Below are 144,179 nucleotides of genomic sequence, written 5' to 3' on the forward strand. Positions count from 1 at the left end.
ACTCTTGATACTCATCAAGTTTCATTTCATGAGACCATGACTGGAAATAGAATAAACTAATTAAGGATGGGAATTAGGATGCTGATTGATCTTCCCTGTCTGATACCAGGATCTCTTGCTCCATCCTGCTTACACCCAGCCATTCTTCATGCTTCACATTGTGCCCACTAAATTCCATACGGTCAAGGAGACTAGAACACCCTATGAAACATTTCATTGCTGCCCCTCAGTTGGCCAAAGAGGTCACCGCTAAACACTCTGTCCTTTACTCATTGACTGAAAGCGCTGCCTACTGCCCTTGCGGCATACCTAGGACTGAGCTCGTTTTCACTGGGCCTAGGCTGAAGTCTTTGACAGAGAGGGATGGGGCAACACAGTTCAGCATTCCAGCACTGTGCAATGTCATTGTCAGGGTGGTTCTCTTTTAAATTCCAACTGCATCCCCAGACCCTTAGTGAGCCTACAGCATAGATTAACCTGAAACTACAATGATTAGCCATGTTTCAAGAACCCCAGCATTCGAATATCCAAGTGACAGTTCTTCAGTACTTGTCTTAGCTCCAACCAGATAAAGAAATGTACCGGGGAATGTATAACTGAAAAACAGTGAGGTTGCATAGTGCTTCCCATGTGTTCATGCCAAGTGAATATTGCAGCATGTACACCCATTACCCAGATCTGCATAATAGAGTGCATCCACATCCACAGTTATTCTAACAGCAGCTTGCTCTGAAGTCAGATTCTGTACAGATTCAGTCTGTATTCCAGCAGTCCGGCCAAGCCCAATATTACTTAGTGCATGGTCTTCCAGATGGAGTTTTTATTTAATTTAGCCTTATTCCTTGTAATTAACAATACTTCACATTTATTCATTTTGGAATTTCTGGTGATTTCTAAGAATTGTATAGACTAGTTTCCATTTTACTTTGTCCATTGTGCACCTTACCAAGACTTCCTTATCAGTGCACCTTACCAAGACTCATTCAGGCCTACAGCTGAATGAAACAGAGCTCTCATCTGCACTGCAAAGCCATATATTAGTTTTACATCATGTTTTGATCAGTCACGTTGTTTAGCAAATATTATTTGATTGCTTGAGCAATGTCATCATGCCCTCCCACATACAAAAATGACAAAAGAAAAAAACCTCACACATTAAAGTATGTAAAGGACCAAGGATTCTGACATAGGTATGGTTTCCATGTAGGGATCAGGGGAAAAAAACAAAAACTTCATAGTACAGGGTCAAGTCAAGAAGAACGTATGGGGCTGAATTTACTTCTGACAGCGACTAGTGTCAGAGGAAAATGTAAGGAGAATATTTTTAACTGTGTCTGTGCATGTACATGGTCACACCTTATATTAAAGGTCACAATTCATAAATAGTACAGTAAAGTGTTATTAAATGATGGACAAATGTTATAAGCATGCTACAGACGTGTAATGTGTGTTATAGATGATCATAGACAACCATTACACTCTATAACTGATTAACCAGTCTTTTTGTTGTGTGTGTGTGTACAGTGTCTAGCTCAGAGGTGGGCAAACTACGGCCCACGGGCAAGTCCTGCCTGGCCCCCAAGCTCCTGATCCAGGAGACTAGCCCCCAGCTCCTTCTCTGATCTTCCCCCTCCCCCGCAGCCTCAGCTCGCCCTACCACCAGCGCAATGTTCTGGGCAGCGGGGCTGTGAGCTTCTGGGGCAGCGCAGCTGCAGAGCCAGGGCGTGACCTGGTGCTCTGTGCTGCGTGGTGGTGACAGCGGCGGCGTGGCCCGGCCCCACGACTGTACGGCCGTCGGCCACCTGTGCTCCAAGTAGCACAGTAAGGGGGCAGGGAGCAGTGGGGGGGTTGGATAAAGGACAGGGAATTCAGGGTGGTGGTCAAGGGGCGGGGGTGTGGATGAGGTTGGGGTGGTCGGGGGAAACAGAGGGTTGAATGGGGGCAGGGATCCTGGGGCAGCAGTCAGGAAGGAGGGGGGTTGGATGGGGCGGCGGGGGGCAGTCAGGGCAGAGGGTTCAGGGACAGTCAGGGGACATGGATAAAGGATGGTTGGATGGGGCAGGAGTCTAGGGGGACAGATGGGGGGGGCACAACCACCTCCCCTAATAGGCCCTCCATCCAATTTATGAAACCCGATGCAGCCCTCAGGCCAAAAAGTTTGCGTGACCCTGGTTTAGGTCATGGAAAGTGAACACCAAAAGGGACACTCATACAGCTTCAAGGACTGAGGACAAACATTCAAATTAGCCATCTTAGAAAACATGTTGTGCTAGTAGTTAGTACAAAATGCCTTGGGGGGGCTGTCAGGAATGAGAAGAGGGGTTGGATGGGGTGGCGGGAGTCCAGGAGCGGTCAGGGGATAGGGAGCGGGGTGTGTGGATGGGGCAGAGGTCCCGGGGGGCCATCAGGGAATGGGGGGGTTGGATGGGGTGGTGGGAGTCTGAGGGCAGTCAGGGAACAGGGAGAAGGGATGATTGGATGGGGCAGGAGTCCCAGGGGTGCTGTCAGAAAGGAGGGGGCGTTGCATGGGGCAGTGGGGGGCAATCAGGGTGGGGGCCCAGGGGTGGCCAGGGGACAAGGAGAAGGGGTGGTTGGATGGGGCAGGGGTTCCCAGGGGGCTGCCAGGAATGAGAGGAGGGGTTGGATGAGGTGGCGGGAGTCCAGGGGCGGTCAGAGGATAGGGAGCAGGGGTGTGTGGATGGGGCAGGAGTCCCAGGGGGGCCATCAGGGAACGGAGGGGTTGGATGGGGCAGAAGTCCCGGGGGGGCAGATAGGAGGTGGGGGCCAGGCTCTGATGCCCTCCCCTAACCAGCTCTCCATACAATTTACGAAACTCAATAGGGCCCTCAGGCCAAAAAGTTTGCCTACCCCTGGTCTAGCTCAATAAGATCCTAGTCCTAGGGTGCTACTACAAAATAACACATAATACTGTGAGGGTGGGGTGAGTGAGCATATACTGTACAACACATGCTAGGATAATGTAGGTCTGTCTCCCTCTAGTGGCTAGTCTACCTAAGAGGTTTTGAGCGTGCTTCAGGACTTGTGTCAGAGTGTTAGCCGTGTTAGTCTGCATCAGCAAACAGAATGAGGAGTACCTTAATTGGTTAGTCTCATTATAGTTGGTATGGCAACACTCATTTTTTCATGTTCACTGTGTATATATATCTTCCTACTGTATTTTCCACTGCATGCATCCGATGAAGTGGGTTTTCGCCCACAAAAGCTTATGCTCAAATAAATGTGTTAGTCTCTAAGGTGCCACAAGTACTCCTGTTCTTTTTGCTTCAGGACTTGGTCATTCAGTTCAGTTCATGGTTTTAGTGTGAGCCCCAGTGGAACAGTTATACATGCATGCAGGTTGGTGAAATGCCACGTATTACACACCGCCCCTAGAGCACCTGAGTGTGCAGTTTGGGTTGATTTTAATGTCTTTGCTTCTTTATCCTCTTGTACTGTGCCCTGACAATCCTGCCTTAAAAACAGGTCACAACTCAACTGAAATCATGTCTATCTTTCTGCAGGACCAAATTTTGCCTTAATAATAGATTAGAGGTGGTTGCAATAGAGCACAATGCATATTACTGAATGTTAACATTTAATAGAGTGCATTGAGTTCAGGAGCTGATTAGAGCCCTGATGAAACAACAGCAATCTCACTCCTGAAAGGACTCCTAAAACCTCTGTAAGCCATATTTAATTAAAAGAAAATGAAATACACAGAAGCCAAAGCATGAAACGTGCATTTCTGCATCCCACTCGGTAAATGAATCATTTCTCTGTTTTCCTTTCTGAAATGAAAAACCTTGTAGTTCATAAAGACTCATAGATTTTAGGGCCAGAACAGACCATATTAATTACGGTATCTTGTGTGATCTCCTGAATAACACAGGAAATGCCCATTACAATAGAGGGCTATTCTGGCATTACTATAAAGATAATTTGATATCTTGACTAGATGAAGACATTCCAGAACATATGAACACAGAGCTGAGCCCAAGACAAGACAGGATGGCCCAGCTTGCCTATGAGACAAACACAATCCAAATATTATTAAGTTCACAGCATATGTTATCTATCTCTATATCACTGTAATAGGCAGACACGCACGTTATCTAGCTATATATAATGGGCTAAGTTTCTCAGCTGGTATAAATCAACATAGATCCATTGATTTCAAGGATTTAGCCCAGGACACTGAGAGTACACATAGGATCACATCTCTTACAGAGTATATACTCAGAGCCAGATTGTCCTCTCATATCAGGTTTACTCTGATGTAACTCCACTGACTTCAATGGAGTTATTCCTGATTTACTTCATGTAAGTGAGATCAGAATCAGCCTTTGAATCCTTACTAAGGCAAAACTCATTAAGCCCACTCATGACAGATGCTGGAATTGGCAACTCCCACTGGGCCTGATCCTGCAAAATGTCAAGTAGCCTCAACTTCCACTGAAGTCAGGAATCATTGAAGTCAGCCTGAGCACAGGATGAAGCCCAGTGATTTCAATGAGAGTTGCGAGTGTTGAACATCTCTCAGGCTCTGACTTTAAAGGGAGTTTTACCTGAGTAAGGGCTGCAGAATTTTGCCAAGGTACAATACCTGACGTTATGGGGGAATATGCAGACTTTAATCAGCACGCGATTAGGAGGGCTACGTTATTCAGGAGTTGCTAAACCAAGAATGAGTTATGCATAAGACTCCAAACAAATGCTAACCAAAGCTTTCTACAACCTCTGCAGCTATATTCTTTATGTCACAGTTTAGAAAATAAACATTTTAGCAAGTTTCTGAACATTTTGTTGGCCCTGTTATTCAATTATGTTCTGCATGTACAGTTGAGCTGGCAAACACACGAATCCACAGCCACCAGGGACTTCATGGTTGTCATTATGCTACACAGCAAGGCCACCAAGATTTTCTTGGCAAGAGTGAGACTTCAATTCAGATCTTCCAGTGTTAAAAGCACAGGCCCCTCCCACTGGAGCTAAAGGAAAGGCTACGTTAGCTATAGCAGTACAAGGCCTACGGCATAGCTGAGACACTCTGATTCCAACCAGAGAGCATATTTTATATGTACTCCCATACAGAAAAACCTTTGTTCCCTAAAGCTAAGGTCCCTGGACTGCACATACCATCAACACAAATCCTGAAAAAACAGGGAAACAAACACTTATCATTCTTCGCCCCACCTACAATCCACTCATTTCTTCTCCTCAATCTTATCTACCCGCCTTCCAACACCCACAGCCCACATATCTCCACCCCAACGGGGAGCTTTAACACTGACCATGTTTATTACCTAGGGGCCTTGTTTTCAGAAGTGTGAGCACCCACAGCTCCAGCTGGAATCAATGGAACCTGCAGGTCATCTGTAGCTCTGAAAACAAAGCCCTATACGTTGCAGTGATTCACATAGGGTTAGTGTGGCTTACAGAAAGTACATGTGTGTAGTGTGAGATACACAGCCTGTAATTTTTAGGAAGCTTTATGTGAGCAGATGATTTGTGTTAATGGTTGTTCTAAATGTGGTGGGTGTTGTTTGAAATGACAGACAGGAAATCTGCAGGAGTGCACATTGGGGCATCCTATTTATGGTTGGTGTTAAGGCTGCCTTTGTGCTTGTTGCTCTCTTCCAGAGCCCATCTCCATATTCTTGATGACCAGCCCTACCAGCTCGCCAGAGGCTTGATCCAGAGTCCACCGGATGCAGGGCCATGTGCAGTGTGCACTAGTGGAGTGGGAATCAGGAAACCCAGGTTTGATTACCAGCTCTGCCACTGACCTGCTGCATGACTTTGGGCAAACCACCACTTCTCTCTGTGCTGCTGTTTCTCTTCCTGTCCTGTGTAGACTTTAAGCTGTTCAAGGCAAAGACCATCTCTTATTATGAGGTTGTACAGGGTTTACCAAGCTGTCTCACAGTCCTGTTTGCAGCCTCTTAGCACTACTGCAATTCAACCACCAACAGCTGCAGGGGAGCTGGAGACACAAGCTCCCAACATCTGAAAATGAAAGTAGCTGATGGATATGAGCAGTTGTGTTAGCTTGTCTTGGTGAAAACTAATATGTTAATTGTGTTATTCTGAATTATACTATTCATGGGCCAAATCCTCAGCTGGTGTAAACCAGAAGAGTACCATCAAACTCAATGGAGCTGTGCTGATTTATATCAGTTGAGAATCTGGCCCCTTTTTATCTAGTTTTAAAGTTTAAAAAGTGGCATATATCAGAGACACGTTGTAGATGTATGTTATTGTGTGAGTGTGTGAGAAAGAATATTCCAGAGTGAGAGGACAGTGGTGATTAAAATAGAAGACCCTGAAGAAATTTGAGGGAAAAGGGTAACATTTGAAAAAGGGAACATAAGTGTGTCTTCTGTAAAAGTTAGTAAATACCTCTGTAAACAAATGTCACAGAAAACCAAACTGTCCCATGTCCTACTATGCCAAAACTGGACACCAGAAGTTCCATCACTAAGGTGTGGAACAAAGGGATTTTAATCCTGCTTTAACTGTAAATCTCAGTGCAATCTTAACTATGGTATCACTACTGATGGCTTCATACATATTCATACAACTACAGGCCCATTTACTACAGCATCATCGCAATAAAATGCTCTAATTTTGTTATTTGTACACAGCAATACACTTCTACCTCGATATAAAGCAACCCGATAAAACATGTAAAGCAGCGCTCCGGGGGGGCGGGGCTGCACACTCCAGTGGATCAAAGTACGTTCGATATAACGTGGTTTCACCTATAAGGCGGTAAGATTTTTTGGCTCCCAAGGGCAGTATTATATCGAGGCAGAGGTGTACTAAGCAAATAATCTTGACTCAGAAGATGAACAAAAAAGTTACAAAGTACATTTAAAATATATATGTTTGGAAAATAAGCCACAAAAATAAAGGCAATTAACGGGAGCGCTGATGCAGTGAGCAGCTTGTAAAATTCCACCTTAAAAACTCATTCTTGACATTCCAAGGTCCAGCTGATTCTTTTTCAAAAACAAAACCCAGTGGATATAACCAGATTTGTTTAAGAAAAAACACCATCCATCAGCAACATGTCTGTGGCCCTATATTGACTCAGGCCTGCGTGCAATTGCAATGCAAATTGCCATTCTTTCAAAGAGTATCCTTGTGCTCCATTATACATGTGCAATTAATAGAGACTTCTGCTTTTCTCTGAGCTCTTAAAATTGCAGAATTCTTGTATATTTCACTCCACTGCAGGCCACTCCACAAGGGCAGAACAGAGATGCACTGCTGAATGTAGCATCCCTTTGTAAGTGCACTCTTGCATCACATCCAGATGCACTCTGGGCCTGCCATTCTTTCCAGTGTCCCTTTGAAGAGACAGCTAAAGTGCTTAGGTCTGCATTAGTCCACTGGAAAGTCTGCTAAGACTTGCAGTGAGGAAGCAATGGTTCAGCATTATAGGAATTTTTCCAGTTCCTGTCAGTAACCATCAGACAAATGAGCCTGAACAGCCAATATAATAAACCAATATATATCACAGAGGGAGTGAAAAGGAGAATAAAATTATCCCTTTAAAAACTGGCTAGAAACACTGTAGCTAATATCAAATGCAATTTATACTCCTATGGGAAAAGAGTCACCTGACCTTTTGGGGCGATGTGTTGCTGACCGCACAAAAGCAATCGCATTATGTATTTTGTAACTAATTTAAAAGACAGAGATTTTGGTCTTTCAGCCCAACCCCATCTATATCTCCCTGGCAACTCATGTGAAGCTGCAACAGAAAAAATACCCAAGAAATACAAGGGCTAAATGTATCCATTTAAGAAGAAGAAAAGGAAAGGTGCTATGTGGGCTATGTGAGAAAAACATCTGTATTCTTATATTGTTTTTCGAAGGCACACAGAGAAAATCCCAGTGGATTGTGGCCACAGGAGTTTACAAGTCAACCTTCTGGAAACAAACAGAACAATGTTCAGACATGTTATACTGGTGGGATGGTGGCTTTTAAAATAATAATAATAATAATAATGGGCCTGATCCAAAGCCCGCTGAAGTCAGTGGAAAAAATGCCCAATTGCTTCAGTGGGCTTTGGAGCAGGTGCACCAGACTGCACGTGAATAATGTGGTGGTTTAGCATTGCCATTACTGGTACCTCATCTGGAAAGCAGCAAAACAAGCCCATGTGCTCTGCTCATGAATCAAAGTACAGTCAGGCCATCTAAACAAGCAAAGCATACTTTGTCTCATGTAATGGGGGGGAAATACCTGCAGCCAACAGCAGCTCTTAAGAATTTATTCCACACTTGGAGTGAGCAGAGGGGAAGATTAAACTCTAGTTTGCACCAGGACATTGTTTGTACAAGAATAATTCAGTTAAAAGTAGTTGACGACTCTTCTGAGGGACTGGATATTTGCACTGTGAGCTTGCCACGTGTTAAGGCTGTTGTACTCTCCCCTCTCCACAACGTACATACGGCCATGATAGTTGGGTTCCTCATACAGCACCCATCTAAAACAGAGAATGAATGGATTACTCAGGAAAGCATTTATACAGTACAGTAGTAAAAAACATCTTTGGTCCCTTGCTGAATCCCTTTGTCAGATTGCACCCTGGAAGTTAGGGAGCACTGCTTTGCTAAGGGCACAAAACTTTCGCCTCTGGGTCAAATCCCAGTCAATATATTTGTCCAGTTTCAATCTGGACACAGAATGGAAACTGCTGTCCTCCGTGGAGTTAACCTCCTTAGTGCTGCTGGCTCCTTCTCCTTGACTCCTATGCTCCCTTTTGACTATTCCACAACCATCCTGGACCACTCCATCATATTATTTATTATTTGTGTTACAATAGCACCTAGAGGTCCCAACTGAGATCGGAGCCCCATCTCGCTGAGTGCTGTACACACACAGTACGAGACCATTCCAGCCCCCAAACAATCTAAATACACTCCATCTTCCTGAACCACCCCTTTATCTATAAAAGTAAACTTGGTTCCCCGTGCCCAGATCTTCCCACACTCTCTCTCTGACTGGTGATAACTGACCTTCTCAAAGGCCTTTCTTCTATGGAATTCCACAAGGGTCATTTCTTGGCTGGTTTTTTTTCCAATTTGATATGTTGGAAGGTCTCAGACCAACCTCCTGGTTAAGTTAAGGGAGTCTGCAGGCTGAGAATTTTAATCAAAACAGGGCCCCACAGCTTCTGAACCACATGTTTTGAGCAATGGTTGAATGAACTTATTTTAAATGCAAATCTGTTTGATCAGCACAGCACACAGTGATCTCCCATTGGAGACAAAACAGGGACTGGGCCCCACTATTTGACTGTGCTGTTGTATTTGAAATGCTTTCTAGTCTGAGTGCAAGAAGTACCACAATACTTTGGTCAATTCAAATACTCCGACATAGTCACCGCTGGAATTTTAGTAGCGGCTCTGACGTAAATGTGAATTTAAAAAAAAATCTTCAACATTATCATCAATTACTAATCGCAAGGCTGTCATCTCAATTTTCACAAATTACTTTTATGCATTGTCCCCAATTTTTAAAAAAAAAAAACAAAAACCCTCCAGCTCTTGAATGCTCTTCTTGCCAAACAAACAATCTCTCGCAATCACTGAACCTTACAAAGGAACAAGACACGTGTCATATCAGACTATGTCATTTGTGGTATTGCAAGAGAAATGGTGCATGATACTGTATGAGGAACATAAAACATCTATTGAAAGCAAAATACCAGATTTCACCCAAAAACTGTCACATTTTCTGCTAGACAGTATTATTTTAGAAATTGCTATGAAATCAAAATCTCGTCTTCAGATTTCATTTTCAATAATGCCTTACAATTCTATTATTATTTACATTGAAATTGTACCTAGAAGCCCCAATAATGGACCAACGCTATATAAGGTAGATGCTATGCTCACTTACATCCAGCTATACCATTAGCTGGACAGACTTTTCATTCAAATTACATGCAGTGCACTCATTTACACATAAGATAGAAGTCACTCTGGACACTAACCACTAAAGTGCAGCCACCTCTGTGACAGAATGTGGCAGCTGTTGCAGCACACAGCAACACTAGATAAGAATTTAGGACAGGAAGTGAAGATGTCTGTACCCAATTGACATTGTGCATTGGAAATCAGCAAAGGAACATAATTACCTTCCAAAAGCCACAAGTAGGATACATCATCAAAAGGTCCCTGAGGAGCAAAGAACCTTGCATCCTCCTGATAACCTGTTATGGGAGACAGCTTTGTCTAGTGGATAGGGCACTCAACTAGGAGTTCAGGAGACCTGCATTCTCTTCCTGGCTCTGCCTTTGACCTGCTGTGGGGCCACTTCAAATTTGTGCTTCATTTTCACTATCTGTAAAATAGGGATAATGTGACTTACCCTCCACTGTAAAGAGCTTTGAGGTCTAGGGATAAAAATTGCTATATATAAAATAGAATGTATTATTACAAAAGCCCGACCTGTTCACAGAGTAGTGCAGGATGGGATTGAGTTTGGGAGCTGCCAGATGTATGCAGAAGGGTAGCGGAGAGGAAAAGTCTGCTGTAATCAGTTGTTGCACACACAGTAAAATCAAATATCTCATCTTAACTCCTGGCTGGAAGGGGCTGTGAAATGCTCTGGAAAAAGCATGTTCATGCATGATGGTGGGTGTCATCCCTCATGTTGTTCTCCGTATCTTGCACCCTCAGGATGATTCTGGAGTTTTGCTGGCAAGATCTGGAGAGAGTTTGTATAGAGCCCTCCTTGTCTGGCATCGTGGCCCAGAGCTGTGTCCAGAGTCCTTTGCAGCTGAAAGGACAGACTGACCTGACACAGGGACAGGAACTGTGTCTAGAACCGGCCTTATCTGGGGGAGTGACTTGTCTTGACACGGGGGCTTTGAGGCTGAGATAAGGGGTGAAACAGGACAATCCTAAAAGAATCCCACTCTTAGCTACATGGAAAGGTAAAATATAGAATTGAAAAACCAATTAAATCATTTATTTCCAATATTCTAAGAGCCTATTCCAGCCTTCTGACCCTGAATACTACAGCACAACTGGAAAAGAGCTTTTTAGGGGCCAAGCAACCCTTTTTAAAAAGGGTTTAACAGAAAACCTGCACCTTGAAGCTTTCTTTCCCCGAGCCACTGAGTGATCACATGTATTGTCCTCAGTGAGCATTCACAGGGGCTCTCTCACCAGGTTTGGAGTCTCAGAAGAACAGATCACTTCAGCACTGGCCAAAGGGGTGATTCGGCAGCATGCCCTGTCAGATTGTGTCAGTCATGCGTTGGCATGTGGTATGCCTGCAGCAACCTAAATTGATGAGACACAGGCTAATGCAGCCTTGCCCATACTGCATTTGAAACCCCTTTCTTATCTGGTGAAAGGGACAGTTTAGAAAGAATTTCATCTCTGAGATCCAGGGCAAGAGGATGGAAATTGTATATTGGATCACACATGTAACTGGCAATCTGAACCATGATCGAAGGTTGTTCTCTTCAGTCAACAACAACAGCTTGCCGGTTATGTGTGTGATCAACCCCTGACTGGCTAGATGGGCGACAAAGAATGGATGTGAGTGCATGTGACTGATCAGTTGGCAAGAGCAAGCAGGACAAATGCCCAGGACATGTGGTCACCTTAGGCCAGGGGTCCCAAAACTTTTTCAGTCATGCCCTTCCCCCAACCCTCCAGGAGATAGGGCCAGAAGCAGGGCAGATTTGGGGAACATAAGAACAAATATACTGCATCAGACCAAAGGTCCATCCAGCCCAGTATCCTGTCTACCGACAGTGGCCAATGCCAGGTGCCCCAGAGGAGTGAACCTAACAGGTAATGATCAAGTGATCTCTCTCCTGCAATCCATCTCCAGCCTCTGCAAATGAGGTTGGGCCCTTCCTTTACCCTCCTGCCTATCATTAACAGACTTAACTCCCTGAATTATCTAGGTCTCTTTTAACCCTGTTATATCCTAGGCTTCACACCTCTCAGGCAAGGAGTTCACAGGTTGACCGTGTGCTCGTGTTGTAGAAACTGCTTTTACTTTGTTTTAAACCTGCTGCCCATTAATTTCATTTGGTGGTCCTTCGTTTTTTTTGGACAAGTAAATAACTTTTCTTATTCCTTCTCCGCCACTCATTGCTTTTATGTCTCCTCTACCATCCCCCTTGTCTTCTCTTTTTCCAAGCTGAAGTCTGCCTTTTCTCTCTCCCATTTGGACCCCTTCCAACCCTAATCATTTTAGTTGCCCTTTTTGCACTTTTTTCTCATTGCCGTATATTTCTAATGCCCAGTATTTCAGATGTGGGCATACCTGAGTTATAAGGGAATGAAGTCTTCTCATTCTTATCTCTATCCTTTTTTATGTTCCTAACGTCTTGTGTTGCTTCTTTTGGCTGCCGCTGCACACTGTGTGGACATCTTCAGAGCATCCACTATGACTCACAGACCTTTCCTGATTGTTCTAGTAAATTAGCCTCATCATTGTGTATGGTTGGGTTATTTTTTTCCGTTGTGCTTCTTTTACTTTTCCACATTTATTTCATTTTGCCTTCTGTTGCCAATCTTGTTGTAGCTCTTTTTGAACGTTCTTCCGTCTGCTTTGGTTATAACCATCTTGCCGAGCCAGTTTAGTTCCATTCGTGAGCACTCTATTTTCCACACGATCATTGCTTCCCACTCACATCCGTTTCATGTATTGAGTGCTTGAATAGCCGTGTGGCGCTGGATCTCTCGCTGCGCCTAGTTACTTCTCGTTCGAAATATTTACCTTATTATTCCTCCCTTTGTTCCCTGCTTTAACGTTCTCATTATTGAAGGCTCTACCGTCTCCCTTTGTGCATACAACTTATTTACGTCGACCTTTTGGTGAGGACTTATCAGGTCTTTCTGGAATCTAGTCTATTTCCCTTGTACTGTTGTTGCCCTTCAAAGACACTAATAGCTTGTAGACATGATTTCCCTTACAGCCATTGTTGCTTTTACAACGGGTTATGTTTCTTCGTATGTGTCTGCATATTTTCTTCTTTACTACTGTTTCAGCTAATTTGCCTGGTACTGAATTCGACCTTACCAGTCTGTAAGCTTGGATCACCTCTGACCCTTTTTAAATATTGGTGTACAGTGCACTTCCGTATGAGTTCAGAGCCATCTTAAAGGCAGTTTACAACCTAGTTATGTTCCGCACTCTTCAATTTGATTCTTTCAGAATCTTGGGTGTGCCTCTGCGCTCCGAGACTTAGTCACTGTTAAACTTTATCAATTATTCCAAACCTCCATCTTCGTCACTCACTCTGTGCCATTCCTCAGATTGTCACTATCCGGAGGCCCCGGTTTGGGGATCTCTGCCTCACTCCTCGCTGTTGAAGACTGAGCAAGATTCATTTAGCTTTCTTTGCATTACTTTAGTGTCTTTAGTGCGTCCTTTTGTATCTCGATCATCCAGGGGCCTCACTGGTTGTTTAGCAGGCTTCCAGCTTCTGATGTACTTAAAAAACATTTTGTTATTACCTTTTGAGTTTTTGGCTAGCTGTTCTTCAAACTCCTTTTTGGCTTTTCTTATTACATTTTTATACTTAATTTGACAGTGTTTATGCTCCTTTCTATTTACCTCACTAGGATTTGACTTCCACTTTTTAAAGGATGCCTTTTTAACCTCTCACTGCTTCTTTTACATGGTTGTTAAGCCACAGTGGCTCTTTTTTAGTTCTTTTACTCTGTTTTTTTATTTGGGGTATACATTTAAGTTGGGCCTCTATTACGGTGTCTTTGAAAGGTGTCCATGCAGCTTGCAGGGATTTCACTGTAGTCACTGTACCTTTTAATTTCTGTTTCACTAACCTCCTCATTTTTGTATACTTCTCCTTTCTGAAATTAAATGCCACAGTGTTGGGCTGTTGAGGTGTTCTTCCCACCACAGGAATTTTAAATTATATTATGGTCACTGTTTCCAAGCAGTCCTGTTATAGTTACCTCTTGAAGCAGATCCTGTGCTCCACTCGTGACTAAATCGAGACTTGCCTTTCCCCTTGTGGGTTCCTGTACCAGCTGCTCCAAGAAGCAGTCATTTAAAGTATTGAGAAATTTTGTCTCTGCATTTCATCCTGAGGGGCCGGAAGAGGGGCCACAGCTGGGAGCAGAGCCACAGCTGGGACTGGGTGCAGAGCTGGGCCCCACTGCACCCCCACTTTGGGGACCACTGCCCTAGGCTGTGGTCAGAGCCACCCAGGGAGCCCAGGAATCTGTGGGGGGCCTTGCACCCTGCACCTGCCTTGAATGGGAGGCTGGGGTGCCTGAGAGCAGTCCCTGCCCCCACAAAATGTGGAGGGTCCAGGGCTACCCAGGCAGCTCTTACCACACCCTGGCTTCCGGCCAGGCCAGGGGGCAGGGTCTTGGGGGGAAAAGGATTAGTAGGGGGAAGGGTCCTGTGGCAGGGAGGGCATGTTGGGAGCCCAAATGTTCTTTGTGCCAAGGGCCCCAGTAAATCTTAATCCGCCTCCGATGCCCAGCATCAAAACCATTTATAGGTGTGGGTTGTGCAATAATCCAAGCCAATCCCCTGCAACACAAACCACCAAATCACATGATCGTCATGGGGCTCCTTTGTCCAACTTCTTTTAGTAAGAGCTTCCCCTTCTTTTCACCGATCACGCTCAGTGAAGATGCTTTCTTGGCATGGAAGCATCATGTGTAACCACAGACCCACTACAAGCCAAACACTTCCCTTCTCTTAGAGAATTCTACAGCTTTCTGCCTTCTCTCCACACTCCCCCGCCCCCAGCACACACACTTCCAATAAAATGCGTTTGTTGGTAAAAGGAAATGTGGTACAATGAAAAGGACATAAAAACAACAAATGTGTCCCTGAAAAAAGGAGACAATTTTTCCCCCTGAATATGTTAATTCCCCTGAAACAGTGACAAAAGGCAAACGCTGCACAACCCTCACTTTGCAAAAGGTTTCAATGATGTCTGAAAATGTAGGGGAGACAGAAACTGGGCTGATCATAGTCGGCCCTGCTACAGTGAAGGATCAAAAGGCAACAATGCATGTAGCCTCAGAGGAGTACTGTGATACAGGGAAATATTATTATTATCCTAATTTTAAACACAAGGAGAATCAAGTTCAGAGAGAACATTGTCAAATATGAGTGACAGAAGTTAGAAATCTACATTCACTAGGCAATGAACTGGGTACTGATTTTTCAGAGTGCTATTGAATTCAATAGGAGTTGTGGCAGTTCAGTGCCTCTGAAAATCAGGCTTATTTAGGCACCAAACTTTCAGCACTTGGGTTTGAAAATGTTCACATGAGTGATTTGTCCAAGATTAAACAATGGCTCTGCAGCCAAGATCAGAACCCAGGTTTCATAATTTCAGTCCTGTATCACAAACCCCACCTTCCTCTGGATAAGCTGGGGAGCAATACCAGGTACACATGGTTGGGGTGTGCAGGGGGCACTGACTTTCTCCCAAAAGAGAATCTTGACTCTTGACTAGTCAGAGTTGAGTAAGTGGAACTACATGGCACTATGGGCAGTGGCCTCAACCAAAAGCAGGGTCCTAAGATGTCAGAAGGGAAGATCAGACCCATCTTCCTCCTCTGGTCTAGCTGCTAGAGAGGGGTGGGACTCTGGTATTGAGCTCCTCCCTCCCCTTCTAGTCCCAGTGCTAGAGAGGGAGACGGGCAGGCCCATGAGATGATCAATTTAGATGGGTTGTAGAGATCCAAAAACAGGATTCTAGGGGCTGCCTGCTTTACTTCATCTTAAAGGCCTGCTCCAAGTGTGTGCTTTTGTCTAAATGGGGGCTTGAACTGGAGCCAGGGTGGCTCTTTATGATTTACAGGGTCACAGGCTGCCCAGGTTGGGTGTGTGGAAACAGAGCCTTGAGCTGCTCCCTTTTGTGGTCTGTCTGCTATGGGGTTGGAATCAGACTGAGTTGACTCCTCCATTTTCACCCCAGTGAAAATGTTTCTCTAAACTCTAGTATCTCATCGGTCAAGATGGACCCAACCTGACACACCGGATCTGTGTGTGTGCACGTGCGTAACCCACACACCTCCTGGGTGCGGTGTTCTGTCCCATCTAGTGGCACCGAGACATCTTATAGAGAGAGTTAAATGAGTTTGCTAACAGGCAGTTGGCTTTTAGCACATGAGGTAGAGGCTCACGCCCTAAGTTCCAGAGGTCCCAGGTTCAATCCCACTCACCGACGACTGGGGTCTGTTGGCATTACACATGGACACAAACCCCTTCAAGGTGTGGGACATCAACGTTTAAATTGAGATTTAATGCTGTAGCCTTGGCCCATCTCTAAGTACCACGAAGCCATGCTGGGGAATCCCACAGGATTTCTAATGGAGAGTGGGAAAGCAGGAACCATCTTCATAAGGAACCTCCTCCACCGACAACCTGTAATTAGACAGTGACAAAATGTCCAGTAGGCTTCACCCACAAGCACAGCCAGCCACATGTCCCATTCAAGCTTTGCAGTGCATTGATTGGTCCCATCACTCTTTGGCACCAGTCACAGAGAGAGGGAAACAATTTACTTCCAGGACCCTGTATTCTTCTAGCAGTAGGGCCAGAGCAGAAAGTCAGTTCCTGGGCTGACTCCTCTTGGGAAGAAGAGAAGGAAGTTTCTATTTGCTCCTCTGACCCTTAGCAATGTGCTCACCTTTCTGGGCACAGAGTGCTGTTTCCACACAACTTTGGTGAAGGCAGGGCCTTTGCCTCCTTCACTCATTTGGTTTCATTCCAGTCCATGATATTTTGGTTTTATTTCAGTTTGGTCTTGTGTAATGAGCGTAGTGTTCTGAAGGGTGTCAGACCAGCACCCCCTGGACATGGACATCCCCTCCATAGCCACAAAAAGGTACAGAGCAAAGCAAATCTTCCCCCACAATAGCCCACTGACATGGCTCTACCCTGATTTGGAGGACCACCTCTAAGGGGAAGAGGATTGTCCGGTCTCCTTGCCAGCTCACGTCTTGGCCTCTCTCTTGAGGCTGGCCCAAAGGACTCCAGTTAGTGCTAGCTAAGGTGTTGGCTTTGTGATGCGCACACCTGACTACTAGTGTCATAAACAGATGGTTAAGCGTTAATGTCTCTTTTACCTGTAAAGGGTTAAGAAGCTCAGTAAACCTGGCTGACACCTGACCAGAGGACCAATAGGGGGACAAGATAGTTTCAAATCTTGGTGGAGGGAAGTCTTTGTTTGTGCTTTTTGTTTTGTTCGTTGTTTGCTCTTGGGACTAAGAGGGACNCTATATGAATCTGAGTACCCTGTAAAGCATTTTCCATCCTGATTTTACAGAGATAATTTTTACTTTTTTCTTTCTTTAATTAAAGCTTTCTTTTTAAGAATCTGATTGATTTTCCTTGTTTTAAGATCCACGGCGATTGGGTCTGAACTCACCAGAGATTGGTGGGGGGATAGGAGAGGGAATGGCTAATTCCTCCTTGTTTGAAGATCCAAGGGGTTTGGATCTGTGTTCCCCAGGGAAGGTTTTGGGAGAACAGGAAGTGCTCCAGACACTGAATTCTGGCTGGTGGCAGTGTACCAGATCTAAGCTAGTAATTAAGCTTAGAAGAGTCCATGCAGGTCCCCAGTTTTTGTACTCTAAAGTTCAAACTGGGGAAAGAAACCTTGACAACTAGGTAATGGACTAAGGCCACCTGCTCATTTCAAATATTCCACCAAACAACCAGCACATGTAGACACTCACTGCTAACCTGGGCTGGAGTCAAACCAGCAACCTCGGGGTCAAAAGGCTCCATGTCCCAATAGCAAATCCCTAAAGTAGCCAATCCTCCCAGTCCGTGCATTTATTCAATACCATCAGCTCTCTAGCAAATGAAATAGCAAGCCAGACAGCCATTTACTGCACCCAATCCACTACATTTTAACTGGTGGTTACCATTGTCTGTCAGAGAAAAATTATTTTCAAGGTAAAGACTCAGATGATGCCTAAACCCTACCAGGAAGAACGTCACTTCTTATCTGAAGCATAAGCAACCTCTAGTAGATGTCAAGATTACTCAACTTACATTGAACCCCCTCCTCCACAAATAAATGTATAGCTCAAGATGACCAAACTTGCTCCACCAGTGCAAGCCCTTTCTTAGCCAATGGGAGTCTTTGCAGCAATTTTAGTGGGATGGCCACCACTGCACCCCAGCCCCAAGCATGCACTGCCACCCCCAGTCCCAGTCAAGGAGATTTATTCTTTTGTGACAAAGGTTAAACAAATAACCAGAGTGAAGCCTTAAGTCAGTACCTGGCCTCCAGGCTCCAGGGCCACTCTGGCTATGGGCAGGGATTAATTTGTAATGAAAGAGGTGCCAGGGCTCAAGCAATTTTTTTATAATCATAACCAGGGCCAGCTTTAGGAAGTGCGGGGCCCAATTTGAACAGTTTTGGTGGGGCCCCGGCAGGGATAATTTAAAAAAAAAAAATGTAAAAAAACCACGTGGGGCTTGTACTCACCGGACAATGCTTCAAGTCTTTGGCAGCACTTTGGCAGTGGGTCCTTCATTCACTCCAGGTCTTCGGCGGCACTGAAGAACCCGCCGCCAAAGACTTGGAGCGAGCGAAGGACCCGCCACCCAAATGCCGCTGAAAACTCGGAGCGCTGCCAGGTGAGTAAAAATTAAAAAGCTGCCTCTAGCCAGGGAAGGGATTCTCACTGGGCGCAGGGCCCTCTTAGGGGCAGGGCCCAATTCGGAGGAATTGGTGGAATAGGCCTAAAGTCGGCCCTGGTCATAACTGATGCAGCAAGCCCAGAGGCACTGGGGCTACGAACTGCCAAGCCTAGAGGGCCAGGGCTCAGCCCTGGCAAGCCCTGGCACAGATTAAGCACTGCCTACAGGTCTCTGACATTCCAGCTCCAGGCAACTTCCCAGCCTCAACCAGTTCCGCTCCCTCCTTGAAGCGGCAGCCACAGGATTGCTTCCCTGAACCCCCCTCTTGCTCCAGGACTCACCACAGGAGTTAGCTTCACTCCAGTGTGGCCTTTGCTGCCCAGGGTTCAGCCTGCCACAGTCCCCTTTTTATGAACGCAGGTGGAGCCCGGCCCTCTTTAATTAGCTGAATTATGCTCACCTGCTCCAGTCCGGGCAGCTGGGCTCAGTCTATCCACAGAGACCAGCTACCCTGTGACCAGGGACAGTGCGGCTTTGGCGGCACGCATGCGGAGCTCCCATGGCTTCGGTGTAATGGCTGCCGAATTGCCACCGAATCCATGGGACCGGCAGACTCCCATAGGCATGCCGCCAAAGGCTGCCTGACTGCCGCCTTCGCAGGGACCTGCAGGTCACCCCCCACGGCTTGCCGCCCCAGGCACACACTTCGAGCGCTGGTGCCAGGAGCCACCGCTGCCTGTGACAGAGTGGATTGGGCTTGTGTGGAGAGCTAGCTTCATTGTGTTTCAAGATGGAATGACATAGCAGTTGCATTCCTTTTATGTCCTTTCTTACTTATTCTCCATCTCCGTACACTTTGATAGCATTGACACAGTTCTTGTTCCAGCCCTGCCCTTGCAGGAAAGAGCACTCTTCAGTGAACTCCATGCAGTGACCACTAAAATGTCTCCATTCTGTAATGCTCACCGCGCTGGGGACAAAGAGATTTCAGTAAACTCTGAAGAAAATGCATCAAATTGTTTCCCCTGATTGTAAAAGATAAACAGCAAGCAAGGATATCTCATCATGGAAATGTTGCAAAAACCCAACAATAACGCTGCCCGCCCCTCACAATACCCACCCTAATGCCCACATAAACATACAAATGTCTCTCACAAACAACTCGCTCACAAAAACACACACAGAAACTCCTCTCCAAAAATATACCTCTGCAAACATCCACATAAATGCATAACCACTGTTCACACACAAACTTATTGTTCATGTTATGTTTGCCACACATACCCCCAATCCTTCCATCTCTAAATCCCCTCCCCCATCAAACAAGTACTTAAACACTGATCACACCACACAAATAACACTATAAACATAACCATTTCGCACTCCACATATACACTTAAAAAAAAACCCAAAAATGACACACACACACACACACACACACAAAATATTGGAAATTTGCATGAACAAAAGTATAAGAACATAGTGCAAAACAATTTAATAAATCCAAAATACACAGAGATGGTAGAATATTTCCACAGTTTGTACTTTCCTTCAGTTCCGATCATATCTGTGGTTATTTACACAAGATGTTGTGCCTTTCTTTTAAAAGAAAAGAAAAATATCTTCCCAGAGTCCTTGCTCTGAAAGCCTTCCAGGGTGAGTTGAGGTAAATATCTTTGGGGGAATTTTGCTGTCTTCTCCATAGGTATTTGTGATGGAGTTAGTCGAAAGAATTTTTCATATAAATTGCATTATGCATGAAAAAGCTACATTGTAGTGCCAAAAATCCCATAGCAATCTCCAGCAGTGGAATCTCAGATACCATTCCTGACCAAACATTCTTCAGTGTAACTGTTGCCTGAATTGTTGAAATATTTTTAAAACTCTCACTTGTATAAGAGTGATGGAGCACAGGCCTGAGGGGAAGAAATCATTCATGGCTACTGGCCCACAGAGGTTCAATGGGTCTCCATGGATCTGGAAACAAGGTTCTGTGTGGTACCCTTGACACAAGCTCATATTCCCTTCTCTGGATTCTGTATTAAACATTGGAATCCACCTCCTGCACAATACAGTTATAATTCTGCCTTGATGGGGGGGCGGGTGGCTGCACTGGGCATGCTGTGGGAGTCTCGCTAAAATGCTAATATAAAGACAACCTTTCCGCTTGCTAAATGAAAAGGCCTGGTTCCAACATCAGCCAAAAAAGAGAGAGAAAGAGTCCACTACCCCAAAGATCTACATTTACCTGCCCTCACACCAGGCTAAGGCAGTGATGCATCTCATCCTGGCTGATGTGAGGTCACTCACCCAGCAAAGTTAGTATATCAGCAACAGGCCCCAGGGTGTGCCAACTAAGAAGAAAAAAGCCATTAATACTAAGGAGGGGTGGCAGGGGTCAACCAGTGGAGCGCCAAGCATAGGGCTACAGCCAATTTTTGACTTGTACACACACATGCTTGAATGGCGGTGACACCATACACCCTCAGGGCCGTTGCAAGGAAGTTTCACGCCCTAGGCGAAACTTCCACCTTGCACTCCCCACCCAACTAACTCTGCCCCCCCCACGGCAGCTAATTCAGCCCCCCACTGGGAAGCCCCCCCTCAGCAGCTACCTCCCCCCACCGTGACAGCTAACTCCTCTCCCCCTTTCCCCCCACAGCAGCTAACCCCACCCAGGGAGACTCCCCCTGTCCCCCCACGGCAGCTAACCCTACCTGGGGAGAATTTCCCCCTCTCCCCCTCCCACCACGGCAGCTAACCCTGCCTGGGGAGACCTCCCCCCTCCCCACGGCAGCTAACCCTGCCTGGGGAGACCTCCCCCCGCGGAAGCTAACCCTATCTGGGTAACCCGCCTCAGCTCACCTCGGCTCCGCCTCCTCCACTGAGCACGCCGGCACTGCTCTAATTCTCCTCCCCGCCCAGGCTTGCGGCACTGATTGGAGGAGACTTAGAGCTGGGCTGTGTGCTCAGCGGAGGAGGCAGAGTGGAGGTAAGCTGGGGTGGGGAACTGTTCCACTGTGCGCTCCCCCCACCTCGTTACTGCGGGTAGCACTTCCCGCGCACCCCCCCACCCAGCTCACCTCCACTCCACCTCCTTGCCTGAGGGGACTTTTAGGTGCCTCCAACCACTAGGCGTCCTATGCAGCCATCTAATTTGCCTAAATGGTTGGACCAGCCCTGTACACCCTTCATTCTTCTCATGTGGTGTATCCATTGCCTCCCAGCCCCAGTCAGCACATCCTTGGCAGAGTTCTAAGAGCAACTCTGTGCAGGATCCTCCAACCACATACACCAGCCAGAGCTGCATGGGACAGACCGCAGTGTTGGCTTGTACAGCTCCCACAGATACCTTCTCATGGCAGTTTAAAATGTAAGACAAGGTCCCCTTCAGCAGCTTGGCTCATTGGCTGACAAATCCTTAGGGGTTAGTAAGACACCAGATTTATTTAATGGAGAACAGGGCCCTCAGTAGACCTAGTCCAAAGAGGCACCTGTTGATGTACAGCCTCATTTTAGTTTGCTGGGTACTGGTCAGCCAGTTTTCGGGACTTCCAATATGAGCTGCTTGTTGAGGAGTAATGAGCAGATTCCAACATTTGAGAGGATGCTCTAGAGTAGTATGTGTGGTCTTATGTGCATCTCCTGTGGAGTTTTAGTCCATGTGCAACACGCACACACACACTCACACAGATACACACGTACACTCTTTTAGGCTAAGTTTTACACAAAACCAAAGAAAGCTACAACCCAACGGGACTTGGTGGCTGTATCAACCTGTAAGTGACCATAACCTGTGAGTTATTTTCTTTAATCATTCTCCCATCAGCAGCAGGTGACGTCGGGATCAAATGGAAAGCTCAAATCAGGTTCAATTTTTTTCTCCAGCTGCAAATCCTCCCAATTAAATTTCCTCCACAGAGTGGTAAAGGCTCCCTGCTCTGTTTTTGTTTGTTTTCTTTGTGTGATCTGGGCCATATTTGCTATTAATTCCGGGGTGCTCAGAGTTTGAAACACAGGAGATAATGTGAGTGACATTGCCAAGAGCCTGAGAGCTGTCCCACAGCAACATTCTCCTCTCTGATTTGTACAACAGATTGTGATTCCATGGCCTGTCCTCCCTAGATGCCCACTAGCAAACTGTGTGTATCATCAGTTGGTCTGCACACACACAGAGAGCAGACTATCAGAGTAGAGCCCTGCCTTGTGCACAGAACTTTGCTATTTATTTGCATGTAAATATTTCATAACATTACAAGTAAATGCATGTGATCCTGAAGGGGCATTGCCCTCACATATAAAAACCACAGCAAAATCGTAACCCATTAAAACTGATGACTTGGAAGACAGGATACAGATTTTCCCCTTGCCCTGAAAACATAGGAAATTGTTATGCTATTTTGTGGCCTGTGCAGACTATTCATAGAGGGTCTACTTTCCCCAGAATGCTGTTTACTTCCTAACTGTGTATTATTTCTATAAAGCTCATTTTCTCTGATATTTATTTAGACTTCAACTAACATGGAAGCTAAAGGCACAAATGCGGCCCCTCAACCAGATATTTCAGCAACAAAAACAAACCTCTTGGAAACTAACTGAAAGTTGGCACTAACTATTCCGACAGGCCTGCAGGAGCCCTTGTGATCATTATAGCCATTACAACGGTAGAAGCCAGGATATTCCCCATGCTCCAGAACGTATTGCTGTCCTTGGAAATCTGGGTGATCAAAACTGATCCAAGCTCCACTCTGTACACAGATAGAGTTCACTCGGTTCATGAAACCTCTGTCCTGGAAATTATCACAGTTCCCACAGACCTTCAGCTTCCTGCCTGTGAAGTATTTGCCCTCATAGAAAGTGATCTGAAATGAGGAGGGAGAGGATGCTGTACTGTGGCACATGCAAACACAGGCCAGGTCTACACTGCGACTTTAAATCGGTTTAATGGCCGATATACCGATTTAACGCTGTATCCGTTCACATGACGTCGTCATTAATATCGATTTTACCGCCTCCTTAAATCGATTTCGAACTCCTCCCAAACGAGAGAGTAGCGCTAAATTCGATAGTGATAACTCGGATTAGGGTTCGTGTGGACGGAAATCGACGTTATTGGCCTCCGGGGCGGTATCCAGAGTGCACCACTGACCGCTCTGGACAGCAATCTGAACTCGGATGCAGCGGGCAGGTAAACAGGAAAAGCCCGCGAACTTTTGAATTACATTTCCTGCTTGTCCAGCGTGGAGCTCTGATCAGCACGGCTGGCGATGCAGTCTCAAATCCAAAAAGAGCTCCAGCATGGACCGTACGGGAGATACTAGGTCTGATCGCTGTATGGGGAGACAAATCTGTTGTATCCTGCTCCGTTACAGAACACGAAATGCCAAAGCGTTTGAATAAAAAACTGCAGGATACACAGCGCTGCGTGACAAGCGTAACGGAAGCCAGAGACTCAAATGGACGCTCATGAAGGGAGGGAGGGGGTACTGAGGACTCCCGCTATCCCACAGTCCACAGCAGTCTCTGAAAATTATTTCCATTCTTGGCTGAGCTCCAAATGTCTGTAGGTTCAAACACAGTGTCTGGCGTGGTTCAGGGAACAGCTCCTCAGTTTATTCCCCCCCCCCCCCACCAAGTGAAAAAAAAGGGAAAGATTGCTGTGCTATGGCGTTTGCTCAATGCACTCTACGAAAAAGGCGCCAAAGGGTTGTCTGCTGCCTTCACAAAGGAGGGTGAGGCTGTACCCAGCACCACTCGGGGCATGTTTTCTGCCCCATCAGGCACTGTGCTCTCAACACGGAAGTGGGAACTATGGGATAGCTGAGGAACAGCTACCCACAGTGCACCGCTCCTTAAATCGATGGTAGCCTTGGACCAGGGACGCAAGCAATCGATTTTGTGATTGCACTGTGGACGCGCAAACCCGATTTTATAACATCGGTTTTGTAATATCGGTTTAAACTACTTCGAATTAATCGTGCAGTGTAGACATAGCCACAGACTGCCTGTCTGTACTATGCATTGTTATTTGGCAGACATAGTGGTTCTTAAATTCTGGGTCTAACCAGCAGAGAACTAAATTGTCACTGGAGTATTTGTTTCAATGAGAATTGTAACCCAGCTCAAGTTTACAACACTGCATGTGGTTTTATATCAGCTCTCTCTTGTTCTTTTGTAAATATAAACGTTTGAACAGCAAGCACAGCTATCAAAGTACACCCCATTCTAGTTGCTCCTTTCCCCTTCTTAACAACTTTGCTTCCACTTCTCCACATTCATTACTAACATGATCATCACATGATCTCACTCTGCCTTATCCTAACCTAGGAAAATTCCTACTATCTCTGGCGAGAGAGAACGCTGGCTCTTTGGCCTGAGCTGAGGACCAAGCAGTTGTTTTTTTACTTACTTTTCCCGAATACTGAGACATTTTCTGTTGGATGCAAACCAAAGCCAAAGCAGAAGCCAAACCAAAAGTGTGATCTACAGAAATGTTGGCTACTCCACTATATACCAGCGAGGAGAGACAAGGCTGGAATCACGAGCCTTGCTTAACAATACATCAGGAATCGGAGGCTTTAAAAAATCATGCTTAGTAGACAGAACTTCCATATCAGGCCCTGCTGAGTCCAGAGTTCTGATTTAATGCGTATAATTTAACAAAAGATTTGTTGGCAGGTATTCGACTGATTAGTATTGCACATTTAGAGTTCCCTTTAAAGGACTTTGTTTTTAGAACGGGCAATAAGGAAATTATGAAAAGGTGGCAGCTCGGAAGCAGGGGCTCTTTCATTGGCATTGTCATCGTCTTCTTTTTAAATGGGCTACTGCTTTTCAGCTCACTCTTACCTACTGGGGCTGAAGAGCCTGAAAGTGAGCATCCTTGGAAGACTCCTTAACAATAGTGATTTGTACTTCATCCATCAAAGGAACTGCTTCAATTCCATCCTTAAAACTTTTTAGACAGCCTTCCTGAAAGCCAAACACCTCATCCCTTCTAGTGCCTGCAGAAGAGCCAATGATGAGTAGTAAGCGCTGCAACTGTAGCCAGCTTCTGTGTCCAGGACCAGCTCTAGGCACCAGCCGAGCAAGCTTATGCTTGGGCGGCAGATTCCAGGGGGCAGCATTCCAGCTGCCCTTTATTTTCTTTTTCTTTTTGGTTGCTGCTCCAGCCGCCCTGTAGGGAGTGGCGGTGTGGAGGAGGGGAGCACTCTGCAGCAAACTCTGCAGGTCAGCCCGCGTTCTTCCCTCCCAGCCTATCGGAGGGGCACAGAGCCCTCCTGGCAGGCCGTGCGGCAGTCAGGGCCGCATGGCGAGCATCCCACTGAAGCCTTGGCTGCCCCTCTTCTCTCTCTCCCCCTCGCTCCCTTCCCCTCCTCCCCGCTAGACCGGGCACGCACTCTGCTGCACGTCTGCAGCACAGGAAGTCCTCCTGAACCCTGGCTGTGGTCGCCCTGCAGGTTTTGGGGGTCTTTTTTTGCTTGGGGCAGCCGCTCCGCGAGGTTTTTTTCTTTTTTTCTTCCTGCTTTGCCGCTCTTCCTGCTTTGTTTGTGTATGTGCTTTTTTGCTCCGGCCGCCCCGCAGGTGGTTTTTGTTTTTTTTGCTTCACCACTCCACCCCCGCCCCCCGCAGTTCTGTTGGGGTTTTTTTTTTGCTTGGGCCGGCAAAAAACTCAGAGCTGACCCTGTCTGTGTAGAAGGGTCCAAGGCTGATTTGTCCTCAACGCCCTTTCATACCTACACATGGGCCTACCACTATGTGATATTTCATGTTCACTGCATCCTTTGAAGATGAAAAGCACTTGGGCCCTGATTCAGCAAAGTACTTAAACCCATACTTAGATCCCCTGAAGTTAATATGACTTGACCACATGCTTAACTTTGTGTTTTGCTGAATAGGGATGGACTAAGCATGTGCTTAAAGTTAAGCATGTTTTTAAGTGCTTTGTTGAATGGAGACCCGTATGAATCCTGAGTGTTATTAATAAAGAGATGTAGTTGGAATTTAGCTGACAATTTTATTGGCAATGCAGGATACAGAATAAAATCCAACTCACTCTCATGCAAAAATCATACATCCTTTTGATAGCACCCTTCATCTATAAGGATTCTGAAGTGCAGCCACTCCTGGGGATACCATCAGAAAGCACAATAGATTGAAAGGCATTTTGCTGAAGAACACTCCATCAAGCCCCAACGCTTTCTAAAAAGAGTGCCACAAGAGCTTCATATTCTTATTTTTTAGGTAGCTTTGTGGTCCAGACTCACTCAGACTCCACAACTTCATCGGCTTCACATGTTGCGGTTGTGGCTTGGGCAGTGGCTTTCTCTATGTTCAGACTTCTTATACAGCGAGGTTGCTTTGCTGCTTCCCTTCCACCTGACTAAAAGGTGCTTAGCATACCACCTGTCATTAAATAAGAAGAAAGGTGGTATGTGCGGCCACTGCTGCAAGAACCCAACAGATTGCGTTCATTGCACTGGGGTCACACCAAAGTCCGTCAGGCCATGCCTCCCAGATACTAGAGCGAAGGGAAACTGTGAGTGGTGGGCAGGAGAAGGTTATTGCGTGGAGGGACTTGGAGCACAGTGTCAGCTATCACCAGTCCTAGTGCCACCCAAATTCATCAACCAGAGCCACGTGATGAGTCCCCTTCAGTCAAATCTTTAGCTGCCTACAGCCAGTTGTCTGTCCAGTACCAAGGACTGGTCCAGGAATGTAGAACTTTTGAGACTATGAGATTATCCCTCCCAGCCGGCGCGGGAAGATGTGCCAACCATGTGACACTAGCCAAGAGGGTCCTCAAATCTGCCCAGGAGGGGGGGTTGTAAACTGATAAATGAATGTTTTAATTGTTCACTTTATAATGTAACTTCTTTCCCATTCACTACACTTGCTGCATTGTAACTCTGTTCACTGTTTTGCCATATTGTTATTCAAACCCCATTTTAAAGCTCACTCATTTTTGGTAAAGCTTCTCCACTAATTTTTGCAAACCCTGCTGTAATCTTATTAGTTTAGTTAGAATGTGGTGATAGGAGGTATGATGTAAAAATAACCTCCAGCCCCATCCTGCCTGATGAGGTGATTCAACTTACCAACGCTGCAGACCTAAAACAGTGAAACCAAAGTAAAAGCATCCACCTAAAAGAAAAGACAAAAGAAACAGAAGGAAGATCAAAGCAGGTTCAAGCTGAAAGTCACACCTGCAGTTGACGGGTGGATCAATCCCAAAGCAAAGGCAGCGTGAACACACAAGACTTATAGACTTGAATCCAAACTAAAAGCCTGTAAAAGAAGGGTGATATAAGAAGAACTTTGGGTACATTCTGGCTGCCAACATGGAGCCAGCACCCTGCTGATTAATTTAACACAGTCAGAATGAAGCAACTCCCATGAACTACATAGGGGAAAATCCCTATAAAGTGGACTCTTGAAAACGGAGGACTTTGAGTCTATGGTTGCCTGCCACCTCCAGGAGCATCAGGTGCATCTGACCCGACTCGGCTCACTCTGCGTACGAGTATCGGCCAGATTCTGTCACGCAACTTAGGCTGGTAACTATAATATTACAAGAACTTGTATGAATGATTGTGTGAATGGATATATATATATAATATCATAGGATAAGTAAACCCAACACATGTTGCTGTTATCTTTATTTTTATGGATTTACAATAAATGTGACAATGCTTGTCTCTTTAAGACTCTGCTAGTTTTTATTGGTAATAACAGGGTAGGGAACTTTGGAAATATTGGGGAAGAGCCGTTCCAAGTGGCTCCCTAAGATTTTTGGAAACATGCTTGGTGGTGGAATAGCTTACGGTTTTCTGCGGGTCCTACATCTGCACCGTAAAGTCAGAGTGGGGAAGGAATCCTGCCCACTCCATGCTAAGCTACCCCATTAACAACCTTAGCTCTGCCAGGCACTGTCCTTGGCCAGCTGTTGTCGGCTCAGTCATTGCTAAAAACGGGAAATTAAAATCAAATGGGCCTCCCACGTAACCGTGAACCAATTTTCTCTGGCTGTGGTCGCCCTGCAGGTTTTGGGGGTCTTTTTTGTTGCTTGGGGCAGCCTGCTCCGCGAGGTTTTTTTTCTTTTTTCTTCCTGCTTCTGCCGCTTTCCTGTTTGTTTGTGTATGTGCTTTTTGCCCGGCCGCCCCGCAGGTGGTTTTTTGTTCTTTTTTTGCTTTCCACCACTCCACCCCCCCTCGCGCAGTTTTCTGTGGGGTTTTTTTTGCTTGGGCCAGCAAAAAACTCAGAGCTGACCCTGTCTGTGTAGAAGGGTCCAAGGCTGATTTGTCCTCAACGCCCTTTCATACCTACAACATGGGGCCTACCACTATGTGATATTTCATGTTCACTGCATCCTTTGAAGATGAAAAGCACTTCGGGCCCTGATGTCAGCAAGTACTTAAACCCATACTTAGATCCCCCTGAAGTTAATATGACTTGACCACATGCGTTAACTTTGTGTTTTGCTGAAAGGATGGACTAAGCATGTGCTTAAAGTTAAAGCATGTAGTGGTGTGAATGGAGACCCGTATGAATCCTGAGTGTTATTAATAAAGAGATGTAGTTGGAATTTAGCTGACAATTTGTTTGGCAATGCAGGATACAGAATAAAATCCAACTCACTCTCATGCAAAAATCATACATCCTTTTGATAGCACCCTTCATCTATAAGGATTCTGAAGTGCAGCCACTCCTGGGGATACCATCAGAAAGCACAATAGATTGAAAGGCATTTTGCTGAAGAACACTCCATCAAGCCCCAACGCTTTCTAAAAAGAGTGCCACAAGAGCTTCATATTCTTATTTTTTAGGTCTTTCTGAAGCATACTCCTCATCAAATTCTAAGAAGGATTCAGCAGGCCATGATGTGGCCTGAGTTGAACCTCTGGTGTTCAGTACTCTAGAGCAGTAGTTTTCAACCAGGGGTCTGCAGACTATGTCTAAGATTTCCAAGGGAGTCTGCACCTCAATTCAAACATTTTTAGGGGACTGCAATACGGTTGCCAACCCCCCAGGATTGGCCTGGAGTCTCCAGGAATTAAAGATTAATCTTTAATTAAGAATATGTCATGTGATGAAATCTCCAGGAATATATCCAACAAAAATTGGCAACCCTAGGTCTGCAAATGAAAAGAAGTTTGAAAAACCACTACCCTAGAGATTTCAAAGGTAGGTCTCAAACCACTATGCTATCCCTTCTGTGTCAGGAACAAGGGCACACCCAAACACAAGTTTTATTGAGTAAGAAAGTGTTCGTGACAGGTAATTTTCCTGACCAGAAACATACTGTTGAGATGACATTTGGGAGGTGAAGAATAAAGCCACTGATCTGAGATAAAGATCAAGGCAATTTAACTTGAGATACAGAGCAAGCAAGTATGTGTGAAGGACTGCAGTGGTGAAATCATGAGTCCTTTTCCAAATAAACTTGATGCCAGCACAGAAGGTAATGGAGGGGGAGTGTGAACAGATTGTTGAAGAGGGGTGTGAAGGATGACAGCACAGGTTGCAGGGAGCTTGTAGTGGATTACAGGCCAGCATTCATCATGAAAACAACATGCATTGGTGTTCAATGAGTGGGGAGGGAATATACAGTGATGAGGGAGAAAAAGCAGACAACAGCCATTTCATTCCCTCATTACTGCTAATGTGGCTGAGGATAGCTGCCACCTGTCTAGGGCTACAGCAGTGTCCTTCATGCCTGACTAGATCCCAGGGTGATATGGAGACTGAAAAAGAAAATATTAATATGCAAAACAGCTCGAGCATGAATAAATCACTCATAACAGAGGAGGCAGGTCAGAGTGGCATGAGCAGCATGGGGCAGGCAGAACCAGAGAGACCCGCAGAACTATTGATCTTTGAACATGTACAGTAGACTGAGGAAGCACGATGGTGTGAACACAGGTAATGTGAATTTGCCCCATACCTCCATCTCTGAGCCAGCCAAGAACTGAGCAATACAAATCCAGTTAGAAATACAGAATCAGTTTATTTTCTATATGAGAGGCTGATGGCATGCAGTGGGGTCAAGCTGAAGCAACATAGTGGCTTGGGCATAGGTTTGGCAGGCAGGCACTCCTGAGTTCTGCCTCTGACTCATTTTGTGACCTTGACTGTCCTGCTTCTCAATGTCCCTATCTGTGAAATGGGGCTATTGATACTTGGCTACTTCCCAGGAAAGTTGTGAGGATTAATCAGCCAGTGTTTATATTTTTGAAATGCTGTGTAAGTACCCTTGCTGAGCATTGTTGTGAATGCAAAAATGACCTGGGAGCAAGCAGACAGTCTCACTGTACACCTGCTCATTATGGCTAGTCTGAGGAATTAGTCCCACAGTACTGTAGCGTATTCTATAAGACTTGACTACATCTGAAGGTGCTCAGATACTACATTGATGAGTGTGGTATAAGAACCTATATAGAATAGAATAGACTGTTCAAACCAGGGTATCAGAGAGGGAGGGAACAGGATACAGGGTAAACATTTCAAAAGCAACCTAAGTCCCTTTTTTTTTTTTTTTGAAAATCACTTAAGTGACTTTAGAAACCTTAGTCCACTGGTTTTTCAATGGAATTTAGGCACCCATGTGACATAGGAGCTGTTGAAAATTTTGCCCATGCTGAATGTTGGATTCCAACTCATGTAAGTTAGGGATGGTTGATAGGCAACAACCCTCATCTGTACAGCTGGGGCCATTTTTACACCCATTTCAAATCCAAGCCTCTTCTGACGTTCAAAAATATTTGTTTACTTTTTTCCCTGCCACTTCTAGTGTGAAGCTGAAGCAGAGTGACTATGTATCCTACTCATTCCACTGTATTTACAGCTTATATCAGGAAAGGAAGGGTACCAGAGCTCAGGGCAGAGCAGTATCTTGTGAGATTCTCTTGTAATAGCTATTGATGGACCTATCTTCCATGAATTTATCTAGTTGTTTTTCGAAACCTGTTATAGTCTTGGCAATCAAAACTTCCTCTGGCAAAGAGTTCCACAGGTTGACTGTGTGTTGTGTGAAGAAATATTTCCTTTTGTTTGTTTTAAACCTGCTGCCTATTAATTTCATTTGGTGGCCCCTAGTTCTTATGTTATGAGAAGGAGTAAGTAACACTTCCTTACTTTCTCCACACCAATCATGATTTTATATACTTCTATCATATCTCCCCTTAATCGTCTCTTTTCCAAGCTGGAAAGTCCCAATCTTATTACTCTCCTCATACGGAAGCTGTTCCATACCCTTAATCATTTCTGTTGCCCCTTTCTGAACCTTTTACATTTCCAATATATCTTTTTTTGAGATGGAGCGATCACATCTGCATACCTAATTTTCCACAAACAGTGTCTCATCATACAGAGATACCTTAAGCAAATCATTTTTACTTTGTTCAGGCTCACTTTCACAAACTTCACTGGCCAGCAAACCATCACCACCAGAAATCTACCCTTACCTTCCTCAAGTTAGGGCTTCAAACTGACCATCAACATTAATCTGCTCCAAATAAAAGTTTTCCTGAGCTTCCTTCTGCGCTTCATCTAATTCCAGATTCACTTCTGTGATATTAGACAGACATTCAGAAATTTCTTCACCATATAAACTTCTTTTCTGATTGGACAAGAAGCTATTTTCCATAATCCCAAGACTACAGACACTCTCCTCCTTCTTATAGCATAGCTGGTTAAAAACATACAGCTGCTTGGAGTCAAACACCCTCTTCACAGATCTCCCTGTCTGTTACAGATAATACAGAGGATCCACATTCATACTTTTTCTGGGATTGGGTTGTGACACTCCCCTGACTAAACATAGTTACTACATCATTATTAAACAACATACCACCATTGTTATGTACTTAACATGTTCTGTTGTAGAGAGGTGCTGGTCTACCAGGATAACACAGTTCCTGCTGTTCTTTCATTATTCTGATTTGGAGTTTAAGTCTGGCCACCTCAGTCTCAGCTTGCAGCAGTTTCATTCGCCTCCTGTGAGATTCTCTGTCTCTCTCCTCCACTTCTTTTTCCAGCTGGGACAAGGCTTGCTTCTCTTACATCTGAAGTTCTGCCATTTCTCTCTCATGCTGAAGATGCTGGCCATCTCTCAGGGCTTGCAGTTTTGATTGTGGATCACTCACTGTGACTGACTTTAACCTTGAACACTCTCAATTTTAAATTTGGAATAGAGTGGGGTTCTGATCCAAAACTCAAATTATCTGGTTCTGTGGATCCTGCCATGACAACATCAGTGGGACCCATGGTGCCTGGGGGCAGGCCTCACTGGAAATGCCAGGGTCAAGGCAGGCTGCCAAAGGGAGAGCAGATACTCCCCAGACTGGTGCGTAACACTGAAGTTAAACTTCTGAACCAGTCAAACTGTGCTGCTGATCCCCCACACTGGTTACCAAGAAGCAAAATAAGAAATCACACAGACCCCGTTATTGCATTCCAGTTCTCTGTTTCCCAATCCGCACCTAGGTCCAGGACAGTGAGAAGTTATTTAAAAACCTCTGCTCACCTATACAAAATATTGGGACTACAAATATACCTGAATTGTGAGCTCAAATATAAAAAGCATGTAAAAGTTCATACAATGGTATGATAGCCCATAAGAACAAATATTGATGGGGAAAAGTAGGCAAAGTAACTGACTTAGTCCAAACAAAAAAGCCAAAGTGATATGATTCAAGGACTGTGTTAATATTACGCTTGTTAAAAACAAGAGATGTGAAGCCAAAGTTAATGAGCCAAAATTGGTTCATTGACTCTTAGCCTAATTGGTAGACAAAATAATGAGAGGATGAGCTATTCCACCCATCATCCTTTTTTTAAATCCTTAAAAGAAAGATTTTTGTGAGGAAAGGATGAAAGAACTAAAAGAAAAGCAACTGGAAAGAATGGACAGAAGCTACTGAAGCCAGTTTCACCATCCCAGCTGCCACCCCACTCTTTCCTGAGACCCTGGGTCTTCATCATCCTAACCCTGAGAAATGTCCTGACCAGAACAGACCAGAAAGAGAAGGATCCAGATGACATTGCCACCCCAATAGGCTCCAGCTGAATCCAAAACACCACCTGGAATGATAGTTACCATCTTCAATATCGTCAAACAAGGGTGCGTTTCCATCTGTCACTGGCCTTTAATAACAACATCATCGACACCCCCAGCCCATCTCAACTAACTTCTCTTTTCCCCCAAAAGACAGTTACTAGCATCTTTAATACCAACTAAAAGACTGCCAACCAGGGTGAGGGTGGGGGAATTCCTTCTAAAAACTGTATACAGCGAAAGGAAAAGGAACAAGGGATGTTGTTAAAAGGAAGCCTTCCTTAATATTTTACATTTCAAATGCTTTACTGTTTTTCCTTTTCTGTATCTTTAATAAAATGTTAAAAGGATTTTAATGGTGTATTTGCTCTGTAGACCAAGCCCTGGTTCTTGTGTATCACTGTTAAATGTTGGACAGTGACTGGGTTATGTTAAGACCTTTAGCCCATATATTCCATCTAAATTAAAAAACAGGATTCCAAAGGTATTCAATCTAATTCAATAAGGTTTAATTTAGGCCTAGTCTACACTAGGAAATTAGGTTGGTATAACTACTTTGGTGAGGGGTGTGAAAAATCCACAACCTTTAGCAACACCGTTAAAAAGACAGAGCTGTCTCTTGGGAAGGTGGGATACCTACGCTGATGGGAGACTCCCTCCCATTGGTGTACATAGTATCTTAACAGAAGTGCCATACCGGTGCATTTGCAGTGGTGCTGCTGTAGTATCTTAAGTGTACACAAGTCCTATAATCAATAAAGTTCACTCAGAATATTGTAGGAAATTGTCAGTCTTGTCATAGTTACATACAGCAGCTTCTTCTATTTTTCTAATGTTAAAAAAAAAAAACAGTTTTTTCCAGGCTCTTTACATCATAAAGAAAGAGGCAAAAATAGGTAGATGTCTATATTGTGAGGCACCGTTGTCTAGTGGTTTGAGCCATAGACTAGGAGCCAGGGGACTTGGGTTCTATTCCAGTCTGCCCCAGGCTTGCTCTGTTACCAGTAACAAGTCAGTTTGTCTCCCTTTCTCCTCCAACTCTTTGTTTGTTATCTTCTATTAAAACTATACACACTTTAGGGCAGAGACTGTCTTACTATGTGTTTGGGGTTTTTTTGCTGGTCACCTTTAAGAAACTTGTGGATTATAGAATGTGAAGCTGTATGCCTAGGGAGCCTTCACTTAAAATCCCTGGGAAGCATTTTAATCCCACATTATATATGTATATCTTGGTGTTTAGCTGCATCTGTGTTGAAATACCAGAACACGAACAAAAATGACAAATAATGAATACATTGTGTGAGTTTTTAAGCACAGACTCTCTGCACACAGAGGTTCTGTCCACATGATTCCTGACAGGGATGGTGACTCCCTAAGGCTCTGTTCATTCTCCTATGCTTCAGCTTCGATATTCTATTTCCTCACAGTTACAGTAGTTTGGAATGGTGAAATTTGCAGGTGAGATAGCTTCCCTCACAATTGTCTGATGTCATACATGGCTCTCATCCAAATAAGGCTGAACCCTGTTCTTATTAAGAACTGTCAATCAAATGCAATAAAACACACACATTTTAACACATTGAAGTCAATTACTCACTAGAAGCAAATGACAGAATCACAGAAGTTGGAGATGGAAAAAACGTTTTTGATACAGTCCCAGGGTTTCTCAAACTTTTGCAGCTGTCAAAACCTCTTTAAAGTTTTTTTGTGACCTGTCTCTCTCAAGAGCTCTAACTATAACCATGACGTGGTGAAATTTTGTATCTATAGTCACACAGAAATAAGTGAGTGTTTAAAAAATAAAGACATAAGAGAAGAAGTCAATAGAGGAGACTGAATGTAACATTTCTCTCAGTTCAGTCTGGCGGATGTACCTGTCTAGCTGATAGAAGATGATCGACATAATATCTACTGGGGAAATATAGCATCTTAATCCATTTCCTATTGACAGCTGATCACAATAATTTGTTCTCATGGCCACCACCAAAGAGAAAATCAACTCACAGCTTTCATACCTAAAGGTGAGAACTCCTCCTTCAGAGGCGGCCAAAAACCGCTGACCTCCTGGCTAGAAAGTCAGTTAGTTACATGGTCCTGTGACAAGAGAGACTTGATAATTTGTTTTGCAGAAGGGACCCAGACTCATAATGGTCCCTTCTGACCTTAAAGTCTACGAGACTCAGTGATGCCAAGCCAACAGCATCCTGGATAAAGGGAAAAGCAAGCCACATCTTTCCGCTCTGTTATTTACTTGAAGACTAATCCTACACCTGGATATTAAGTGCACTCAGATGTTGATCTGAGATAATGGTGGTCCCAGACCAGATTCTCCGTTCACTCAAAGTCTGAACAAGAGGCAGAACGACATGGGAAGAACCACTGACAAGTTTCCCTGATTACTGCTTCAACTCTGTCACACCAGGGTAAAGCTTTCATCTCCCATCCCAAGGGAGGAAGAGAATTCATCTTGTCCAGGTGCTCAAAAATCTGCAAGGGTAAGGCTAAGTGTACCACCCACAATCAATCACAGAGGGCCTTGGTGAGAGGAGATTGCTTATCACTCCAGAAAAGCTGAATCTCTGAGGGGTTGAGTTTGTACTATACCTCATGAGACCACCTGGCTTGGAGGAGCTATGGGTGGAGGGAGCCCATCTCAACACAGAACAAGGCACAAAGCTGAATTCATTGAGAAGCCATTAATGAAGTTTACTATAACAGCTTCATGAAAGAACTGAGGCAGATTTTCAAATCTTTCCACAGCAGCAAGCGCTTGATGGCGTATGAAACACTGAAGCCATAAGGCCTCGGGTGCCATGTTTTGGACTGCATGGCCACTTCTCAACACTCATTGCCTTAGCACCTCAGTGCAGGTTGCAATACTCCATTCCTGCTGAAAGTGGAGGCTGTGGAAACCCCATTATTACTTAGACAAAGACCTGCCACGGATGATCTATAGTTACTTAGTTCTGCCTCAGCATAGGGGGCTGGATTTGATGACCCAATCACTTCCCTTCCAGCCCTATGTTTCTATGATTCTAAGGTGAGGCTCTGATTGCATTCGGGAAAGCCTAGGATGAATGTTATCCTGCTGTGCAGCCCAGCACAGCTTTACAAATACAGGTCTTCAAATGAACCAACAGAAACATTCTGCACAAATACGAGAAGCTGGGTAGCACTAGGCACAGCAGTAGATTGGTCAAGTAGTTAGTTGTCTTGAGTGATGAAAGCAGAAGCTCTCACACAGCCTCAGCTATGCCACTAATAGGGAATGAAACATTGTCAAAGGTGTCTGTGGTGAGATGTGCACCTGGGCACGAGAGGCCAATTATGGTATCTGGCTGCACCTGGAGGGAGAGCCAGACTTAACAGAACACGAAGCCCAGCTGGGCAGGAGCAGGCTGGTTAGTAGAAAGCGAGGAAGCTGAGAGCGGAAGGAGGCTGGACTGGGCGATGGAGGATTCTCTAACGCACATGAAATCACTCTGGAAACTGAAGAAGAGTCTATACAAAGTGGGAAAACAAAGAAAGAGTAGAAGCAGAATCAGGTGATGATATCAGCAAAAAAGCAAAGCCGAGGAAGGAAATAAACCAAAATGTGATAATTGTAAGATCCCTAGCCAAAGAAATAAGATTAGGAGATGCTAACCCTGTGAAAGTAGCTAACTGGATTAAAAAAGCATAGGGGATACTGTAAGAGCTAGTCTGAGAGATGGTGATCTTTTAGTTGAATGTAAAAACAAAGAGCAAGCTGATAAACACTGAAATGCCAGGGAAAGTTAAAACAAAGTTGTCACCTACCAAAGTATTTGACTGAAATAAAGGGGAGAATATATGGAGTGCCATGAGAGCAGACCAATTATGAGTAAAGCTACATTTTAGTTACGGATATTTTTAGCAAAAATCATGAACAGGTCATGGGCAGTAAACAAAAATTTACGGTCTGTCACCTGTCCATGACTTGTACTATATACTCCTAACTAAAACTTGGGCGGGAGGCCATGGGTGCTATAAGGGGGCAGTCCAGGATGCTGCAGGTGATGGAGGCAGTGGCCAGGGACCTACGCTGGTGCTGGGAGGGGAAGCCGGGCAGCAACATGTGGCCTGGGACCCCCACCAGTGCTGGGAGGGGAGGGTTGGCAGGGCTGGCAGGCTTCCTACCTGGCTCTGACCAGCATGTCCCTGCAGCTCCTAGGAGGAGAGTCAGATGGGGGGTTCCATGTGCTGCTCCCACCACAAGCACCAACTCTGAAGCTCCCATTGGCCAGGAACCACAGCAGACAGTAGCTGCAAGGGCAGCACTTGTGGGCGTGGGCATCGCATGGAGCCCCCTTGCCCCTCTGCCTAGGAGCTGCAGAGACTTGCTGGTGGGAGCCAGGGAGCTCCCTCCCACCAGGTAAGCACTGCCCTGCGTCCCAACACCCTGTCCTAGCCCTGAGCCCCCTCCCACACACCCAAATTGCTGCTGCTGCTACTAGCTCAAGGGCTGCCTGGCTTGGGCAGACCCTGAGCCAGCACCGGCCATGGCACAATTCATGGAAAGTCTCAGAATCCATGACTCCCATGACCTCCATGACAGACATGCAGCCTTAATTATGAAATAACAAAAGCATAGAAGATAAAGTGTTAGTAAGTAAATGACTAATTAGTAAACAAGGCAAAGAAAGTAAGCCATCAGCAGCTGCACTGATTACATTTAGGAGTTATTGCTACTTGAGAAAGTAACAGTAGGGTTTCAAAAGCAACAAAGAGTCCTGTGGCACCTTATAGACTAACAGACATATTGGAGCATGAGCTTTCGTGGGTGAAAGTTTCAGATATTCTGAACCAAGTCATATAACATCGTACGAGAGGGGGGGATATAAGTGTCAACAGTATGGGCATGTAGCAGCTGTTTGTGATGGGAAAACAAGATGTGGTAAACATGGGGAAGAACAATCCTATGAAAATTGTATAAAAGAGACAGATCAAATGTTGTAACCGTGGTGGTAGTAACATTCAGGCATATAGAGGGTGTATTGTGGCAAGGCAAGCTAAAGAGATACAAAAGACAAACTGTAAACATACCTAATACAGAAGCTGTAAGGAGACTTTCAAAGCATCAGGTGGAGAAGGAAGAGACAGTCAACACAGGAAAAGGGGAACTGCAGACACAACCTCATTCAGTAAAGAATGTGATAAACATTGCAGAGGAAAAGGCGATGATATACGAATAATGAAGAAAAAAAGGGTTTGGGTTTTTTTGCATTTATGATAAAAGTGATAAATTGTACACATCACAAACTGGGGGAAAATAAAACAATAAAAATAACAGCAAGGGCAATGGAAAAATACTTGTATGTTAGCAGTTTGTCAATGGACCTTATTCATGCAATTTTGAATGAAATTAGTGGTGAATTATGACAAGTATGGGGATCTCAATCTTTTGTTGGAATGCACAATCTAATAGCACATGGTCAGGAACTATAAAAAAATATCCTGGAAATGAAAGCTAAACCATATGTCGTCTGTATCCAGGAAACATGGTTGGTTGAAAAGCTTACATTTAAAATTCCAGAGTATATTGGCTTTAGGCAAGGCCAAAAACTAGGAAAAGGAGGAGGCGTTTGTACTTTCATTAAGGAAAGATTAAACTAATAACAGTAGAGAATGAAGAAGTAAGCCTAGAATATAATGCTACTGAGACCCCAAAGCAGAAAATATTTCCTTAAGGATTTATAATGTCTATAACTCATGTGGGAAATTAGAAAGTTTGGAGCTACAAGAAACAGTGAAGAATACTAAAAGACCATATGCTACATGCTATGATCTAAATAGGTATAATAAATTATGGGAAAGTAAGACAACTGATAAAATGGTGCATGCTTAGAAAAGTTCACTGATGAAAACAATCTAGTGGTTTTAAACATTGGCAATTAGATTTAATGCAGCAGATGGTAGTTTTTCCTGCTTAAACATTGGGACTTATAACAGCAGATATGGCGAGTAAATGTAACTAGAAAAAATTGTAAGGAAGACAGACCTGGGCGTGATCATTTCCCCGTACTTATTACTTTTCAAGGGCAAGGTAAGGTTGAAGGTAATGGAAAATTACCCGCCTGGAATTAAAAAAAAAAAAAAAAAAAAAAGCCATCTGGGAGCTATTTACAAGCAAATGTACTGAATTTGGGAATAATCAACGTGTGAGTAATGACAGAAGTTCTGTGATAATGTAACAAAGGGATTAATATTAGCAGTTACTGTAGCCAAACCTAGGACATTGAAGTATCCCAAAACTAAAAACTCACTTCCTTGGCGGAATGAGGAATGCAAAATGGCAGTTAAAGAAACAAAGTCTATACAAAAGCAAAAAATACAATGAATAGTGAAGATCTAATGAAGTCTAGGTAATATGATGGAGAAAATGATGAATGAAAGATTGATTGCCTGTTTGGAAAACACTGGAATTATAGATAAGGAGCAGAGTGGAGTTAGGAGGGGAAGATACACCATTGATCACATTGCTAAATTAGAAATTGAAATACAAACGTGTATGAAGCACAAGGGTTTCATGATAGCTGTCATTCTAGATACTGAAAACGCATATGACATACTTTGTACAATAAGCCTTGCCTCCATAGTAAGTGCACTAGGGATAAGGGAAAGAATGTCTAGGTGGATTAGAGACTTTTTGGAGTAAAAGGACCATGCAGATCAGAGTTGGAAAAGTTATGTTGAATATATATAATATTAAAAATGGTACACCACAGGGAAGTGTTATCAGCCCAACCCTATTTAATGATAGATAATCTCTCAAAACAAGTAAGTGCTGGAGTAAGTCATTCTACTTGCAGATGACTGGGCTCTGCATGTAAGGAGCAGGAATACTGAGGAGGCAGAAAGCAGAATCAAGAAAGAGTAACATGAGACCTCAGACTGGGGAAATGCATGGGGTTTCAAGTTCTCCATGGCTAAAACCAAAAGATTTATCTTTACAAAAAGGAAAGTTACAAAGGAATGTAAACTGTATCTGTATGAAGAACAACTAGATATAGTTAAAAGATTCAAATTCTTAGGAGTAATATATGATACTAAATTACTCTGGAAAAATCATGTTACAGATAAATGTACAGGGGGGATTAACCTGCTTAAAAATCTTGCTGGGACTAACTGGGGGGTGTATGAGAAAAAGCTGCTGGTGGTATCCAGAGACTTATTCAGACCAGTTATTGAATATGGCTGCCAAAACTTCAGGTCAGCAGCAAAATCAGAACTTCAAAAAATAGATTTAACAAAAGCCCAGGCACTACGAATTACATCTATATGTATGCTACAGATAGGATGACCAGATAGAAAGTGTGAAAAATCAGGACAGGGGGGTGGTTGTGTGGGGGGGGGTTAGGGGGGGGGTATAGGAGCCCATATTAAAAAAAAGCCCCAAATATCGGGACTGTCCCTATAAAATCGGGACATCTGGTCACCCTAGCTACAGATAGCATCTAGTGCAGGGGATGGCAACCTTTCAGAAGTGCTGTGCCGAGTCTTTATTTGTTCACTCTAATTTAAGGTTTCACGTGCCAGTAATAAATTTTAACATTTTTAGGTAGTCTCTTTCAATAAGTCTATAATATATAACTAAACTATTGTTGTATGTAAAGTAAATAAAAGTTTTTTAAATGTTTAAGAAGTTTCATTTAAAACTAAATTAAAATGCAGAGCCCCCCGGACTGGTGACCAGGGCCCGGGCAGTGTGAGTGCCACTGAAAATCAGCTCGTGTGCTGCCTTCGACACCCGTGCCATAGGTTGCCTACCCCTGATCTAGTGAAGTGTCAGAAACATTACAAATTAAACTACTGGACCTAACTCTCTGGGCCAATGTTAATGGGAAATGCAGCAATGTAAGTATCAAACAAATTTATGAAGATTGTTGGGAACTCAATAGGCAAACCATAGCACTTGGTGTTAGAATGCCACATATGGCTGAAGTTGAAGTGCAGCTGCAGGAGCTGAAAGCCACAGAAAAGCTGAATGAAATCAAAACTTTCAGTCAGGGTAAAATTAGTTATAGATGGAAAGCTGCACTTCCTAACATTGAGTTAGATTTATTTTTCTAAACTTAAGAGTAAAAAAAAAGGCACTAGGTATTAAAAATGAAGTATACCAATCTATAGATGAAAAGTGGAGTTGGTTTTGTCAAATATATACAGATGGGTCCAGAACAGAAAACACAGGAAGAGTAGGAAGGGCATATTCTATATCCAAATGGTGAATTAGGACATCTAAAAGAATATCTCACTATGTAGCTGTCGTGACTGCCAAACTATTAGACATAATGCTAGCATTAAATTGGATCTGGAATGTATAGCCAGCAACAATGGGCTTTTTTTCAGATTCAATCTTACGGTGACTAAAAACGGGTGTCTCGGTATACAAAAGTGATTTCATCAGTGAAGTTCTATGTCTAATAAGAAAGTTAGTGCAGATGGGGATACATGTAGCATTCACTTGGATCCCCAGTGGGATAACAGGGAATGAAATGGCGGAGAAAGCAGCTAAAAATGCTGTAAGAAGTGGAATGATTGACATAGAAATACCCTGGAGTAAACAGGAATTCAAAAGCCTAGTACAGAAAAATGTAAACGAGGAATGGCAAAAAATTTGGATTAATGAAAAAAGAGCAAGTAGATTTTTTGAATTGTGCCCTAGAGTGGAGGATTTTGCCATATGTCAGGGCCTGGATAGGACTAATGATGTGATTTGTTTAGAGTACTAACTGGCCCTTGTAGCTTAAAATGTTTTTTGAATAAAGACAAAGATGGACTATATGATTTATGTAAAGTGGAAGAAACAATTGATCACCTTTCATGGGTATGTCAGGGCTTTGATAAAGAAAAACTTTTTGAGGCATTCAAATGACTTAAGGTTAAAAAAATCACATTAGTAAAATCACCTGGGAAATGGAGTATTATTAAAAAGGTGCTGTGATATTATCTGAAAGACACAGGGCAGAGTGAGAGGATCTAAATCGCTAAGTATTGAGGAATGAGAGTTGGTGGCAATTATAGACTATTCAGTTAAGTCTGCTTTGCCATTAAAATGAGGAAAAGAAGAAGACGACAACCGCTCTAAGAGAATCTGCAGTCACTCACTCGGAGCACAGAAATGGGGAGGAGAATACCCAAGAGGAAGAATAAGACCTGGGATCCTAGCCCTGGAAAAAGGGTCAACCACAGAGAAATTGTGGGGAAAGACAGCCCGAGAGGGCTGAGTAGAAAGAAGCTCAGGGAAACAGAAGGAAGGAGAAAGTCTGAACAGACCTTTGCTGCTCATTATAGGGTCCCTGGCCTGGAACCCAGTGTAGAAGGCAGATCTGGGTTCCCCTACCAGCCACTGGGCAGTGGCACAAGATTGTTGGAGATGCCAACCAGACAGATGGTCGGGAGGAACTTTGTTACCCCAGAAGGGAAGGACCATAGAGTGACCTGGCCAGAGGGCTGAGTCATGAAGGGGGAGCACCCTGAGTCAAGAAGAGAGAGGGGTGGGGTCACAGCGTGAATAACCAAGGCTGCCAGACTTGGTGAGAGCTGAGCCCCAGTGATAGTCAAAAAGAGGCATCACCTTTGGTGAGTGCATCCCTTCATAGTGCCATCCTCAACATATAACATTTGAAACCATGTTTGTTTGCTGTGGGGGGCAGGATAAGATTTTTTTTTTGCAGTGAAATGCACTTTATACTGTTATGCCATTCATGAAGACACCAGATAATCAAAGTGTCTGTATTGACAGAAGGCAGGGTTGTTTTAGCTGTGGTTGTCTTAGGATATTAGAGGGACAAGGTGAGTAAGGTAACATCTTGTATTGGAGCAACTTCTTTTGGTGAGAGAGACAAGCTTTCAAGCTACACAGAGCTCTTCTTCCATTATGGCTGAAGCTGTGTAGTTTAAAAGCTTGTTTCTCTCACCAACAGCCGTTGGTCCAATAAAAGATATTGCCTCACCCACCTTGACTCTGTGTATTGACAGTGCCAGTTTGAAAGATCAAATCTTGTTGCTTTTTCAAGGCGTCACGTTTTCACTGAAAAAAAAGTCCTGGCATTCATCTTCAGTTCTGAAATATTGCAAGAACTTTAAAGGCTGTGTCCTCCCATCAGTTAGTCTGGGGCACACACCGTACTGTGTTCCCATCAACTCATAGCGAGACATCAAAGCCATGAATGGATTTCTGAGCTATCCCTTGTACTTTGGGATGCAGACAGGAGGCTAGAGTCTCAACTGGTGCAGCTCCATCCAAGTCTCTGAAGTAACACTGATTTACATGAGTTGAAGATCTGAGTCAGATGTATTTTATTTTTTAATTGGGCTCATACTGTGTTATAGAAAGTAAAATCAGGACACATGTACAGGTCAGAGTTTAATATTGGTTTATAAACTTTGTTGGTATCCTTTCATCTATGAGACACCGTGGGAATTGCAGCCTATGGTGTGGATGGTTTGCAGCATCTCGTGACCGAATAGTCCAAGCCAAGATTTGCATCTAAACAGAGGCCTAAGCTTTCAAAAGTAATTGGTGACTCTGGGCATTCACCCAGTTTTCAAAGAGTGCTGAGCACCTGCTCTATGAAAACAAGCCTCTTTCAGGGTGTCCCACATTGTGCACCCCAAAATCACTAGTCCTTTTGAAAAGTTAAGGCCAGAGTCCCTAGCAGATTGGAGTGCCCACACAGCCTGCACTAGTCTACACTAATCCACCACCAGCAGGCAGTCACTGTTTACTCTCCAGTGTCCTTAAAAGTTAGGGAAGTAGATTGGACTGAAGAACTTGTGGATCTAAAGGCGGAGGAGGCCTGGAATTACTTCAAGTCAAAGTTGCAGCAACTAGCAGAAGCCTGCATCCCAAGAAAGGGAAAAAAATTCATAGGCAGGAGTTGTAGACCAAGCGAGATAAGCAAAGCATCTCAGAGAGTGATTAAGAGAACAACGCAGAAGCTACAAGAGAGGAAGATGGGAGGCTTAGCAAGGAAGCCTAATTGTGGGGTCAAAATGTAGGGATCAAGTGAAGGCAAAGCATAGTAGAGGGCAACCCCCACCCACCCCGCCATCCAACCACACCCCTGACCCCCCCCTTGCAAAAGGGATTAAAAACAATAGTAAAAGTTCTAGCCAATATAATAAGAAAACAAGAGCAAGAATGGACGCGTAACAGCTGAGGATGATTGGAGGTTAAGGAATAATCTAGCATGACACAATCTAAACGATCATACTTGCCTCAGTCTTTAACGGCAATGAGGAGCTAGGGATAGATGGTAGAGACAAACTAGGGAATGAACAGGAGGTAGATATTACATCTGAGGAGACGCCAAATCTTGAACTCTTAAATGGGACGAAATTCGAGGGCCCATGAAACTTTTCAATGAATCTAAAAAATCGGCACATGACTCAATGAGCCATAGAGATCAGTAACTTCAGGGTTTTACTGTACACTCGGAGAATGAGGCTAACATAGTTCTCATTTTTAAGAACGGAAAAAAAGTGATCCATGTACTTATAGGCCTATGTTTGCACTCTGCAGTATGCAGGCTGTGGAAAGTTTTGAAGGGAAAGTAGTTTTGTGATTGAAAGACATTGGTCAGTCAATGGGTAATGGAACAAAATAACAACATGGTCTTTACAAAAGATAAGATCGTGGCCAAACAACTTGATTTCCTTCCTGAAGAAGGGTAACAGATTTTTTTGACAAATGGAAACACACGTGGATCAAGTTCTATCGAATTTCGTTAAGGCTTTGATACCCGGTTCCCACATGGGAATTATTAGCTAAATTTGGGAAAAGAAGCTGAGGGAATCCAATATGAAATTGAGAGGGGATTAAGAACGTGTGTTAAAGGAGGCCGCAATGGGTCATACTGAAGAGAACTGTCCAGTGGAGGGGGGTTACTAGTGGAGTTCCTCAAGGAATCAGTTTTGGGACCAATCGTTTTATTACTGACATTGCAAAAAACGCCGGAATGTGCTAAATAAGTTGCCGATGACACAAAGTGAGAGGTATTGCTAACACAGAAAGACAGAGATCATACAGGAAGATCTGATGACCTGTAAACTGGAGTAATATAAAGAATAAAATTTAAATAGTGAAGAATGCAAGGTCCTGCATTTAGGTGATAACAAAAGAATTTTTGTTATAAATTGGGGACAATAATTGGAAGTAACAGAGGAGGAGAAGGACTCAGGAGTATGGTTGATCACAGATGACTATGAGCTGACAGTGGGATATGACTGCTGTAAAAAACCTAAGGGGTCTTGGATGCATCAGTGAATATTTCAGTAAAGATAAGAGAGTGTTGGTACCATTATACAAGGCATGGTGAGACTTATCTGGAAACTGTGTGCAGTGTTCTGGTCTCCCATGTTTAAGAAGGATAATTCAACTGGAACAGGTAAAGAGAGGGCGATAGGTATGATCCAAGGAATGAAATCTGTCTTATGAAAGGATGAACTCAAGAGCTTGGCTGTTTTAGCCTAACCAAGAAGCTGAGGGGAATGATTCGCCTTTATAAATATTATCAGAGGGAAAATATCAGGGAGAGAGAGGAATTTTTAGCTAGTACAATGTGGACACAAGAACAATGGATATAAACTGCACTAAGGAATTTTAGCTGAAATAGATGAAGTTTTCTAACACATTAGAGGATGAAGTTCTGGAACGCCTCCAAGAGGAGTAGTGGGGTAAAGACATATCGGCTTCAAGCTAACTTGATAAGTTTTAGGAGAGGATGGATATATGGATAGCCTATTTTGGCAAATAATTCGGTATTTTATTACCAGCGTATATGCCCAGTGGTTGTGATGGAGTTAGACATGGGTTGGGATCTGAGTACTACAGAGCAATTCTTTCCTGGGTTGCTGGCTGTGCAGTCTTGCCTCAATGCTCAGGGTTAACTGAGTGTCATAGTTGAGTCACGTAAGGAACTATCTCCGGGGAAGATGCACAGGCCCTTGGAGTTTTCCTTCCTCTGCAGCATTGGGGCAGGGTCACTTGCTGAGATTCTCTGCACGTGGCGTCTTTAAACCAGCATTGAGGATTAATAACTCAGACTATGGTTAGGGGTTGTTACAGGAGTGGATGCGTGAGATTTGTGTGCCTGCGTTGTGCAGGAAGGTTAGATGAATGATATAATGGTCCCTTCTGACTTGAAGAGTACTCTGAGTCTTAAGGGAGAAAACAGAAATGGAGAGCCCAGGTGCTGCCTCGTGGTCACTACTGCCATGCTGTGGACCAGTCACACTGCAGCTGGAGAACTAAGGACGGATTAACAAGGGACAAGTTTGTTAACTTTGCACTGTCTCTTTGGTTTGTACTAGAGCTCGGAACAAGGGACAGCCGCTGAAATCACTTTGTTTTTCATTTTAGCTTTAAAAGGAAGGACATTTTCAGGCGGTAAAAGACATCTGAGGAGGGGCTGGCTAGGAAGCGCAGACAGTCCTGACTTTACTCCTAAGGTCTGACAGCACACCTGTGGGCCTGTGCTAACTCATTAAACCTATCGTACATTCAGGTTCTCCATCTCATGTAATGGGATGAATGCTCATGCGGGATGGGTGCGGAAGGGATAGTCAGCATGTAAAAAATATTTGAAGTTGAGCAAACTAGATTATAAAAATATAATGATGGCATAAATAGTAATAAGGCTGGTAGCTTGTCCCTCGTCTCTCCTCATCACAGGCATCACACAACATATCAGTGCTATCAAGACTAATAATACCAGTCATTGGGCTACAATAACAGATCGCACTGCAATCATATCAGGGAATGCAGGTTCTGATCCATCTCAACTAACAGGATTGTACAAGTACGCTAGTAAACCAATGGTGCAAACACTCAGAACATTTGCAGAATGCAGGTGTATAAGATTTTATTTATGAGCTGAAAAGATGAAAGGAATCTGAAAAGGATACTTGCATTTCACATGACAGAAGAACCTTTATTATTTTTTTAAAATAATCTGCCTGTAATATTCTCCAACTGCATTTGCGAATCTACCTATCTGAGTGGTGCAATAGGAACTGTTATGGAAGCAAACCACTCAACAATAGCAGCATTGCCTGCACTCTCATCTATCATGCTAGCTCATCATATGAGAGGCAGATGTTTTGGATGTGGGAGTTTCATTCAGAAGAATGATTTTAAGGGAAAGCTCAAAGCCAAACTGCCTCCCTGCCCCCATCTATCGCCACTTCCTGCACAAAACAGGCAGACTTTAGCACATGCTGCTCTCCCTTCTAAGCAGGAGCTCAATTCACTGGGCCAGCTAACAGAGCAGTCTAGCTACTGAAACACGGGAAGCTCACTTCTGTGGCTCTCTGCTTGCCCAGAGAATGAGAAATTGGGACCCACCAAATCCTACCCTGCCAAGCCCAAAAGGAAGATCATAATTGCCTCAGGCACTTCAAAGCTGTTGGCTTTGCTGTGTCATAACTAGATATCTTCTACTTTGTAAGCCCTGGCTGCTCTAGGCTTTTCAGGGCTTAGTGACAGGACAGAGCAGCAGGGAGTTGTCCATTTTCCTCCCCTCCTCTTACTACATACATGCAACATATTCTGCCCGTGATCTCTACTCACAGCTGGTGACCATCATCATTCACCCGTCCCTAATGCTCTGCAGCTGCTGGAGATCTGCCTACCAAATCAGAGGTAGAAAAGCAACTCAGCTTTCCAAACCAAATGGTGGAGGACAGGTGGGGAAGTAGATTCTCTTCCACGTCCTTGAGTTCTAGAGTCAGATTAGAGAGAGATATGGAAGTGGAAATGGTACTCCTGTGCTGTGAAGGCCCCATGCAAATCACAGGTTTAAGCCCAGCCCCAGTAGCAACTGGTTAACTTCACATTTATTGTTGGTTAAAAGTTGCCATAAGATTGACTCCATGAGCAAACACAACTGTCAGATTTAGGAATGCAATAAAACGTTTGTTATGCTCTTGGGGTGCCCCTTCCCCATAAACCAGTGGGCAGCTCTGTCTGAGTATAATACTGCCAGTTTCCCACACTGTGCTTCTGATAGCAACAAGGCTCTAATCTATTTTAGGGCTAGGGATTCTAAATTCAGGGCCACAATCCAGGGGGCACTGCAGAAGCGACATGGAGTTACTAGACATGGCACAAAACTTGTGTACAAGTTTTGCAAGAAAATTAAGCATAAGTGATAAAAATGGAACCACAACATAAGGCCTACAACAGTGTGGCCATTTAAGGTCTTTATAATGAAGAATCTGAAAATGCCAGGTAATGGCTTGACATAGAATGGAGAATGCAGCAGACTACAAAAAGTTCTAATGAAGCAATATTAAGCCTGCAACTACATGGTCTTGTGCCTTATGAGTCCTAGTAAAATCTGAGGCTGATATTCCAGCACTCCTGCAAATGCAACAAAGCATCACTCCATTGGAATACTGGGCATATCTATATAGTGTTGAGGCTCAAAGCAACCTCAGATAATGGATGATGTGCCCTGTCAGTCTCTGACTAATATTTGGCCATTCAGAAAAGTGGATCATCGCGTAAGAATGACAAGTTGTTCCAATGGAGACTCAAATAAAACTTCAGAAAGTGACAGATGTAACTGTTTTTGGCAGGTGATGTCAAAGTTGCATTCTGAAGTGTTGCTGAGTGTATTAAGTCTTGGAAAGAGTCCAAATTTTAGAGACTTGATTATTCATATGGCACTGTACTCTTCTCCTCCCTCCCCTGCCTTTTTAAGTATACACACAAGTTGCAACTGACAGTCATATTGTAGTATCTACTAAACTGGAGACTGTCAACACAGCAGGAGCAATTGCTTTCAAAAGGCAGCTAATGAGACTACTCCAGAACCCAACTTCCCTGTCATGGCACAGCTTCTAGCACTTGTAGGTTTTGACAATTCTGTTGACTTGATTCTTTTGTAAAGTTGCAAATAACCTATCCTGAAATGTGTAAGTATTGTAAGTTTCCATATCAGTAAGATTGCAGCCTGCACCTACAGTGCCACAGCAATGGCAGGTAAGAATAAAGGCTTGATCATCCAGTTTAACATTGCATCTAATGCAGCACAGCTTCACTGTTAAATACAACCAAGCTTCAAAGGAGGTGCCTGAAAAGAGCTCCATGAAGAATTTGGTGTGGGTTCATGAAGCTGTAATAAAACTTCATTAAAGGTTGCCCAATACAACTTTTTGCATTGCTCCGTTAAGCCATGGGCTCCCTTCACCAGTAGTTTCTCTTACTGAAGTGAGGCTGATGTAAAATGCTAATTTGACTCTGAATTAAGAGAAGTGCATGTTTTCCTGAATGATCAACAATCTACCCTTCAGTACTTCTTCCTGGGCAGCAAATTTAACATACCTGGTTGAGACTGAAGTTTAACTCAGTACAAAAAATTAAAGTCCATGCACAGAGTTGAAGCAAAGTTGAGAAATATGAACTGGGTCTTAAGTGCAAAGAAATTGATCAACTTCCTGTTTCAGACTTCGAGGGAACTGAGGAGCCAGTTAAACCACTAAATTCAAGTGAACACTGAGACCAGCTACTTGACTATTTAATTGATGATCTACAGAGCAAGGGAGAAAATCTAAAATCTTCAGTGAAATATGCAGTTTATTCAGTAGCATGGACTGGGCCATTGTAAGAAACGGCTAATCCTCTTTGGGGAGGAGATCCTGCATGTGACTCAGCAGATTTTTGGCCACCTCCGAAAGATAACTTGCTTAGATGTAGAAGCTTTTGAGGTTTCCATTGCAGTTTAATCCTCACCTTCAAAGAGAGGTCTGATGATAGTGAAGAAAATGCATTACAATTGCCCTTCATTCAAGAGACAAGATTGTTTCCCCAATTCAGCCTATGAAATGTCTCCTTAGCTAGACAGGCTCATCCACCACAACTGTCCCAAATATATTTAAAGCTTTGTGCCTTCTTTAAAGTTATAGATTGAAACTTCCTGATTATGATTTCTGATATGGCTACAGTTAAAAAAGTTAACTTTCTATGGTTCAGGTCAATGATCCTGAACTTTCACAAGAATGGAAACATTTACCTTAATTGGTCCTGGATGCTCTGCCGTATGACACATTGAAAACCAGGACAAATATGAAACCATTCCTCACTCATGTCAATGGTGGCCTCAGTATGGAAAATGCATAAGGAAATACCCTGAATAATGCATGCCAAAATATTCAAGGCACATATAATTGCTTGCAAGAACCAGTTTGAATTTATAACCCAGAATTGCTCCATTATTTCATTCTATTTTGAAAATACTGGCCCTACGTACAAGCCTGTGTAAAAACAGTTTATAATGGAAGTGTCAGACCCTTCATTATAGCGATATTTGAGTGGCCACTATCAGTGGAGTCATGTTGATAAGAGTGATGCATTTGCATCCTTAGCATTTTCTTCCATCGAGTTAACAGGCAATACCACAGTGCATCATCCTAATCAGCTGGTACACAGGTTCATCTGAGGTTGTAGTCAGCCACCCAGGAGTTCTGCTACAGGGGCTGTTTCAGATCACTGCAGCAAACAAACACACTGAAAAAACTAAACAAGTGATTGGCTTCAACATCCATCTCCACTAGTCCTGGGGGGCTGGAAGCGGTCAGTTTGTAGGAAAAACCTATATCAGGTGTGACAAAGTTCCTCCTCTACCTTGGTGGGTCCTGCGCTTATTGGCGGATTTTTTCACCTCAGTGATCGTCCCCTCTTGCGGAACCCACAGCTTGGGTCAGCTCCTCCTTTGTCTGATCAGGAGTTGGGAGATTTGGGGGGAACCCGGGCCCGCCCTCTACTCCGGGTTCCAGCCCAGGGCCCTGTGGATTGCAGCTGTCTATAGTGCCTCCTGTAACAGCTGCATGACAGCTACAACTCCCTGGGCTACTTCCCCATGGCCTCCTCCAAACACCTTCTTTATCCTCACCACAGGACCTTCCTCCTGGTGTCTGATAATGCTTGTCCTCCTCAATCCTCCAGCAGTACACTCTCTCACTCTCAGCTCCTTGCCTTCTTGCTCCCAGCTCCTCACACACGCTCCTTCTCCTCTGGCTCCTCCCTGCCTGACTGGAGTGAGCTCCTTTTTAAACCCAGGTGCCCTGATTAGCCTGCCTTGATTGGCTGCAGGTGTTCTAATTCAAGTAGCTATCTCTACTGCCTTCTAGAAAGATCTTAATTGGCTCCAGGTGCCTTGATTAACCTGGAGCAACTGCCATTTGGTTACCAGGGTACTAGGGATTTGTTTAGCCTGGGGCTAACATACCTGTTTCTCAGTACTTTACTGAGGCCATCTGGCCTTGCCCCATCACACAGGTTACTACTACATTTATTATATCTTATTTTAAAACCACAGTTAAATAGAGCAACACAATAAGGTTTGCAGCTATTTTATTTACAAGTATACATTTAACACAAAGAAACACAGATATCCAAGCCTAGTTAAGAGTAGTGTAACAATATGCATCATTTTGATGATTATTCTAACCAAACAGACTACACTGAAAAATTAATGCCAGTAAAATTCTTGGTCATAATATTAAGAAATACAATATAAACTGAAAATATGATTGCTTAAAATTTGAAAATGGAAGTGAAGCCATTTACCCAGAAGTCAGAGTTTAACATAATCTGAGGGGAAAGGCTCCAACCATGTATCTTTCAGGTTAAACAGAAGAAAAATGAAGCATAGTTTATCCTTAAAGATAACGGGCAGTTTGCTTCTTCAGGTAGAATGTATTCCCAGTGTTCAGGTTTTGCAGTGGAATTACATTACTGAGCATGACGACTTTCCTTGTGAAGCTGCCCCGTCAATCTTTTCTGCCTCCAAAATTATCCTCCTAAAAACGTCAACAGCAGTCTGCAAAGAGAGGAGTGTGATTAGCATGAAGGCTGCAGTTACCACTTACTGAGAGACATACAACTTGGTACAGTTTTGCTGGCTACTCTAATAGACAAATGCATGCTCTAGATATCGAGTCAGGTCCCAAACAAATATGGCAGGATTCGGGCAAGTAGGAAATGTAGGCGTAATTGAAATATTACCACAAGAAACTTTGGAAAATGGGTATAACCCAGTATACATGCTTACATGGGGAAACTTAAAATATTCTGCAGAGAACAAGCTTTAACTGAATTGTCAAAAAAACAAACAAAAAGCTAATTACTATAATTCTGCTTTGTACTGTAGCCATTTTGAATAGTAAGTGCTCATTGACAATATTATATATTCTGCCTCTCCAAAAGACAATACACAAGTATAAATTAAATCACATACTCCAAGCAATACTATTACAATTCAGACTAGAAAAGACATTATCGCTGTAAAGCAGCAAGTAATTTAACATCAAAAGGAGAGGCAAAAATTGGAGGAAGGCAATTCCAATTGAAATTAAAAAACCAGTTCAGTAGAGGGTTGGTTTTAAGTGTCTTGGGTCCTTTCGTCATGCATAGTTAACGTTCCTACATTATACTGCTCGTTTACATTTTATTGTATGACTACCATCAGACACTGCCTAATTTACCAGAGATGAGGTGTCCTGTTCAGCTCTACCAGAATGGGGCAATGAGATTTGACATCTGCTGCAGGAAAATGCTCCAGCAATAACAGAAGGAAGTTGAATTTCAAGATGAAGTATCTAATTTTAACCAAAATCCTTTTGAAGAGATTTAATGTGAGCAGATAAACTGTAAATATTCCGACAGGGTCAGGGCTTGCATTATACATGAAACCTCAAACTGCAAAACAGCGAGCATTAACATATGTTAGCTGCATGTAGCCATATGTTATAAGCTTGCCACTTCCTTACACAGTTGAGGAAAAAATCCAACACCCCTGGGAAAAAACACACACACACTTCACATCCCTTCAGCAGCTAAGAGTAACTGCTATTCTCTGAGCAGGAGTCTTCTTTCCAGTTATTGATTCCACTTAGAACTCCTTGCTGGACCCTCCCCTAGGTAGAGTGAACAAGATTAGGATACAGTAATCACCAGATAATGTTTTTCCAATCTACTTGATGCTATTCTCTCAGATTAGTTAGGAATCCCCTTGATAGTCTCTCCCTCATCTACTCACCCTATCATGTCCTCTATGCTTTGGACTCACCTTCCAGATGTGGGGAGGACCCATATTGTTATTCTACTGTATGCGATCCTCACCTAGACAGTAATTTGGTGGGCAGAATGGATCTGTGCAAGGACACAAAGGAGTGGCACCTTTACTTGGGTCAGAACTAGGTAGGTGCTTAAGTCCTCATCTGTGAATTACAACCTGCCGGGCTAGGAAGCGGAACAACTGAATCTGACATTCCTCTTCAATGTAAGTAGGAGCCCGATTCATTAGAGAGTTTAGGTTTCAACAGATTTGACAGAAGTGATAGACTGAACATTTGACTAGTTTACAAGGTTTTCATGAAAGCATGAAAAGTTAAGATGCAGAAACATCAAGCCTCTTTAAAAGTGTCCCCCAGAGGTTACTCTTCACTTCAAAAATTCTATTAAATGAAGCGCCAGTGTACTTATATGGACTGAGAAACACTTTGAATAAAGGGGTTTATGTCATGACACATTCAGGTTGACGGATTATTGAATACTAGCCCACCCTTTACAAAAGTTAATATGCAAAAAAGGAGCATTCCACTGCACCTCCTTGTGGGATTCAGTTTGTACGGGTAGACTGCAGATTGTAGACAGATTACTGTGTTTCTGTATATTTTACAGCAGTCACTTGATTAAATATTCCTTTCTACATTATTACCCTAAAGCCAACAGTGATGCTCAAGTTCTCATTTTTATTTTGGGTTTGAGGATAGCATTGATCAAGTTAAAGACAGACACTGGTATTCTAAGGGACGTTTGGTCAAAAAGCTCCCTGGGTATCAATTTTAGTCTATCCAAGCATCATTACTATAATTTCATGAGCACCAAGTTCAGTTTGTATTGAAAAGAAATGATATTCCATGTTATATGGAAGCAAATGTATGAGAACTGGAAGAAGCTGGTACAAGAGACTATAATTGGTTTAAAATAAATATGCTGAAAAGCTCTGTGCGCTGTGTGTTCTGACCTGGCAGTTATTTCTCCAGTAAGGTACAATTTTTAGTTGGCTCACGTCCAAATAAATTCCACTGGACTCAAATGGCCCCACAATCTTAAAGTAATTATAGTAAGATCATAGCAGGCTGAATTCTATGTATAGCCTCTCTCATATTTAACACCACGTGTTCTGTACCGTCTCAGGAACCATTAAAATACTATTCATCAATACAATTTTCCAAGCAATCCAAAGCCAAACTGACATAAGTGGCTGATTAGTCAAATTGCACAATACACTTCCTGTGCAAGTTAGATTTTAGCAGAGTTCTGGACAGGATTACAGATCCCATCAACTACTTTCTGCTGACAAATTTTCCTTGGGTGACAACTCAAAGGAAAAATCTAGTCTGACCTACAATACACTTAACATTGTTATGTAAACAGCTGACATTTTATTTTGGCTCTAGTAGACACTATTCTCTACATTCCTGACTGGAAACAGCTATTTTAAAAAAAAGAGCACTTAATCTTGTCTCATTTGACAGAATGTGTTATTTTTCAGAGAGACTGATCATCTGGGCCACTCACCAAGATGCAGGTGGCCAGTGAATACATTTCACAGAAAAGATGGGATATTTTTAACAAGTTTTAGTTACATACATTCTTTATGGATCTACAAAGAAAGATCAAGAATACATTGTCAAGCTGGTAAATCTTCTCAGCAAAACAAGGTCATGAGACGACAGACACGTGCCACTGTTGCATGAACAATACAGTCTTCATTGGGAACCACTTCCCTACCTCACAGGGGTAATGCGATGCTGTTCAACGCAATTCGGAGGTCTACACTACAAACTTTTGTCAAGGGCTGGATAAGCTGTACTGGCAAGAGCACAGTTTGGCTAGCATAAACTGTGTCTACACTACAAGCACTTGCCAGCATAGTATACGGATATGGCTGTACCACCGAAGCGCTCCTACGTATAGATCTGGCCTTTGATAGTTTGATGACTGATGGCTGATCAGAGTTCGGTAATTCTGATCACCGCCATTTGACCATGTTGGCTTGTTTCTAGATTTCAGTTTAGTTTTTTCAAATTGAGGACAGGACAGCAAATGGCAGTAGTTCGCAGTAAATCCAAACGGAGTATAATCAAATCTGAAAAGGGTATTTCCACCTGATCTTACATAAAGTGCTAGGTTTTAAGTCTATTTGATCTTCCTTTGCTACTAATACACTTGGTCATGAAACAATTACATGGCCTAATTATAGAAACTGAAAACTACTGAGAACACCATAAAAGCATAGCTACTTGAACTCATGTTCTGCACTTCAGTTTGTGTGAAATGTTTTGCTTGGCTCCACAATTTGAGTGCTTTGAGTAGGCTTGGCATAAATATAAATATAATTTCAGATTTTTAAGCACTCTTATTTTTATCAATTTAAGTTTTCACAGTTGCATGAAATTATGGGAGGGCCTGTCTATTTAGTGACAATAAATATTGTGATTCAAAAAGTTAGTTTTAATGATTATAAAACTAATGGTCATCACCACATGTCAAAATATACAAAGTAAATATTCTTAAATCAAACCAAGTTCCCAAGCAGCATTTTTTATTTTTTGCCTATTTGTATGTTTTGATCATCAGTGGGAGGGAGGGGGAGAGAGTTGAAATAGCTTGTTAATGGTCCTAAAATATCTACCACACAAGAGTTTACTAGACACCTCTTGGGTGGTTCCATTAAACACACCAATTTGCCTTTCCCTGGCACAGTAAGATCAGGCAATGCACTCAGTGTGCAGATCTGACCTTTGTGCCACAAAAAAATTGTCATCCTCAAGGAGTTGTACAGGATGCCTCACAGCCAAGGAGCATGAACTAGATTCATTTGTGGCTTTGCCCCATAAGCTCCTGATGTGTTTTGGTACAAGAGGAGGAAAGAAAGCCCTAGAATGTGATGGGGAACAGACGATAAGGGAATGCAGCTGGACTTCAGACACAACATAACATCTGTTACATTGTATTTCAAGCTTGGTGTTTAGCTCCAGGGGCAGACTTCTTCAGGTTCTTGTGCAGTCACCACCCTAGAAGCACGCTGACTGCAGTTGGCAATAGGAGATGGATTTCAGAGTTCTCCGATTCTAGCTCCTAGCAAGAGGAAAGTGCAGAGATCAGGTGGATGTGGACTCAAGGAGCCACCTCCAAGCTCGCCATCATGGAAACCAGTACCTATAAGCAATCCTAGATTTGACTATCTGCAGTTACAGCAGTGAATTACATCTTCAGATCCTTTTTCTGCCCACTGCTAAATACACCAGTTGAGATGGAGACAAAAACTGCAGTTTGTGATCCAGCTATGGTTCTCCAGAAAGAAGAAGTCTACAGCCACAACAGTTTCCTTTGCCTGGTGTTCTATCAAAGGTTGCTGCAAGCTTGGTCAGTGTTCTTGATGTTGTTCCTGGTGGCCCAAATGGGAGAGCTCTGCATTGATTGTAATAACCTCAGCACTGCAAAATACTGAGTAGCTGATGTGAGGGCCACGTTGGGATGTGATGATCTAAGCCAGTGATTCTCAAACTGTGGGTCACAATCCTGTTTTAATGAGGTTGCCAGGGCTGGCATTAGATTTGCTGGGGCCTGGTGCTGAAGCCAGAAGTCCAAGCCCCACCGCCCAGGACTGAGGCCAAAGCCTGAGGGCTTCAGCGCTCAGGTTACAGCCCCCACCCAGGGTGGAAGCTCTCAAGCTTTGGCTTCACATACCTCCAGGGGCTGCGGGTCAGGCTTCAGCTTTGCCCCCACCCCCCATCCAGGGTGAAGCAGCTCAGGCTTCTGTCCCCTTTCCTGGGATTGTGTAGTAATTTCTGTTGTCAGAAGGAAGAACTTCAACTCCAGATTTATAGAATCTGGGTAGTCCTATTTAAGCAAGAAGCTAGCTTTCCTGAAAGCAGGAGGATAAAGAGAGGGTGGAGCATAGTCATAGTCCAGTCCCAATAGTCAGGGTGCTGATATTATCATGGCCAGAAGACAGCAGCTGGGATATTTATGAATCTAACCAGAAGGCAAGTGCTCAGGGACTTCCTGCTCCTAAAGGACGCTCCCTTTGTTCACTCAAGACAGCAACCACCACCCGGAGAACAAGAAGTCTTGCTCCAAAGCTAGAGGAAGCTTCTGCCCTCTAAACTGGAGGAGGCTTTAAAGTCATAGAAGACAATCTTGGCTCCTCAGAAAGGGGTCCCTATTCCAGAGGTTCCTTAGTGCCAGTGTGAGATCTTGCTGAAGAGGAGGAAGCATCTCCAGAACCAGTAGGATGTTCCTGTCTGTGGTTCCTGTTGAAAGGGATGCTTTCCTGTCCTGCTCCCTGCCTGATCTCTTTAGTTAAGGGGAGTCTTGGATGGATGCAGCCCTTTCTTCCTGACGAGTGCAAGTCACAAGATCCCTGGCAGCTGCTTACAGTACCAAGGGTGGCTGTTCCAGCTTTGGCCTTTGGAGTACCTGAGCCCCTTGGTATGCTAGACTGTAATTCTCTGGCTGTAGACAGAGGCAACCACACAATGTTGGTGTGTCTAAGCAAGATTTGTGGAATCTGATACTTCTCTGCTCAGTCTTCACTGGCTGGCAAAGGTACTGATTTCCCCGCTTCTTGAAAACTATTGGATTTACCAAGCATATTCTATAGAACAAGTGACCTCACTGAGATGATTGTGTACTTTCTCCATCCAATGGAAAGGCGCTATACTCAAGTATCTGGACTGGCAGAGGATCAGAAGAAATCATTTACTCCTGATGTTTAAGAACCTGCATTACATTATGCCAATACCAATGATTTAAAAAACCACAAGAACAAGTAAGTCTCCAGTTAAAGTTACTAGGTCATCCTTGATATAAATCTTGTCCAGCAACCTTTATATCAGTAGCAATATTTTTTGTACCAACTTAAGTATTAGGTACTCACTGCAGTTTGGAAGCACAGATTAAAAACAGAATTTTTGCAGGATTCATAAAGAAATTGGGAGGCTCGTGGAGAAGTTCATACATTTCTGACGTACAATTACTGTTCCTCCCCACAGTATTTCATACCCTTTGAAGCAGAGTCTAATCTGCACAGGTTTGCTACATATTTCAGATGACAGCGTATCATCTAATAGTTCTGATGTCCAGGCATCACACAGTACACACTTTTTATTATGGAAATATAACAAATCCCATGCCAGTCAGTTACCAAGACAGGCAATTCCCTGGGGCGCCACAACAAAGATAGCATCACAAAGCTAAATTGCTTAGGTTTACTTGGTCTTGTTTCAATGCAGGGGGCTGGACTTGAACTCTCAATGCCCTTTTCAGCTTCAGTATTTCACAGAAATGTAGAACATATTCAAGGGGTAAATGAGGAAGCTATTACACCAACAAGGATTAGTGTTAGGTTCGAATGAAATTAGATCTGCTAGTTTTGTCACCATATAGAAATAACAGTGGAAGCACTGCAAATGTTACCTGCTTATATTTGGTCAGATTGTGGCCATCCATCCATTAACACAACGCACATCACTACAAGATTTATGATTTATTTATGATTATGAGGCAGGAAAACATTACTCCTATTTCAGAGGGAATAGCACAATGGCAAAGTCTGGAAAAGAACCCAAATCTAAGGGCTGACTAGTGCCCTACCCACAATGCTATCCTTTCATCCTTGTAGAGGTATGTTCCTGCTAAGGATTCAGCAATTAATTCTCTATTTTTGAAGGTACAGATACAGATCAAGTCATTACCACTTCAACTTAAGGTGAGAGTTGACACAATCTATTTCTTTCCATTTTAGCACCAGAACCACACACATATATAATTAAGTTACACCTTTAGTCCCATATTTCTCCTTTCAGCAACCTGACTTCATCTACAATTCTCAGTGAATTATATGGACAAGCTTGCACACATGGACATCATTGCAAGCAATCATTTCACTTTGTTGCCAATACACAGCTATACAGCATATTTTAGTTTTCTTCTCATAGTGATGAGGTACATGTGGAGACATTTAAATATCTTTTGATACCGAATCCCACTATTTAAACTGCAGCGTATCAAAGTGGATGTTAATTGGTTACCTGATTTTCTTTAGCAGAGGATTCCAAGAAAGCTGCATTCCAGGATTCTGCTAAAGCTTTCCCTTCTTCATAGCTAATCACCCTAATCAAATAGAAGACAATATAAATTATAACAGCAAAGAAAATGTATGATGGCTTGTGGAGAAGTTAGAGCATTTGCCGTGCAACTGCAATTACTTCCCTGCAGCACTTCTATGAAGTATTAAACTGCATCACATGCAGTATAAACATCTCAAAGTAAAATTTGGGTCTTGCAATACTTACTTTCCAGTTTTACTATATTTTATAATACCTCCATTTTATGTAGTGCTTTAAAGTTATTGTCACAACATTCCTATGAAGTAAACATGCAACTACTCCATTTTGTAGATGAAAGAGAGGTTAAGTGACTTGCCCCAAAGTGAGAGTCAGGATTAGAATTCAGTAGTTCCTGGCTCTCAGTTCCATCTTCAAGTCCACAGTACCTTAGTTATGATAACTTAGTTTAATTTAGAATTAGGTTAGCTTATGCTAACTTTTTAGCTATGGGAAATTATGTACCTATAATTTAGTTCCCAAGATTAAAATTTCATTGAAATTGTTACATGTGATGTTGCAGCAGAGAACAGTTATGGTATCTTAAATTTTTCAGAAAAATATTGTATTTCTAGTACATACCGTTCCATATGCAGGTCTTTTTTGTTTCCAACCAGCATAATGGGTATTCTGTGAAAAAAGTGAACCACTTTTAGAACAGCTGTTACAGTATATTGAACAAAGTACTAGTAATATACCTGCAATGAAATGAGATGAAAGTGTTACTACTTACTGGACTTTTCCCACCATATCCAATAACTTGCCATGGATAACTTTAATCACTTCAAAACTGCAAAATAAAGGGATGAAATCACACATCCACTCTGATGTTTAGCCTTAATACCCAATACACAAGCAATTAATTCCACCTGTAGACTGTCTGAGTTTTAGCTTTATTCTCACCTTTAGATGTAAAACAACTGAGATGCTGTAAATGCGTTACTGATTCCTATACAAAAGAGGCAAATTGGGCTAGAACTCCATAGAACACTATACCATCTAGCAATATTCTTACATAGGCCAAGATAATCCTGCCTAATATACTTGGTTTCCCTTTTGATAAAGGGCACTGCAAGTGTATGAATCAAGACGGGGAAAGTCATGCTTTAAGCATTATTTGGATGTCTGATGCATCTGCTTGGACTGTAGGTACACTTCAGGCAGAATGTGTAATAAGATTTAGCTGCACAAATGTAGGAAGTCTGGGTAAGAAGGTTATGTTAGAAGTACAGCGTCAAAAAACAAGCACTAAGAGGGAAGGTTCAATAGAATTACTAAGGATGTATTGCTTTGCTGAAATTCATAGTACTTTCCATTTTAAATTGGGACAATATTCAATTTCAAAATTAAAGTAGAATCAGAATTTATGCACTTGAAAATGAAGAAAAAGCCTAAACTGTGACTCTCCAAGTCAAGAGAAGCACAAACTGAGCTGTTAGGTGGTATGAGAAACATTGCTTGTTCAGATACTACAATTATGGGTGCTAATACAAAGTCTGTACATGAAGACTTGAGTGACTAAGGCCACGTCTAGACTATGTGCCGTATCGGCGCGTTAAAATTGATTGCTCGGGGATCGATATATCGCGTCTAGATTAGACGCGATATATCGATCCCCAAGCGCACTTATATCGATTCCGGAACTCCACCAACCCCAACGGAGTTCCGGAATCGACATGGCGAGCCGCGGACATCGATCCCGCGCGGTGAGGATGGGTGAGTAAATCGATTTTAGATATTCGACTTCAGCTACATTATTCACGTAGCTGAAATTGTGTATCTAAAAATCGATTTTACCCCGTAGTGTAGACCAGCCCTAAGGCCAGAAGCAATACTGTGAGGTGCCAGGAAGCCTCCAACCCAGCTAATTTAATGGGTATTGGATATTTAGTACCATGCAGAATAAGCATGTTGTAAACAAATGAAGCCAGTGATGTGCAATGGCAACCATTTTATTAGATTTGGAGTAACTGAGCTATTAGAGAGTTTGACAGACAACTTTGATTATAACAGTGATACCATGTATCAACCTGGACTGGACACAAATATTGCAATTAAAAGTTTGTAGGGTAGATAAGGTAGGTTCTGACTTTCAAAACTTTATTGCCATAAGTACTGTGCTCATTTACGTGGCAGTTTAATCAGAGGTCAAATTCCAAGGGCCTGATTCTTCAAGCACAGATTTGCATTGAATACGGGCCACAAAGAGAGATGCCTTGAAAACCTCCTTGTACAAGACTGGTCTAATTTGCGTGAGGAAACCAGCTAGGTATCAAACTAGTCAAGAATCAGGGTCCACAAAAGTAGCCTAAAGCCATCTTTGCCTCTTTTGTCCAACAGCTGACCACAGGCATATTATAGGTCAGCCTGACTGTAGAATCTGGCCCACAGTTAGGTATGCACCCTCCTGCCTAAACCAGTAAGGACTAAAGCCAGCCTGTGGACACTTGGGAAGGAGATTGTAAGAGCCAATGAAAATACAAACAGAAATACACAGAGACAGTGAACTCTAATGATTGTTATAATGGACCAAACAATTGCCAATAAACCGAAAACAGAAATGGGGACGGAGTGTCAATGGACAAGGTGGCATTACACTGATGTTTCATATCACTTCATCTTTACTACCTTATGAATGGATTTCCTACATTAGCAAGTTTTAAATTAAAAAAGACAAGGTAACTGTAGGGCTACAGTTCATTCTCTGCAGGCTGACAGTAACTGAGGATTCATTAAGGAGGTATAAACTGGTTTATAATGCATGTTATTGCTCACTAGAAGAAAGACAATCCAAGGAAGCAAGGACCACCAGCAAAAAATGATACATGATACAAAGTAATGGAACCTACTTTTACTTAAATTCTTAATTTGTATCACAATCAGAATGAGAAACCTTCAATAACCTTGTGAGGAAATTTAAGACTAGGTTAGAGAAACAGGGCGTTGTTTGCTTCTTCAGGAGCGTTTTTATGAATTCCCATTTGACAAACACTGCACTCGAGTCACTCAATATAGAAGAATGGATTTTCCAAAAGGATCTACAACAAAAGCGTGGAAAGAAACAAGTACCCTATCATATCAGTACTCAAATGTTCAGTTCCTATGTCAATAGATAGCCAGTGACCTAGCTATATGAACCAAGAGCAACACTGGCAAACTTGTGTCAGACTGGAGTAGCAACCAACAAGCAAGCAGAAGACAAATCAAAGCCTCTTTGGCTTTCCAGAGTACTTAGGCAATAGGGGTGCCGTGTTACATGATATGTTCTGTCCTGCATCCAGAGTCTCTAAGCAGAAGAACAGGATATGACACCTTACACTTCAAGTAGATTTCTACTTTAAGAGCCAAGCAGTAAATAAAAAGCCATTTAAAAAAAAAACTAGAAAAGAACTTGCAGGTATAGACCCAGGGCAGTCTGAATACATTTTGCAGTTCTTTGCTAAGCTTACACTAGAATTTGACTCTTCCACAGTAGCATCTCAACAGTTGTCAGACAGGACAAACTTCTATTTTTCCCTTGACTGCTTGACTTTGCAACACTATATAATTGAGAATTGGAGCCAGAGTTAAAAAGAATTAAATCCTCCAGTTATTACTAATCAGGTATAGGGCAATCAGTGGAAGCTTCCAGGTCATCAATGTGCCCCAACTCTGGTTGAAAAGTAGTAACTCTAACAGCAAAGATTCAGCCCCTGTTGCTATTCTGTCCATGTCTCTGGGTGAAACTACAAATAAGGGAACTTTAGATCTTCAGTACACTGTTGCAGATGCAGGCAATTGTCGCTTTGAAGTGGACGGAGATTGAGACCACCAACTCATTTTACTTAGGACCACGCTACTAGCTAAGCCCAGATCTGAACTAGTGACCAAGAAGATGGGAGACTCCATGTCCCATAAATCCCTAGCCAGAGTGCCTCCCCCAGACGGAGAGAATGCTATCACCAAGTTGGTGTTGTTACAGAATTTGTACATGGGGGTACTTTATAATTATTTCGCATTGTCTTAAGACTCAATTCTTACCTTCATCACCTGTTACTGTGAAAGATCCTGTAAACAGCGACAGATGCAGCTGTCTAAAACTTATGCTTCCTTTAACACTATCCCTCAATATTACAGAATGTTAATTTGTTTCATTAGGTAGATCTGACAAAGCTACTCTGCGTATACTTTATGTATTAACATAAATGAGCAACCATAAGAGCATTTGAGCAGCCCAGAAGTGTTCAGATTAGGACAAACATACTAGACACTCCAGAACCTGTCAAGCATGAAAGAAAAAACAATTGCTTGCGAAGTGTCCCTATGTGCTGAAGAGGAAGAGAGGTCGCTCAGGACCTTCTGTTTAAAAACAAAAAACACAACACTTGAAGGTTCTTAGATTTTACCTATTTAGTAGCTTACGTAAGGAAGCTACTATTTTTACATTGCTAACTCTTCCTCTTCTACTGATATGCAGATGCTGTACAACGTAACTTTAAGAAATCCTGCTGCTAAAACCCACCAAATTTATAGAAATAAAACAACATAGGGGTCCAAAAAAGGAAGGGGATTAATAGAATATGGTGCCAATAACTGTACAAAAACCTAAGAGGTTAGTGTGCTTCTTACCAGTAAAGAGATTACCTAGAAGAAAGCCAGGCCCTCAAGCCAGAAAGGATCTTAATTCAAACTCTGAAATCTGAATAGCTATTCTGAGAAACTATTTTACAGTAAGACGTTCTTCAATACTGCAAATAAAAAAAGCAGCCTACAAGCCACATTCATATACACTGTCTATTGCCTGGAAGCTCATAGCAATGAACAGGCAATTTCTACCAGTCAGCTGGACAAGTGGGCAAGGCAGAAAAAACTCACAAAGAAGAATCAGCTCTATTTGAGTGCAAGGCTACAGCTACCCTACAGAGCTTACAGCAGCCCAGATATACCAATGCAGCTGCATCACTGTAGCACTGCTAATGCAGACACTTTAAGCAGACAGGAGAGCGCTCTCCCATTGGCTTACTTATTTCAGCCCCTGCGAGCGGCAGTAACTATGTCAGCAGGCGCAGCTCTTCCACTGATGTCATGCTGTCAACTCTGGCGTTTATGTTGGTGTAATTTACATTGCTGGCAGAGTGGGGGGGAGGGGGGGAATGGGAGATTTATTCACCCCAGTGAGTAACATAAGCTATGCCAAAATAAGCTGTAGTGTAGACACAGCCTAAGTTTATACGGCTAAGAGGAAAGAGAAACAATATGGTTCTTATGTTCACATGGATTTCTGACCCAAAGAGAAAAAAGGCAGAAAACATGTAATGCCATTACTATTCTAGGTCATGTTACATTTTATTTATGCCTCTTTTACTCACATACCACAATGAGGAACACTAGGAATACTTAAGTTTGATCATCTTTTTACTCAAAGTTCATAACCAATACACTTGAATATGGATTCTATCTTTACTTGCCCCCAACCACTGCAGTTTGCAAGCTGCTTAGGTACAGTAAAGATCAAATGCTTTTGTGAGGAGAACTGTTATTCCCATTTTACTGATGGGAAATGGAGGCAGGTATTAAAGAATTTGAGGGCATAAAGGGAGTCTGTGGCAGAGCCAGGGCTTGAAGCCACATAAATCTCAGATCAGTAGCTTACTCATAAGAATACATACACAGAAGAACTCTATTACCTTTTTATTGATGTGACTGAATACACGAGAATGTAGCCATTAATGTCTATGGAGTATGTCTGAGGAAATATGGAGTATTCATCCTGTGGAAGGAAAACGGTATTTTTAAAAATGGTTATTGCCACAAGAGTCAGAATCTTAGTGACAGCAGATTACCAGCAGTGTTATACACTGACTGTATTTACAAGACATGAATTGCAAGACTACCATTTGTAAAGATTTAAAACAATGCCAATACAGGTGAATCAGACTCCATAGCAGGCATAGTGGAGGCTGCCTGTTCCTTAAGGATTACATAGGATGCCCAGAAAAAGTCAAGCAAGCTAGGGGCAAGAAGCTGTAGATTCTCCCCCCACACAATATATGCTAAACAAAACACAAAGAATTTCAAAATTTTTCCACAAAATGAAATCAAGAAGATTGTTTCAGGTCAAAATGTGTTGTTTCAATTTTGACATTTTCTTATAGTGTAAAATAAAATTCAAGATAAATCATTAATATCAAAACTTTTTTTTTTTTTTTTTTTTTTTTTTTTTTTGGAGTAGAATGTGTCAGAATGGAATGCTTTGATATCAAAATGCTTAGTTTCATGTATGTTCCCTACCCCCCCAGTCAACATTTCTAAAAAAATAGAAGTAGTCTTGGAAAATTTGACCACCTGTAAATTCTATATAGATGATGTTCTGATGCTAGATTTAAAAAGTTTAATTTAAGACCACTTCTTCATCTTGTCAGTCAATCCAATTGCTCAAACTGTTCACTTTCACATGTCACCAGCCTATATAACACAGGGGGACCTTCCTCCTCCTTTCCTAATGAGCGAGTGGGAAAGGACCCTTATCTAGTCCTCCCCCACCTTCACAACTTTCTAGCATGGTGAAGTTAGACAGAAAATTGTCTTTGCTTGTGCTTCATATTCAGCTCTAATGTGCGGCAAAGCCCCAACACTGCTCAGATATCAGATAAATGTGCAGCTTGGTTACTGACTGTAAAGTAAATGACTTGGATCACTTTTATAGCATGTGCAAGAAACAGATGGTGGATGTGCAAACTAAGCATTAGACTGTACTTGACATTCCACAGGATTTCTATCAATTGGAATAGCTTTGGTAACAATTATCACCACCTGTCCCCGAACCTCTAGTACAGGGGTAGGCAACCCATGGCACACGTGCCGAAGGTGGCACACAAGCTGATTTTCAGTGGCACTCACACTGCCCAGGTCCTGGTCTGGGGGGCTCTGCATTTTATTTAATTTTGAATGAAGCTTCTTAAACATTTTAAAAACCTTATTTACTTTACATACAATAGTTTAGTTATATATTATAGACTTATAGAAAGAGACCTTCTAAAAAATGTTAAAATATATTACTGGCACCCGAAACCTTCAATTAGAGTGAATAAATGAAGACTTGGCACACCACTTCTGAAAGGTTGCCAACCCCTGCTCTAGTACCTCTTAACCAAGGCTCTTGTTTTCACAGTACTCCCATCAACCCATCACTTCACTCTTCTAGCTTTACAGGTTTCAGTATCAAATCCTGTGTTGTACGGAGATAGTTGTTATCTCAAATCTTTCTAATTCACACTTTCACAACTGTCTGCTTGGCTGTTATTTGCTTGTTAGAGATGCTTTTTGGAATGTGAAGTCCATTAATGGCTATTAGCCAGGATGGGTAAGGAATGGTGTCCATAGCCTCTGTTTGTCAGAGTGAAGATGGACGGCAGGAGAGAGATCACTCGATCATGACTTGTTAGGTTCACTCTCTCTGGGGCACCTGGCATTGGCCACTGCTGGCAGACAGGAAACTGGGCTGGATGGACCTTTGATCTGACTTAGTATGGCCATTCTATGTTGGAATTATACAGTTAACATTTAAGAATGTTATGTTGCCAACTAACATAATGTGGCCCAGTAATTACAGATTCACATAAATCACTTTACACCTAAAGTAGTTATTCCTATAATCTTTGCTACATCATATGTATCCATTTAAGCAGTCCCATGGTCTATTGGGCAAGTAAACAAAACTGAGCAAAGCTTGTTCTAATGCATTTACAGTGCTTTTCGACATCTACTCACAAGATCTCTCCCCTCTAATCCACTGAAGCCAACAAAGAAAATAAAGACAATCCATGGGAAAGAAAGATTTAAAAATAACCACTGATGAGACAGTACTATTTTAGTTAAGAATTAGTTTCAGCTGTGTGATACTGAAATTGAACCTCAACCTTGAGAATGAACTCTGTTTAAGGTTGTGTTGGCTGGGGAATTGGTTGTTACGGTATTCTTTTTAGACTGAATTAATGTTCTTGTGAAAGCGGGTTCTGATTTCTGCAAACATTACAATTTGCAAGAGAAGGAAAGGTAGTTACCCAGCTCCTGACACAAATGACCAAAAATCATGTTTGGTCCACTAGCCTGCATTATACAGTTCAACACCACTCCAGAAGACAGCAAGGTGTGGGGAAGTGCCATTTGGCCAGCATAGCATATGAGAAACTCAAAAATATTAGCACCAAAAGAAAGTTACTCAACCTGTACAGTAACTGTGGTTCTTTGAGATGTGACTTCCTATGGGTGCTACACTCTAGGTGCACTAACACTCCCAGCACCTTTGATTGGAGATTTCTCATAGCAGTCTCTGTTCAGCCCTCATGTGCATGTTAGGCAGTCTCATGCCCTCAGCTGTTATGTAGTACTGTGCGGGAGACCTGCTCTCAGTTCCTTCTCTACCGCAAAGTCCCATGACAGAGAACTCTGAAGCAGAGAGGAAGGACAGGTAGAGGAGCATTCACAGGGACACATCTTAAAGAACCACAGTTACTGCTCAGAGCGAGTAACTATTTCTTCTTCCAGTAGCGTCCCTATTAGGGCTCTACTCAAGGTGACTACCAAGTACTGCCTCTAAGGTGGAGGGAGTTTCGGAGTCAAGTCCAGTAGAAAGGAAAGCACAGCTGATCCAAACACAGTATCAGAGGCAGAGTCATGAGTTACTGCATAGCATTTGGTGAATGTATACATAGAATCATGAGTCAAGGCTGGAAGAGACCTTGAGAAGTCTTTTAGTCCAGTCCCTCCATTCAGCAGGACTAAGTATTATCTAGATCAGTGGTTCATTACCTCTTTACCATTGTGGGCCACATATGCAGCTCTCCATGAGTTATGTGGGCTGCATCCACACAATATACAAGCCTGTAAGGCCCTCAGGGTGTCACATGGGCTGCAGTTGTGTGCTGATTGGGCCACAAGCAGCTCATGGGTTGAGAACCACTGATCTAGACCATTCTTGATACGTATTCATCACTGGAGATTTTTAAGAGCAGGACAGACAGAAATTCTACAACATCCCTAGGCAACTTATTCTAGTGCTTAACCACTCTGACAGTTCGAAAGTTTTTGCTAATGTTCAACCTAAACCTCCTTTGCTGCAATTTAAGCCCATTGCTTCTTACTCTATCCTCAGAGGTTAAGAACAATTATTTTCCCTCCTCCTTGTAACAACCTTTTATGTACTTGAAAACTTATGTCCCCTCTCAGTCTTCCCTTTTCTAGACAAAACAAACCCAATTTTTTCCAATCTTCCCTCATGTGTAATGTTTTCTAAACCTTTCATCATTTTTGTTGCTCTTTTCTGGACTTTCTCCAATTTGTCCACCTCTTTCCTGAAATGTGTCACTGAGAACGGGACAGAATACTCCAGTTGAGACCTAATCAGCACGGAATAGGGCAAAAGAATTACTTCTCCTGTCTGTTATACAACTCCTGCTAACATATCCCAGAATGATGTTTGCTTTTTTTTTTGCAACAGCGTTACATTCTTGACTCATTTAGTTTCTGGTCCACTATGACCCCTGTGATGTTAGGAGTATAATATCTCATTGAAATGTGACAGGGCCAGAAAGAGTTAATTAACTCACCTCACCGACTGGACTGACCTGACCCATGGGTGAACCTTAAGAACTGGTTAGGAAGATATGTAAATGAATAGAGCTTTGAAATGCAAGTCTGCATTGTTAGAGGTAGAAGAGTAGATGTTTGCTCAGGTCTTGGGATGCCAGCAAACAAGTCTTGTCTATTGCTATAGATTTAATTCAAAGATCAAAAAAGGAATATTAGCATTTAAGATGATACTTGAGTGAAATAGTATTATTGTCTATGTGTCTCTTTGAAGGTTGTGGTAACCTGTATCTGAACTGTTTAATGGATAAATTACTCTGTGCTAATTGCCAAGATGTTTGGGAGAAGGAGTTAAGCCTATTGTTTTCTCAGGCCGAAAAGCTGCTAGAAATGTATAAGAAGCCTGAGATACGATCCTTCATCTCAGATCTGCTTTGGGTTTCAAGAGGGGGAAACCTTAAGCCACAAGGATTGAGATCCCCAGTCACTGACTGGAGCCACCCTGAATATGGAAATTGGACTATAACCTATGGACTATTTCTAAAAGGACGTTTAGCAACTACAAGTTCACCTCTGCTGTGCATCTGAACCTCAAGAATTGAATTCAAGTTGTCTGTATATTGCTATTTTAACCAACACTCTCTCTCTCTTCTTTTTTAATAAATTTTAGCTTCGTTAATAAGAATTGGCTATAGCATGTATTTTGGGTAATATCTAAGTTATAATTGGACCTGGGTGTGTGGCTGATCCTTTGGGATTGGAAGAACCTTTTCTTTTATATGATGAGATAAGATTTTCAGGAATTATCATCATATGTTTGACAGGTATGTCTGGACGGAGGCCTGAGGCTGGGCACTTTAAGGGAACTGCGTGGTTTAAACTTCTAAGTAACCAGTGAGGTACTATAGAATTTGTTTTGTGCTGGTTGGTAAATCTAAGTGTTGGAATAACCCTCAGTGTTTGGGATTTGTCTGCCCTGTTTTGTTTGCAGTTCACCCTGATTGAGTGACCTCAGCTGGCTCCCACGGGCTGTACTGTCACAACCCCCAGATCCCTTTCTGCAGTACTCCTTCCTAGGCAGTCGTTTCCCATTTTGTATGTGTGCAACTGATTGTTCCTTCCTAAGTGGAGCACTTTGCATTTGTCCTTATTGATTTTCATCCTATTTACTTCAGACCATTTCTTCAGTTTGTCCAGATCATTTTTTATTTTAATCCTACCCTCCAAAGCACTTGCAAATACGCTCAGCTTGGTACTATCTGGAAATTTTGTAAGTGTACTCTTTGCCATTATCTAAATCATAGATGATAATATTGAACAGAACCAGACCCAGAACTGATCCCTGCAGGACCCCACTTGATATACTCTTTCAGCTGTACTATGAACCTGATAACTATTCTCTGGGAACAGTTTTCCCAACCAGTTATGCACCCAACTTTAGTAGCTCTATCTAGGTTGTATTCCCCTAGCTTGTTTATGAATATAGATGCCAAGTAGTGGCTTTACAGATTTCAATAATCAGCACATTTTTGAGGAAGGCCGTAGAAGTGGCAATAAACCCTTGTAGAATGGATGCTTATAACCAAAAGTGGCTGAATGTTGCAAGACCGGTAACAAGAGTTAATGCAGCCTGATAGCCACTTGGAAAATCTCTGGTGAGAAACTGCTGACCCTTTTGACCTATTTGCTAGTAAACAATTAACTTGTGAGTGTCTCTAATGGTCTTTGTTCTGTCTAGATAGAAGGCCAGAGCTCTCCTGACATCCGGGATGTGCAACAGTGCATCCTGGAGATGTAAATTTGCTTTGGGGTGGAAGCCAGGCATGCGAGTGGTATGATTGAGATGCAACTCAAAAGAAACCTTTAGGTCAGAATTTTTTGGGGGGGCCGCATGACCTTATCCTTAAAACACACTGGGGGAAGGCACATGACATCTGGGCCTCTATTCTCAATGTGTCGCGCTGATATAAAGGCTATCAGGAACACTGTTTTCACTGACAAATGGAGCAGTGAACAGGTAGCCAAAGGTTCAAAGGGCAGTCCTGTGAGGCATTTGAGGACCAGATTAAAGGTCCCATATTGGAGTAGGATATTGGATTGGTGGTTTCCCAGTCCTCTAAGGAATCTCACTGTGGTCAGATAGGCAAAGTTAGAACAAACCTTTATTAGGGGTGGAAAGCCATGATGGTTGCCAGGTGGACCTGTATAGAGCTCAGTCAACAGACCCGAGGTTGTCAGAGTTCGGGCACATTCCAGTACATCTGGAAGTGACATGGTCATTGGTGGAACCTGTCTACAGTCACACCATCTGACAAATTGTGTCCATTTTTTAGACTGTGGATAATGAGTAGATTGTTTCTTGCTGTGTATTAGTACTCTTTATGTCTTTGAGCAGGCTGTGAGTCAACTAATGCTCTAAATGTTTCATCCCAATTTCATGATGCTTCATCTTCCTGCCCTCCTGGGAGAGATCAGGAGCAGCATGGAGAGTAATCTGATAGCAAAACAGCTGTATCAGGTAAGGAAACCACATTTCCCTGGGCCAGGTTGGAACAACTAGAATGACTCTGGTTTTATCTTTATTTTGAGCATAGCTTTGGCTATCAAGGGAGTTAGTAGAAATGCATACAGTAGGGTTGATGACCACTGAAGGTGAAAAGCAATCCCTCAAGGAATGGTGACTCAGTCCACCCCATGAGTCAAAGTGGGTGCATTTCTTGTTTGACTCTGTGGCAAACAAGTCTGAGGGGTGCCCCATTGATGGAATATGTGGTGTAATATGTTGGGGTCTATTTCCCACTCGTGGTCCTGGAAGAAGTGTCTGCTGAGTGCATCTGCAGTCACATTCTGAATCCCTGGGAAATAGGTCCCACCTTCATTTTGGTTATGCATAGCCTATGGCAGTTGGTTCTTGGAGTCTGCAATAATAGGTTCTATCATATTAGCCCTTCTGTATTAAATGACCGCAGACAAGAACGCTAACAGGCATTACTAGCACATTACATTAAAAGACATTACATTTTACCATGACTCAATCGACGTAACCTTACTTGTATTTTGTTTGATGTAGCCAAATTCACTTCCTAAACACTAGTTTATTAAAAAAAAAAAAAAAAAAAAGGCCACCACAAGACAACCCACTACAGTACACATTGCTTTAGCAATGGTTAATAGCCTCTATTAACCCCAAACATCTGAACACATTTCTACTAATTTTGGGGGACTAAACTACTTGACAGAATCACACTGGAAGTTAAATTCAATTACTGCTAAATTAGCAAATACTAGTTTAGTAAGTGAACTGTAAAGGCCTTCAGACCCCCTTTATTCAAATATATCAATTGTGGTGTTTTGCTCAACACAGGACAATACCAACTTAATCCCACAGGAGTCGCAGTAACACATGTTGCCTTCACTTTGAAGGTATGGTTCAGAAAACAAAGATCACTTACTTGGCCAGCTGTGTCTACTAGCTGAAGATGATATTCTTGCCCATTTACTGTGATCAGTTTTGTAAAAGCTAGAGGAAACAAGAGAAATGCACTTCAGAATTAAAACTGAATAGCTTTATGCTCAAGGTCTACTGAGATCAGACCAGAAATTAGTGGTGAGAACTCTAGTGGAACAATCTGAAGTTTAAGTTTTTAAAGCAGGAGTGAAAGACTAAATTGGGGTGCTCTGTATACAGTTAGTATATTGCATACACTGAACATTAATGTTAACTAATAGTTTAAAAACTTCTGAAAATTGAAATTCCACACACTGGATGCAGAATTTCTCATAAGTGTTATTTCTTTACATTTAAAGCACTTTAAGACTGTAGACTTTTCAAATAGATAAAAACGAGTGGTCAAGTTGTAGACCTAACTGGATTTTCACATTAAGAGTTACCTGAACTCAAGTCAACGTTAAAGTTCATTAAGATTTAACATGGGTATTTGGTTTCAAAACCATTCTCTAAATCCAGGTTTCCTCATCTGAATACCCACGATAAAACAAAACACCAAGAACTTTTTAGCATGATGGAATTAAAAATAGCTATTTATTGTGAACAAACTGCACACAGGACCACTGAAATTCTGACTTGAGGCTGTCACACCACTAGTTTTAACTTGCTGCATTTATTGCAGCACATTCAGTTCCTAATCAGGAAGTACATTCAGTACTATTAGAGGAAATCAAAACACTATTTATCTTACTATATTTCAAGAAATGCCAATGCACATAAGCAGAGGATTATCTGGAAGCCACAACTCAATTTTTTTTTTGCTTTTGTGAGTGTATATTAGAATAATAATGTTATATTAAGTGTAATATAAGCTAGTTGCCTCCAGTATTTTACTACCACATTCATGCTGAGAACATAAGGAGCCAATTTCAAAGCTTTTTGTTTTGGCCCAGGTGGTTAGTCTTCGTACTTTCCAAAAGTACACCCTAGCTTTAAAAACACTCTTGATATGCCTCTAGGGTTATTAAAATGTTATGGACTGAAATTTTGACTTAGGTCCTCTAATGTTTAAAACAGCAAAGATTTTCTGAAAGGATGAAAGTCACAAACAAACATCACCTTAACATTAACTATTTTAGTGCTGAATGCTTTAGCAAGAACATTAAGCTAATGTGCTAATCATACATTTCCTGACTTGCCTCCCAGTGGACAAATGTTTTGGCAGTCCAAAACTTCTAGCTCCCCCGTTGACAATATCCACAATGCAGTCTCTCCCTCTGCCAATATAAAGTTTTGCAGTGCATTGAAGGTGATAACTTTCAGTATTAATGTTTGTGCTTTCCCTTAAACTAAACAATGAATACTGCAAAGACTATTCATTTTTGTGTTTTGTTAGACTTGGAGGTTTATCTATCCAAAGCCACTGCAGAATTGCCAATAAGGGTACTGGACAGCTGAAGAATCTAAGCACCCTATTGAGGAATTTAGGTCAAGTAGTTAGTATAGACATAAAAACCTGCTCATACTAACTAATCCTACTAGGTAACCTCCAAATGCATAGCATAGTATGAGTATTGTAGAGACTGGGGCTACCTGGACAAAGCCTCAACCAGTTAAGAAATAATGAGTAGAAATGGCCTCCGATAAAGGGCACAAGTCTGCCTTTTGACATGTTTATAATTGGAGGTATCTGTCTGGATAAGTTACTAGTGTGTGTTCTCAATAAGCTTATACCATGACCCGAACTATTCTAGCTCTCTTTTGGAATGAAGAACTCCAGGTTAAAAAATTACAGCAGTTATATTCTTGCTCTATATGAGAAAGTATTAGAGGGTGTTGATGAAAACACATTACTACCTCAAAAAGAAGTGTTAATGAGCAAAGTCACAATTTGCAAGGTTCTTGAGTCAAGTTACTAAGATGGAAAAACAAGCTCTTTAGACAAAAAGGCCACATTAACAGAAATATTTAAGAGGTCCAGAAACTGGACGGGGATAGTACAGGGAAACCCCGCTATAAAGCGCTCCGCAATAACGCAAATTAGGAAATAACACAATAAGGTGGCTCCAGCTGCCCTAAGCAAAAAAAAAAAAAAAAAAAAAAAAAAAAAAAAAAAAAAAAAAAAAAAGGAATGTGCCTTCCCCTCTGTCTCTTCCCCCTAGCCCCGCTTCTTCTTTTGGCGAGAAGAGCCATTCTCCTCCCCAGCTGCTCCTTGCTCTTCCTCTGGCCCTTGCATGTCTCCCCTGCTCTGCCCAAGTGTTTCCCTCTCTCACTGCATGGCTGAGAGCCCCTGCTGCTGGAGCTGCCCCCTTTCAGTTACTGTTATGGGCAGTTCACAAACGCAAGTTGTTTTCTGCCCAAGAGAAAATGACCAGCTTGAAACGGTAAACCTTGCTATACCGTGACCCCGTATTTATTGCGAATTTTTTGGATCCCAATCATCGTGTTATAGCGGGGTTTCACTGTACTACTATCTACCATATCAAAGCTCTGTCCAGTCAAATGACTCCAAATGTTAGAACTTCTCCATATGTGCTGTTACATAGTTCAAAGGGGTAAAAACTGATGGCATCTCTTTTGGGTATGTTCTAGAAACTCAACAGGCATGCTGAATGAAGAAATGTTCATCACTACTAAAAGTCAGTGGTAACAAGACTAAGAAGGGAAACTTGCAGTGGAGGAGAGAGTTACTAAGTATCAGGAGCAGGAGGGACCCAAACTATAATGCTACAAACTTAACTAATACTGATGGCAATCTGCTTCACCCTGACTGGCAATTATGCAGTGCCTTCGGATAAATAAACCTTCACAGGTCTAACAAAACATGATAATGAAATAAGAGCCTTTGCAGTATTCATTGTTTAGCTTAAGGTAAAGCACAAAAATTAATATTCAAAGTTTATACTGGCAGAGGAAGAGGCTGCATTGTGGAGGTTGTCAAGGGGGAAGCTAGAAGTTTCCATAGCTGGTAAGGGACTCCCAACACTTTTGGCCAGTGGGAGGCAAATTAGAAACTATGATAAGCACATCAACTGGATTTGCTTGCTAAAGCATTCAGCATTGAAATAGCAAGTCCACAATGCATACTATTCCTTTGCTCACACACTTGCTCTTAACAGTACTTAAGGTTGCTCTTGTGATCAAGACTCTAAAAACTGAAGATATTCAGACTTAAGTGCATTAGATTATTTACAACAAAGCTTTCACTTTATATCTCCTCAATTCTTCAGGTTGGGAAGGAGGACAAGGATTTTTGGGCATTTAGTCTTTTGGCTTCCAGACAAATTAACTGCCAGCTCAACACAAGTGAGAGATGTGGTGGCAACACAAGCAAGAGAAGACTGGTAGGCAATAGAATTTATATGAGCTGCTGACTCATTAGTGCGCATTTGAGGGTGATCTTAGTCATTTTCCTACTGCTACTGTGTGTGCCACAAGAAGAGTGCCACTGAATGCATATATTCAAATGGGTTTATAGCTCAGCAGGATCATCCTTGAGGGGAGATATAGAAGACAATGGCAAACTATTGGTACCGGGCTGTTAGTTATTCTTAAAAAGAGAAGCTACCTCTCAAAAGTTGAGCTATTATTTTTGCACCCCTTCCTTGAATTTTATCTATTCTTCATTCATGCTCCCAAACCCTTTGTTTCTGCCTTTCTAGGTTTTGGCCAAGATATTTCCTACTACACTCAACATAAAGGTAGAACAGAGTTATCCTTAGACAGGCACCCTCAGAGACATTTGTTGCTGCTCTTTCAGATGGCTTGAGACAACCCTGGTGACCAACATGAACCATATCTTCCCCCCATAGGTGCAGTGTGCTGTCTCCAAGTCATTCAGTCCAGAATGCATGGCAAGCAGAAAACGAATTTAGCTCTTAACTGAGGTGCTTTTGGGAAACCAAGTCAGTCTACTTGTGCTCTACTTACTCCTATTTTGGAAAGCCTCTGGTTCCTCTCCACCTTGTGACACCTTCACACAGAATTCTGGGCACTCTGCTCGCTCTGAACAAGCAATTTGCATGCAGTAGTCTCTACCTGTCTAAACAGTTGAAATCCTAGTCACTCTTTCTTCCTCAGGGTCCAGCAGGAGCAACACTAATCTAAAGCAACATTGCTGCTTGGGAGAAGGAAGGAAAAAGTAACATCTCCACTTTATCCTCAAGCACCTCTGCTCCAACATTAGTCTTAAGACACAGAAGGATCTGAGAAATTTACCAGAACAACAGCGTTGCTCTTCGTTTTTTACCAATACAATCAGGCTCAGCCGCGTAGAGTTATAAGCAAAAAATTCAATTAATTGCATCACTGCACGCCTCCCAAATCCATTTAAATTCTTATGCTGAGAGGTACTTTACCACAGCAGTTACAGGCTGGAGGGAACCTCAACAGGTCATCAAGTTTAGCCACCTGTGCTGAGGCAGGACCAAGTAAACCTCCACTATTCCTCACAGGTGTTTATTCAACCTGTTTTTAAGAGCTCCGAAATGGTGGGAATTCCACAACCTCCTTTGGAAGACTACTCTAGAGTTTAGCTATCCTTACAGTTACAAAGTTTTTCCTAATATCTAATCTACATCTCCCTTGCTGCAGATTAAGCCTTCTTGTCCTACCTTCAGTGGACATGGAGAACAATTAATCACTGTCCTCTTTATCATAGTCCCTAAAATATTTGAAGGCTCTATCAGGTTCCCCTCTCAGCCTTATTTTCTGAGGACAAAACATGCCCAGTTTTATTTAACCTTTTTTCAAAGCCATTTTTTCTAAACCTTTTATTTTTGTGTTGCTCTCCTCTAGACTCTCTCCAATTTATCTGTATCTTTCTTAAAGTCTGGTGCCCAGAACTGAACAGTATTCCAGCTGAAACCTCACTAGTGTCAAGTAAAACAGACAAGTACCCCTCACACACACCACCACCACCTAATTTACAACATTCCTGTTAATACATCCCAGAATGATATCAGCCTTTCACACAACTGCATCACGTTATTGACTCATTCAATTTGTGATCCACTGTAACCTCCAGATCTTCTCTCACAGTACTATTTCTACCCAATTATTCCCCACATTTTGTAATTGTGCTTTTAATTTTTTCTTAATTGTAGTACTTGGCACTTGTCTTTACCAAATTTCATCTTGTTATTTCAGACCAATCCTTTAATTTGTCAAGGTAGTTTTGAATTCTCCTATCCTCCAAAGTACAATCACCCCCGTTTGGTGTCATCTGCAAAATTTTATATGCATACTCACCACTCCATTACACAAGTCATTAACTGAAATACCAACTAGCACTTGTACCAGACCCAGGATTAGGTATACCCTCCCTGTCGGACCATTGATAACTACTGTGGGTATGGTCTTTCAATCAGTTATGCATCCATTTTAAAAGAAATTTCATCCAGACCACATTTCATGATGAGAATGTCCTGTGGGATTGTCAAAAGCCTTACTAAAAATAAAGATATATCACATCTACATCTCTCCCTCCCGCCCATCATCCACTGGGTTATTAAACCTGTCAAAAAAGTTAGGTTTATTTGGCACAATTTCTTCTTGATACATCCATGCAGGCTATTTCTTATAACTCTATCCTCGAGGTGCATACAAACTGACTGTTGAATAAATTTGTTCCAGTAATTTTCTAAATATTGGCATTAAGCTGACTGGCCCAGATCCTCTTTGTTTCCCTTTTAAAGATAGGTGTTATGTTTCCCTGTCTCCAGTCTTATGGAGGATAGGTAAGGTCCCAAGAGTTCTCAAAGATAATTGCGAAAGGTTCCATAATTGCTTTCAGCTAGCTTCTTTAAGTACCTGAAGATGAATTTCCTCAAGCCCTGCTAACGTGAATACATATAACGCATCATATTTTCTTTTAACTTGTTCTCTCTCTATTTCAGGCTTGAGTGCCTTCCCCCATTGTTGTTAACATTAAATGTATTGGGTATCTGGTTACCATTAATCCTTTCAGTGAAGATTGAAGCAAAATAGGCATTAACATTTCCGCCTTCTTGATGTCATCAGTTATTAGCTCTCCTTCCCCACTCTGCAGACCTACACACACGGGAACGACACTTTCCTTCATCTTTCTCTTGCTCCTAGTGTATTTAAAGAATCTCTTATTGCCTTTTTGTGTCTCTTGCTAGGTGTAACTCATTTCGTGTTTTAGCCTCTGATTTTGTCCCTACCTGCTTGTCAATAAAAAGAGAAGAATTAAAGATCTATGCTTACCAAGTCAATGTGAGCTAATTGATAAAATTTCCTCATTTTCTTGCATCAGATTGCACACCCACTTCTAGAAACAAAACTGAGTTCCACAGTTTAAAAAGCCAAACTGATGAGACGAATGGTGTCTTGTGCCCTAAGAGCAGCCTGACTTTATAGTTTGTTATGCAGCTTTATTAAGAGCTTTCATTAATGGTTATCTGCATTTTCAAAACTAAACTACACCTCTGTGCCTAAGTAATTCAGCATTTGAATGAAAAGCAAAGTTTGGGAGAAATTTTAAAGACTAGACCCATGAGAGCACTAAATTTGAAATAGTATAAAAAAGCCTCAGAAGTTGAACTGTTTTGTATATGGCATTTGGCAAAAGTGAATCATTCAGAAGTCCTGATACAAGAAATGTGTAGTACAAAGAATATCTTAAGCTGTTAAATGTAAAGAAACTGATAACAAGGTAAGAAGTTACTGCAAACAAAGATATCTAGAGGGCAATAAAAGCTATATTGCTTCTTTAGCTTACATTTCATTTACTTCTATGATATTATAGCTGAGATTCTGGCACTAGATTCAGGTCAAACATTTTATAATTTGGTACTAAACATTCTGGAGAAATCCGAACCTTCCCCTGGGCACAGCATTTGAATTCCCCCACCACTTCAGCCACTATTATTCACTGCAGACCTGAGACTACATAGATTCTGAAGAAACAGAAAAACAGAATTGCTTTTATGTTTCCCACTGTCTTGTGCTTCTCACTTAAACAGAAGCATGCAATGAAAGATTTTCAAAATAAGATTTAGTGATCAGAAATGCATATTCAAGAATTTCCATTTTCAAAACAGTTTGGATAGTAATGCAAATACACTGCCTTTTAAGAAGTTTAATCAGTAACTGACAAGACAAGAGGACAGATTTGAGACACTAGTCTGGTCACAAAAAAGAATGGTTTTTAGATTTGTCAGGCTTTTTACTAGATCATTAATAAAAGGAAAATATCTTAACTGAAGCTTTGCTAAGACACCCAATCTATAGCCTTAGCTCCAGAGGACAAGACAAAAAAACAGTTACCTACCTTTTCATAACTGTTGTTCTTCGAGATATGTTGTTCACGTCCATTCCACACTAGGTGCGTGCGCGCTGCATGCACAAACATCAGAAACTTTTCCCTTAGCAGTACCCGTCGGGCCAGTAGGGCCCCCACCTGAGCGGTGCCACTGCACCGTGCATATATAATCCCGCTGGCCTAACCCCCTCCAGTTCCTTCTTGCCGGCGACTTCGACAGAGTGGTAGGACGACGGGTGGTGGAATGGATGGGAACACCACATCTCAAAGAACAGCAGTTACAAAAAGATAAGTAACTGTTTTTTCTTCTTCGAGTGCTTGTTCACATCCATTCCACATTAGGTAAATCACAAGCTTACCTTCGGAGGAGGGTAGGAATCACGGAGCAATTGATTGGAGGACCGCCACGCCAACCACCGTGTCCTCTCGGGCCTGCTGGTTGACTGCATAGTCTGCAGATCTCCTAGACCAGGACCTGTGCCAGGAAAGCTGCTGAAGCTGCTTGCGCCCTGGTCGAGTGGGCCATGACCGCCAGGGCCGAAACACTTGCGAGGTCATAACACGCCCAAATGCAGTCTATAATCCAGAAGGCGATACGCTGCGCTGACACTGGGAGGCCTTTCATCCTTTCCACCACGGCCACAAACAGCTGTGGATTTACAAAAGGGCTTGATATACTCAAAGTAGAACGCCAAGGCTCAGCGGACATCCAGGGAGTGCATACTGCAGTGACTCGTGTCTGCATGGGTTTGGGAAAAAACAACGGCAGAAATGTCCTGGCCTAGATAGAATTATGAGACCACCTTTGGGAGGAACTTGGGGTCTGGGCGGAGCTGCACCTTGTCTTTATGAAATACTGTATATGACTGCTCTGAGGTGAGTGCCCTCAGCTCAGATACCCTTCTGGCCGAGGTAATGGCCACCAGGAATTCCACCTTCCAGGAAAGATGGAGGAGGGAGCAGATAGCGAGGGGCTCGAACGCCCTCCCCCCATGTGCTTAGAAAGAACCAAGTTGAGATTCCATGGGGGAACTAGGGGGTGTAAGGGAACACCCTCTCCAGTCCTTTAAGGAACCACCCCACCATTGGATGGGAGAACACCAAGCCCCCTGAAAACCCCGGGTGGAAGGTGGAGATGGCCACCAGATGCACCCTGATCGAGGACAGGGCCAGCCTCTGCTGCTTGAGGTGCAGTAGGTACTCTAGAATGGTGGGCACCAGAGCCTGGTGTGGCTGGACCTGTTGGGCCCCACACCAGCAAGAGAACCTTTTCCACTTGGCCAGGTAAGTCGCCCTGGTAGAGGGCTTCCTACTACCAAGTAGAACCTGTTGCACAGGGAGAGAGCACTGGCTCTCCAAAGCGTTCACTCACAGATCTTCCACACAGTCAGATGCAGTGATTGCAGGTTCGGGTGGAGGAGCCACCCTCCGTCCTGCATGATGAGGTCCCAGTGTGTGGCAGGGTTACTGGGGCTTCCACTGATAGCTCCAGGAGCATAGTGAACCAGTGCTGGCAGTCAGGCTGATGAGGATGACCGCCACCCTGCCCTTGCGCACCTTGAGCAGGACCTTGTGCACCACAGGAAGCAGGGGGGCAGGGGAAGAGAAGTATTTTAATTCCCCTCCCCACGGGATCACGAACGCGTCTGCTATTGAGCCCGAGCTGCGGCTCTGAAACAAGCAGAACTGCGGGCACTGGATGTTGCCCCTGGTGGCAAACAGGTCTACCCGGGGAAATTCCCACTTGTGGAAGAGCGAATACACAACGTCTACTCTTGAGCATCCACTCGTGCATGCGGTACGACCTGCTGAGGTGGTCCGCTAGCTTGTTTCACACCCCCGGGAGATGTGATGCCTTGAGGTGAATGGCGTGGGCTATGCAGAAGTTCCAGAGGAGGAGAGCCTTGTGGCAGAGTGATGAGAAGCGGGCTCCGCCCTGCTTGTGTTTTACATAAAAATGGTGGTCATGCTGTCTGTCAGAACTGTCACGCTGTGACCACTCAAAGTGGCGTGAAAGGTCTGGCAGGCTAAATAAACCGCCCTGAGCTCCTTCACATCAATATGGAGCGACCGCAACACTCACAACCGCAACCCCCAAGTCCTCCTAGGTGAGTACTCCATCCGAGGTCTGATGCGTCCGTCACAAGCATCAGGTCTGGTTGTTGTGAAGCAAAGGGGATGCCTTCGCAAACCACGATCTGGGACCGCCACCACTGTAGGGAGTCCAACACTTCCCTTGGGGCTGTCACCACCAAGTCCAGGGGGTCCCTGCCTGGGCAGTATACAAGGACAAGCCAAGTCTGCAGCATCCTGAGTTTCAGTCTGGCATGCTTGACCATGTGGCCATGCTGCCATGTGGCCAAGCAGCCTCAGGCAGCATCTGGCCGTTGTGGTGGGAAACTGGCACAGGGAGTTCACTGCTTGCTGGATGGCCAGGAATTGTGCTACAGGCAAAGGCGAGCCTCCCAGTATCACATCTAGGACCGCCCCTACGAATTCCACTTTCTGCATTGGAATGAGGGTGGACTTGGGGACGTTGACCAGGAGCCCCAGCATGTGGAATAGTCTCAGGGCCACTTGCACATGGGACCAAACCTCCTCTTCGGACCAGCCCACCAGGAGCCAGTCATCAAGATATGACGAAACTCCAACCCTCTGCCTCCATAAGAAGGCTGCCATCACCACCATGCATTTTGTGAACAGCTGTGGGGTCGTAGCTAGGCCAAATGGGAGAACTGTGAACTGGTAATGTTCTTGGTTCACAGTGAAGCACAGGAATCTGCGATGTGCCAAGGGGATGGCGATATGAAAGTACGTGTCCTTCATGTTGAGGACAGCGCACCAGTCCCCAGGATCTGGAGAAGGGATGATGGTGCTCAGAGAAACCATGTGGAACCGGGCCTTGACCAGGAACTTGTTGAGCCCGCACAGGTCCAGAATGGGTCAAAGGCCTCGGGAATGAGGAAGTAGCAGCAGCAGAACCCTTTCCCTCTTAGGTCCTTTGGTACCAACTACACCATCCCTGCCTCTAGGAGCGTGCGAACCTCCTTTTCCAGGACGTGCTCATGAGAAGGGTCCCTGAAGGGGGTGGGAGGTAGGCAGGAAGAACTGCAGCCTGTAACCGCTCTGCACTGTGCATAACACCCAGCAGTCTGACGTAATACTGGGCAACACACAGGAGAAGCGGGACAGGTGGTCCAGGAAACAAGGGGATGGATCCGGTGATTGGTCTGGTATGCTGTCCTCAAGTGCACCTTCAAAAGCCTGGTTTAGGGTTGGGCTATTAATTATTATTGCACCACCTCCTGTTATCCCCATTTCGCTGGCAGTAGGTCTCCTGCCTAGGATGAGGTTGGGAGTGATGCTGAGGCGGCGGCTGCATCTTGAAGGGTTTTCTTTGGGTCACTGGGGTGTGCATACCCAGCGACTTGTGTGGCCCTCAAGTCCTTGAGGCTATGCAGCTTTGCATCCGTCTGGTCTGAAAAGAGCCCGGACCCTTCAAGGGGAGGTCCTGGAGTGAGTTCTGGATGTCAGGCAGCCAAGCCGAGCATCACATGACCATGCCAGACGCAATTGTCTGGGCTGCTGCATCTGCCAAATCCAAGGATGCCTGGAGAGAGGTCTTCGCTACGGCTTTGCCTTCATCCACCAGCACCGTAAACTCCTGTTGGGAACTCTGCAGGAGGCTGTCCTTAAAATTCCCCACTACTGCCCAGGAGTTGAAGTTATGCCTGTTAGTTAGCAATCCTCAACTAGAGGCCCCCTGAGGAAAACAACTTCCTGCCAAACAGGTCCAGGCGCTTCGCTTCCTTGGCCTTAGAGCGCCATAGGCAGCAGGTCCCGGCCCCTTTCTCGTTTACTGCTGAGACTACCAGGGAAGATAGGCCTGAGTGGCAAAACAAGAAGTCGTACCCCTTTGATGGGGTGAGGTACTTGCGTTCCACACCTTTGTCTGTTGGGGTGCTGGAGGCTGGGGTCTGCCTAAAAAGTCTTATAGTTCAACTGTATGGTCTTGATAAGCGGAAGCGCTCTACTGGATGGACCCTCTGGGCTCAGGATGTCCACCACGGGGTCTTTCTGCTCCACCATCTCCTCGGCCTGTAACCCCAAGTTATGAGCAACCTTATGCAGTAGCTCTTGGTGGGCTGTGGTCTATTGGCAGAGGTCGATATCACCATGCCTGCCACTACTTCATCCGGGGATGACAAGGAGGTCAGCAGCTGCTCCGCTTCCTCTTGCTTCCAGCTCAGACCCGGACAGCTGACCCTGGGGTGGCACCGGACTCTGTGCCGGTTTCTCCGGTCTCTCGCCTGGCGATCGCACAGGTGATCTGGACACTATAGCTTCCCGCACCGAGCGGCGTCGGTGTGGGGACTGGGACCAGTACACAGACAGTAAGAAGGAACTGGAGGGGGTCGGGTCAGCAGGGGTATATATGCATGGCACAGTGGTGCTGCTCAGGTGGGGGTCCTGCTGGCCCGATGGGTACTGCTAAGGGAAAAGTTTGATGCTTGTGCATGCAGCACACACACACACCTAATGTGGAATGGATGTGAACAAGCACTTGAAGAAGAACTACTTCTCTTAAAGGTTTGGGCCTTCAGGGCAATAGTGGCGGACCACTGTACTCTACCAGAGTAAGACCACCACCTTCTCAATATACTAGTCAGTTTACACTTTGAGAGCTTCGCATCTCGCACATGGCCCATTAGAGACTGATACATAGGATACATACTTTAAAGAGAAAAAACCTAAAAAAAAAAAAGCTACCTTCACACTGAAGAAAGGAGAGGAACAGAAGAGAAAGTCCTGAAAATTGTTTCTCAGAAGAAAATATTTACAAGGCAAGAACTTCTCTAAAAAAAGGCATCTTTGCATGTGATATATCACATCTACTGCTCCTCCCCGCCCCACCATCCATCTTTGCAGAATTCAGCAGTAACAGTAACGTTAACACCAATTAGTGGGCTTTGACATGGCCTCCCAGTTTGTGGTCAACCATGCTCATAGCATAATGAGATTCAGAAAGTCCTCTTGATAACAGCATTGTCCATCAAACTGGTGTCAAATAAAAAACAGTTGGCTGGACTGTAAGGGATTTAGTGCACTCCAAAAACAACCTTGAAGACCCTTTAATACGCAGCATATTGAAAAAGATTTAGTGAGTGAGGTTGAGAACTGGGAAAGTACGTTGGCAGTTTCACAGACTCGTCAAGTCTAAGGAACATCAAGTGACTGACTTCCTAGAACCATATCCAGTGGAAGCTTAGTATTAAGGTAGGTCATGAAGGGCTGAAACTCACTTGTTCCACAAGCCTCTCACTGCCACCAGGCTAGAGACCCTCCATGTAAGACTTGAGCTCACAGGAACAAAACTGTTCAAAAGCTTTCAAGCAGCTTTGTCAGGGCCACAATAGCTGACAACTTTGTCTTTTACTGGGAGAAGGTTTAGAAGTGTCAAGCCCTGCATGAACTTGATGACAAACTTCAGAGATGGATCTACCTTTGATGAGTTCATATTACACCATGCAGCATCCTGGCATAGCTATCGGGAGTTAAGTTCTTTGAGTTTAACCTGAACATTAACTAGTCGAGCAGTTTGTGTGGAGCAAGTAAAAAAGAGGTTCATGCACACCTGTTTACATTATCCCACGGTTCTTTTCCCTCTTAGAATTGTAGGCCTTTTGGCAGTTCTCCCCCTCTCACTGCACCCCCCACCACCACCACCTCAAGATGCCAGAAGCACATGAGCCACATTTTGGAAACACTATACCTATAGATCTGTTAGAAACAGAACTGGTGAGTTGGTTAGAAGGAGATGCGAGGTTCAGAGACAATCTGATACTGACCTGTGCGACTCAAGCCCAAATACGTACAGTTATTCAGTTAAAACCTTTGAGCTTTGCTATTAATTTAGCTAATAGAGGGACTAGTGGAAAGGCATAAAGGTGCCTCCTTCTCCAACCTGAAATGGAGAAAATGTCCCTTGCTTTTACAGCCTTCTCTAGATAGCACTGGCAGAGGACAAGTACTTCCTGGTCCATTTAATGGCAAAGACTCTTGTGTTCCTCACCTAGTGAAGATCCAGCCTGCTTCCCAATCCAGAGGCCACTTGTGAATTCGGTCTACAACAGTGTTCTTCTCTACGAACTACACACCAACTACACATGTTTTGTAGAAAAGCCTACTCCAATGCCTAGGAGGAGTGCCAATACAGTATGTTTGACAGCATTGCTACCAGGTGCCATGATAACACAAGTCCATTCTCAGGGAGGATAGGTCAATCAATTGCTATTAGACAAGATGGTCAGGGACGCAATCCTATGCCCTGGGTATTCCTAAGCCTCTGACGACGACAAGAAGCTGGAACTGGATGACAAAGGGTGGATCACTCAGTAATTGCCCTGTTCTATTAATCCCTTCTGAAGCATCTGGCACCAGCCCCTGCCGGAATTAAGGATTCCGGTCAAGGTGGACTATTAGTCTGACTCAGTTTGGCCATTCTTATGTTTTTAAATTTTAAAAAAAGCCTATTCTGTGAGATTGTTTTTCCATCTTTTATGTTGCCAATTTTGATTGGCCATCTTAATCATGTGGTGGGAGTTTTTCCAAAATAATTAGCAGAAGCAAGTCTCTAGAAAATTAGGAGTTAACAAAATAGTTACTCCAACTATAGCCAAGTTTCCAAATGCAGAGAAACCCTCAATGATTTAAACAGATCTGACTGGAAGGAAAGATTTATGAGAAAGAATATCTGATATGACATCCCTGGATCTCTGCAGAAGAGCTGGAGCAGAGTAAGCGAAGTACAGATACTGTAAGAAGGTAGCATTTATCACCGGGGTGGAATTCAACGGACAGTAAGGACCCTGCTACTGCTGCTCTTAAGGATTTTAAAAAAGTCAGTCCTGTGCTAAGGAGCTCAGATGCTAGAACAGGGGTGGGCAAACTTTTTGGCCTGAGGGCCACACTGGGGTTCCAAAACTGTATGGAGGGCCGGGTAGGGAAGGTTGTCCCCTATCCGCACCCCTGTCCTCTGACATCCAATCGCTCCCTGACTGCCCCTCTCCCCCACCCAGGACCTCCTGCCCCTTATCCGAACCCCGGTTTCCATGCTGCTCAGAGCAGCATGTCTGGCAGCCGCACAGCCCGGCTGGAGCCAGCAACGTTGCTGCACTGCCTGGCAGGAGCTCGCAGTCCCGCTGCCCAGAACGCTGGTGGCACGGCGATCTGAGGCTGCAGGGTGGGGGGAAAGCAGGGAAGGGGCTGGAGCTAGCCTCCCTGGCCGGGAGCTCAAAGGCCGGGCAGGACAGTCCTGTGGGCCGTGGTTTGCCCACCTCTGTGCTAGAATGAGAAAACTTGCACAGATGTATCTCTGGAGAAAGACCCCTTGCAGTATTATGCTAGTGCATAGACACCTGAAAGCGAATGACTAGAAATTAGTGTTTAAACTAAAATTTTCTATTATCCAAACAGAAGTGCAGAGAACAAACAGCATAACTAAAAGCAAACTGGATGAATTTTGGGGACTTTAACACACTGGATAATTATCAAGACGTACCAATGAAATTACAATTCATAAGAGAGTAACATGACTAATCAGTACAATGTTCCTATCAGAAGACAAAGACCAGGATATATTTTAAATCAGATTTTAGCATTGTTTTCTTGCATTGTGTGTTTGAAGTCAAACCAGAGATACTATCTTGTTCCTTTTGCGTACTACAAGTTGTAATATATGCAAAGCAGCTTTCCAGCAAACACTGCTACTCTGTTCAGTGCATGTTAAGGTTCAGTGTTAAAATGAAAATCCTCATATGGATGATTCCATGTGAAAAGCCTTTTTTGATATTGTGAAAAAAGGACAAGTTTAATTTATAGGGAAGCACTTGGAAATCAGCTTCAATTACCTAAAGATACTTACTGTTTTCTATGGTTGGATCATATGAATCAACAAACTGGCCTTCCACAAACTGAATAGTCAATGAAGATTTCCCTATAAAGGAAGCAAAAAAAAATATTCATTTAAATCCAAATTGAAATGTCACTGTACAGAAACATACTCCAATGAGTGATATTACAATAATCAAAGTTGAATGTGTTTTACAAAATAAGCATACAAACCTGTGGTGGCTTAAACCCTGGCTACAGTTGGCTACTGAACCCTGCTACTGAAAGTACCAGTTAAATAGCCTGTTCTCAATCAGTACCGAAACTGATGTAAGAACTTGCACAGACAGGTCTGACAAGCTGTTTTCAGCAAGGGTTCTGTTTCCTAGCATAGTCAGAGCACTCACTCCAGTTTATAATATAGGACAGGTAGGCAACCTACAGCACGTGAGCTGATTTTCAGTGGCACTCACGCTGCCTGGTTCCTTGCCACCAGTCCAGGGGGGCTTTGTATTTTAAAATAATTTTGAATGAAGCTCCTTAAACATTTTAAAAATCTTATTTACTTTACATACAACAACAATAGTTTAGTTATACATTACAGACTTATAGAAAGACCTTCCAAAAACATTAAAATATATTATGCACACGTAAAACCTTAAATTAGAATGAATAAATGAAGACTCGGCACAGCACTTCTAAAAGGTTGCCAACCCCTGGTATAGGAAACCAATTTCTATTCCAAGTGGTGTTGATTAACATGTACTGTGATATAAGCACCCATAAGACAAAGTGGCATTTTGATAATTATAAAGACAAGAGCGAACAGGAACTTTACATTAAGAAAAAAAAGGGAAGGGAGCAAGATGCTAAATAACGGCAATAATGCAAATCATTGCAGTGTCAGGATTAAAGACTGTTCCACACAAAAATTTAAGGGCAAAGTCAGTCACCTGCTCTACGCAGGCATTCTATCACCTATACAGTATTGGGAGTGGTGAACAGTTACATTTACCAGTTTGGAACACTAGAGAATGGCTGTGCCAAATCAGATTACAATGTTTTTATTAAAAGGCATTCATCCAATCTGTAGTAGTTTAAAGAATAAAACCACTATAGTATAGTTAAAACTCTTAATGGTTTCACTTTAAAAGGCATTTAACCCTCTGCCCTCATCAGAAAAAAGTTAAGATGACTTTAGGATCCAAATTTGACTTTCAAATCATATCAGTGAGGAACTTAGAATTTCACATTCCATTAACCACATCTTTCATGATTAATCCAGGGGCCTGTAATTTAAAAATAAAGTTATATGTCCAGCCCTTATGGTTCTGAAAATTATACTGTTAAACTGATGCAAGAATGTCTGACCAATTCTGAAAACAGTTTGAAATCAGTGAGAAGTATGAACTGCCCTATTCATCTCAACAGTACAACAAAGACTAAGAAAGATACATTTAAGATCCTGCTCACATTTAACTAGTTTTAAAAGTCACGGTTAAGCAGCAAAGCTCAGTGGCAAGTAATTCAATTTGTGTCTACCCAGCAACTTTTCTGTCATCGCAACCATATTTGTGTGCTTACACCTTAAGACAAGCAAACAGAGCACAATGAGGAGCAGTGCACCCCAGTACGTCCTACTTCAAAGAGCTGGGAAGGAGAACTGGACAACCAATTTCACACAGATAACTGGGGTCCAGGATGCGCCGCAAAAAAAAAAAAAAAAAAAAAAAAAAAATTGTTTACTCAATCACATTATAGGAAGACAAATCAGCCACACTAGGCCTCTGGCAGGGGTGAATCACTGTTGGCCGCTACAGTAAGCCATATGACATTGACAAGCAATATCCAGAGAGTTTCTGCACTACAGAAGTTAGAGAACCATTTGACAGTCTGTCCCAATCACTCCTTGTTCCCTGAAAACAAAACTTCCACAAAATTTGGATGGCAGCATTCATAATTGGCAGGGAACAGCATGCAACAACTACTAGAGGGCCAGGTTCACATTCTGTGCTGCACCAACTTCCCTCAAGTGTTAGAAAAGTTCTGGTATCACACTAAAGATTAACAGAAAACCACACCAATGAGTTTTTTTTTTAATTCAATCTAACAGTATATATATTTATCAAGTCTACTTCAAAATGTAAGCTAAAGACTTTTCACAGGCCAGACAAGTTTCCTATTCAACAGCTAATCCTTCCTAAAGCTGTGAAGAAAATACGGATTCTTAGGGTACCTCTACACTACCCGCCGGATCAGCAGGTAGCGATCCATCTATTGCGTGTAGTGTAGATGTGATAATCGATCCCCAATCACTCTCCTGTCAACTGCTGAACTCCAGCGCGGTGAGAGGCGGAAGCAAAGTCGATGGGGGAGTGGCAGCCGTCTATCCCGTGCCGCGAGGACATGAAGTAAGTGATTCTAAGTCAATCTAAGATACGCAACTTCAGCTAAGAGAACAGCGTAGCTGAAGTCAACACATCTTAGATCGATCTCCCCCCGGCAGTGTAGACCAGGCCTTACACAGTTTAAGTATTAGAACAATCAACTCTTACGTGGGAGGGGCACCCTGATCTTAGGTCTTTGCAAATTAAAGCCTTGCAAATACACATTAGACAAGTGACTTCATTTTAATTTAGTCTGACAAAATTCAGCTATTGAAGTGATTCACATGGTCACAATTTAAGATGAAACTTGGGCAACTACTGAAGACAAGACATAACTGGACAGAAGTCGTAACTAGAGGCTAAGGGAACTTGTCTACCCTCAGGAGAGATTTTGCTAACTGCTCATATTAACCAGGATTCTCAAGCTCTGAAGCTTTCCCCAGCATTAATTTCCATGCACCACAACATGCTTCTTTTCAGAGATTACTGGATGTTGCCTGATTTGATAAAGGCTGTTTTAGAAAGGCACAATGTATGTTCTCCCATCCCCAGGCGCAAGTTTACCACCTCAGCCCTACCAGAACCAGGTGTTCGAGTGTGCTACAAGATATAGCATTTCTTGGGAAGCCTGATCATCTGGGTACAGACTCTGCATGATGTTTTGTTTCACCACCACACAATCTGTGCGATTTAGACAGTACTTTTAAGCAGAGAGATTGCCATCATTTTACTATTGTGAAGCAAGCATTTGGAAGCACGGTTGAACTTACAGCACCATTTCCATTGCAGTGACTTCCCTACATGCAGGAATTTGCCAGATCCTATTTCAGCATATGCTTACCAACACACTGCAACATAATCCCACAAACATTGCTACGTGTTAGGTATTTTTGGACCTGGACATTAGTTTTTTTTGCTCCTTTGTAACCCATCTTAGTGTACCGGGGGAAAGATGCTTCCAAACAGTGAATAGTCAAAAAAATTTGATTAGTTTCCTGTTTAGCCTAAAGACTTATCGGGTAATACTGAGTAGTCCCTTGGCATTGGGTGCATTTCTACACAATGATGAGAGCAAGATTTGAGAAAACTTTAATTGATAGACACTATGAAGACTAACAGGCATATAAGGTTCATTTTTAAAAAACAGTTTACAGGAAAAAAGTTGTTTGACAGACTATTTATCCCAAAACAGTTTAAGACTAATCCACAGTTATACTTCGCTGTCTAAACATCAGTTTATATGCATGTTTTCCCAAGTCTTCCTACAGACTAGAGAACAAAACCCAGAAGCGCTCAGTCTGAATTCATTCTTAACCAGACTCATGGAAGTGGGCTACAAGGCTCTTGACCCAGAGGATACTAGTTTCAGTGCTATCAAAATTTCAGTAGAAAGTAGTATTCTGAAAAGAGGCCTCAGGTCCCATTAACAACCAGAAGGTAAGATCTTAGCTAAGCTCAGAGCCAGGAACAGAGCATTTGTTGTCATAAAGCCATACTAAGCTATTAGATCTAGTGCTGTCAAGACCTAATTTCTTGAAGAGGCTACATTTGAGCCAAAAGAAGAGATGCTTCAAGAGGTGTCACTTCAGGACCTTTCAGTTAAAAAATAGCCTGTATCCATCATAATTTTACTGGTTATGAGGCAAAAATAAGCCTGTATGCAGCTCAGCTGTAGTTGTCTCCTCGCTTCTTCCAGTAAGTCAGACCAGTTTACCCAAGCTATAAAAATAAGCCACTGCACCATCCAAGAAGTCATATTGGAATTTCTAGAGAAAAGAGTTCAGGCTAAATCAAGCATCATGTCCTACTACAACCAACCTAAGAATAAAACAGATCTTCAGCTCACACATTTAAAGTGAACTGATATTATATACAGCAAGCAGTATTTTAAGTGACCACTCAAGGGAGTAGAAATAGCTCAATTGAGTTTATGGTCAAATGAAGATGAAGCAGAGTTGTACTAAAATACACTTGGAATACTTTGGTCTTTTCAGATAGGATGCTCAAATGTGGTATTACATAGGTTAGACTTACATATATGCAGTATGGAAATCAGATGGACCTTTGTTCTGCTCAGTATGGCACACCTTAGAATGGTTCTTTTTGCAGCATAGGATAGCATACTAAGTAGTATTCTTGAAGCGATTCAAAACTGCAAACAGCCAGGAACTGCACAGACAAAGCCAACATGCTTGGTTTTAGAGAACAGCTGGCTAACTGCAGGAACAGTCAGTATAACATTGATCAGTTAAGGGCATCTGCAAAAATTTAGCTATCTGGAATAAATAGCTTTTGAAAATGAGGATGGAAAGAACATCTAGCTTTTCTAATGCAAGTGAAAATTTTGCCTACAACAGCACTGTCAGTAGTATGACCATTTTAGCCAAGAAATACTATAAAATGAGCGTATAAAATACTAGGTGGATGCACATTTAAGAATGAGAGTTAAGATTTAAGAATAGAAGGCAATGCTAAAATTTAATGTTGGCCTGTACTACAAAAATCTACTTGAATTATTTCCCTCCTCTCCCTCAGAAAGAGTACCAAGGAGAAAACAGATAGGAAGAATCAAAAAATTCAATAGTTGTGTTCCACACTCCTCCTCCCAAAACCTTGCAAATGCAAAAAGTTAAACATGTGATGAGAATCCATTTCATAATTATTCTTGCTCAGTGCTCTAGAGAATGTAACACAGGGATAATGGCCAAACGCAAGATTGGAATATTATGAGTGTCAGTAAGTATGGAGCACTATATAATTAATCAAAGCAGATGGTCGACTTTCCCACTCCAAACTGGTTAGCGATCAATCGGTAGCTGTCTGGAGTTTCCAGCTTCTAGACTGCAATAGCCACCTGCTGCTCCACCGGTAGGGCAGCTCTCAATCTCGTGTCCTTGCACCGCAGGGTGGGGGTGAGCTCAGCACACAGTCCCATGAAAGTGGTTTTTCTCATCTGAAAGTTCTGCAGCCACTGCTTGTCATCCCAGACTTGCATGAAAATGTGATCCCACCACTCAGTGCTTGTTTTCCAAGCCCAAAAGCAGCGTTCCACTGTGGTGAGCATATCTGTGAATGCCACAAGCAATCTTGTGTCGTATGTGTTATTCGAGTCGACATTGTCATCAGACTCCTCACTGTCAGTTTGTAGCTTAAGGAGTAATTTGACTGCAATTCATGACGTGCTGGCAAGACCCATCAGCATATTCTTCAGTAGTTTGGGATCCATTCCCGCAGACCAAAAGGGAAGATAGAGCGCTGTACAAAAAACATTGAAAGATGGTGCCAAACGTGAACGGAAGCACAGGGATTGCTGGGATGCAAAACAATGCATCATGGGGCATTGGGACAGGACCCAGAATACCCTGCACCCCACCTCCTTCCCACAAGCCACAGGGCCAAAATGGGAAGAGGTGCTCTGTGGGATAGCTGCCCATAATGCACTGCTCCCAATGCCACTGCAAGTGCCACAAATGTAGCCAAACCAGCGCACTTACAGCTGACAGCGTGAACACACTGCAGCACTTCCCTGGCTGCAGTCTCCAAGGGCTGGTTTAACTCACAGCGCTCTACATCTGCAACTGTAGCCAGGATCTAAGTCTAACTGTAAGGCACAAGAGATATTACCCATGGCTGCTAGTTGAAACTGCTAATGGTGTAAGGAGGAACTAAGAGACAGCTGGCCCCACTCCACCTCCTCCCTGGATCCTGGGGACTTTGGGCACTGCTGGCAAAGAGATGCCATTGGAAGAATGTACACTAGAAGCAGAATATGTAGTGATAGTCACTGAAAGAACCCATATTTAATTATGGCTCAGCTAATTAGGTCATAGATCCTGAATGTGTTGTAAGAACTTTGAGATGCCACTTGAGAGTTATTCATGTTTTGTCAGGCAAGTTGGAAAAGACTGGTGTCGACTTCTGCTGCAAAGGAAGGCAGGGTGCCAACTTCTCTTAAACAAGCACCTATAGGTAACTATCAACTTGCCTCTTATGCAAGTCTATAAGGTGTCATCATCCAGACTCTGAATTTCTTGGATCCATATCACCCATGTGGAGTCTGGGCACATATAGTAAGGAGACAGCACTGATCCCAATCCTATAATAGGCAGGTCAAGTAACAATGGTGATTCTAAGTACTGACAAGATTTTGGGGGTTTTCAGACTTTCGGAGGGGAGGGACAATGGCACTTGAATGGCCCTATTTCTATTGAGATCCTAAAGGATGATAGCAGGTAGCTGAGTGACTGCCATGAAGATGTGTTTGTGCAGGGTTTTATTTGTTCAGAACATAGAATCTATGTATACATGAGAATGCTGGGGAGAAGATGGAATGGGAAGATGAGTGATATGGGTTGTTACATCATCAAGGATGTTCTCCACTATATGCTTCTAGTTATAAAGTAGATGTTATGACATTCACTCATGAAGCAGAACTAGCAAAAGTGCTATAAAGCTTTTTATAGGGCAGTTTCAATATATCAGTTTTTCAGAAGTCATTGTTATTGTGGTTATTCAAAAGAGGGCAAAGAAGTGACTAACATGTTAAGTGTTATCATGCCTTATGTTGTCCGCTCCTTTGTTCCCAAGGAGTTGTCACTTGAGACAGTGCTGTATGTTAGCCTCCTGCACCACTTGTGATTGAGCTTTGTAGCACCTGAGATCCTCAGCAACGCTTGATGAATGTACACCAACTCACCTACCGTTTCACATACCCTATTGCATTGATATGAACTGCATGAAATTTATCCTCATTTGTGAATTATAGCTTAGAGGGACAGTATAGTTCTTCTGACTGGAAAAGAGAGAGATAATGGACCACAACAAGAAACAGACAATCATTGTGTCAAACTTTTATGGAGGTACTCTGCAATCCTCTCCCAAAGGTTTCTAGGGAAGGCTGTCTCATTTCTTCCCTTGTAAAAGGGCACTTTTGCATGCCATTCCACGATGATTTCAGCAAGCACTATTGCAGGGGTGGCCAACCTGAGCCAGAGATGGAGCCAGAATTTACCAATGTACATTGCCAAAGAGCCACAGTAATATGTCAGCAGCCTCCCCATGAGCTCCCTGCCCCCCGCGTCTCCTGCCTACCGGGGGCCCCGCCAATCAGCACCTCCCCTTCCCTCCCGATCAGCTGTTTTGTGGAATGCAGGAGGCTCTGGAAGGAAGGGGGAGGAGCGAGGGCATGGGAAGCTTGAGGGAGGGGGCGGAAAGGAGTGGAGTGGGGACAGGGCCTGTGTCAGGGCCAGGGGTTGAGCAGTGAGCACTCTGTGGGCACATTGGAAAGTTGGCACCTGTAGCTCCAGTCCTGGAGTCAGTGCCTATACAATATTAACTTCTGAAGAGCCACATGTGGCTCTGGAGCCACAGGCTGGCCACCTGTGCATTATTGCAACAAACAGGTTAGCAGCATATGGGCTCGAGTGACTTTGGGATGACAGCAATAGCTGTCTTAACAAAGGACTACTATATTAGTCTCACTATGGAGCCACTCAGCGTCCCCTTAGGCTCTCTGGTGCATCTTGCCACTCAGACAAGCTGAGCTTCTGTGATGAAAAGTTATTAAAAACAAAACACATCACATATTAGGTTAATTCTAACAATTCTTTGCTACAGTCAGGAGTCAGATATCAGCTAAAATCCCCACTGCTTGTTGAAAATAGTACCTATACTCAGTGTCGCTGCCCTGTACCCATACATATGGAAATAGGGGCCAAAATGTTATATAGTTTCACATGCAACTGAAAAATTCCCTCATTTTCTCCACTCCTCACCCTCAGGCCATACTCACACTCACCATACCTCGGGCTGGAGAGAGGTGTTGTGCAGAGGTCCTCTAAGGCTGAAGACACTAATTCTCATGGCCAAGAATTTTGTAGACCTCTTATTATAAATGTACAGCAACCACTGCATAATTCATAGGTTCATGAAAAGACAGTGGAATATTCATAAAAATGTATTCCAAGCATTGTGCAATTCCTAACTGCCTCAAAAGTTCAGGGCAAGGTAGAGCACAGTCCCCCACACCACATTAACATGGCAGACTGTGAAAGTGCTCTTTCAAGGCCTCCCTTGGACATCACTCTCATGCTGAGTTCTAATGGCCCCTGCATCTGGCTGTTTCAAGTCAGACAGCCACTCCACCTCTGCTCTGCATCCTTTGGCAGCAACTTTTCCCTCTTTGCCGTACAGATATTCTGAAGGATAACAAGCAACTAAAATCCTTGGGATATTTTTCTCACTGAGATATCATTCTGTGAGTAAACACACATGAATTTGACACGTTCCTCCCAGACACCCCTACGCAACTTTTCTACCCATAGTGCACTGCACATCAACACAAGCACTCTTAGCGAGTACATGCAGCACTGACGTAAGCAACCAAGCATGCACACGCACAAGCCATATATTAACTGTGGCAGCTTTATGCTGACATAACTTGCATGGATCAAAGTTTGTAGTACAGACATGGACTTGGTATGCTTTGACTTACTACCACTTCAAACAGCGGTACATCAAAGCACACTATGAAAAACTTTTAGTCCACTATAGCAATGTCCACACTGGACATTACTGCACAGCAAGCTAGTGCACTGTAGATTCACACCTTGGCGTGTCAGACTAACTCACTATGTAGATAAGCCCTTGATGTTTTAATTATTCAGCATATAGTCCTACAGCTAGACAGTATTTCAAATAAATTCTTGCAGGTCACTGTTGAGAGCTGCAGGAAGTTAAAGTAGACTAGTGTTTTACTTCAGTCTTATACTGGTGCCAAATTCAATTATAAAGTGTTGCACTGTAGAAGCCAAAAAACTGTTTGGCACTTCCATAAGACAGCACTGCACACCCTGACATCCAGCATTTAATTGCAGCAGAACCTACCCTCGTAAGTTATTTACTGTATTCTAAACAATAGACTTTCAACTTTTGTATAAATATAGCAATAGCAGGATCCATGCTTTGTTCAAACAAGGAGTCCCTTCCTTTCATACAAAGATGTTATCACTTGGTTGAGTGAGCTAGCATTGAGTCAGAAAACTACAAGCATAAACATTTAAGGATCTGACAGAGAAAAATATCAAGCAGGCAAATCAAGAGTTAATCCTAGCACAGTGTCCTTAAATAACCCCACTGTGGCTTGATAGTACAGCTCAACATGCTGCCTCTAGTGTCCCAGCTACCGTTAAAAAGTTTGCTGCAGTAAGTTTGACGTCTAAAGGGTAAAACCAATCATAAAAAGAAGTTTTTAATTAAAACTGGCATTTAAGTCTCATTTCAGTCCCCTGCTGGGAGCAGCCATTTTGTTTATCTTGGTATTCTAGAGCATCACCACTGTAAAGACCATTTAATCCTGTTCCCGGTCTAAGACTTTTTAGTTTTAATAATGTTACTAATTAAGTATTAATTATTGCCTAAATTCTGACCATTAGAATTTAATTTTAGGTCTAGGTGGCTCTAATGCAATGGCTTTGGTGTGTTACAGGCTCCACTAATTCTGTAGTGACGTGCTTCGACATGACAGCAGGTTTTTGTTCTTCGTCAGATACAATAGTGACACTAGCTATTTAGTATGTAATAGAGGTACCTGTTCCCTCTGATTTAATACTGAATGGATACCGCATCATGATGTTGAGTCCTGTACTGAGAGGTGCCATCATTCCAAATGACTTAAAAGCAAACTCCTGACTCCATTTGTAATATTAGAAATACTGTAACTTTTTTGCCAGAATAAGGAGATGTTTGCTCCATCTTCCTGCACGAATGCTTAAATTCCTCAGTACAGTGTTTGCAATCTGCCCTACTATAAATGCTATAGCAATGTCACAGTCTACTCCAGAGATTGCTGCATTCTTTCTTGCATTTTTTGTTTATACGTGAAAAGCATGAAGGCTTTCAGATGACTATATCAAGAAAAGTGAGCCAAGGTTCATAACACACTGTGATAGCGTTTCCAGATCACACACACAGATTAAAGCTTTATCTACACTGGACTTTCACCAGTAAAACTTTTGTCATTAAGGGGTGGGGGAAGCACACCCCCAAACGACAAAAATTTTACCGATGAAAAACACTGGTGTGAACAACTCTTTGCTCTCCTGCAGACAAACCACGAGGGGGAGGGGTGTATTTTTTTTGCAGCAGGAGAGCTCTCTCTGACAAAGAGCGGCTACACTGCACACCTTTTAGTGGCATGGCCCTAGCAACACAGCTGTGCCTAAAAAGTGCGTAGTGTAGACATAGCCTTAGGCTATGGCTACATTACAGTTTAGGTTGATATAACCCATGTTGCGCAGAGGTGTGAATAAGCCAACCCCCGAGCGCTGTAAGTTCCACTGACCAAAGCACGGGCCGCAGGGATGTGTTGGCTGCCACTTCCTGCAGCTCCCATTGATCAGGAACAGCGAACCTGGGCCACTGGGAGCTGCACGGGGCCATGACTGCAGGTGGTCAACATAAACAAAAACATCCCATGGCCCACCAGCTGATTACTGTGATGGGCCGTGTGCTAAAGGTTACCAACCCCTGCTCTACACCCAGATAAACATGCCACATCATGCAAAATCTGAGAAAGTCATAACGGACAGTCCAGCTAAAAAATAGGCAGGTCACCAAAAGCCCAATTAGTTTTTTTAGTTCTATGAGAGCCTCTAACATAGAAAAGACTTTCAGATCACTTCTGAGGTGTGGTCTGCAGTGCGAAATTGGGTCAGTATAACTATATCACTAAGGCCTGGTCTACACTGGGGTAGAGAATATCGATCTAAGATACACAACTTCAGCTACGAGAACAGCATAACTGAAGTTGATGTATCTTAGTTCGACTTAGAATCACTTACTTCGCGTCCTCGTGGCGCAGGATCGATGGCCACCACTCCCCCGTCGACTTTGCCTCCACCTCTCACCCAGCTGGAGTTCAGCAGTGATGAGAGTGAGATCAGAGATCGATTTATCGTGTCTACACTACACGCAATAAACTGATCCCCTGAAAGATCAATCGCTACTCGCCGATCCAGAGGGTAGATGTACCCTCGTATGTGAGAAATCCACACCCAAACAATGCAGTTAAACCAACCTAACCCCCAGTGTAGACAGAGATTTCTCTTGTTGATCCCAATACTGCCTCTTGGGGAGGTGGATTACCTATGCTGACAGGAGAATCTCTACTGCTGGCACAGGTAGAGTCTTCACTGAAGTGCTACAGCAGCTCGCCTGCAGTGTTTTAAGTGCAGACAAGCCCTAAATCTGAACCTTCAGATAAGGGAAGTTCTCATTCCATCAGGTTATGTTCTCAGCTACGTATCTAAAACCTGCAGTCCAACAAGCAACGTAAAGGCAGGAAAAAATGTCATGTCCAAAGGTCCATCATACCACAGCAGACACACTGAGACACTGGTGGGGGTAATACTTTTGGGAAGCCCAACAGCCACCTTTCTCAGGCTATTTTAACAAATTACCTCATTTAAGAAAGGGACACTATTCTAGTGGGAAGACAAGTGTGTCTGCCTCAAACAGATAATCCACAATAAGATGATCCAATGGCAAACATCAGACGCACCTATGCTGCTTTTCAGCAAACTGTCTGCCATCCTCAAGAGACTCAGAAAGGCTTATTAAACAACTCACAAACAGCCTCACATTCTTACTTCATTTCACCTCATGCAAACCTATTATTCTCACACTGAATTTTCAAGTATTTTATTTCCTGAACATTAACCATCAGGCTACACAAAACATGTAGATTCTTTTTAAAGTTCATAATTTAATTCATCTGCAAATTTGACACCATCAGCTCAGGATTAAACACACTGTGAATGGCTAGCCAACTACAAAAGCAGTTTCTCCTCCCTTGGCGTTCACACCTCAACTGCTAGAAGAGGGCCTTATCCTCCCTGATTGAATGAACCTCATCATCTCCAGCGTGATTGTTGCTTGCATATATTATATATATATATATACACACACACACACACCCCCTCCTCTGGAAATTTCCACTACATGTATCCGATGAAGTGGGTATTCACTCACGAAAGCTCATGCTTCAATACATCTGTTAGTCAATAAGGTGCTACAGGACTCTGCCGCTTTTACATGATTTTTTAAAAACTTCTATGCCATCACTGTTTACGATGCAAATATTCATTGACTTTACCAGAGTCTATGAATGTTTTGAATACTAAATAGCTGATTGACGCTAGCTACTACAGTTTGTTAACAGAGTCAAGTTTCTCCCACTGTGAAGAAACTGCTAGTTATTTTCTGGGAAAATAATCACTTGGCTTCCAACCCAACTGCCTGCATCTTGTGGAATCAAAACAACCAACCACCTTGTCCACATTCAGAAGTTGGAATGGTTTAAACTTAAATTGAAGTGCTGTCTTCTCAGTAAGTAGTCTCCTCAACTTCCGTCTTCTGACAGCAATAGTGCGGTCAAGTACCTTTCCAAACATCTAAAGGAAATTGGGGTATGGATAAGTGCAAGGTGGCTGAAGCTCAATCCAGACAAAACAGAGATAGTAGTATGGAGGAAAGCAAGTGGAGTGTACGGGAGACACTATGCCTTCCGGATGAGGGTGTTTGTCATGTTTGCAGCCTGGGTGTCTGTTTAGATTCTCAATTATTGATGGATCATCAATTTTTGGCAACAGGATAGATGGACTTCTCAATTGTACTTAGCAACATCTCATGGATATGGACCTCTATCACAACTGATGCTTTGTCATCTCAAGATTAGGTTACTGAAACACACTTCTTGGGACTACATCTTAAATTCTACTCAGAAAATGAAGACTGGATGAAATGCGGAAGACTGCTTTTTAACTAGCGTGCCAAACATTATATCATACTTAATGATCTGAATTGGCTGCTTATGATTTTCCAGGTGTTGGCATTAACCTATAAAGCTGTAAACAACCTAGGCCCTGCCTACTCAAGAGACTCTCTTCATGCCATATAGCCAGAGTCAAGATTGGTGTAGGTATTAATGAGATGAAGCATTCTTGATTTGAAAGAGAACTGTGGGCAGAACATTCTATAAAAAGGGACCTTCCATTTTGGAATTAGCCCCAATCTTGCTCAGAAATAGTTCTGCAGAACATGCTGCAAAGTTCAAATTTTAGGGAGTTTCCAAAACGGAGCACTTGAGAGAGGGTTTTAGGCAGAGTATCTTTTCTCATTTTTCTTTTACTCAAGCCTTGATAAATTATTGCTTTATCTGGGGGAGGTTGTCAATTTGTTTCTCTACTGAGTAGAGCTTTTGAAGCCATTGTCAGTACCCTAGATACTAACAATAAGCTATGAATCTTATCACTTCAATGTCCTTCATGAATAAGCAGTTTACAGAATGAAAGCAAAGTTCCAATGAATTCTTTAGTAGTTCTTGCTGTAGTCTGAATTTTTTACTAAAACAAATACATGAAAAATATTTGAGACTATATTCAGGAATTCTAGCCTGAAGGCTTCCCTCCTAACTTATAGTGGTCAGAGATTGTTTGCAGTGTTCTTGTACCCATGTGGGTCCCAGGATATTAGAAGAACAAGGTGGGTGAGGCAGTATCTATTTTTGGACCAAGACAGACAAGCTTTCAAGCTCACCAGACCTGAAGAAGAGCTCTGTGTAGCTCAAAAGCTTGTCTTTCTTGATCTAATAAAAGATATTACCTCACCCACCATGTCTCTTTAGTGGCCAGAAAGAATTGAGTTGAGACTTAATCCATTTCTAGAATCAAATCACTCAAATAGTAGAAGTATCAGGGAGGGACCCATATTCTATAGGGAAGTAACTGATGTTTCCCAGTTTTAAGCAGTTACATAATTTTATGTCAAACAGTCTTACCATGTACTTTTCAGCATGCATCCTTTTTATTACTGTACATGTGACTTAAGAAACACCTATTTATACGTAGCATATAGCAATGTGTAACTCTTCTATTCAACAAAATTCAACATTTGGGGGCTTTTCTGCTGAATTGGGGCCAAACTGAATAGATTCAGACAATTACCAACATTTATATTGCAGTTGCTTCTGGAAGCCCCTGTTGTGGGCAGACAAAGCACAGAGATTTTATTCTCCTTCAAGTTTCCCTACCATCTAAATATAGGTCCCTACAGAAGATCATATTTGCAGCTTTTACTAATCACAAAGGTGACATGGGGAGTGGCTTAGCTATGTTAATTTTTAAAACATTTTTGTTGCAAGATCAGAAATTGTGTTCCATTAAAGCCACGAGAACCCTAATATATACCAGAAGAAAAGGATAATCATACAGCGTGGGCAGACAAAAAAAAACTGATTATAACTGTTAGTTTCAGACTGCAGCTGGATGGTTCTGGGGAATTCTTCTGCTTGGGTTGATTTGCATGGGTCAACAGCAGTAGTGCTGCACATGTTCAGTGAAGTTATAAGGCACAGACCCAGCACTGCACTGTCAATACTACTACTATATAAACCTGGAACATCTTCATAAATTTGAGATGAGAAAAACATCTCGAGACCAGCCATCAAAAAGAAGGGATGTCCCTGGAGACTGAGGCTACAGCAGAATCACAAGTGGGAGGAAAAGAGACACAGGGCAAACTGGACATTTAACACACCAGTATATTTCACCCAGACAGGTGCAAATCAATTCCAGGGGAAGAATCTAGCAGCCGGAGAGGGCTTATGTTCTCTATGCAGGGGAATTAATAGTGAAAAGAATCACCCCATAGCTTCCCCAGACCAATGGAACTGATGCACCCCAAGTACTGTACCTAGTTGGTGTCTCAGCAATCACACCTCAAGAGCTCATAAATTACTAAAAAGGTTCTGGGCAAACAATCACTCCATTAAACACACAACAGTATGTAGGAAAACCGAAGAATTCATGTAACACTGAACCCTGTGAAAGTGAATGTTTTATATTAGAAACTTTAACTTGGTAGCCAGAATGATAGCTTTACAGTGAGCATCACTCCTTTCAGTAAGACAGCAGGCTTCTGGTCATTATAATTAAGAATATTTTTCACAAGCAGCATTTCTGACCAGGTGACCTTTCCAGAAAGCCGCATGAGAGGGCTGGGTGAGGTCAGCACACTGCCCCTCTCCTAGCCACAGGGCACCTCTGGAGCTGTAGGGCCCAGAATTCCACCGACTCCAGGCCTTTGGCAGACCTGAGAAGGGGCCTGAGGCTAGACGGATCCCGAGGCAGGCGGCGCCCTCACCTACAGGGCCGAGCACTGTGCCAGCCATCAGACCGGCGAGGAAGGCGACTCCTTCCCGTCACTCGGATCAGTTTCTTGGCGGCACGACGCACGTTCAGTGCGCCCCAGGCTTTCCTAGGGAAGAGAGGCTACCGGACTCCCCGCTCTCCCGGGCCCATGGCAGCTCCCGGTCGGACTACACCTGTCGCTAGGGTCTCTCAGCGCGAGGTGCGGAACCAGCCCGCAGGACGCTCCGGGGCGCGATGCGGCAGGAAGGGAACCCCCTCCTCGGGTTCGGCCAGGCTCGCAGCCCCGCCGAGCTCCCACCGCACTCCCCGCCTCCGGGGAGACTCACCCGCGCAGTCAGTGAGAGGCAACGGGCCCGGCCACTCACCAGTAGCCGCCACAGCCTCGACACGGCAAGTTTCCTAGGGCCGCAGCCCGGTCCCAGGCTCTCTAGAGCGTCCCCCCGGCCTGCCCGAGCGCCTGCCGCCGCCCCAGTCACTCCCCGCCTCAGCCCGGCCCGACAGCGTCGATTCCCCCACCGCCCCCGCTCCGGGAACCACAGCCCCGCGCTCACCCACGCTCCGGTAGCCCAGGATCGCGATCTTGCGGGACTTGGACGGCGGCATCTTCTCCCCGCCCGGCCTCGACCCACATCAAGGGCGGCGGCTCCGGCTGAGGAGGCGGCGGCGAGGCGAGGCGGTGAGACTGGACGGGAGACCCCGAGGGCGAGAGAAAGAGGAGACAGCGACATGCAGGGACCCGCGGCCGTACCGACCGGACGGGGCTCCCTAGGCGCAGCAGCGGCGCTGTCCTCACGTGACCTCTACATCACCAGCCAAACGTAGCTGAACGTCGTTACGTCACGAACCGAGCCTGAGATTGCGGAGTTGAAAACCGGTCGGAAACGCCAGGGCGCGGAAATGTCGCTGCGTCATTTTCGGCCTTCGCACCTCCCCTTAGCGACGGAGCAAGTGCGAGCTGATTGGGCCTGAACCGTAATATAAATTATAATATCCGGCACGGGATTGGCAACAGGTTGTGGACTCTGACTAGCCGGCTCCAACGATTGGCTGTATTTGAAGGATGAGGCGGGGCTAAATGAAGGGGTGGCCAAATCATGATTGGTGGTGAGGGTAGAGAATGCGCGTGCGTGAGCGACAGGGGCCTTAGTGGGGTTGGTTGGCTGGTTTAGGCTCGAGCGGCCTTGCGCCCCGAGTCTGGGGCGTGGGTGGGGATGCTTGGGGAGCGCGCGCTCAGGCGTGGTGGCGGTTGGGCTGGAGCCTCTTTTGAATATGCCGCTTTTCCTAGTGCTGTGGAACCCGCCTGCTCGCGCGCTGTGCCAGGGAAGTGCCTGCGCCGTGGGGGCGGGGCATTGAAGTCCTGGCTCTGGGGCCTCTCTGCTTGTTCAAGTTACCCCCGCGCCGAGCCAGGCTGCGCTAGCTATGGGGCAGCCGCCGTGGGCTGCAGATGTGGGCGTGGTGCTCCTCCATGGTGACGGAAAAACGGCCGGGGCAAGCGTGAGGGGGCGTTGCCAGGCAGGGCATCGTGGCAGGCGCCAGTTTGGCCCCGTCTTGCTCCTCTGTCAGAGCGAGGGGTCGCAGGGCGGTGGCGCACTACAGCGTTGCCAGGGCTGGTGGAAGACGTTACTGAAGGATGAGTTACCTCCCTAGAACACGGCACTAGACTAGCAAGCCAGAGAGACTGACTTGGACGTGGGCAGCAACCCTGGAAAAAGGGGTATGCAGGGCTGGTATATAACCTGCAGGAAGATTCAGGCCCAGGCAGAGGCCGGACTTGTTCGGCGCTGTAGCTAAGGGCATGCAGGGAGTTCTCCTTGTGACGTGGTGCTGGAGTCATTGACTCTGAGGTACTCTCAGGCACTGCACATTTGAACCCTACCCCGGGCAGAAGTCTGATGATCTGTCTGCACGCTTCTATATCTCTGGAAAACGTGTTCTGCTAATTTGTACAACTAATTTAGAAGGGGCTGTTATTTTCTGAAATAAATATATGCTGTACATGGATATAATACAAAAATAACCACCCCCTGCCAACTGCACACTCTTAGCTGTCAGCTGCCACTCCACACTGGAACCTATTTGGGATACAGTAAAACTTCAGCGTTATGGACACCAGAGTTACAAATTGACATAACTTTGTGTCAACCACACATCTCATTTGGAACCAGAAGTATGCACTGAGGCAGCAGTGATGACAAAAAGAAAAGGCAAATACAGTTCACTATGGTATTAAATGTAAACTACTAAAAAATAAAGGGAATGTTTAAAAAAAAAAGTTTGACAAGGTAAGCAAACTTTCTGTGCTTGTTTCATTTAAATTAAGATGGTTAAAAGCAGCATTTTTCTTCTACATAGTAAAGTTTCAAAGCTGTATTATGTCACTGTTCAACTGTAAACTTTTGAAAGAACAACCATAATGCTTTATTCGGAGTTACAAACATTTCAGACTTATGAACAATCTCCACTCCCAAGGTGTTTAACTCTGAGGTTCTACTGTATCGTCAAACAACTACAACCGCTACTTGATGGGTACCCCATCGTGAAAGAAATCTTTCCTGACCTCCAGTCTTTTAGCCTTCAAACAACCTCTCCAAGCTCATCAACAGAAGCAAGCTCCCCCCAGACTAGGACACACCAGTTCAAAGTGGCACCAAACCAGACCCTGCCAGAACAACATGCAAAACCTGCAGACATATTTCCTTCCAGTGGTATAATAATCAACACTCCCCAACGCACCTTTCAAAATCCATGGGTCCTATACATGCCAATAGGACAATATGTGGTGTTCCTCATCTAATGCACCAAATGCCCCAATAGCAATTACATGAGTGAAACTACACAATCATTTAGAAAAATAACAGACAAAAACACACTGTTACCTATGGGTAACACTTTTTACAAAGAAATCACTTTATATCAGACCAGGCCTTATCTTTAAAGGACACCTCACAACACCAAAAGACAAGCTTCAGAGCTTAAAGTCATAATTTTGCTAGACACTAGAAATCACAGACCAAATAGAGACACTGGATTTATGGATTGTTACAATCTATAGCTCGCTAACAACAACAACCGCCCATTTCCTCCCTGTGACTGTAGGAGTGTAGATGGGCCACTTCACTTTGAATGATCCCTTGAAATATGTGTAACTACTTATATTAAACCACCTGTTCCATCTTGTATTTAGCTGTGACACTGAGGGCAAATCTACAAAATTAAGCTGACTTAAGTTACTTTGATGTACGGCCCCGGCAGTAATTACATCAATTTTACATGTCCACCCTACACTCCTTTTGTCAGTGGTGCACATCCTCATCAGGAGTGTGTCCATTGATTTAATGGACGGTATGGAACAGTGATAGCCCTTCCCATCATCCATGAAAAAATGGTAAACATTAAGAAGTGAAACCAAAAACAGTATTATCTAAGGAAATAGCTCCCTCTGGTTTTCCCAGTACATCTTATCTGACTTTGTCTTCTAGATTAAATTATTCAAGGCAGGAATAATTGTGATTATATTGTGAAAATCAGAGTATGTTTTGGCCTTTAATTAACAGTTGCACCAACAGAAAGAAGTTCTGTGATATGAGAACATAGAATCTATGAGATAATATTTTAAGATAGTGAGATGTAAGATAGCACGATGTGCACAGTCATTTGACCTTGACATTTATGTCTGAACTCTTTGCATTCATTAGGGGATAAGTCCTCTCGTCTCGTCTATGACAGGCTGGATGGGGGGAGAGGGGTGGCATGTAGGATTTGTGCCCCCATATGCCTTCTGGCACTTCACAGTAGCTTCCAATCTACAGGTTATGGAGATAGAGGATCTGGCGCTATGAAGATACTCCTGTTCTTCCCTACCTTTCAGGGCAAGTTAGTACTGCAAAGGGCTACTGTGGCCATAGTGCTCCGCAGTCTGAGAAGGAGGAATCCTTGCTCCTTCCCCCTCTGGGTCTAGTAGCTATTGTACAGCCCAGTGTCTGGGTCATTTGCTAGATAGCAGAAGCAAAAAGAGCTGTGCTGCTTTGCTGGCATTTTATTATTTTAATTGTTGTGAATCTGTAACTATATTTGGAGGACCCTACTGGTTCTGTTGAAGCCATGGCTGTGCTTTCTAAATCTGCACATCCCCTTATGACTAGTGCTGAGACATCTGGGCACTGTTCCCTGCTCCTCCTTCCCTACAGCATTCAGAAAATATTTTATATTTAAAAGGTAGGGCTGACTTTCTGGACACTTTCCTGGCAGGGCTTGGTAAGCAGCAGTCATTCTCCCTCCAGGGGATATCAGTCTGGTTCCACGGGATCTTTCTTTTGCTTCACCCCCTTTTCTTTTTTTCCCTTTCACCTCCTGGGCCATACTCATCTCTTCCCTGTTAACTTCCCTGTTAACTTCCACTCCTTGCCTCCCTCCACTGGGTGGGAACAGGCTAGCACCGGTGTTTTCTTACCCTCTCTCCTCTCTTCAACTGCCCAGTCTCAACCGTTTTGCCTCAATGATCCTTACCTCCTCCTCCTGCTAAAACTCCTTCAGCCCAAACACTGTGCATGCTTGTTGAATAACAGTAGAAAGGAAAAAGCTACCATGTCATTTCCCCTCCTAAAAGACATTGTGCCTTTAAGGCAGAAGCCCACATAGACTCTCAGTTCCTCCTGTAGCTCTCCAGTGCACAGGGAGATCGTGCCCACTGCACCACCCATTCACCGGGTCCACCCAATCCCCCACACAACCAGCCAGTGGGTGGTGGTCCAGCCTCTCCCCACGTATTGGGATAGTTGGCATCCCAGAGGTTTATAATTTTGCCTGGGCCCTATAAGATGTACCTATGTTTGGCAAAAGGGGATAGCTGGTGGAGGCCTAGTATTCTGCTCTAGAGGTTGCATGGGCTCCACATTGGTTTCCAGACCTAATTCAGGATATTCGTTTTGATACGTAGACACCAAAGGGCCATAGTTATCTCAGAAACAGCCTCTCTGGTGAGCTTTACCTTGATAGTTGTAATCAGCTGGGCACATAAGCTGAACCTCCTTAGTTTTGTTTGTCTATGGGTAAGGTACTGCCATTCAACAGCCTTCAACTGTGAAATTTCCTCCCTGTCTGGGTCCAACGCAGCCTGAGTTTCATGCTCAGATAATACAGAAAATCAGAATGAACACAGTATAACAATTTGTCAACCTTTAGGGCAGAGTGCAAGGCCTATCTGTTTTATCCAGTTTCTTGCTTTTGTTTGAAGGAGTGATTTATATGTATGTGTTAATACTGGTTTAGATGACATAGTGCACTGTTTTTATTATAAACTAGTCTAGAGCATGATAAGCACAGCTAATAAATGCAAACCATAAATACCAGGCATGTGCCTAGGCCATGAGATAGTGGGTGGTCAAAATACAGGCACACAAACATTGAAAATTGAGCACAAAATTGTGAGTGGGACACCAAAAGAGCAAATTCTGAGGCAGATTGGGATGGGAGTGGGGAAAGGACAGATCGCAACCTCCTTTTTTCGACCATTCCTGCATCTGTGGAGATGAGGTGGAGGAGGAAAAACTGAAATTAATCTTGCAGGGGGGTGGGAAACTCATGGTGACATGGTGCGGTTTGAAAACCACTGTCCTGGAATACCAGTTGGATTTATATGGGGCAAGGAGCCAATCAGGAGTCATGAGGCTGCTCCCTGTCAGAGTGCTTGAGCCAGGACTTCCCATGGGCTGCATCCATGGCAGGTTGTGAGTAGTGGAGCACAAGCTAGTTACAGGTATTGCTGGGTGGCAGTGTGGAGAGGCCTGCCTAATGGCCACAAGAGTTCAGGCTCCTATTCCACATCCTGAGTCTCTTCCATGGTACCACGACCTGCAGACAAGGAACACGGACAGTACTATGTTGGGTGGCATGGTTGCCTATGCAACCATGACTAAACCCTAGCTAATCAGAGAAAATGTACCCGCAGCAGTCCTCCACCCTGTGCAGCAGCACCATGTGCAGGAAAGGAGAATGGGGCCCTGGTGACATGCAAAAGTAGATAATTCTTTTGTTTGTACTGATTTCCCTGTTCAATGGTAGTGTTAAGCACTTTATTTTATTACTGATTTGGGTATTTTATTGGCAACTGGCCTGCCTGAGAATGATTTAATATTTTTTTGTAATACAGCTGTGTTCACAGATAAAGGCTTTTATTTTGTTAATAGGGCGGTCTATTAATTGCAGTTAACTCATGATTAACTCAAAAAATTAATCGAGTTTTAAAAAATTAATCATGATTAATCATGCTGTTAAACAGAATACCAATTGAAATTTATTAAATATCTTTGGATGTTTTTCTACATTTTCAAATATGTTGATTTCTGTTACAACACAGTATACAAAGTGTACAGTGATCACTTTATAATATTATTTTTTATTACAAATATTTGCACTGTAAAAATGATAAAAGAAATAGTGTTTTTAGTTCACCTCATACAAGTACTGTAGTGCAGTCTCTTGATTGTGAAAGTGTAACTTACAAAAGTAGAATTTTTTTGTTACATAACTGCACTCAAAACAGTGTAAAACTTTAGAGCCTACAAATCCACTCAGTCCTACTTCTTGTTCAGCCAATCGCTAAGACAAGTTTGTTTACATTTATGGGAGATACTGCTGCCTGCTTCCTATTTACAATGTTATCTGAAAGTGAGAACAGACATTCACATGGCTCTTGTAGCTGGCGTTGCAAGGTATTTACATTCCAGATATGCTAAACATTCATATGCCCCTTCATGCTTCAGCCACCATTCCAGAGGACATGCTTCCATGCTGATGATGCTTGTTAAAAAAAAATGCATTATTTAAATTTGTGACTGATCTCCTTTGGGGAGAATTGTATGTTTCCTGTTCCGTTTTTCCTGCATTCTGCCATATATTTCATGTTATAGCAGTCTCAGATATGTTCTTTTTAAGAACACTTTCACAGCAGGTTTGACAAAATGCAAAGAAGGTACCAATGTGAGATTTCTTAAAATACTACAGCACTTGACCCAAGGTTTAAGAATCTGAAGTGCCATCCAAAATCTGGGTCAAGGTGTGCTTTTGGAAGTCTTAAAAGAGCAACACTCTGATGCGGAAACTACAGAACCCAAACCACCAAAAAAGAAAATCAACCTTCTGCTGGTGGCATCTGACTCAGATGATGAAAATGAACGTTCGTCAGTCTGTTCTGCTTCGGATTGTTATCGAGCAGAACCTGTCATCAGCATGGACGCATGTCCTCTGGAATGGAGATTGAAGCGTGAAGGGACATATGAACCTTTAGTGCATCTGGCACATAAATATCTTGCAACGCCGGCTACAATAGTGCCATGCGAATAACACCTGTTCTCAAGTGACACTGTAAACAGGCGACATTGTAAACAAGATGCGGACAGCATTATCTCCTGCAAATTGTAATCGGACTTGTTTGTCTGAGTGATTGGCTAAACAAAAAGTAGGACTAAATGGACTTGTAGACTCTAAAGCTTTACATTGTTTTATTTTTGAATGTAGTTATTTTTTGTACATAAGTCTACATTTGTAAGTTCAACTTTCATGATAAAAAGATTGCACTACAGTACTTGTATCAGGTGACCTGAAAAATACAATTTCTTTTGGTTTTTACAGTGCAAATATTTTAGATAAAAAATAAATATAAAGTGAGCACTGTATACTTTGTATTCTGTGTTGTAACTGAAATCAATATATTTCGAAATGTAGAAAACATCCAAAATTATTTAAAAAATGGTATTCTATTATAGTTTAACAGTGCGATTACTCGCAATTAATTTTTTTAATCGACAGCCCTATTTATTAATAAAGTTTATTCTCGTCACTGCATCATATAACTTATATTTAGAAGAAAGATAAAGACATGATAAGGCGTAACTGGGAAGCTGTATCAAACAATTTCTCTCAGTTCATCTATTCAGAGCAATCCATAATGAAAAGTCACTGTTCATATCATACAAACCATCATGGTATAAGCAGTCATTTCATCCACAATTAATAATTCATGACAATCACACACACCAGTCATAGCATACAGCAACAGTACTTCATTTACTGTAAAAATCATGGTACAAATACAATCATAAACGTACTATTTTCCCTCTTCAGTTGATCCATGTAGGTTCAATATGTGGGAGTACAAAGCATTACTGACTTTGCTTGCCTGCGTGCAGCCTGTTCTAGCTGTTACAGGAGCACTTTCTGTCTAAGTGTACCAAATTAGCAATCAGTTACTATCATAGGCCCACTGAGGGGCAAATGGCTTACCTTTGGATTCACAAAGAATGTGCAGGGCACACCAAAGCCACAATAATTCAGACAACATTTATAACACTGGAATCTAAACAATTCTGTAAACAGCACCAGTGGGATACAATTTGCCAAATGCATATTTGACCACCATTCTACACTTGAGAGTGTCATTTGCCAGGGCCTCTGACTCAGGATATAATTTCATAAATCAACACAAGGTTATAGGTAGGGGTACCCTAGAATAACACTGGGGACACTTACTCCATTTATGACAATCTTCTTGGGTGGGAACAGTATCCTGGCCTATCCAAGAATGTAGACTCCCAATCAGGGGAAAACCCTGGCATCATGAACCTTTCCGGTGCAGCCCATGTTGGCGTCCATAAATCGACCTCTGTGGTCCATGAGGGTCTGCCTAACAATGGAGTAGTACCCTTTGCAGTTTATGTGCTTAGGTGCACCTTGAGGAGGGCAAACAACAGACACATGAAACCTGTCAGTGGCCTTGGAGCAGTTTGGAAACACCATTTTCTCAAAGTCAGCAATTACTTTAGGGACATTGTTTATGCCCACCATCTTGGGTAATTCATATACCAGATTGCTTCAGAACCCTCTGCCGCCACTTAACCAGTTTGGTGTTGGAAGGTTACCTGTGGGTAAACAACAGACTTATAGCAGTCTGGGATAGCTAGCTTCTAAATGGTTATAGTCACCTGCTTCTGGACCACCATGGCTGCCCTCATACATGTGCTGTGATACTGGCAGGTCAAGGCAAGCGGTTCATAATGCTCCAGAAATGTAGCTTGCTTTATGCAAAAGTTCTGGAGCCACTGTTGGTCATCCCAGGTCCGAATGACGATGTGATCCCATCAGGCTGTGCTTGTGGCCCTGCTTCAGATGTGCCAGTCTATATAGGAGACAGTGGTGGTATGCTGAGATTTGTGAACAACAGCCAGATTTGAGTCTGCCATATCTGTATCATGCCTTCGGTACATCAGAAAACACCAGTGAAATGTGCACCAGTGACTTGTGAATGCTTTTCCCGTTTTCTGAAACAGAAGTGAAAGCCCAAGCAAGACAAGTTCTACAAATGGTGACTCCTCCACATAGCTTGCTCCAGTTGCCAGGAGCGTGCAGATCCCCAAAATAGTTTGATCAGATGTGTTGGTGTGCTGAGATAATGTTGTGTAAAGTGCTGCGAGATGGACAGGCAAGTTTTCCCACAGTGCATCACAAACAAATGCTAGCACGACTATAGCTGGGGAGGGCACTAGGAAGCCTGGGATAGTCTAATTTGACTATGTTCTGTGTAACGTGGTATTGACGTGTAAGACCCAGGTCCAGAAACTATAAATTTAGGGTCAAAATTTAGTATGGATGCTCAAGCCCAGGCTTACAAACACCCAGCCTGCAGGCTTGAATCCCACAGACCTGGGCTTACACTGCAGTGTAGACATACCATAAGGATTTCTGTCAGCACTATTATGTCATAGAATCATAGAACCATGGGATTAGAAGGGACCGCAAGGGTCATCTAGTTTACCCCCCTGGCAAGATACAGGATTTGTTGTGTCTACCATCTAAGACAGATGGGTAGCCAGCCTTTTTTTGAAACCCTGCAGTGAAGGCAGCTTGTTCCATTGTCCTACAGTTTTTACAGTTAGGAAGTTTTTCCTAAGATTCAATCTAAACCTGCTATGCTGTAGTTTGAACCCATTGCCTCTTGTCCTGCCCTCAGTGGCAGGAGAGAATAATTTTTCTCCATCTTTTTTTATGGCAGCTTTTCAAGTATTTGAAGGCCAGTGCTTCAGACCTCCAGAGCTCCCCTAGTTGCTTATGCACACTCTCTTAGTGTTCCTCCTACACTGTTCTCAGGCTGGGCATCTAATTTAACATCTTTGGGGCTAACCAGGCAGGAAGGCAAGGAACACCAGCTTAGCAATGGAATTTCTTAACTACATTCACTTCATTCTGAAAGCATTAGACTTAGAAGCCTTTGCAAAACAACAAGTACTGAGCTGCAACCCTCTCTACTAGCCTCTAGTTTGATCTCGCCCCTTCTGTGAGTCAGAACTCTTGTCAGCATTTCAGGGTAGATAAAAGCTCTCCTGCCATCTCTTTCTCTCCAGACAGTGCCTTTTCTACATGTAGTGATGATCTGTCTCCCTCCAGAGAAAAGGAGAGGTTACTCACTGAGTTCTTCTATATGTATGTCCCTATGGGTACTCCATTTCAGGTGTGCATGTGCCCCTGTGTCTTTGGAGATTTTTAGTAGCAGTGCCCATTCAATCCACACATACACCCAACACATCCTTATGCCCCATTCCCAGGATATATAAGGCTCTGTGGGTGAATTGCCCTCAGTTTCTTCTCTACCACAAAGTCTCACAGAGGAATCTCCAAACAGAGAGTAAGAAGGGAGTGTAGTAGAGCATCCACAGGGCCATGCATCTTAAAGAATTCCAGTTACTGCACAGGGTGAGTAAACTCTCCTTCTTTGAGTAGTGTCCCTATAGGTGCTCCACTTCAGGTGACGCCCAAGCAGTATTCCAATAAAGAGGAGTGAGCTTTGGAATAGAGTCCAATACTGAAAAGAGAACTGCATTGTCAACTGCAGCATCTGACCCAGAGGCATGAACAACATCATAATTTTTGGAGAAAGTATGTACAGAAGTCCAAGTTGCAGCTCTGCAGGTTTCAGTAACTGAGACATCTTTGAGTAATGCCACAGATGTAGACTGTGATCTTGTAAAGGTGGTCATCACTCTAAAAGAGGTTGAATGTCAGCCAAATCATAACATGCAATAATATACCGAAAGATCCATCCTGGGAGCATCTTGGTGAAGATTGTGGATCCTTTGTGTAGTGAGGCAAAACAACTTCCATCTAGTACAGAGAGGGATAATGCCCCACATGGGTGCAGCCAACTCTGCCTTGCCCCCCTCACAGGAAGTGCAGAGGTGGAGTAGGAAGTATAAGAATATGGCCCTGCAGCTCAGTTGTGGGTAGACCAGGGAAGGAGGCAGACATCCCTCCGAGGGAGCTGAGCTTTCAGTGAAGCCCATGAGTGGTAGCAGGGAGAAAAGGCAACCCACTGCCCCAGGATATCGACCATCTTGGGGAGAGATGGGAGGAAGGGCCTCCTGACAGTGAGACTGAGAGCCAGGTTACAGAAGTGACAGAGCAGTGACAGCAGAAACCAGTAGGATGTAGCCCAGGAAAGCAAGACTTTGGTTTGATTGTGCATCAGCAAGCAAGGCAATAATCACACATTTCCCCACTAACCCAGTGGCAAGATTACTTGCCACTGCTAGGGCCCTGAGCTGGGACCTGATGGAGCAGGGTGGGCCTGGGTCCCCCTACTCCCAAACCCCAGCCCTTGTATGCGGGACTGATAGCGCACTAACCTTTAGGCTAGAAGGCCAGTGACAGAGTTTACTTGCTCTGTCCATGTCCAGACGGCTGAAGCCCCTAGACTATTGCTGTCCACCCCAACCAGCAGGACAGGGCTACCAGCTCACTGGTGGTGTGCTGAATCCTCCTTTTTGCGCTCTGAACTGTAATTTGGGCAATTGAGCAGCCGCAAGTCAGACCACCCAACGAACTACTGGAGGGCATACTGATTTCCTGATGCCTCTAAAAGGGGGTGACCTGAACCCAAGAGGGAGGACAGTTACACTTCGGATCTGGCCATAGTTGAAATGAAGAATAAACAGTTTTCTGCTGTGTAACAACACTCTTTTCACTTTGTCTTAACAGGTTGTTTTTAATCCTGTGATTCATTGACCAGCCATGCTTTGAGGCAAAGAACTCTTGAGATTGGGGTGAGGGATCTTCCCATCTTCCTGAGAGAGAAGGTGAGGGGCAAGCTGGAAAGTGATTGGTGAGCAAATGGCCCACTGTATAAGGTAAGGAAATCATTTCTGTCTGGGCCAAGTCAAAACTATTAGAACAACTCTGGTTTGGCTTTTTTAATTAGAACTTGGGATATTAGGAGCCAGAGGGAACACAAAGATGACCTGAATACCATTGAAGGTGAAAATCATGTTCCAGGGATTGGTGACCCACCTTGTCACTTGAGCAGAACGGAGTGCATTTCTTGTTTGTGGCTGTGATGAACAGATCTATCCGAGGCGTGCCTCATTGTTGAAATATGCAGTGAAGTACAATGGAATCTACTACCCACTTGTGGTCTTGTGAGAAGTGGCTGCTGAATGTATCTGTGGTCACATTCTAAGCTCTTGGAAGGTAAGCTGCTGTGATGATGATCTGATTGAGTATGCACCAATTCCAAAGCTGGCCAGCCTCGGCACACACAGAGGGAGAATCCTGCCCCTCCTTGCTGGTTGATATAGAACATGTTTGACATATTGTCTGTCATGACCTTTATACTCCTGGGGGAATTCTGCACCACTGTGCATGTGCATAATTAATGAGTCACATATATTTTTAATTTTTTTGTGCAGAAAAAAGCTTCTGCTGAAAATTTGCTGCAGTTCTACATTTTGCCCACCGGAGGGCAATGTGGCAATAGAACACAGCAGCAGCTCTCAGCCAGCTAGGGAAGAGAAAGAGCCTGCCTTTCTTCACAGGGCCTTTTGGGCCAGATCAGGAGACAGACAGCATGGGGCTGCTGGGTGGGGGGCAGACAGGGGCTCAGAAGAGCTAGTGGAGGAGGACTGGGGCAGTGGCTGAATGGGAGTGAAGATGCAGGGCCCCATGGGCAGAGGGGGAACGAGTGCAGAGCTACAGGGGGAAGGGGAGTGGCTAAGTTGGGGCACAGAGACACATAGGAAGAGATGCAGGGCCACATAGGGACAGAGGGTGACTGAGTGGAGGCACAGACACATAGAGTGCAAGGACAGATGGGGACTGGGAAACTGGGTATCTGAGTGGTATGGAGGGACACATGTGCCTGACTGAATGGGAGAGGCTATGGGTCAGCCAGAGTCTGCATGGGGGAAGCTCCCTAACAGTCCCCCCCCCCCCCAAACGTTCATACTTTTCCACCTATACTCACCAACCCTTCAAGTTCACACCCAGTGCACATTCCCAGCAATTATTTTCCTCTCACTCAGCTCCTGTGTTACCCCGGACTTCCCCCAGCCTTTGCACTGGTTCTGAGGGGTGCAAGAAATATGGTTCTGTAGTGTAGTTTAAATGAATTATTACTCAGAGTTCTGTATAATATGCCTAGTAAGGAATCTATTTGTCAAAAACATTTTCGAATCTTTTTTTGTTGTCTGTATTGTTAGAGACATACTTACTGACAGGTAATTTGTAAACAAAAAATAAAATTGAATTGGTATGATTTATACTGTTATTTTCACGAATAAAATATGCAGAATTTTAAAATATTGTGCACAAAATATTTAGATGCAGAATTCCCCCTAGGAGTAACCTTTATGCATTTGCCCTGCTTAGTGAGAAAATGAGAGACAGGCATATCTGACTGCCTCTAAATTTTAGGAGGTTGATGTGCAGTGGCTTTTGAGGTATCCACTATCCGGATCATTGTAGGGTTCAGATTTGCTCCCCACCCCACAGCGATGCATGTGTTTTATAATAACCATTGGGGGAGGGCGGGCAAAAGGGACTCCTGCACAAACATTATGACAGTATTTCCACCAATTGAAAAGATTCCTTTACAAAGGTGAGTATGGAAAATTAGTGTAGTTAGACTGCTTAAAGAGAAAACACCAGACCGTTTGAGCCACCCATGAAGGCAATGCATTTGAAGTCTTGCATGGTCTATCCCCAAAAGTACCAGCTACCATATGTTTCATAGCTGAAGAGAGTTTCTTGACTGATATTTGAGTACTGATTTGGACTGTGTTGACTATATTGGACAGGGCCACAAATCTGTGCATCTGAAGTAGGATTTTGCTGCTATTAAATAGAGATGAACTATTATTGCTAACTTTTGTACAGGGGTCAAGGAGGCTTTTTGAATGTTCAGTTGCAGGTCTAGTTTGAGGAAGAGATCTATGGCCTTGCAAGTTGCCTGTGAAATTGTGTCCCGGGAGCAACCTTTCAGAAGCCAATCGTCTACGTAAGGGAACACCTGAAGAGGAGATTACTTATTTATAACTAGAGGTTTTTTGAGATATATGGCCCCATCTGTATTCCTTCTCTACCACAACTCAGATAAGATATAGGCTGTAGTCTCTTGGAGAATCCCTCTTTAATGTGCCCAAAAGAAGCACTTGTATTGAGCTAGGTAAATTTTTCTAGTGAAGTCCTTTCTATTATAAGAGAGGATATCTTGTACGATTGTGGAGCATAAATATACCCGTCCAAATACCAAGCACTGCGGTGGAGTGGACACAAATTGGGGTGCTTGATCTTGCTGTTCCACTAGGTCAGGAGCTTGGGGAATATTGGGAGGATGAATGGTGGTTAGGATGACGTGTAGTTGGGAAACTAGAACTGTCTGGGCCAGAAGGGGGTGAGAAAAATCCTGTTGGATTTTATGTAGAACTTGTGGCACAAGTGGTAGCAGAGGGAAGGCACAGTTGAACTGGTCCAGGCAGGGAAGAATCAGAGTGGCATCTGGGAGTGGCAACCTCGGTGCAACCGGTGCATTTCCTGTTTGAGAGGTGAACAGATCCCTGGTTGGAGGTCCCCATAAAGTGAAAATATTGCACAGTACTGAATCATGGCACTCCCTGTGTGGTCAATCCCAAAATCTTCTGAGGGAATCTGCAAGCACGTTTAACTTTCTTGGAAGTTCAGCTGCTGATAGGATGATTTGATTGCTGATACATCAGTTCCAGAGGCTGACTGCTTCTGCACACAGGAAGGTGGATCTCACTCCCTGCTGCTTACTGACAGAAGACGGTTGCTATGTTGTCTGACATTACAAGGGGACACAGCATAAAAAAAAAAAAAAAAAAAAAAAAAAAAAAAAAAAGACGACTTGTATTTCTTCCAGACTGCTCGCAACTCCGGGATATTGATGTGCATCCTGGAGTCTCGAGATGTCCAGGCACTTTATGCTGTGTTGCTGTTCATGTGGGCCCCCCTACCTAATAAGGATGCATCTGTAATAATGGTCCTGTCTGGAGAGGAAGGGGAACACCCACACCTAACTGATAAGGTTTTGTCCAACACAGTAGAGAAGAGAGTACCTTGGCCAGAACTGTCACCATGAGATTCATGGAATGACAGCTTGGGAAGTATACTGACTGCAGCCAAGTTTGAAGGCAACGAAAGTGGAATCTTGAGAATGGGGCGATGTAGGTGCACGAGGACATAAGACTTAGGCAAAACAAACATGTCTTCACTGGTACTCGAGGGTTGCTTGTGATGTAAGCTATGATATTGTTCATGGTCTGGAACCTGTCCTTGGGCAGGTATGCTCTTGTGGTGATAGAATTTAAGGTTGCCTTAACGAGGCCCAGAGAGTGCATGGAGGTGAGAAAAGATTTTTCAGATTTATGACTCCCAGGGAGGAGAGGAGGTTTAGCATCATGGAAGTTGATGCATAGGCTTCCTGGTAGGACTTGGCAACAGGGAGCCAGTCGAAGTAGGGGAAGACAGTGAGACCACAATATCTGACATGGGTTGCCAGTACCAAGAATATCTTGGTAAAGACTTTTGGGGGTGGTCACTATTCTGAAGGGGAATACTCTAATGAAAATGGTGAGAGCCACCATGAATCTGAGAAAGCATCTGTGGGCAGGATGAATATCTACATGAAAGTAGGCATTCTTCATATCGAGAGCTGTGAACCATATGCCCTTTTCTAAAGATGGAATTATCGCTGCCAATGTGACCATGTGAAATCTGAGTTTGTGAATGAAGCAGTTGATATGGCAGAGGTTGAGGACTGGTCTCCAACCACCCTTCTTTTTGGATATCAGGAAGTAGGTCAAGTAAACCTTCTCCCTTGGTATTGAGGAGGGATGTGTTCTGCCACTCCTTGCTGCAGTAAAGAGTTCACCTCTTGTTTGAGAATATTCTCGTGAGAGTGATCCCTGAAGGAGGGTTGGGAGGGGTTTGTGGTTTTTGTTTTTTTTTTTTTTTTTTTTTGAGGCGAGAGGGATACAAGCTATCATATAGCCAGAGTGGATGACATTCAGCACCCTCTAGTCCATTGTTTTTGCACTCCAAGTGTTGAAAAAGGGCGCTAGATGACTCCCTAATGGTATGTGTGTGGGTTGAGAGGTGTTAGACTGAGGGCTTGTCTACACTTACCGGGGGATCGATGAGCGGCGATGGATGCATCGGCGGTCGATTTATCATGTTTAGTGAAGACCCGCTATAATCGACCGCAGGTTGCTCTCCCATCGACTCCTGTATTCCACTGAAAAAAAAGAGTAGGGGGAGTCGATGGGAGAGTGTCTCCCGTCGACATTGCGTAGTGTAGAGCCCGCGGTAAGTAGATTTAAGCTACGTCGATTTGAGTTATGCTATGCACATAACTCAAATTGTGTACCTTAGATCAAATGTCCCCTGTAGTGTAGACAAGGCCTTAGTGTTTTGCTGCTCTTGAGCTCCTGTCAAAAATATCACCACACAGGGGGCTGAGATTGAGATCCTGATCCTGTTGCAGAGGGTGTAGGCGAGCAGAAGTTTTGAAACTTCTATCTCTGGTTCATAGGGCCTCTGATGGAAAAACCGCTGAGCCATGTCTAGATTTGACCAATGGGTGATGAAACTTCCTCTTAGGGGCAGGCGTGTATATCCCCAGTGAGCAGAAGGTAGCTCAGGAATCCTTCAGGTTTTGGAGGGACTTGTCTATCTTCTGACTGAAGAGGTGCAGTTCACTGAAGGGTAGGTCCTCAAATGGTATTCTGGACCTCCTTAGGAAACCCTGACACAGAGCCATGACTTCCTTAACATGATGCTGGCAGTAGTCATAACTCTCAAGGCAGTATCAGTAGAATTGACTGAAGATTGGAGGTGATCCTATCAGTTTGCTTTCATCTATCAAAGCTCCGTCAAGTTTCAGAAGGCTGTCAGTAAACTCCTCAAACTTGGCATAGTTTAGGAAATCTTCTTTAGCCACTAGTGACTGGTAATTGGCCATCCTGAACTGGAGACTGGATGATAAGAGTTAAATAAGGCAGAGGTTGCTCCCAAACTGGTGTGGGCCTTTTGGGTGGTGGTGGACACACAGGATAAGGGAAGAGTGATTCATTCAGTGGCTCAATCTTCTGATGAGGAGAAGGTTGATTCTGGTTCCAGTGGTGGTACTATTGGAAGGGAGATGTATTTTGTGTATAAGACAGGTGATAAGCTCCTTCCAGCAGTCGATTCTCTGAGGTGATATTATTTCCCTGGAAATGGAGGGGCCTGATGGAGGGGATTCTGAATCCAGAAAAGTTAAAATGTCCTGTGGGGCGGCAACAGTTTCAGATCTCCCAACTGTGGGAGAGGTTCTGCTAGTCCGGAGTGTCAGGCCTTGGGGGGGGTATCCAAAGTTGGTGGTGATCAGACTTCGTACTGACAGACCCTAGAGTTTGAGCAGAGCTAGGGATGATGGTACTGATGGAATAGAGTCCAGTAGTCATGGAGCCCAATGTTTATGGCCTTTCTTGTCATGCCTCTGGGACAAAGGATGTCCTAAGTCCTCATGGGCCAAGCTGGTGGGCTTGCCTGCAGTCAAGTCTGACTTCTTTGAAGTGAACTTAGAGGAAGACTTACTCTCATGCTTATGAGAGTGCTTCTAAGCTTACTGACAAGTTAAGGGTCAACTACAAGGAACAAAAAAAACCCTGAGTAATGGCCAGCTCTGTTCTTTGAAGGAATGCTCCTGTTCAGTATCTAGTTCTTGATCCCACCTTTACAATTTTGGCTACCTATGGAACAAAGACCAACTTGACCGATACAGGATTATTTTAAAATGAAAAATTCTTTATAGATAAATCAGAAAATTAAAATAGATAATGTGGCACACAGGTAATATGGCCCCAAGAAAGGAAGGGAGGGAGTGATTTTTACATCTGCAAGGACAGAAGCGCTTGCCTATTTGAGAAAAAGAGCTGAATTTCAGATGGAGATGCACTCTTTCAAATATAAAGGTTTCAAATATAAGATAGGTCTGTGAGGGAGGAGTTGTGCTGCATGACATGACATAAGTGATCATAGATAGGATATGGAGAATCTCTAGAATCCAACAACAATGGAATAAACTTCCACATAGAATCTCAAGAAGAAAGGATTGAGAAGAGACTAGAGTCCACTACTTTCTTCCGCAGACCTTGCCCCGCACTTTCCTCATTATTCAAGGAATGAATCTGAATTGCAATTTACAGTATATTACATAATTAAAGTGTTAGCTCCAGCTACCATAATTTTGAAATCATTGTGATTTTGCCTATTTATGTCAATTTAACTATTAGCAGGGCCTGCTGTGGGAGGTGGGGAAATTACAAGGGGAAGCAGACAGAATTTGCTTAAGGTTGTGAAGGCCTTGGTTTTGAAAGTATTATTTGCATAATAAGTTCATAGTACTGAAAATTAATGCAACTCTGCATGTCTAACTGGCATTTTATTTCACAAACTAAGCTATTTCAAGTTTTGTAACAGACATTTCATTTCACTTGATTGTATTAAAAAAACTCCTTACATTCATGGTTTTTTAAACAAAAACAAATTTGAATGCATTTCATTTTGTGGTATAAGAGCAATGCTTTACATGTTTATTTTACAGCTGTTCAATTATTTTGATGTAGATGACTCATATTCAACACTTTACCAAATGCAGTACATAGGCCATACATATTATTTACAGCATACGAAGGTAAGAACTCGTGTGTTTTAAAACAGATAATGCTGTATTGAGAACAGTACATATTGGGAACAGTACAGCAGTCTGTACACCACCTGTATCTGTGATAAATATTTCCCCAGTGGTAAGTAACAGGGTTGTAATCCTTTTATCAGAGGGTTTTACAATGTGTTTGTGCGCTCAGCAATGCCCAAATAAAAAGTGGGAGAAAAGGGTACTGTTCTGGACTTAGTGTTTACTGAATTGGGTCCTAACACTAAGCACACACTTCAGTGCTTTGCTGAATCAGAAGCAAAAACCTCAGCCTCTTTTTGTGAGTCTCTCACTCCTTTATGAATTTAGAGCATTTTGGTTTCAACTATTATGCAATAATTCAGATAATTCTTTTTCTTAAAGACTTAGACTGGATTGTGATTCTCCTTATGACAGGAGGGAGCTCAGCCAATATAATTAATTCTCAAGTGACTAAACTTCTGCTTTGATCAGTCTCTTACCACATCAATTGAATAAAATTTTCATCCCTTCTTCGGCAGAACAGTGGGCTTACAAATACACACCACCAATAAAACAGACTGGGTTGAACACATACATTATACAAGTGCTCTCTAAAAAAGGGACAATGTTGAGGCCTTAACTTTGAAGAAGGTGCAAAGAAAAATAATTCTACCACACTGCCACAGGAGAAAAAAAACCAAAAAAACCACAAGAGCCACTCCATTCAGTTTTATTTCTCTCTCTTCACCAACATTATTACCAGAGCTTGGACAATGGTATTTATGATGGAGATGATTAACTCTATATGCTGAGGTTGTTAAACCAAAGCAGCCATTTAAATTTCAGCACCATTCAAACTATATGGAGTCAATTTTTATCTAGTCAGAAAGAAAAAGTTTTTAGAGAAAGACCTTTTAACTTTTCAGAGGGAATAAGGAAGGGAGAGAAAAAATTAGTGAACAATTTTTTTGACCGTGTACTATGTGAATGTGTTCAGATTTTATACTGAAAAAAGTCTGAGGTGCTATTAAAAAAGAGTTGTCAACAGTAGACTCAAACTTCAGGCTAACAGAAAGCAAGTTTTGACAAGACGGTTTTTATATATATATTTTTTAAACAAGTCATTAATGTAGTTTTCAGTTTAATTTAAACATTTCCCATCCTGTGCCTGAAATTAGAGAGAGTGACAAATCAATCCATTTTCATTGTCCTATCTGGGAGAAATGGAGAAACACCCCATCAATGCGAGACTGAACATTCATTCAGTCTTCATAGTGTAAGGTGTTACACAATAACCCAGGTAAAGACAGTTGCTTTTAAAAAGTAACAGTGTCCCTTTAATGTATAATTAGCCTGTAAAGAGGGAAGGGAGATAAGAGTGATTCAGTGTCTTACAGTATAACAAATATCCAGGTGGGAAAAAAAGGATGTAAGCAGCATGTAAAATCTGTACATGCAAAGATACCTGGCATTTTCAAAAACTGCTATGAACAAATTCATATAGTAAGGTTTGTTTAATTTCTTCTATCTGCAGAAGAAAGTCTACAATTATATAGTGTGATCTCTAAGCTTTACGGTGCATTTACATTAGCAAAAACCTTTCATCGCTCTTTGCATCTGTACAAAAACTGTATATCCATTATAATTTACAAAAAATCGTATCTGCAATCTTACAAACATGATTTAACATTTTAGTACACAGGAAAATATATAGCTCTCTGGCACTTAGTCTCCTCCACGGTACCTGTCTATTACAGTACAGAATAACACTTTTCAACATGTGCTTTTGAAAACCTTAGACTGAAGTAATGTAGGCTGATCTAGAAGCTACAGCTTCTGCAGCTCCCAAGTGTTAAAAAATGAGAAAAATCTGCCACTTTTTTGTATAACAATCAACAGTTTATTAATGGACATGGTGAAATTTTAGCTATCCACCAAAAATGTGTAAAAAATTGCCATGAAAGTAAAAATAAATAAAGCTGTTTTTAAAATCAGTCTTGTTTTACATATCAGTTCAGAATGCAACATTAAAAACATGAAACCATCATTAAAGTTTTAAAGTAATCTACTGATATTCAAATTACAACCTTTATGACAAATACAATGAGAACTGAAACTGATTTGGTTTTAGGTTTAAAGACTTTCACATTCAGATACAGTGTCGTGTTTAGCACAATACTTCCTCTGACAGTGATGGGCAACTGATGACATATTGCTGTATTTGACATAAGGCACTATGATATGAATATGCCATACACTTGCCTTATGTCAGATGTCTGTTGCTGACCAGTGACTTCTGTCAAATACGAATGAAACAGTTTCAGAATACAGTGCATTTTAACAAAGGACATAGTATTTCAGCAAATGTTTTGAAGACATTTTGAAATGCAAGCCTACATTTTTTAACATAAGGTTTTTTGTCATGCTGCTTTTTTTGCGACACCACTAGGGGAAAATACAGACATTACCCATCACTGAGTTTCAATACACATTCTCATAACCGTTCTTCTCGTTTTTATTGCGGTCAGTGTTCTTGAGGCAAACTTGACTCAAACTTCGTTCAAGTTCTCCTAGAAAGCTTTATACATTCACAGCAGTCACTCAGTTTCACTCTCCTTTTGTTTGGCACCTGTTCATAGAGAAAAAAATTCAGACTTTTCAAAAACATGTAATGTTGTTGCTCAGACTGTACTTCAGAGTCATGGAGAGGCAGTTTGAAAAAAACTGTTCTGGAGCATATCTGGGATATTGCAACACTGACTCACTATGTATGAGACTCAATTGTCAATACGATTCTTGAAGACATGTTAATTTTAGTAATTAGGAAAATGAGCAAACCCAGAGGGGCACTTGGACCACCGCTGCTTATTTTTTTTTAAAACAGAGGTGCCCCTCAGCATAGCAGCCAAGTGCCATAGAAGGCAAATCAACAACACAGTTGCTGAACCAATGGTGATGATTCTTCTAGGATGAGGTCAAGAACCATGGCACAAAAGACCCTTGGTGATTTTTTTTTTTGGTCCTTGACATCAGTCAAAATCAGCATTAAAGCTCTCTCAAGGTGAAGACCTACTTGAGACCTAGCCAAAAAGGATTCCCACACTATCTGTATTATGCTGGTGCGTCAGTTTACTTTAGCACAGAGGAAGAGCCTGATTAATGGGTGGTCCAACTGTCCTGGAAGAACAAGTGGTGACAGGGCTGGAAGACCATCCAGTATACTGGATTTCATTTAGGCTCTTCACCACTGCCTCTGCTTCTGGGTTGCAGCATCAAGCCCTCTCTCTCTTCTACAGTTCCAGGCAGCCAGCTGGGTATGTGCTGTATTTATATTATTATTATTATTTTAGGTATCAGGGAGGTAAAATGTGTGAGGAAGCAAGATAGAGATCTGAAATCCAAGACTTCTGAGGGCCCATGAGGTTGCTGGGAGCCATCCTGGAATGTTAGTTTGAAAGTCAGCAATTGGAAGAGGACTGAGTTAAATGTGGAGACTTGCCAGCAGGAGGTGGTTTTATTCAGGTTTTCTAAAGTTGCCAAGAAAGGTTTCTCCAGACTCCAGAGACTGGCTGATCAAGTACTTAAAGAGGTCTGGGCTGCTGAGGGGGTTGCAGTGAGACCAGACTGGGAGAACACAGGACTCCATGGCTTGAAAGACCAATGAGCACTTCCAGATGATCAGTTCATTCATAGGTTTTAATTGTAAATAATACTCTACAAGTTTGTGAATTCAATCTGGAGTGGAGCTGTGGTAATTTCTGGAGTGGCCTTCAAAGAACACTTACCGGAGACCCTTGCTCCTTGAAACAACTGGGTCCTTCTAACAAGACAGCAGAGGAAGGGTTGCCCCAAGATGAGAAGCTTGGTGGTAGCAGCTGATGGCCACAGGAAACCTGGCGTTGCGACAGCTGGACTTCAAATGTATACAGTTGTGGAGAGAGATTGTGCACTAAGTTCTCCCCCACACACTTGTTTTTTTCCTACCTACAGCAACCACTATCCACCACTTAGAGGAGAAATCCTATAGTCTCTCCTCCTAACAGTCACAATTCCTTTCTCCATATACATAAGCAGACATGACTGGTCTCAAGCTAAATTTAGCATTATCAATGCAAATGAAAAATTCCACTTGGGCTTATGGTTAGACACTCTCTTTTAAAGGGGCAGTATCAGATTCAATTTGGCCCAAAATTCAGGAAACCTTGTGTGTTTAAACAAAAAAAATCTTGACTCAAATGTTTATCTCTTCACCCCATTAAAATGGAAAGAGGATTTTTGCTTAAAACTTTGCAGCACTATACTAACTGTAGAACCTAAAAGCAAAAACTTACTATAAAAAAGTGAAACTGCTAGTGTTTTCCATTGCTTAAGCTGAGAGAAATACAAAAAACAGCATCAGCATGAATGGTGAGAGTTTTATAAAACTTCTGATTTATGTGACAGGGTACCTGTCAGTAGTTTTAATTAAGTATCCCACATTGTGATTCCATACTTCCTCCTCTCTAAACATAAGCCCCAGCTTTTTTCCCCCCTAGAAATGAGATATAGGAGCAGCAGCCTCTACAGCCAACAGCAATAGCATTCATGGAATGCTCTGTTCTACACTCCATAAGCAAAGTTTGACTCTAATGGTGAAAGCTGGTATAATACTTGAGATAAATCATCCAGATTCACCTTTCCCTACAAACTTGAACATGGAGATTTAGTTGTTTTTTCTGCCAAAAAGTGGTAAGTACACTAGACAATATGTTTTAACAGTTACAGTATTTGACACCAAGACAGATGACAACGATGCGGCTGTGAAAAAGACTAATACAATCTTAGGCTGGATCAGGCAAAATATTTCCAGCAGAGACAGGGAAGTGTTAGTATTCCAGATGAGATGTATAATGGTACTGTGTACAATTCGGGTCTTCCATATTTAAGAAAGATGAATTCAGACTGGAACAGGTGCAGAAAAGGACTACTAAGATTATCAGAGTAATGGAAAACCTACCTTATGAGAGAAGACTCAAAGAGCTTGGCTTGTTTAGCCTAACCAAACAAAGGCCGAGGGGAGATACAATTGCTCTCTATAAATACATCAGATGGATAAATACCAGGGAGGGAGAGGAGTTATTTAAGTTAAGCACCAATGTGGACACAAGAACGAATTGATATAAACTGGTCATTCAACAAGTTTAGGCTTGAAATTAGACAAAGGTTTCTAACCATCGGAGGACTGAAGTTCTGGAAGCCTTCCAAGGGTAGCAGTAGGGGTAAAAAAACGTAACTGGGTTCAGGACTGAGCTTGGTAAGTTTATGGAGGGAATGGTATGATAAAACTGCTTACAATAGCATATAGCTGATCTGTCTGCTAGCAGCAAATATCCCGAACGGCCAGTGATGGGACCCTGGAGGGGCGGGCTCTGAGTTACTATAGAGAATTCTTTCCCAGGTATCTGGCTGTTGGATCTGGCTGAAATGCTCTGATTGCCATATTTGGGGGCAGGAAAGAATCCCCACCCCACCCCCAAGTCAGATTGGCAGAGACCCTGCAGCATGGAGCACAGGGTCACTTGCAGGTTTAAACTAGTGTAGTGATGGTGGATTGTGTGTAATTTCAAGTCTTTAAATCATGATTTGAGGACTTGAATCACTCAGCTAAAGGTTATGGGTCTATTACAGGAGTGGGTGGGCAAGATCCCATGGCCTGCAATGTGCAGGTCAGACTAGAGGAACCTGATGGTTCCTTCGGACCTTAAAGTCTATAACAGACATTAGCAACAAATCAAGCAGACTAAGAACAGCATGCTATGCTATACCCTACTGTACCTGAAGGTTTATGAAAAGAGGTCAGAAGGCAGCATCTATACCTGCCGGCGTGAGCACCAATGCTTGTAGAATGTCAGAGAGGGAGATGATACCCACAATGCTATCTGCTTCATTCACTACTACCAGACGATGAACCTGCAAGCAGGGAAAATATATATTTATTGGATAGGAATTTTATTTTTCTGATTTATAACTAATGGAACAGTGAAACAAGAGTCCTAATATAAAGTGCTTAAGGTGGGCAAATTTTCAGAATTAGAGGGAAGAAATTGTTCGGTTTCTTGACTAACATTTTAATATGGTGGTATCACATGCTTAAGCTGCTATTTAAAGGAGCACACAGTTGTAATATTTGTGTGATTTTGCAGCAAAAGGGACCCTGTCAAGCGATATCAACCCAGAAATAATAATTTATTTTTACAAAACCTAAGACTAAGACTTGGCATAGCTCTGTTCTGAAAAGCAACTCTGAAGTGCCATTGAGAGTTTCAAATTTGAGTCAATAATCTCTGAATACATTGATACAAATTAGAGTACAGTGATAAGAACTTGACATTAAAGAGATTTTTCCAACTGACAGCCTCTGCCAACTCAACCTGGCATCTTATATTCACAAGCTGGGCCCTTGCATGTGCACCATCATCAGGAAGAGGAGACTGCGTATGTCAAATTCTGCAGTCAGATTTATTCAAGGCCATTGTATTCAAGTTGTTTTCAGTGATACTTCTCTATAAAGGGATTGGACAGGTGAGATTAAGGGCCAAATCTGGGTCTAAAATTGGAACCTGAATAACAATTCTGCTAATTTTGCATGAAGCCTGAACAGATTTCATGTCATACTGCAGAGATAACACAGCTAGGAGAGTGAAGTAGCAAAGATGGGTTGCTAGACCAAGTAGATACAACTCTGAACATCCAGAGAGATTTGTGAATAGCAAAGGTGATATTTTTACAGTCACTTTTCAGAGTAGAATTTTAAGACCAACAGAAATGTTTCACATTTTTTATATTTTGCAGAAATAGAGTTTTCAATCAACAAATATTCACCTTCCAAGTTTATAATCTAATCATTGCAGCATTCATCAGGACCAGAAAAATGAACCTAAGCAGAAACAAAGTGAAGCTAACCAATCTAGTTTTGTTACAAGTTGAGAGCAATATTATTTACTTGTTGCATAAATAGTGAAAAGTTTGTTTAACAATTTCAGTTTGAATAATCAAATTTAACTGCAACATAGTTATACTGACAAACTTCAAGAGTAAGAGTTGGTCATCTACTTGAGTATAAAATGTAGATATCTAATAGCTGAATACTCTTGATCATTTATCCTAAGGTTCAACATTTAACCATTTCTTCTTTTTTAATATCACTAAAAATCAGTTTTCTGTAAGACACCACTTTTTTCCATGGGAAAGATGTCCAAATGAGTAAAAATGTAAATAGTGAGATTACAGCTTCCAGCACAGTATTTTGATGAGAACTGGCATTATTCTCTCTCAAAGATGAGATTAGGGATGACAGATACAAGAGCAAAAAACAGAGTTGAAATATTAACAACTTTCCTGTTTCTTTTAACACCTTGGAACCCCCTTAGCGCTAGGCAATCAAATTTCTCAAATGCTAGTAAGTGCAAAGAAGAAACCTCATCACCCTCACCAAGGGGATAATAGAATGAAAGCAGCATCTCTGGTTTGATTAAAGTAATGGTACGTTAATTTAGGACTGAGGTTAGCTACATACCAGTCAGGATACCTTAGAGCTCCTCTTCTCTTGTATTTGAACAGTCATACCCACCTGATACAAATGGGGAACACAGGAAAGAAATAGAAAGAAAAAGGGGGAAAATTCTGTTTTTATATTTTTTTCTTTTAATGAAACTGTGCTGGTGATACTTCGGACACGGATATTAGTTTTCTGTATATTATGCACATTTAATCACTTGGTCATCTTTCTCACATTGTGTTGTGAGTTCCATTAAGAAAAATTATTAGTATATCAATTAAACACTTAATACCAGTATGATTAAGCATTCTTGTTTAGCAACCAAAAAGATCAATTTAGTACCACACCTGGAATTTTTATAGTAAAAATAAGTGTTTTACACACGACACAAACTAATCCCCCCAGCCAATGGGCAGCTTTTAACATCACTTGGGAACAGGGCCAGATTTCTAGAATATTTGTGGGGCTCTACATAAAGCTGACTCATTGAGAAATATTTTATATTTGTGTATTTATAGTGTATCCATTTATATAGAAAAAATTCATTCGTTATACAATGTGCACAAAAATACATACAGTTTTTCCTATTAGATGTTAAGTGAATGTTTGAAGTTGTGTGAATTGAACTATACTGCAGCTATCAAGTGGCAAGTCTCAAGAAGCAGGTTCCTCTTGTAAAAGTGATTTTCCTTCTCAGGGAAGCTGTCACCTGGTAAAACAAAGGTTAATGAGGAAGGGTCAGGCAGGCAGGCCAAAATGGGCCACATCCTTGTGTGACATGCTGTCCAAATCACTCCCATTGTATTTCTGCACTTATGGTTGGCTTATTTGGGGGATCCAGACATTCCATAAAGCTTGTGAGCAAAAAAGTGAGTCCATTGAGGAACACAGTGTAATTCTTACAGACTGAGGGAGGATAAGTATGGCCTCACGAGGCTCAGCTTGCACTCCCAAGGGAAGGAATCTTTTTTGAAACTGTTGGAATGGACTTAAGACCTCTAAAGATATTAACAGAAAGTTAGATATAATACGAGTCATTCTAGACACACACTAGCACAAACTGCAAGCTTTAGTGGGCACAGAAAAAGCCAGAGGATATGGAATTGTCTGCTGATACAGTTCTAATGGAATACTGAGGAATAGGACTGACAATCCTGAGAATTAACTCAAATTAAATAAATGCAAGATTGGGGTCCTGAATATGCAACATCTTGGATGTGGAAACTGAAATATGTTTTAAAGGACTCATGAAGATGACTGAAATGGGTAATTTTGATTTTTCTGAAACAGTTTTGATAGGTGAACACCTCTCTCTTGCTCTCTTATATGAAGTCTATTGATACTGGAGAAGGAAGACAGAGGATAACAGCACCCAAACATTGGTAGATACAGCTACAGGTGAAATGGATTTAGACTTCATAATGTCTGCTTCTCTGGTCAGTCAGGTAACATCACATGGCAGAATCAGGAACCAGATGTATATCATAACTAAACATGATCAGGGATGCATGATGCAGTAATGTTAATATTATGTATTTGTCATTTGAATTTACACATATCTTTATGCTTTTAGCATGCTTGAACTCTTATTTGTTGTTTAAAGTTTGCCTCGTTGTAAATGCATCTCATAACCAGGAGTGCTGGAAACCTGTGTGAAGGGTTTCCATGCTTAAAAGACATCCAAGAGTCAAAAAATCTGCCAGGATGGTTTCTACAGCATTTAAAGATTTCATTTAGAAAGCCAAGTTTGTAGTCCTCCTCTCTTTTTGTAAAGATAAACCTTTTAAAAACAAAAAAAAGTGGTATGATATTCCTGAGTCTAGAGACATACTAAAATAGCTGTAAGATGTATACTGCTCCATCCATCTCAAAGTAGTGGTTATTCTGCAGTTTATAAACAATTTAAAATCACTGTTAACTCTTTCACTTATACTTGTCATATGATCTGGACAGTGAATTAATTTGAAAGGACATTCCACAAAACTTTTAAAAAGATGCCAATAATATTCTATCATATTTCTTCCCCATCCAGTCAGCAATGGGTGACCAATTTCCCAGTAGTCTTAATTTCTGGAAGTACCCTAATCTGCCAACAGATTACACTGAAACTTTGGTTAAGACTCAGTTACAGTATGATCACTAGCCATCTAGTCAGCCAGTGTCTGCACAACTTTTAGTTCCAAATACCTGCAGTGCCTTCCACACACTGTATCTCAGAGTCACAGATTCCAAGGTCAGAAGAGCCCACTGTGATCATCTATATTGACTTCCTATATAACACAGGTCATAGAACTTCCTCAAAATTCCTAGAGCAGATCTTTTAGAAAAAAAAATCTCATCTCGATTTAAAAACTGCTAGTGATGGAGAATCCACCACAACCCCCATTAAAGTGTCCCAATGGTTAATCACCCTAATTGTTAAAAACTTGTGCCTTATTTCCAGTCTGATTTTGACTTGCTTCAGCTTCTAGCCATTGTATCAGGTTATGCCTTTCTCTGCTAGACTGAAGAGCCCATTATCAAAGATTTGTTCCCCATGTAGATACTTATACACTGTGACCAAGTCACCCCTTAACCTTCTCTTTATTAAGATAAATAGGTTGAATTTCTTCACTGTAAAGAAATGTTTTCTAACCCTTTAATCATTCCCCTGGTCTACTCTGAACCCTCCCCCCGCCCCAACCAAAAAAAAAAAAAAATAAACCCATCAAACATCCTTCTCAAAACTATAGGGGGTGGACACCAGGACTGGCGACAGTTATCCAGCAGTGGTCACACAGAGCCGGATACAGGGATAAAATGACCTCTGCTTCCTACTTGAGATTCGCATTTAAATTACATCCAGGATCACATAAGCTCTTCTGGTCACAACATTGCACGGGGAGCTCATGTTCAGATGATTATCCACCATGACCCCCAAATGTTTAACAGAGTTCCCGTCCTGTAAGTCCACATACATTCTTTGTTATAGATGTATAAATTTACATTTAGCCATGTTAAAATGCATATTGCTTATTTGTGGTCTAGCAAAGCGACCAGATCACTCTGCAGTAACCGTTCTCTTCATTATTTACCACTCCTCCAATCTGTGTCATCAGTAAAATTTAGAGATTATTTTTGTTCTTCCAGGTCATTGATAAAAATGCTTGATAGCATGGGCAAGAAACCAATCCCACTACAAGACCCACTAAAAAATGCCTAGTCGTGATTCCCTGTTCACAGTTTACGTTTTGAGACTAATCAGCTAATTTTAAGTCATTTAATGTATACCATATTAATGTTGTATTATTTAGTTTCTTAATCAAAATGTCATGTGGTACCAAATCAAATGCCTTACAGAAATCTGAGCATATTACATCAACACTATTCTCTTTATAGCACACTGGGGAAGTTCTCATGGGGAAAAAAAAAAAAAAAAAAAAAAATCAGGTTAGTGTGAAAGGATTTATTTTCCATAAACCCATGTTGATTGGCATTAATTATATTACCCTCCTTTAACTGACTATATTATTCAGCTTTAATTATTAATATATATACATACATAATTATCTTACAGCTACACAAAGAAGTATGCCATCTTTGCATAGGCCCTCACCCACTCTAATAATGGTTTTGATCCTGAGGTTACTTCTGAAAAATATGACATGCACTCTCAGACATAGCTTGTCAGCTGCAAAGCGTTAGCCATCCACAGTGCAGTCTGCAGGACTGTGCATTTGTTGCCAAGTATGTTCCAAAAGCAGCATTTCTCTTGAATAACATAACATTATTTTTGAAAGATTCTTGCATTGTCCACTGATATCAAGTAGAAAACATAGCAGTGGGGCTAAGTGGAGATACAAACTACAAAAAGTATCTTGCAATTCCTCCATCACCTGCCAAGTCCTCAACGAAGTTGTACTGATTTCACCAAAATCACCTGCAAATTACCAGTGCCCCTGTTGATAAACCTAGTAAATCAACACTTTGATATCGACACATGCTAATGTAAGAAGCAACATCTACAGTGAACCATCAACATTGCTTTGTGTTATTTTATTGGACTTTGATGAAAGGATGCTTATGCACTATTTGGTACCCTTGTTCTCTTAGTGCTTTAAAATACTAAAGTGAACAAAGTAAGCTCACCTCAGCCTTCACTATTCTATCAACAATGGTCTCCAGTGTTTCCAGCTTACTGCACTTCACAACACCTTCAAAATACTGAGAACGGTGCTGGAGGGCTTGTGTTACTGTGATATCTAGATTATTATAGGTTTTTTCAGCAGCCAGGTTCTGAAAAATAAATTAGAGGAATCATTATTAGTCTTCACAAGAAACAAGGAGGTATGTGTCATTAAACTATCAATGCAAATATCAAGTTAGATTTTCTGGCGTAAATTGATGGCTATTCTGCTTCATATATTAAGCAAAGTATATCAAAGTCCTTCAACTTATAAACACAGCCAAGTAAGCACTTCTGTTAAACACTCCAAAACAAACTTAACAACAATTAATACACAATTGTTCACCAGGCCAATGAAGAACTCCCTTTGCTGAATGATCTTTGGGTAGGCGGTTCAATGCTGCTCCATCTACTTTTGTACAAGGAGTAGAAAATTTGAAGGTCAACTGAAGTTCTAGAGATTTAAGAGACATTAGCAATAAAGAGAAACTTGACTACCTTACTTGTAGTTTGTTCTTCTCATGAAGTAGCATATCCACTGCTATGAGCATTACTCATGAGTTAGACCTGCTCAGTATGCTACAATGGGGGCATCTTAGGCTTCATCCCCAGACCCACCATCTTCTTCCCTGTTTGAGCTCAGACTCCCACTGCTAGACTGTTCTGGCACTGCAATCTGACACCAAAAGGTAACTTCCAAAGCTGGAACTATGTGAACTAGATAAAACACATCACCAGTATCACTACTGAAGTGCAAAGGTTAATTAAAGTATTATGGATAACATCTACAGTCTGGATCAGGACTCCTTTCATATTCAGAGTTTTGCCCAGACCACTGGATGCCTTCTCTTTTGAGAAGAGTTACAGGTAAGGAACTTAACTATCTTTCCCTTTCATAATGAGATTTGGCTATTACTCATGGGCATTACAAACTGCACATCTGTTTATTCCCCCTCCCTACTGTTCCCTGCCCCACCCCCCGCCCCTCACTCCCACATCCTCCTCCCCTTGCCCTATCCCACCCCATTCTGTTCCTTCCACCCCACCGCCCTGCCCCACTGCAGGCACTCGTACAGAAAACAGGATGGCTCCCAGGACACAGAAGGGGAGCACAACCAGCACTAGAACTCAGGAAGTAGCATCCAGCTGCAGGGTCAGCAACAGCCAGCCAAGCGGCACCTTTCTTCAGCTGGGCAGCTTTGCACTTGCAGAAATGGGATGGCAGTGTTCCTGCACACCTCGTCTCTGTTTGGGGGTGTAATATGCCCCCAAACTATGCCCACAAGAGTCCCCCGCTCCCACTTCTCTGCACAGCTTCCCTTTGCTTCCCCATCATTTTCTGTGGGGAAGCAAATAAATCTGCAGGGGAACATGAATTCTGCATGTGCACAGTGGAAGAATTCCCCCAGGCGTAAAAATCCAGTCTCATGAAATTCCCAACAACCTGTAAGAGGAAATCCTCACTCTAAAACTCTCTGAAAGAGTTGGGCTCTGGTGCAGCAGTAGTTAAGAAGAGGATGTCTGAACCACTATACATCCTCTATTGTGATGCCATGAGTAACGTAGACCACCAGATGCACATGTATATGAAATACGAATAAGCCAGAAAAAATACTGTGCAAAGTGAATGAAAGTGGTGTTTTAGCAAGTTCATCAAATTAATAGTTAGGTAATAAGTAATAGCTGAAGCAAACAACTGAAGGACTGCAATTTCAAGACACACTTTAAAACATTTTACAAAATTTAAAAAAAGATACTTACTATTACATCAAATTTGGAATAAATATCTACAACTCTTCCTAAAAATGAAAAAAGAAGTTAGTAAACTATTTTAGAAACAAAAAGAAAAAAAGTTATTTTCCTTGCATCCTAGTTTCATTAATTACAAGGAAAAAATTCAGATCAAGAATGAAAAAAACTTTTGACATGTTACAGTGAACATCTGGCTAACTGAACAGGGGGGTGATATAATAAGATCTTCTAGGCCTGTTAACTTGGATTTTTCATTTGTTATTTCTTGCATCTCAAATTATATTCTATCCCCTCCTCACTCTTGTTGTTTGATGACTAAGTGGCTGGATGGTATAAAGAGAGATTTAGGGATGGTTTCAGCACAGATAATTGTACAAAATAGCAAATTCAAAACGAAACACGCTATCACTCCCCCTTACTATATTCTTGTACAGCTTAATACATACCTGACTCATCCACAACTGGTAATGCAGATATCCTTCTGTCTACAAATATGTTCAAGGCTTTAATAATAGGAGTGTCTGGATGTATGAAGGCAATGCTGTGATAAGTTCCTATCCCAAGTTCATCCAAGTTCTTCTTCATAAAGGCAGGCTTTGGCATTTCTGACACCTAGGAGAGTTAAAAATACATTCATGCACAAATCATGGTGGATTCTCCATCACTGACAATTTTAAAATCAAGATTAGGTGTTTTTCTAAAAGATATACTCTAGGTATGATTTTGGGTATGTTCAGTGCCTTGTGTTATACAGGAGCTCAGACTAGATAATCAGAAGGGTCCCTTCTGGCCTAAAAATCTATGAATCCGTGGGTTTACAATGCAGTTTTCTTGAAGTGCTTGCACATCTCCATTTCAGTGTAGGTGTGTGCATGCCCCGAAAACAGCTGCTGGAAATTTTTCTCCTAGTGGTATCTGGCAGGTCAGCTCTGGTGCTCTCTGGTGTTGTGCACTCATAGCGCCAGTAGAAAGGGCCCTGATGATGTTATGCCAACTCAGTTCTTTGTTACCGCCCATGACAGTTGATGGAACTGCTCTGGTTGCTTCGGCAAACTTCACAATGGTTTTTGCTATTTTCTAGAGTAAATAGTTAATCAGTTAGTCAGTTTTTTTTCAGTTACATTAGTGTTGGACCCTTCCCCGAACAGTTAGTGAAGTTTGTCCATCTCCAGGTGCAGTGGCATGCCTTGGTCACCGGGCTTCAAGCCCAGTGCTTCCTGTAGCAAGTCAATGCCCTTGAGCAACCCACACTTGAGCTGTCTCAAGTGCTTGGAAGAGGCTCAAAGAAGGACCACTGCCAGATCTGTAATCTTGCACAAAAAAGGACCGGAAAGCGAGACTGAAGGGCTCTCTCATGGAGGCAGCTCTGAGACCTGCTTAGAACTGAATTGCTTGGACTCGGTGCCAAGTGCCTCGGTGTCGATGCAGAGCCTGGTGCCTAAGAAGAAAAACAAGAAGCAGCCAGAAAGAGGTTGACCCCAGCACAGAAGTCAGTCAGACATGGGGACCGGGATACATTGAGATCTGTGCTGGGACACTCTTCCACTTCAGCACCAGCAACTCTAGTACCTATGCAGGGTTCCACTGAATTTAGAGGCACTGACCTCAGGCAGGCAACATGGCTCCAGTGTGTTTATGGTGCCATCAATTCTTGAAATGTTCGCAGCAGCCAGAGACCTTCTTTTGTTGCCAGTGCCTCCATCTTTGGCAATGCTAGAATCGGTGTTGCCAGGGCCATTGAGTGGCAGGGAACCATCTTTCTCCGGCCACCACCTGGCTCCTTGACAGCCTCATTGCAAGCTTCACCAGTGGCCATCATCATCTCCGGCACCAACAGGGTCTGCATGGCCCTTGTTGCCTCACCAGGACTCCTCGTTGGAAATGTGCTCATACTCATCTCACCCTCGCTACGCCCTGAGGCACTCCTACTCCACTATTGCCCCAAATGCAGAGGTGACACCGAGTGCATGCAGCGGCCTTCTGGAATCCATGGTTTCCCTGCGGCCCAGGGCCCTTTCTAAAGGCGCTCCTACTTGGTGGCCTCTGAGAACAGAGGACCACTGGTACCTCACCGAGAGACTGGACTTCGGTACCAAACTTCAAGAGGAAAAAGTTCCAGGAAAAACACAAGGAGAGATGGATGCCCCCTATCCAGTGCTGGATTCCTTTTCCTCCTCCCCAGATGAGGCTGTGGTGACAGCTGGTGTGTTTCCTCCCCAGGCTGACCACAAGGCTCACCAAGACTTACTAAAGTGGATGGCCTCAAAACTGGATATCATGACAGCTGTGGGCTCATCGAGGGTGACCCTGCCACTCACTGAGGCTTTCATGGACCCAGTCAAGGTGCTATGGCAGACTCCTGTGTCCCTTCCTCCCATGGCAAAGTGTACAAACTGGAAGTATTTCATGCCAAATATGAGTTCTGAGTTCTTATACCCATACCCCGCTCCAGGATCCCTGGTAGTTTCAGCCACTAACGAAGAGATCACTAAGGTCAGTTGGGAGCAATGCCTAAAGTGAAGGATCTCAAAAGGCTACACTTATTTGGCAGGAAGGTCTATACTACAGGAGAACTGCAACTTCACATAGCAAACCAGCAGGCATACTGGGCTGCTATGGCTTTAACATATGGTATGCCATGCAAAAGTTTAAAAGACCTGATCCCTCAAGAACCCAGACAGGAGTTCTTCTCACTGGTTGAAAAAGGAAAAACAGTATCAAGGGCCTACTTACAGGCAGTCATGGACGTGGCTGACTCTGCAGCAAGATCCATGACCTTGGCTGTAACCATGCACAGGAGCTCATGGTTACAGTCATCTGTATTTACTCAGGAGGTTCATCAAACCTTCCAGGATCACCCCTTTGAAGGGTCCTCACTCTTCTTGGAGCAAAGTGATGCTAAGCTTCATGGCCTTAAGGATACCAGGGCAACCTTGAAGTCCTTGGGGTTGGCTACCCCAGCGGCTTCTAGGAAACATTACAGGACCCAACAGGCTGGCTGGTACTTCGCCCTGCCAGCCCAGCAGGACACACAGAGGAGAAAGAACAGGGGGTTTACGCATAGACCTCTACCAGCTTTCACCTTGGATCCAATGAAAGACACCCCCAGGAACTTGGGGAGCTTGAAGCATTCCTTTTGATGGAATGCTTGGGGAGCTTGAAGCACTCCTTTTAATGGAACATCCCAGTTCCCATGATATCAGATCCAGTTTCCATGATATCAGATCCAGTTCCCACCCCCCTTCCTGTTTTGGACTGCCCCATCCCATTTCTTTAGAGCCTGAGCCTGCACTACTTGGTACTGCTGGGTGCTGAGCATGGTAGAAGTGAGATGCACCCTCCAGCTTGTGTCTACCTCACCTTCCCACCCTCCCTGCTTTCCCCTCTTCAGGGACCCATCTCATGAGCAACTATTGGTACAGGAAGTCCAGTCCTCCTTTGGGTGGCAGCTGTAGAAGAGATTCTGTACAACTTGAAAGGAAAGGGATTCTACTCCTCTATTCCTGATTCCAGAAGCCAAGGATGGTCTCAGACCTATTCTAGACCTTCACTGTCTCAACCACTACCATCATTCCCTTTGACTCCAGGGGATTGATATGCCACCCTCGATTTAAAAGATACATACTTTCACATATCGATTTTCCGAGGCCACAGAAGGATCCTCAGATTCATCGTAAACCAGGTACATTACCAGTTCACGGTGCTTCCATTCAACCTGTTAGCTGCTCCACCACGTGTCTTCACCAAATGCATGGCAGTGGTAGCTGCCTTCCTGAGGAAAGGGGGAGTACATGTCTTCCCGTATCTAGACAACTGACTTGTCAAGGATCAGTCCAGGGCTCAGGTGGAATCCAACATCCACTTAATCCAATCATCCTTCCAGGCCCTAGGCCTGCTAATAAAACACACAAAAGTCCACCCTCATCCCCCTACAGAGGATAGAGTTCATCTGGGAGGTTCTCAACTCCATTCAGGCCAGAGCCTTGCTCCTGGGAGATTGGTTTGGAGAGATCACAACCCTGATAAAAAAGGTCCCTCAAGGCCCACCTGGTTACAACACGTGCAGAGCTGGGCCACATAGCATCGTGCAATACGCAAGGCTGCGTCTCAGACCTCTTTAAGTATTGCTGACCACAGTGTACTTGCCTGTCCATCACCATCTAGACTCCATTCTCATTGTACCTTCTCAAGTCCTTGTCTCCCTGGAGTGGTGGCTGGACCATCACGTGGTCTGTGCAGGTGTACCCTTTTCGCAGTCCCAACTTTCGATGTTGTTGGTCTCAGACATGTTGTTGCTGGGCAGGAGAACCCACCTGAGGGACCTCAGGTTTCAAGGCCTCTGGTCCCCAAAAGAACTCTCGCTCCATATCAACATCAGAGAGCTTAGGTGATCCACCTAGCCTGCTAGGTGTTCCTGCCTCACATTGAGAACAAGGTAGTTTTGGGTGTCACAGACAACATGACAGCCATGTTCTACATCAGACAAGGTGCAGCGTGCTCTTCCCCTCTGTGTCAGGAAGCAATTCATCTGTGGCAGTTCTGCATAGTGCATTCAATCCATCGAGGCTTCTCACCTCATGGAAGCGCAGAACCAGCTGGTGGATCACCTCAGAAGGGCTTTCTCCTCTCACTACGAATGGTCCCTCCAGCCGGATGTCATGAGGGTCATTTTCCAACCGTGGAGGACTCTGCAGATAGACCTGTTCACTACGCAGATCAAAAGGAAATGCCTCCAGTTCTGCTCCCTGCAAGGCCACAGCCTGGGTTCTCTCGCAGACAGTTTTCTGCTACTTTGGACAGATCACCTATACCTTTCCTCCTAGCCTGCTAGTGCACAAAGGTCTGATGAAGGCCAAACAGGACCGAGACTTGGCCATTCTCATAGCCCCTGCATGGCTCAGGCACCACTGGTTTGCCACCTTGTCAGGCCTCTCAATAAGGGATCCACTCCTGCTTCCTTTGTATCCGTATCTGATCTCCCAAGACCATGGTCAGCTGCTCCATCCGAACCTCAGCTCCTTTCATTTGATGGCCTGGAAGCCCCACAGCTGAATCCGGAGGAGCAGGCATGCCTAGAGCAGGTCCATAAGGTCCTACTAGACAGTAGGAAGCTCTCCACCAAGATGACTTATGTTGCAAATTGGAAGCGATTCTTCATCTGGTCTTCCCAGCATGAAATTCTGCCCTTGCGTTCCTCTTTGCAGCTTATTCTGAGTACTTTTTACATTTGAAACAACAAGGTTTGGATATCTCTATCGTCAAGGTCCACCTTGCAGCGATTTGGCCAAAGCCCCATTGCCCCAGGGTGTGGGACAAAGCCAAAATCTAAGGGCTTCACCCCCAGGCAAGGGGGCCTGTAATTTCAGCCCTACTGCCCAAGGCTTCAGCCCCGTGCGCTGGTGCTTGGATTTTGGCTTTGGCCCTGGGCCCCAGCAAGTCTAATGCCAGTCCTGGTGACCCCATTAAAACCAGCACTCCCCCCCCACACACACACACCAGTTTGAGAACTGCTGCCCCATGCCATCACCCAGCAGGCCAGAAACAATGCTAGCTTTGGCTGAGCAATGCTGCAGTCAGCATGTTCATGAACTTTGAGCCCACCTCCTATACAACTGCTTGGGAGTCACCTATATTGGAATGGACACGTACATGCACTCAAAGAAAAAAAAAAACTGTTACTAATCTTTCTGTAACTCGTGTTCTTCGAGATGCACTGCATATATCCATTCCAAGACCTTCCACCCTTCCCCTCTTGTCTGAGTCAGCTGATAAAAAAAGGAGGGGGCATAGGGTCGGCAGGGCCCTTTATATTGGCGCTGTGCACATGGCACCAGAGCTAATCCGACAGATACCATTAGGGAAAAAAAACTCTGGCAACTGTATTTGGGGTGTGCACACACCTACATTGGAATGGACATGTGCAACACATTTTGAAGAACAATTACAGAACGGTTAGTAACTGTTTTTTTCCTCATATAGATGTCTTATGGCTAAAGTGCCCTCATATAATTGAACTTTACATGAAGAAGTCAGCATTCAATGCTTTATCTAGAAAGTTCAAATCATCATCATAGAGTTTCATACCAATCTAATAAGTATGTTTGAGTTAAGCTGAAAAACAGGTTCAGATCTAAAACAATTTTATCAAAGAGATGCAGAATTAAGATTAGAAAGTGAATTTTTTCTATTCTGAAGCTGTATATTTATCTAAGCTTATGTAATGACAATACATAATATGCATTTGACCCTAAGCTGCATCTTTCCCTTTTTCAATCCACTGAAAGCAAAAACCAACAAAAAATGGCAGGAACAGAAAGACAAAGCGTAATCATTCTGGACTGTATACTTAGTTCAAACCACCACCTACTCTGGCTGCTCAGAACATTAAGAACATAAGAACAGCCATACTGGGTCAGACCAAAGGTCCATCTAGCCTAGTATTCTGTCTTCCAACAGTGGCCAATGCCAGAGGCTTCAGAGGGAATGAATAGAACAGGTAATCATCAAATGTTCCATCCTGTCACCCATTCCCAGCTTCTGGAAAACAGAGACTAGGGACACCATCCCTACCTATCCTGGCTAATAGCCATTGATGAATCCTCCATGAATTTATTTAGTTCTTTTTTGAGCCCTGTTACGGTCTTGGCCTTCACAACATCCTCTGGCAAGGAGTTCCACAGGTTGCATAAAGAAATACTTCCTTTTATTTGTTTTAAACCTGCTGCCTATTAATTTCATTTAGTGGCCCCTAGTTCTTGTGTTATCTAATCTTCTAAAATTCTATAAGGGCTTCTCTGAACACAGTATGAACTACAATAATCTTCTCTTGCTTCATACTCACCACCATGACAGAAGCTGCAAGACTAACCTAAGGAAATTCCAGTCTCTGGAATTTGAGCTGAACTTGACATTTTTTTGCAATAGTGTTACTGGAGAGAAGACAGCAAAACAATAGAATATAGGACAGTCTGTGTCAGCTACCAACTTTTTCTAAATGCATGGGGGGGGGAGGGGAGGGACAGGGGAAGAAGCCAACAACAACTACATTTTTGATCTTTCCTTCTATCATATCTTTTCTGTCAAGAAAACACGCAACGCCACTTACAAGCAAAAATTAAAGTGTTTACTCAAGAAAAGATTCCAATGAAGGGTTTACATTATTAACAGTAATAGGCTTCTATTTAAAATCAAGTATCAGAGGGGTAGCCGTGTTAGTCTGGATCTGTAAAAGCAGCAAAGAGTCCTGTGGCACCTTACAGACTAACAGTTAGTCTATAAGGTGCCACAGGACTCTTTGCTGCTTTTATTTAAAATCAGTCAAAGTACATTTTAAACTACTTACAAAAAGCTGGAGGAACTTTAGGATTCTTTTATGGGTAAGTATATAAAGTGCATTCCCACTGACAGGATCAATAACTGGCAATCTGTGGATTTTGTTTCTGATCAATGAATATACAGCATCAAAAAGGCTGAGGAAAAAAATCATTAAATCTGTTAGTGAATTCTGACTGTAAAATTCCAAAACGTACTCTGACATAAGAACATCACAAAGAATACACAAGACCAGTAATTATTTACCCTAATTTTCACATAAAATCCTAGAGAAACTGCAGAACTTACGCATAGCAAAAAATATCAGCAAGTTTAGTTCACTATTGTTGAAGACAAACCACATGCACACAGATATACATCAACATTTTAGTAAACCTTTGGTATCAGTAAATATTGAGGGACAGTGAACCATTGTAACAGAGAAGTTAGTAGACGCAACATTTCTCCACAATTTAAGTTTTTCATTAGGACAATAGTCACTTCAAAAATAAAGCCAATTAATAGCACTCAAAACAAATGCCCTCTATTCAAAGAGAAACACACAGAGTGACAGTGTACAGTATTCCAACTCTTTTGCACTGGATGTACCTCAATCCTCAGCTGAAAGCATCACATCAGGGGGGAAGAGTGTTCACTTTCACTGTACACTCTAACAGTTCGTTGAGACATCCAGCAATGCCAATTTTGTATTATAAATTATTATTTAATGGC

The 144,179-nt window shown here is 43.0% G+C and overlaps 3 protein-coding genes across 11 annotated transcripts in view; all 3 read right to left on the reverse strand.

Annotated features, from left to right (window-relative positions):
- Positions 1-7,927: 7,927 nt before the first annotated feature.
- CRYGN (crystallin gamma N) lies at positions 7,928-25,067 on the reverse strand. The gene is made up of 4 exons (XM_075061943.1): positions 25,047-25,067; positions 23,234-23,499; positions 19,477-19,607; positions 7,928-8,499 (listed from the first exon to the last, which is right to left on the reverse strand). The coding sequence occupies exons 1-4, from the start codon at positions 25,065-25,067 to the stop codon at positions 8,363-8,365; spliced, it is 555 nt and encodes a 184-aa protein (XP_074918044.1). The 3' UTR covers positions 7,928-8,362.
- Positions 25,068-52,054: 26,987 nt separating this feature from the next.
- Positions 52,055-104,598, reverse strand: RHEB (Ras homolog, mTORC1 binding). Of its 2 annotated transcripts, XM_032778634.2 has the most exons (8): positions 104,237-104,593; positions 88,125-88,196; positions 72,920-72,987; positions 65,567-65,649; positions 60,634-60,690; positions 60,483-60,530; positions 59,826-59,907; positions 52,055-52,540 (listed from the first exon to the last, which is right to left on the reverse strand). In XM_032778634.2, the coding sequence occupies exons 1-8, from the start codon at positions 104,286-104,288 to the stop codon at positions 52,448-52,450; spliced, it is 555 nt and encodes a 184-aa protein (XP_032634525.1). In that variant the 5' UTR covers positions 104,289-104,593; the 3' UTR covers positions 52,055-52,447. The 2 variants fall into 2 exon arrangements, with proteins under 2 accessions (XP_032634525.1, XP_032634534.1); XM_032778643.2 differs by lacking the exon at positions 60,634-60,690 and having other exon boundaries at positions 104,237-104,598.
- A 17,831-nt stretch (positions 104,599-122,429) lies between these two features.
- Positions 122,430-144,179, reverse strand: part of PRKAG2 (protein kinase AMP-activated non-catalytic subunit gamma 2) — a 403,677-nt gene continuing 381,927 nt past the window's right edge. For 5 of the 8 annotated variants that reach the window (XM_075062182.1, XM_075062184.1, XM_075062185.1 and 2 more), the window contains 6 exons: positions 143,479-143,605; positions 136,583-136,748; positions 136,146-136,183; positions 134,348-134,494; positions 128,538-128,631; positions 122,430-125,311 (listed from right to left, as the gene is read on the reverse strand). In XM_075062182.1, coding sequence (XP_074918283.1) covers positions 125,280-125,311; positions 128,538-128,631; positions 134,348-134,494; positions 136,146-136,183; positions 136,583-136,748; positions 143,479-143,605 — 604 coding nt within the window. In that variant the 3' untranslated portion in view covers positions 122,430-125,279. Of the gene's footprint in view, positions 125,312-128,496; positions 128,632-130,237; positions 130,292-130,795; positions 130,929-134,347; positions 134,495-136,145; positions 136,184-136,582; positions 136,749-143,478; positions 143,606-144,179 lie in introns of those variants that run through there. The other 3 variants (XR_012655175.1, XM_075062183.1, XR_012655174.1) reach the window with 3 other exon arrangements.

Source organism: Chelonoidis abingdonii, chromosome 2, assembly GCF_003597395.2.
Source record: "Chelonoidis abingdonii isolate Lonesome George chromosome 2, CheloAbing_2.0, whole genome shotgun sequence".
Lineage (NCBI taxonomy): Eukaryota > Metazoa > Chordata > Testudines > Testudinidae > Chelonoidis > Chelonoidis abingdonii.

Bases quoted from the DNA above. Each gene is read 5' to 3' on its own strand.
- CRYGN (XM_075061943.1), bottom strand. From the start codon at position 25,067: ATGTCTCAGTATTCGGGAAAA. The intron at 23,500-25,046 runs GTAAGTAAAAAA...TCCTCATTTCAG, and splicing joins TGTCTCAGTATTCGGGAAAA to ATCACTTTCTATGAGGGCAA. The intron at 8,500-19,476 runs AATAAGTAAGAA...TTCTCTGTTTTA, and splicing joins CAAAGTGTACGGAGATGGAG to GATGGGTGCTGTATGAGGAA.
- RHEB (XM_032778634.2), bottom strand. From the start codon at position 104,288: ATGCCGCCGTCCAAGTCCCGCAAGATCGCGATCCTGGGCTACCGGAGC. The intron at 88,197-104,236 runs GTGAGCGCGGGG...CTTCCTTTATAG, and splicing joins CCTGGGCTACCGGAGCGTGG to GGAAATCTTCATTGACTATT. The intron at 52,541-59,825 runs GTAACCAATTAA...CTCTCTTTGCAG, and splicing joins CCTCTGCTAAAGAAAATCAG to ACTGCTGTTGACGTTTTTAG.